Source organism: Mangifera indica, chromosome 20 (genome assembly GCF_011075055.1).
Source record: "Mangifera indica cultivar Alphonso chromosome 20, CATAS_Mindica_2.1, whole genome shotgun sequence".
Lineage (NCBI taxonomy): Eukaryota > Viridiplantae > Streptophyta > Magnoliopsida > Sapindales > Anacardiaceae > Mangifera > Mangifera indica.
The window spans coordinates 9,021,105-9,122,070 of NC_058156.1; the positions used below are offsets into that span (position 1 = coordinate 9,021,105).

Sequence of the window (100,966 nt, forward strand, 5' to 3'; positions counted from 1 at the left end):
CAAGGGGTGTTTAGCTTGGTTCGGCTCGAATCAGTAGTTCAAATTCATGACTTGATTTGGTTCGAATTTATAGTGTGAATCAGCTTGAATTCATTAGTTCAAATTTGTGGTTTGGTTCGGCTCAAATAAAATTTTTTGAATAAAACGACGTTATTTTGTAAATGAACCACAAACTCAACCCATAAATTCGAATCGTTAATTCGAGTTGAACCAAGATATAAATTTGAATTATTGATTCGAGCTATGAAATCGAATCAAACTTGAACTAAGTCAAGTGAAACCATTTTTCATCTGACTCAAACTCAAGTCAAACTTAAATTTCGTTCAATGAACTTAAGTTGAACTCAAGCCAAGGGGTATTAGGGCTCGACCCAACCAGAATCCACCCCTGCCTATAAGCATTTTATTGAAATAATATGTATAATTTTGTATATAAATAATGATATATCATCATATAATGATATATTATTTAATATATAATTTAACAATTACCCAATACATAATGACATCTTAGTATTTGTACACAAGATTGTTTACATTATTTGTAGACACTTGTGCTCATACATCAGTGATAATGAATAATTTTTTCGATTTGTGTTATATGCATAAATAATAGATATAACTATGTATATAAATAACGATGTGTCATTATATGATTGGATAATTTAATATTAGAGATAAAATAATTTATAATTATATGATAATATATTATTATTTATGTACAAAATTGTGAGAATAGTTTTATCGAATTTGTTCTTTACTCTTATCATTGGATGCCTTACTGTAGGTCAAATGCGTTTGTCCCACCAAAGTTATAATGAAATTACCATTCTCACCCCTAAAGTCAAAAATTCATTTATCATGTTCCTTTATTGATGAATATATTAATTTTTTAAATAAATATTTTATTTTTTCATTAAAATTACGAAACTATTATTAATATTTAATATAAAATTAAATTATTAATATATTTTTATTAGTTTTAAATTTTATCACTTAAATTTTTGAAAAATTTATCAATTTTAAAATATCATATTTTAGGCCATTATTTGGGAATGTAATTATCATTTTTTAAGCTATTATATGATGTAGTAATATTTTCAAATTTTCATAAACACATTTGGATTTTTAAAATTTTTAAAAAACCCACTTGAAAAATTTTATTAATATTTTTAATATTTTTAAAAATTACTGTTTCCCTGGTAAACTTTTGAAAATAATAAATACAATAAAAATAAATAGAATAATAAATAGAATAAGGGAAATAATAGATAGAATAAAAAAATAAGAGAAAAAAAGAGAAAATATGAAAATTTATGCATATTGATATTTTTACAATTTAACAGAATTTACTAACGAACATATATGATAAATGTGAATTTAGATTTTTAAAATTTAAAATACGAGAATTTATTATTTCAACCAATATTATATGAAAAATAATCTTTCGCCTTGTTTTCACGTATCAATAGCTCACAAAAAATATTAAAAATTATATATAAATATATAGATGTAATGATTGTCTACATTTTTTAAAATACGCTATTATTTTTTATAATAAAACTATGTAGACGTATAATATGTATAATTTTATATACAAATAATAATATGAAATCATATAATTAGATATATTTTATATCTAATTTAAAATTAATCAATCGTATAGTAATATGTCATTATTTATACATATTATTTGTGCATATAATACTATTCCTTTTTTTATGGATACGTGGATTAATTTTTTTATATGTAAATTAATAGTTAAATCAATTATCACATGACCTAAAATATAAAATCAGCAATCCGAATTTTTTTACATCAATAAAATTATGTATATACATATTTACGGAATAATAATTAAAATAGCCTAATTTTTTGCCTTGTATACATCTATAGCCTTTTTTTTTTTTTTCTATTATACATATGTAGCATAAAATATAAAATATCCAAAATACCCTTATAGACTTTTTACTCACCCAGTCAAGACTCACCTAGCCAAGACATAAACTCACTCAACCAAGATATAAAACTCACCCACTTAACTAGCCAAAACATAAAACCTATAAATGCATATTATTATGAATTTAAGAAACAAATTCATGCACACTTGCCCACCCGGCCAACCTACCTGGCAACATATCCGACCAATCCTAAATCTCATAATCTTCTCATTTTAAAAGAAAAATTAAAGTGAAAAGTAAATATATTTGTATAGTGAAAAAAAAAAAGGTGGTTATATATGTATAAAAGACACAAAAGATGACTATTTTAATTAATATCCTCACTTTTAGGATAAAATTTAGGTATATAAATAACGTATTATCATATGATTGAATGATTTTAAATTAAAGATAAAGTAACATCCACTCATATGATAACACATCATTTGTGTACTCAAAATATATATAAAAATACGTATACATAGTATTATTCTTTTTACCTATCGGAAATACCCTTTAATAATTATTTGTATCAATCTTAGTGTTTGGATAAAAGTGATACTACATGTATTCAAATTTGAGTATATAGTTAGATATTTAAATAATATGTCATCATATGATTGATATTATTTTATCTTTAATTTAAAATCATTGAATCACATAATAATATATTATTTTAATATTCAATTGAATATTCAGAACTAAATGTACATAATTATATTATCTGAATTACGCAGGTGCCCATATACCCATGTGGATATAGGACAAAATATTTTGTATTCTAACTATTGTTATGTCTATTTTCACAATATAATATTCCCTTTAAGAATGATTAATAGGGATACTTCATTCTACCAAAAAATAACATATCTTTCCCTTTTTGTTAAGGCCAAACAACTATTTCCCACCCAAGGTTTGATGTTTTCTCAAGTTTCCACTCTTTAACTATGGAAACACCAAACACCCACTCATAGCCGGTTAGATTTAACAAAACTCTAACGGTGATAAATTTAATCTCATTTTTCCTCCCAAAAGTTTAAAAACTAACATTTTTTTTCCTAAGCTAAGTTTGAAAAGATTACATTTCCCCCCTAGGGTTTATTTTCAAACCCTTTCACTTTCTCTAGCGCCATCACCGGCCGTCTTCCCCTCCCGACGGTTTCTCTTCCACTGACGACCGCCCTCAACTCTTGCACTACGCATCCGACGCAGAGAGAAGTCGTTTGGGAAGACGATCGTCTTCCCTGACGAAATTCTTCGTCTTCCACGGCTTCTCCGACTCTGATCGGACATCCAAATGGGAGGAAAAAGTTTGTCGGAAGGAGAGAAAACTTCAGGAGGGAGAGGCCGTCGGCAATGGAGCCGGAGATGTCGTCGGAGATTTCAAAATGAAACCCTTGGGTGAAACAACGATTTTTTAAAACTTAGGTTGGGGGAAAATTTTAATTTTTAAAGTTTAGGGGGGCAAAATATATTCTATTTTAGTTTATTTTTAATATTATAGTGAAAATGATGATTTTACCCTTACCACCGTTAGAGTTTTGTTAAATCTAACTAACCATGGGTGGGTGTTTGGTGTTTCCATAGTTAAAGGGTGAAAACTTGAGAAAACATCAAACCTTGGGTGGGAAATAGTCATTTGGCCTTTTGTTAATGGTAATTGACACTAAAAGAAAAGGTTTTTCAATTTTTTTTTTATGAATTTTCTTTTTGATATTAAACAGGGGGCAAGAAACCATGTAATAAATGTACTGTCCTTGTTTGTTATTTCAGTAAAACAAATAATAGAGTAGGATGAGCCTCTTCGATGTGTTTTCGATGCCCTGCCATTTTAAGCAAGGTGGGTTTTAGTTGTCTTTGAATTTTTTTTATAGATTTGTTGCCTTCTGTTATTATTAATATTGACGGTTGGATTCGAATTAAATTACCAAAACCTCGGACTTTGGGACCTATCCAGGCCCTGCGTTGGAGCTAGGGTCCGACCCGGAGCGGACCACATTGTGGTAGGTTTAATATTAATGGCTAGTGGACCACCAACAACTTCCTGAGCCAAAACTTTGATTTCCACCCAATAAAAAAAAAATTATATGGTTTTCCGTGTACGTATGTGTTTGAATTTTACATACTGAAATAACTTGACCCGCAAGTTATATAATTAGATTTTTTTATAATTTAAAATTATTTAATTATATAATAATGATTTAATATTTATATATAAAATTATGTATATTATTTATATATTTGTGCTCTTATAATAGTGATAATGAATAATTTGTTTGAGAAGCATTATATATATAAATAATATATAAAATTTTATGTATAAATAATAACGTATTATTACATAATTAAATAGTTTAAAATTAAAAATAAAATAACATCTAATCATACGATGATATATCGATATTTATGTATAAAATTATATAAATTATTTATACATTTAATTTTATAATAAAACTATATATACATATTTTAAATATATATATATATATATATATATACAGTTATGTATATATCTAAAATAAACACGTATAATATTTCTCTTAGGGTATTTGGTTTGAGTAATATTTTATTACAAAAATATAGATATTATCTTAAAGATAGATTACATAGAAGATTACTTTATATAAATTATTACTATGTTTGATAAAATTTGGTAGGTATAAATAATTATTGTGTTTGGTTAAAGGTAATAAAAAAATACTAGTAAATTATTTTACGTAAATACTATTGAATATAATTATTTTTAAATATTTTTATATTTTTTGTTATATTAATTAAAAATAAATTTATTTTTACCTTAAAAAATTATAATATAATTATAATAAAATCAAAATTATCTTGATACTTTTTTAATACTTAAGGTGAAAATGGTAATCAGATTATTACTTATATTACTTGTTATATCAATATTAATAATAGAAAATTATTATAATATTTTTTTATTAATAAATTAAATAAGATAATAAAATATATATTACTAAGATAACTTTTAAATTCTGAAACCAAACAAGTCTTAGTTATGTTAAATTTTTTCTTCTGTTTACATCATTGGATGACTTATTGTAGGTCAAAAGTGTGTGTCCCACCATAGTTACGATGAAACTACGCACTCTCACCGCTAAATTTCTGGAAAGTAAAAAATTCATTTATCATTTTCTTTTATTGAAGAATATATTAATTTTGTTTTAAAAAAATTGAATGTTTCACCCTTTTATTAATATTATAATGATATTATTAATATTTAATATAAATATTAAATCATCAATATATTATTATAAGCTTCAAAATTTATCATTAAGATTTTTAAAAAATATTAAAATTTTAATAAATTTTAAAATATTATATTTTGATGAGTATTTTAAGAGTGTAATTACCATTTTTTAAGTTATTGAATAACATACTAAAATTTTAAAATTTTTAAAATTACACATGGATTTTTTTTAGTATTTCAAAAACTTTTTAAAAAATTTTACATGATGATATATTATATATATTTAAAAAATATTAAAAAATATGTATACACAATATTTGTTTTTTTTACCCATCGAAAATACCCTATAAATGGTATTTGGATAAGAGTAATATGACATATATTCAAGTTTGAGTATATAGTTAAGTATTTAAATGAGATGTCATTATAGGATTAATATTATTTTATTTTTAATTTAAAATTATTAAATAAAAAAAATAATATATTATTTTTAATTAAAAATATAATTAAAAAAATATAATTTCATTAAAATAATCATATATAAAGAGTACTGATCCGAAACCTCGGAGTTGGCACCAATCCAGGCCCTTCAATGAAGGTAGGATCCGACCCGGAGCGGACCACATTGTGGCAAGTTTAATATTGATGATGACTAGTGGACCACCAACAATTTCAACAACCTCTGAATCAAAACTTTAATTTCCACCCAATAAAAAAAATATTATATAGTTTTCCATGTACGTAAGTGTTTGGATTTTATATAGAGGATAACTTGATTCATAAGTTATATAATATGATATTATTTTATTTATAATTTAAAATTATTTAATTATATAATAATATTTTAATATTTATATATAAAATTATTATATTATTTATTTATTTAGTTTTATAATAAAATTATGTATATTTATTTTAAATACATAATATATATATTTATAAGTATTATTATATGATTAAATTATTTTAAATTGAAAATAAAATAATATTAATTATATAATAATACTTATAAATATATATTTATATTTTCCTTAAATTTTATTGAATTTGTCCTTCTGCTTACATCATTGGATGACTTATTGTAGGTCAAAAGCGTATTTCCCACCCAAGTTATGCACGGATTCTCACCACTAAATTTCTAGGAAGTAAAAAGTTCATTTATCATTTTTTTTAATTGGTGAATATATTAATTTTGCTTTTTAAAAATGAATGTTTTATTTTTTTATTAAAATTATGATATCATTATTAATATTTAATATAAATATTAAATTATCAATATATTATTATTAGTTTCAAAATTTATCATTAAAACTTTTAAAAAATATTAAAATTTTAATTAATTTTAAAATATTATATTTTGATCAATTTTTTAAAAGTGTGATTATCATTTTTTCGGCTATTGAATGACATATTAACATTTTAAAATTTTCAAAAGCATACTTGGATTTTTAAAATTTTTCAAAAACCCCTTAAAAAATTTTACATGATGACATATCATCTGTACTTTTAAAATATATATAAAAAATATATACACATAATATTATTTTTTTTATTTATCGAAAATACCGTTTATTTAGATAAGAATAGTACTATATGTATTCATGTTTAAGTATTTAGTTAGATATTTAAATGATATATTATCATATGATTAATATTATTATATCTTTAATTTAAAATTCTTGAATCATATAATAATATATCATCTTAATATTCAACTGAATATTTAATATTAAATATACATAGTTATATTATTTGAATTGCGTAAGTGCCCGCATATTCATATGGATATAGGCCAAAATATTTTGTACTTGCATTAGAGTTGTATCTATTTTCACACTATCATGTTTTCTTTAACAATCAATGACAGGGATAACTCATTTTACCTACCAAGAAATAACTTATCTTCCCTGTTTACTTGATGGTAATAGATGCTAAAAGAAAAGGTGAGTTTTAGTTGTTTTCGAATTTTGTTATAGGTTCGTTGTTTTCTAGTGTTATTAACATATCAAACTTTTATTAAAATTGTTCGAGTTTGACTCGTTTAAGAGTAGTCAAACTCAAGTTCAAGTTTACGTTTGAGTTTGAGTCTTATACAATACTGTAATTGAGTAAAAAAAATTAAAATGATATTATTTTATTATATATTAATCAAAATAATATTATTTTAATTAATTTGTATTAAAAATCTTTTAGGTTTACAAACTAAAATAGTCGAATATTTTTAAAACTTGAATTCAAAATATTTAATTTCTAAACTTAAGCTTAAATTCATTTGAACTAATCTATTTTTGAAACTCCAATAAATCTAATTTGAATCAAACGATCTAAATTTGTCTTGAAGAACCAAACGACTTGAACAACTCCTATTATTTTATTGCCTTTAATAACACACACGTCATCACAACTCTAGTGTGACATCACATGTCGGTTCGAATTTGTACGTGAACATTTAAAAAAAAAAAAACTTCAAATTAGAAAAATCTCTTTGAATTCTAATTTAATTAATTCAAATATTCCGACTAAGACTTGAATAATCGTTGAAGTCAAAGCCTTTGCCTACGCTTCATTTTATCTTCCTGACTGGCAATTAAATCACGTGCAGCGCAGCTACCAACTTTGACTGGTAGTTACATTTTTTTCACCACCTAACAGCACGATGCCGTCTTGAATACAACCGAACATGGCCTTAGTTTCCTATATAACAACTTTTGGACTTTCCCCTTTTTGTCCATACAATTTTCTTCATTACACAACTGTAAAACCATGTTTCTTTTCATACTTGTCTCGTTACTTTTTGGCGTCTTAATCTATTTCTTGTTTAATATACGTTCATTTTTCAACCGGAAATCCCTCCGTCTTCCGCCTGGCCCAAAGCCACGGCCGATCATTGGCAACCTCCCCCATATGGGCCCCATGCCCCACCACTCGTTGGCGGCGCTGGCCCGGACTTATGGTCCAATCATGCACCTCCGCTTAGGGTTTGTTGATGTCATCGTGGCGGCTTCGGCGTCGGTGGCAGCGCAGTTCTTGAAGGTTCATGATGCTAATTTCTCCAGCCGGCCGCCGAACTCTGGGGCCAAATATATTGCGTATAATTATCAGGACCTTGTTTTCCGACCTTACGGTGCAAAGTGGCGGCTGTTGAGGAAGATCACCTCCGTCCATCTTTTCTCCGGCAAGGCCTTGGATGACTACCGACTTGTTCGACAGGTTTGTGTTGTCATGGCCGCATGAAAACTGAAACGCCAAACATTTATGTGAGGCGGCTAGGTAAAATGGGCATTTTATATTTATAAAAAATTATATGATATTTGTTATATTTTAAGACGATTTTGGTAAATTGAATAATAATTTATTTTGTTTTTTTATAATTAAGTTTTTTTATCGTAGCAGTTGTTGAAGTTAACTTTTCTAATCTGGACTTTTTTGGATCATCAATAAAGAATTATCATTGTTATTTGCACTAGAATCCCTAGTGGTTCTTGACATTTTCTTGGCAGCCCCTCCAAGGAAAGCTCCACCGTTGGATCTGTTCCTCGTAGGGCATAGTTGATAGAATCTTAAGAATTCACCTGCTGGCAATACAATACATTTATTATAATATGACATATGTTATATAATATAATATATAGTATTAATAGTAAATTGTATACTTTTTTTTAAAAAATATTAATAAAATAAAATATATAATTTTTTAATTTTTAAAAATATTTATAATAGTTTTAAATATTAATGCATTAATTAAAATTATTTATTATTTTAATTTTTTAAATATATGTGTTAAAAAATTTGATTTTCTAACCATATTGTCACGAGTGACATCGCTTTTCAATCTCTTATCACGATTTTGATTTATTTATTAATTACAATTCAGGGGGAGGTGGCGGTGCTGACACGAGCGCTGGCGAGCGCGGGGTTAAAGTCGGAGCTAGTGAATTTGGCGCAACTTCTGAATGTGTGCACCGTGAACGCGCTATCGCGGGTGATGCTCGGCCGGAGAGTGTTTGGAGATGGAACCGGCGGCAAAGATCCGAAGGCCGATGAGTTCAAATCGATGGTGGTGGAGGTGATGGTTTTGGCTGGAGTTTTCAACATCGGTGACTTTATCCCGTCCCTCGAATGGCTCGACTTACAGGGCGTGGCGGCGAAGATGAAGAAGCTTCATAAAAGATTCGACAAGTTTTTGGGCGAAATTGTGGAGGAGCATAAAATGAACATTCATGATGCCAAGGGAAAACAGACGGACTTGTTAAGTACGTTGATTTCGTTGATGGAAAATCCTGACGATGGAGAAGAGAAGCTCACTGAAACTGAAATTAAAGCGCTACTTTTGGTAATCAGACCCATTCCTTTATTTAATATTATAATAAATAATTATTATATAATTAATCATTCATATATTACTTGCATGATTGTTTCTTGACTTAGTTCCCCCTAAAGTTTTATGAAATTAAAAATTTCACCCCTTAGGTATCGTTTATAAAATTATTAGGATACAACTACAGTGAATGAGCAATTCTATACGTATCTCATCTAAGTATATAAATAGATACATATTTATGTGTGTTATCATGTGATTGAGTATTACTTTATCATTAATTTAAAATTGTTTAATCACATGATAACATATATTAACATATCGTTATAAAAATTTAAATTAATATTTATTTTAAATATACGTAATTTAGGTCAAACGATTATTTACCACCTAGGATTTGATAAAATCAAAATTTTTATCTATTAAGTTTGAAAATTTTAATTTCTCACCTATTTGTAAAGGTCAAATGTTAATTTTAATAATTAAAAAATATTTATATTATTTTTTAAAATATTATAATAAAAATGTATCATGAGGTGTCAATGTTACATATTAAAAACTTATAAAGAATAATGAATATTTTTCTATCTTATCTTAGAAATTATTGTGTTCATATAATATATTTTTAAAACGTAATATAATATCAATAATTTATAATATATATTTACATCATTTATTTATTGAATAGGTGCACCTGTAAATTTTGAAATTATTGTAGAATATATTAAAATTTTAAAATCTCTATCAAACATTTTAAATCTCAAAATTCTCCCTTAAAAAATTTATTAACCCTAATATTTTAAAAAAATTATAATTTACTTCAAACGTCAGATTATATTTCATTAATACCTCTTGTATCAATATTTTTTATTATTTGTAATTAAAATTAACATAACATAAATATAGAATTATTTGATAAAAATGTGAAAAAAATTATTTTGTTTTAGAGTTTTTTTGAATTTTTAATAATGGTATAGAATTAGTTAAAAATGTTAATAAATAAATAGAAATTTTTGTACCCAAAATGAGAGTTTCATATTTAATCGAACTTTGGGTGCAAAATAGTTAGTTGGGCTAGATTTTCCACATCTTCTAGAAGGTCTTTACCCCCCTTGGCCCATTTCCATTTCCATATTGAGTGACGTGGACACCAGATTATCCTTACTGGTACTGGGATGACCGCGACAGTACCGCTACTTACCCTTTGATTATCATCATCAACTAACATTCCGATCTGTTGTATTGTTACAGAACATGTTTACAGCTGGTACTGACACGTCATCAAGCACTACGGAGTGGGCCATAGCTGAGCTCATTCGCCACCCAGAAATCTTGACCCGAGTGAAAAATGAGCTCGACTCGGTTGTGGGTCGAGACCGATTGGTTACTGAATTGGACTTGCCGAAGCTCACGTATTTTCAAGCGGTCATTAAGGAAACATTCCGTCTCCACCCGTCGACTCCATTGTCTCTGCCCCGAGTGGCAGCCAAGAGCTGTGAGATCAACGGTTACCATATCCCAGAGGGCTCGACGTTGTTGGTCAATGTGTGGGCCATTGCACGCGACCCGGATGAATGGGCTGAGCCGCTAGTATTCAGGCCCGAAAGGTTCTTACCCGGCGGAGAAAAGGCTAATGTCGATGTTAGGGGGAATGATTACGAGATAATTCCATTTGGTGCTGGACGGAGAATATGTGCTGGCATGAGCTTGGGCTTGCGCATGGTTCAACTGCTGACGGCAACATTGATCCACGCCTTTGATTGGGATCTTCCGAGCGGGTTGACGCCGGAGAAATTGAATATGGAGGAGGCATATGGGCTCACTTTGCAGCGGGCGGACCCCTTGATCGTCCACCCCAGGCCCAGGCTAACACCGAAGGCTTATGAAGTTTGAACATAAGGAGATCAGGAGAAAGATATTATGTTTATATATTATATCCTAAACTCCCTGATGTTTAATACCGATTTTCCGTACAAGTGAATGGTGCTCATCAGCTTTTGATTGTATTTTAGAGCAAGAGGAATGGTATGTATTTGATTGGATGTCAAGATGATATGTTATTATATAATTAAGTGAATTTGATTTCTTAATTAATATTTTGACATATTATTTAAATACTCAATTCATTTGAGTTATTAACTTGAAATGACGCAATCCAATTCATATATCAATAAAATTAATCACAAATGAATTATATAATAATCAAACTTATAATTATCACATCAATAACATTTTAATATATTATTTTAATATTCTTTTATAATGTTTAATATTGGATAAAATAATGTTATTTATATTAGATTTTTGGATAATTTGAAAAATAATTATTGTCATAAAAGGATTAAGCGTCACAGTTGTTTGGTCCAAGATAATAAAAAATTATTTTTTATTATTAAAATTAATTTATTTGATTTATTAGGATATAAAAAATTTTGATATCAAATGATATCAGAGTAATATAAAAAGTAATTTAATTAAACTAAAAGACTTATTCTTATCTAAGGTTTAATTTATTCTTAATTACCAGTTATTAAGCTTCAAAAATTAATTTATATTAAATTTTAATATTAGTCTATAAATAAAAATATTATTTAATAATTTTATTTAAAAATAAAAAATTATTATTTTTACAGTAATTGTAAAAATTGAGATAACTTTTTTTTTTTCACACCATCTAAAATTTTTCTATTTTAAAATTAACAACCTTCCTTTTCAAATTTTAAAACATTATATTACACCCTCTCTCTCCTCTAATAATCATTCGTAATAATTTAGTTTGGCACATCATAAACCGTCTTATTGTCACCCTGGGCCCCATTTCCATATTGAGTGGACACCAGAGTATCCTTACTGGTACTGGGATGGCCGCGACAAGACCGATGGTTATTACTCTTTGACTCTATTGCCCATCTCATTTATCATCCTCAACAAACATTCCACCTGTTTTACTGTTACAGAACATGTTTACAGCTGTACTGACACGTCATCAAGTACTAAGAGTGGGCCATAGCTGAGTTTAATATTGCGTAGAATAATGTTATTTATATTAAATTTTGGATAAAAAATATTATTTATAACAATTAAAGGGAAAAAACTTGTTTTAACGCTATAGTTTTGTTATAAATAAAGTTATATTCAAGTCAAACTAAATTTAGATTTATTTGAGTTTAAATTTGATTTGATTTGCAGTAATTGAACTCAAACTTTCTATAAATAAGTTCGAGCTTAGTTGAAGCTTAATTCGAATTCGAATTTTAACTAACTCGTTATTAAACGACGTTGTTTTAATACATATTAGTTAAAATAATAATATTTTATATTAAAATTTTTAGTTTATGAGTTTGACAAGTAGCTCAAGCTCATTTAGGGTTGGCTCATTTCTAGCATATTCAAATTGAGTTCGAATGAGCTCAGTTCGAATCAACCTTCGTCGCAAAAATGTAATTCACTCATTAATATATGTATTTAAATAATATTATGTGTATATATTTTTAATATAAAATTTAGGTACATAGATGATGTGTTATTATGTAATTGGATGTTATTTTATCTTTAATTACATAATGATATATCATTTTTGTATACAAAGTGTATACCAAAAATGTTTACACATAATTTTATTGTATGTATTATATATATATATTTGTCATTTATATATGACATATAATCGCTCATTATATATATAAATAATATATAATTATATAATTAAATGATTTTAAATTAATAATAGATATATATAGTTAGATTTGAACTGAGTCAAGCTTAAGTTCCGCTTGATTTGTATGGAATTGAGCTCAAACTCGACTCATTTCTAGCTCGAGTTCGGCTTTAGCTTGATTTAAGCTCGAATTTTTAATTAACTCATTATTAAAACGATATCATTTTAATACATATAGATCAAAACGATATCGTTGTATATCAAAATTTTAGCTCGTGAGCTTGATGAGCTAAACATTTTAAAGCTGAAACTTGAGCTCTAAAATATTGGCTCGACTTAGTTTGTTTTGAACTTGTTTAAACTGAGCTCAAATTTAAATTTGAATAAACTCAATTCAAATCCAAACACACACACACACACATATATATATATATATATATATATATATATATAGAGAGAGAGAGAGAGAGAGAGAGAGAGAGAGAGAGAGAGCATACCTAAATTATTAAAAAAAAATTATATAAATAATATTGCTCTATAAAGTTAGACTTGCCTGTCAAAAGACTATTTTATGAAATCATCAATTATGTGTCGAACGACTTGAAACTATGAGGGCATGGGCTTCACACCGTAATTGAAGATAAAATTAATCATGTGGTCAAAATTTAATGATAAAGTCGCTCAAAATTTTCTATTACCTTTTTATTTTATTACTTAAAACTTTATAATATAAGAATTTTGTTATTTCTGGGAAGTTTGAAGAATAATTGTTGTTACAAACGGACTAAATGTCACGTTTATTTGGTTAAAAATAATAAAATATTATTTTAATAATCTATATTTTCTTATTTAAATTAATTTATTTGATTTATTAAAAAATAAAAAATTATGATATCAAATAATATCAATAATATAAAGAGTAATTTAATTATATTAAAAGACTTATTCTCTCCTAAAGTTTAGTCTATCTATTTCCATACCATCTTTCTAGCACCCCTGCATTCTCCTTAATGTTTTTCCAATGCTGAACAACCCAAAATCACTATGAATTCAAGTGGGTGTCTATGGCTTTCTCTCTCGGTTCGGCATTTTTTACAACCTTATCCCTAGTGGTCGATGATGTCACGACAAAAAGGATGAAGAGGGTCACGATGTCTACTTTTATAATAATCTAATTACCACTTTTAAATAATTAAAAAATAACCAAAATAATCTTAATTTTATATTTTTTTACAATTTTACCACTGTTTATTAATTTTTTAGAATAAATATACTCTCATTTTCAATTAATATAACAAATATATTGTAAAGACATTTAAATATAATAATATCATAATATATATTTTTACATTTAATCAAATAAAATAATTATTTATATATATCAATTTTATAATAATTTATATCCTATCAAATAGGGAAAATGACAATTTCTTACATAAGTTTTAGTCAAATCTAAAAAATATATCTATGACAGATAAAAAATCTAAACACTTATTTATGGATAATTGCTGTTAAAATTTTTAGTTAGTGATAAGGGTAAAATTATTATTTTATTTCTAAATCCTAAAACTTTAAAAACCCCTCCCAAAGTTTAGAAAACTAACAAATTTTTTCTATGATTAAACTTTAAAAAATTTACTTTTCTCCCTTTATAGGTTTCAACTTTGGTGGCTTAGGAAATCTAATCGATAATCAGAAAAAAGTGATAGTGTTCTTCAATGAAGGATGAAGCTTCGTCATCTTGATCTGGACGATAAACCGTCCTCTTGCTCTCGACGATGAAACGTCATCTAGATTAGGAAGAAGCGTGTCATCCTTTGTTGCAACATCCTTCATCACTGCATCTGGATGATGTGACAAAGGACGATGATGTATCTTCCAGATAACGAAGGATGATGTTTCGTCATTTTGGGTGGTTGTCCTTCGAGGCCATATCTGAAAGATGGGTAAAAAGTAGTCGGTCATTGGCTAGAATAGTGGTAGCGGGAGAAGAAATACAAACCCTAGTGGTGAAATCTAAGCTTTTCAAATTTTGAGAATGGGGTGAAGTATTATTTTTTAAAACCTAGGGAAAATGATATAAATCTTAAGGTTTTTGAGTTTAAACTAAAATGATGATTTTATTCCTGTTTTTAATTAAAAATTTTGATAGTAATTAATTTATGGATAAATATTTAAGTTTTTTATTTATTATAAATATAATTTTGAGATTAGATTAAAACTTTGATAGGGGGTAGTTCTTTTTCCTATAAAATAAGATTATAAATCTTCATGCGACGATTCATTTTTTATAATAAAATAATACTTCATGCAAAGCTACACTTAAGTCTGAACATAAATCTGAAACTTCGCGATAAAATTATTAATAATAGTAAAACGCAGTCGTTTTTACATCGTTGCCGTCCTTCGTCATTTCTAAGCTCGTAGAAGGAGAGATCTCTGACCAAAAAGTCCAGTCTCTTTACTTTAACGCTTATAATCATAAAGAACAATTGACGACGATCATGATCTTCCGATCTAATCAGGGCCGTCAGTTCTAGGGATTCTCCAAAAAAAAGTCAGAAGATGCCGATCAATCTCGAAGCAATCGTCAACGTGACCGCCAATGCCACCAATATCTCCGTCGTGCTCCCGCCAACACTGGAAATTTCATCTCCTACGAAAATCGGCGATGAAGATGAGAGCAATCGGCAGTGCCACGGAGTCTTGTATGATGTCGTGTTGGTGGTGCCGGCAGTGCTTTTCGTTGTGTACCTGGCGGTTCACGCGAAGAAGAATCTGAGGAAACTGTGCAATGGAAGCTCGTATATTATGATTGCCTATTATGCCCTTCTTTGGCTCGCTTGTTTGCTCAACCTCGCTTGGTGCTCTCTTCAGGTCTCTTGTTTTTCATTTTTAATTTCTTTATTTAGCTTGTAGCTGAAAAACAGAAAATCTGGATTCAGTTTTACCTTGATGGGAGTGAAAAAAAAAGAAGAAAGATTAAAGAAATGAAGAATCTAATGTGTTGATTTTGGAAAACAAAAATTCTAAAATATTGGCATGACAATAGTCCATTCATCATTAGGCTAGAGTTGAAGTACAATCTTTTTGTTCATTCCAATATCGTTACTAAATTGTGTTATTGTCTGAAATGTCTATAATACTTAAAGGTACTGATGTAAGAAACACGTTAATTTGTTATATGCATGCGTGAGGGGTCACTTAGAACTTTTAATTGTGTATGCAGCATGAAATTTATAATATTGAAAGTGAAACTTATAATTTGAGAACGTAAGACTGGTAATTTGCCTGATGCTTATAATTTAAGAACGTAAGACTGGTAATTTGCATGATGCTTTTGACTATTAATTCTAGTAGAAAATGATCAATTATCATATTGATTGTGAATAGAGTGCTTGGTTGATGAGCAGGCTTGGCAATGCTCTCCTGGGAAGGAGGTTGCTTGGAATATCCTGTCGCTATTTACCACATCCGCAATGCTGTATTTAGAAATTTGTTTGGTGGGCTTTCTACTCCAGGAAAGTTATTCTAGTGGATTGGAAACTCTATCACGCACTTCCATAATATCAGGGATAATTGTTGGTGTGGATGTTCTTCTCAAGGTAATGTTTGTGTATGCTTTGAAAATGTTCATATATGTGGATATATCTTTTTAATTTTTTTCCTTATAATAGACTGTATGTATTAGTCCTCTCATTAAGCTGTGTAAATGGGGTTAAATCTTCCCCTTCAGGAGTCCCTGTCTAGCTCTTGATTGGATTAGGGAATTGAGTCCCTTGCAATTTGTAAAGAGGTGTATGTCATTTGTCATCAAAGTCGTTTTATAGGAAATTGCTATTCTCTTCTTAATTAAACAAAGTACATGTTTAGTCAGCTAACATTGTTTAATTTTTAGAGATTGTGAATCATACATATCAGAACAGAGATTCCACTTGTTTGATAACAGTGTTGGAAAGATGGAAAGAGCATTGCTAGGAATATTAGAAATCCAATAAATAGTGTGCCTGTTCTCAGTTGACAGTACAATAAATAATCTGCAGGTGAGATATCCTAAGTTGCTGCAATTTTCAATTAAATGACTGGAAGACATGAGATAATTATAATCACATAATTTTCATGCTTATTTGCTTATTGTCAAATACTCTGGGAGTTTATTGTAGTTCCTCTAATCACTCTGAAGCAAGAATTACTTCTAAAAGGAGATTTTAAGGTGAAGGTCTTTTCCACCTCTGGGGATCCATGCCATGTCTTATGTTGTTGTAGCAGAATCAGCTGATCTACTAATCTTGTCCAAGATCCGAATGTGTAAAATGAGACAACTTAAAGGATTATATATTTCCTATCATTTTTGAGTTTTAGCCAATTTGTCCCTTATATTTAAACCTGAGTTCTGTTTAAGCTTATGAAAGTAGTAAGTTATACGATATAATTTATTTCGTAGATTGTCTTCCGCTTGCACATTTCCTAGCTGAGTATAAACCATTGAGAATTTTGATGTTGTAAGAATTTTAACCTTAATTTCACTTGAATTCTTTACTATCAGGTAATATTTGTTTTTGGATTTGGGTTCCCATTGTTCTTTGACATAGAGAGTACTCACCAGATGAAGTGGGGCTTGTGGATCATCCAAAACTTATTACTTACTGCAGTTTATGGCTTCATTTTATTTGTGCATTTTCCCAAGTGGAGAGAGAAGTTGCCTTGTGAGTACACGATTTTCTCTATTATAATGATTATCTGGGATCAGATAACTAACATTTAGTGCAATTTGCAGCTAGACCAGCATTTTACCACTACATCATTGTGATGTTTGCCGTTAGCGCAGTTGCATTGTCTGGTTGTCTGCTTGCTGGAATTGGAGCTGCTTTTGGCATTTGGTACTAGAAGATTAATTTTCACTTACCTGTACACACTTTAAATGCAAAAATGATGTATCATCATACGATTGAATAGTTTTAAATTAAAAATAAAATAATACTTAATCATATAATGACACATCATCTATATACCTCAAAAGTATGTACGCATAACATTGTCCGATTTATACTTTAGTACTCATAAATTGGTCTTATCTTTTTTCTTTTCAGGTTGTATAATCTCACGGTTGTCTGCTATCACACGCTTTATCTTCCTTTCTTGTTTGTGACTTTTTTGGCAGACTTCTTCCAGGTGATCAACCCGCCATATCTCCTTGTTCAAACTGTTAAGGATGTTAATTTTGTAAGGCTTCATCTATTTATATTCATATTAACATGAGCTTGTTGCATTATATGATGTTTACAGGAGGAAGATTTTCTCTTGGACAGTGCATATTACTCAGAAATGAAAGATGCCGGATTCTTTGATGCCGATTGGGAATAAGGCATTTTCTTTGACATCTGAGTTTAATTTGTTGTATACTTTGTAAGCTTTAGATGTTTGTCTTGTAAATAAAATTTAACTGAACTATACACTCACTTCTATACGTTTTAAAATTGTAACTAAGCCATGAAACTGCTAAGGTTCCTGGATTCAGTAATTTTTCGGGGACTACTATTCTAGTAATTATTTGGTGAACTTTTTTGGTTGGCTGTGCAGGTAAGGCTGGATCCGAACCGAGCTGACACAGTTTCGAAAACTGGCTCAATTTGGTTCAATTTGAGTCAAATTAGTTTAGTTTAAATTCAAATTGAATTTGAACAAAAAAAAAAAGTCAGTTCATTTTTGAAAACAAATTAAATTCAATTCAAGGGGTTGTTTAACTTAGTTTGGTTTGAATTTAATTTAAAACTCAAATTCGTGGTTTAAACTTGATTTGAATTTATGGTTTAAATTCATAATTTGGATTTATAATTTAAGTTTATAATTTATTTATAAAACGATATTATTTTATTTATTATTAAGTTAATTGACATTGTTTTGTTAATAAAATGTAAATCTGAATTCAAATAGTATATTCAAACTATAAAATTAAATTAAATTTGAATTAAATCATTTTTTCATTTAGTCAAAAACAAATCATTTTTAGATTTGATTTAACAAGCTCGATTATCTAAAATTAGTGTTAAACAGTTAACTTTTTTAAAAAGAGAAAAAAGAAGACTGAATGCAAGCAAATAAAGAGTCGTCAGAATAATTATTTATTGAAATGCAACACAAATTTTGCCATAAAAATTGTGACATTCACAACTTTTGGTATCTAAACAGTAAACATTTGACTAAACATCTCTACATATATATATATGTGTGTGTATAAAATCCAGTATAAACACTAGACTGCCCCAGCTTGGTAGTTATTTTGAAGGTAATTTACACGTTCTCAGAACTTGGCATCATACCCACATACATACATATTACTGATTTCCATTTCAGAGATCAACCAATTCTTCAACAGAATATTCTTGTTCAAAACCGATGTAGCAATCCGAAACCACAGTCAATTTCATCCCCTGGAAAATGGAACAGGATTTTCAGCACTTGTATTAGAAGTTAAGATGAGTTGAGACTTAAGATTAGATTCAAGTCAAACTTGTTCAAACTTAAAATTAGCTTTGTTTAAGTGAATTCAAGCTCTACAGTTGTAGGGGCTTTCAGTTTGCCAAGCTCACAAGTCTAGAAAATTTTAATACGAATCGACTAAAATGATATCGTTTTGACTAATACACATGAAAACAATATCGTTTTAGTCATTTTTTGTTTGGTTTAAAGCTCAAAACTCAATTTCACTCAAATTAAGCCAAGCTCGAGCTTAGGTGAGCTTGAGTTTAGTTCGGTTTGAATCTAACCCTATCAAAACCTAATATCTATAGGTAAAAAATCCAGATGACAAATATCAAAACATAATGCAATCTCTTCTTTCCTATAATTGCTAAATACTAACAGCATAAAGGAACTTCATCAAGACTCAAATTCAGTAATATAAGATTTTGGCTAGGTAATATTTTTATGCACACTAAATAAAGAAGAGTGAAAAAATTAAAATAAAAGAATGGCAACTTCAATAGCTTTTTAACCTGGAGAGGGTTGCTTGATGACAACGTCATGTGGGCATTTAAGCGATCGGAGAAGGAAACTCTCTTAAGAGCATATAATTCTGAGGTCGAGGTGTTACCGAGAACTAACCACCATGCTTCATCTTTTGCCTGCGAAAGGAACATTAAACCTAAGTCTATGCTGTAAACTAGTAACATAATTTAAAGCTTAATCTTTCACCTTAGGAAATCGAGGGGCAAAAGCCCTCGATGAGTTCTTCCGGGAATTGGTCACAAATATTCTGATGTTCAGTGTGAGAGATTCTCCACCCTCGATGTCCCTCCTTTCAACTCTTAATTTCACTTGAATTTTAGGGAAATGTTGCAGATCCTGATGAAATATAATTCAATCAGAGAATGTATCGATCAACAAAAACCAAAAAACCGAAAATGTAATCTTGAAACTAACACTCCTAATAGAAAATTTAGGAGGAGAAAAAATGCCCAAGAGAAAAAAAAACGTAAACTGAATAAAAACTTGATGTCTTCCATCCCCTTTTCCTTTTATCCTCGTGTAGATTCTGAGAGATACAAAAATAATCCTAGTATGAAAACAGACACCAGCATGTAGAGAACAATGTGCACCTGGTATAATCTTGAAACAGGAAAATTTCCAATCATGGTTTGCAAAGTTGCCTTTGGAATATCCAATAGTTGCTGAACAGAGGAGACTCCTCTTTTTATTAGCAAGCCAACAAGGTCATCGTTCATGCATGGCAACATCCGCAACGAAGAATCCTCATCAAACCACAAACCCTGCAAAGATGGAAAACAAATCAAACATATGACACGGGAAGATTATAAACTTTCTTCAGATACCAGATATTAGATTTTCAGAAGCATTAAAATATACATATGTTTGATGTAGATTAATACAATATATTAGAAACAAAATTTCTTCACCACTCTCAACAGTCCATATTACAAGGCACCCTAATTTTTTTTGGGGTAAACCTAGGCCTATTTAAGAACTTGTTTCTGTCGAAGCTGTCTGATGAGAGAGCCCTGACTAGACCTATCAATTGGGTGGGTCGGGTCGGGACGATGTGAGTGCAAGTTTACAACGGGTCGAGTTATATAGGTAAAGAATACAAAAACCTATATCCAACTCTATAGGTCCAGGTAGACCCACGGATTACCCGTATAATTGAGGTTTTTATAATTTAAAATTTGTAAATACAAAAATGAATTGGTTTCACGTAGATGCAATAATGTAACATTATTAATATTGATTTACATAATAATATAACACTTACAAAATAAACATAATTTTTATATCTAAAGTATATAACAATTGATTAATATATCAAACACATTAATATTGAGTTTATGTGATCAATGATTTATTTTTGTTAATTCGATTAAATGTGCTTTACTAAATCTACTCGTTTGTTTTGTTTTGTTTGAGAACTCAAGTATAGAAGTCTCTATAACACCGCATGCCTTTGATTTTGCATCCACAACTCTAAGGATAAATTATCCTTATAACCTTTTTTTTTTTTCATTTATTCCGGGCACACCTGACCCCCCTGCAAAAATTAAATTTATACAGGTCCAGGTCTAAAACCTATAACCCATTTCAGTTTTATGAGTGAGTACCCACCCGTTTTGCCAGTTCTAGCCCTTACCGCCCCCATGTCAACTGCTTGAGTAGAAATAACCTTTATATAGTTAAATTGTTTCATTGTAGAAGCAACATTTAACTTCTCTAAATTGATATCTATGATTTATTTGAGAAAGATACAAGATGGAATATTAAGAGAAATACCTGTATGACCATTTGGAGAAGGTGCATGCAAGTGATTGAACTTGAAAGCCACCCACTGTTAGCACATATATCTATCATGGCCTGGATGATTCGTATACTTTGATCCAACACTGACTTCAAGTCAGTGCCGTAGTCAGTGACAGGCAACTCTAACTGAGAAAAATGTGCCTAAAACAAAAGCATCACAAGTACCAAGTGAATTAAATAATTAATAGGAAGATATAAATGTAAGATTAGAAAATGAAAATATAAGACACAAAAATCATTTTCATCAGCTATAAGACATTGTCAAAAAAAGAATAAAATGACCTGGAAAAGCAGATATGTTTTGACATGTGGATCGTCTAGTCGATTCTTGTCCACCGCATATCTAACTTTATGGGATATTTCTTCATTGTGAATTTCCTAGAAAAGGGAAAAAAATGGAAACACAATACAAATACAAAAATAATATATTCCATCCAAATAATATTAAATGCATATAAAAATAACATACAAATTTATATAGATACAGCTGCAGGTGAATGTGATGCAGTTGATGGAGAAGGCAATTTCTATACATGAAAGACATTCAATAAACAAGACAGAAGATTATAGAAGGATTACATTATAACTAAGTTTATTAGAACAATCTAATCAATTGGCATTCAGATGGGAAATCTTATGTAACACTAAGAACATAGCATGATCAAAAACAAATATATGTCTACATCAATAAACTACCAATTCTGAAAATTTTACTTTCTAGTAGTGAATAAAATATATAAAATTTCTCGATTGTTATAAAATTATTAGAGACATTTGTATAGGCATCCTAATGATTAATGCTCTAAGTAATGGGCAGAAATAGGAAAAGGCGGAATATTGCGATATGAACTTTGGGGAAACCATACCCTAAAAACTAACTGTTGAGATTGGTAAATTTAAAGTCATATAAACCCCTCACCAAAAACCCACACTTTCCAACGTGAAATCCAATTCTTATTACTTGCACTTGAGAACACAATGTATTACCGCACTCCATAGTCTCTATGCCCATGTGGGTTGGCTGGGCGTTAGCCCTGAAGAATACTGTACTGCAGGGAGAATACTGCAATGTTGATGTCATCATCCGCACCGCATGATTGCAATTGAGAGACGTGATGATAACTTTAATACCAAATGATATGAACCATATGAGAACCCTAAAAGCTAACAATTGAGATTAGAGAATCTAAACTCATACAAATCCACACCAGAAGCTCATACTTTTTGATGTGGGATAGCAAGTCTTATACCTTACACTTGGAATCATAACATAGTGTCATGGAACATCAATAATCAAAATGCAGGTAGATATATATGCTATCAACATCCATAAAGTCATAAAAAAAGCTTAAGATGTCCAGAGCTTCAAGAAAACACTGAAATTTTAATTTGTTTTTGAGAGATGGAAATAGGTTTATTAAAACATGCTTTAGGGTACTCTTAGCAAAATTTCTGTTAGGATAATTTAATTTTAGAGAAGACAACACTGGATATTACGAAAAATAACAATGCATTCTAAAATAACTTTTGATTTCAACTGAATCAAGATAGAGAACTGAATAATACTATTATAACTTTCAATAACTTTAATCTGTCTTCTAATTCTACTCAAGTTGGAATAAGATTAAGGTCACAAGTATATTAGCCAACAACTTACCTCATTATGCCGCACAGGAACTTCATCATATTCAGAAGCACCAGAGAGAATATGCAAAAACACCTAAGATAAACAACTATTATGAGAAAGACGATATTTGAAGTAAGAAGAAAAAGGATATGTACAAAGTACAGAAAATTCTTGTTACTTCAATAGATGTATCTGGCCCTATGTTAGACCCAAACATTGACACGGTCATGAAGCTCAGGTAATACTGAGATGCTATCGAGCCCAGCATCATATGCTCCACACTGTCTTCATTCATCTTGATGCATCCACTATCTTCCAGATCTTCAAATGTATTCTGCACTAATCTGCAAAAATAGTTGTTAATGTAGTGTTTCCAACATCAAAGGATATATCAAAAAGAAAAAGTTGCAGGTTGTGCCAATCATGATTTTACCTAGACAAGTATGAACTCAGGCCTTCAGCTTCAGTGTTCTCTAGTCCATAGTAGGCTGGATTAACACTCTAAAATATAGAATTTCTTAAGTAAGAACTTCAAGATAGCAATTACTAGTCTCAGAAGATTAGAACTTCTGTTTTATAAGCAAGAGATGTTCAGATATATAGTAAATCTCAGTGGGAATGCCCCCAAATTTTTTAGGTCCAGACCAAAGGTTAGTGTTTGGTTGCTATTTTCACAAACCCTAAAATCAAAAGCTAGTGATCAAGTGCTCACCTTTTGTCTGTTTGTTAAAATTTTAGGGACATCCACACTAGAGAATTTTCGAGTATATGCATAATAGGATATATATAATAGGAATATCCACCTACAGAGAAGGTGTTCGGTAATTAAGTGAAATCCTTTATTTTCTTATCTTTCTACCTCCCAAAGACACAAGCTTATATCTCAGAAAAGAAGATAACTAATTTTAAGTGTTAGAACAAATTAAATTAACATGAACCAGTTTTTCTTTTTTTCTTTTTATTTAATTTTTTAATAGATCACTTTCTACTATAATCATCACAGACATACCAGTCGACGAAATAAATAAGTCCATGTAAGGTAATGTATGGCATCTTCCTTGTGGCATATTGTTCCAGAAACTATCTCTGCATTGAAGTGATCATGCAATTGATCCCTCAGACTACTCTCAACTGGAAATGGTTCATACAGAAACTGCAAAGAGAAATACCAAATTGATTCAGCTTCTGCGAGAGATGGCTATCAAAGCACTATTAAAATAAACTACTTATTACACCTTTTTGTAGAAGCTCTTTTTCGGTTCATGAACAAGAATTACTGCTTTCCCATGTTGATCATATTGTGGGCGCCCTGCGCGACCCATCATTTGCAAGATGTCAGTGATCGGATAATCAACATATCTCTTAGTTTTTCCATCATAATATTCTGTTCCCTGCAAAAACATGAAACATCCATTAATTGGAACCAAATGTCGCGAAGAAGGGAGGGTTCAAACATGGTTGAGGAGATTATACATGTAGCCACCTATATATCAAAAGTTTTTAAAAGCATTACTGAAGCTCCAACAAAAGCAATGACCTTGAAAGCATTCAGGCCTTATTTATTTATCTTTTTAAACAGGAAACGGGGACACATAGCATAAAAAGAAGAAAGTACAAAGGCAGACAAGCTGTCCACTGTATAAGTGCTACCTGCCTATAAATGGACAAAAAGGCTAAATTACAGTAGAAATTATTCAGACTTTTTATTCACAATCTCACTAAGGGCAGTGTCATGTACCTTCCTTCTAAAAAAAAAAAATCAAAATTGCATAAAACCATATAACCAAATTAGAGTAAATACAGTATCAAGTAAATTAGTTAGAAAAACTTATGCTCATAGGTAACATCAGGGTTGGCTTATGTACCTTCCTTCTAAAAAAAAAAAATCAAAATTGCATAAAACCATATAACCAAATTAGAGTAAATACAGTATCAAGTAAATTAGTTAGAAAAACTTATGCTCATAGGTAACATCAGGGTTGGATTCAAGCCAAGCTAGCTTAGACTTGTTAAGAGGCTTGAACAAGCCTGAACAGTGCATGGTTTTTCCGAGCTCAAGCCCAAGCTTGGTGAAGGTAGAAATGAGCTACTCACAAGCAGCTCATTTTGCCTTAAACGTCATCGTTTGGTGGTGAAACGAACGATGCCGTTTTTTATAAAGAAAAAAAAAAAAAAAAGTGAAACGTTACCATTTCACGGAGATATTCTCCATTTTCAAGTTTCAATTTTCTTTTATTAACTAGACGAATTTAACAAACAATTAAACGAATACAAAACAAAAAAAAAAAAAAAAGAGAATCCTAACCCTAAGTACCTAGAGGCCAGAGCAAAAGAATACTCCCAACCCAGAGCAATCAGTGACTGAGGACGACAACAGGAGGCTGGGTGATGACCAAGCAACACTTGATCAACGACATCTTCAAGGACCGAAAATCGTGGAGAAATGGGTATTTATTCCTTTTTAATTTTTTCTACTATAGAATGTTATAAGAGATAGATTTACTATAGAATGTAATCCTTCTGCACCATTGCTTGAGAACTTGGCGATTAGAGACAACCACTAATATATCCTGTCCTGGTTCTGCTTTTTTTTGGTTAATGAGTACAAGCTCGTTAATAAGCTCGGTTTGGTTAATGAGCACAAGCTCGTTAACAAGCCCAAGCGAGCCAAGCTTGAGCTACTCGCCAATCGGTGAGCTTGACCACAAGTTTCCCGGGCTCGTCTCCATATTAGCCACGCCGAACTCAAGCTTGGCTTGACTCGACTCAAATCTAGCCCGTAACATAATTACTTAGAGAGGATAGGTTTTGACCACATTCATTTTTAGGCATTGGCTCATGAAATGCAGGTGAGCTTGGTATGCTAACAACCTAGACAACACTTTTTTCATATGAATTAGACAATAGAGTAGAGTATAGCTAACAAATTTTGAACTTTTTATTAATTTCATTTTTTGATAAAATTTTCTGGTATTTTAGCATACTGAAAACTGCAACTATACAAAGTAAATATGCAAACATACCATACATGGCTTTGCCTCACCTTGATAATAACTAGATGAGCTGGAAGGTTCACACCCCACGCCAATGTGCTAGTACAAACCAATACCTGAGCAGATGAAAAGTTACATGTGTTTTGTCAGTATTTGTCTGTCCCGGTAAAAGGAAAAAACATTATTAAGGTGATAAAGAGGTGCCTGAATTTTGTTGTTGGCAAAAAGTTCTTCAACTAGAGATCTATCTCTGTCATTCAGTCCTGCGTGGTGCATCCCAATACCAAACTGTAAGGTGTGCCTCAGGTTCTGGTCAGTGACCTGAGAAAGTACCATCTGTAGATCTTCCTCTGGCAGAGACAGAAACTGCCTTGGATGTTCATCTGAAGCTGCAAACTTCAATTACACAAAAACACCAAATTATTAGAACTACAGAAAATTCCATACTCATAACATAAAACTAGATCACACCTGAATAAGGTCCAATGCTGTTAGCCTTGTTTGACGACGAGATGAAACAAATATGAGAATTGGTTTGGTAGGTGAATGGGTGCATATTGCAGCATATGCTGGTTTATTCATGCTAGCCATTCTTGGGCAGTATAACTTTCCAGGGTATCCCTGCTTGTTAAAAATGATTATAGTTATTAAAAGCAAATATGTATAAGACACTAGTTGAGATGTGCATCAACCACAAAATGAACAGAAGATGATAATAGCCATCTATATTTATTGAGAGAAGCATGTAGTTGGAAAAGTTGATGGCATAAACCCAAACCAAAACCAAAAGACTCATTTGCCTAACAGAGATTATGAACTTAAAGTTGAAGCTTAATTCACGAATTATAAACAATTCTCTATCGGTAGCACGGTTTATAAAAGACATTTTATAAGACATCAGCTCTTATTTTGTCCTTCAAGCCACCATATCATCAATGCATGCTGCACCATAGTATTTAAAATTGGTTTTAACCAATATAACCTGACATAATAAGATAATGTTTGAGCACTTCTAGCACCAAGAAAACTGCTATCAGTTATTAACAAGTGACTATCCAAAACTATAAGATTAAAATTACTCTTTCTTTCCCTCCCTGCATAGTATATCACTCTCGTTTCACCATGGTTGGCTCAATGCCACAATCAAATACTTTAGTTCAAAAGAAAGAAACATGTTTATCTGAAAAGGAGTCATTAGTTGTTTAAACAGGAAAAATCTACTCTCCGTTCTTTCTATCCTCTTTCAAGCTTTCATATAACTACAAATAAACGCAGTGGATTAAATAATTATTGATTTTATCTAAGACATGTTGCCAATTAGATCATCCGGTTAAATCAGTATAGTTCTTTACAGTTAACTTTGTACTTAAACATCATGCATGAAAAGGTAAATTAAGTTGCATCCAATTTGTATAAATGTTGAGAGAACTTTAAGGAAACTTCTTTGATAAATTTAAAGAAACATAACAATCTCCACAAGATGAATTTTATTAACCTTTATGAAGGGAGAAAAAGGTGAAAATTTTCTAGAAAAGCACCATATCCACTTGCCTGAATATGAACTTCAAGTGGTACAGGCCTCACACTTGGCTTGAAATTGAAGAGTCCAATTTCCCCTACCCCCAGCCAATCAGCCAAATCACTAAATTGAAAAGATTAAGAGCAAAAAAAAAAAAATCTTGAAAAAAGGAAGAAATAGTAATCACAGTCCTTGCTTCAAATACATGAATGAAGAAATCATCTTAAAAGCAGGATAACTGCAATAATCTTGAATAATATCCTACCAATTACATGACATGTTCAGTATAACGCGAGGGGTAATCAGATGCAGGCAATTGACAATTACAAAAGATTTAACACTGGATGCTCAAAGGCTTCCTTAAACAAACTCACAGGAACATGCAAAGATCAGAATTTCATTTCTTCCATATGCATATGAAAATTTCCTGAATTTATCAGAATCAGTTGACATCAATTTTGTGAAATTTCCTATATTAATATCTGTAGTCATCCATACTACAAAGGGCACAACTTACACCAAACAGTATCAAAAATGGAATTGACAAAAACAGTCCTTGTTTTACTCCATTCCAAGCCTTCCAAGTTAAATAAAACCAGTAGCAATTTTTCTTATTTTGTTGCATATGATGATGCTTTATCAAAATGGTACTATCAATATCAGTAATCCACTTATGAATGATGCGAGAGATATGCAATCCATATTGTCACAAGTGGGAAGCAAAGGTTATGATTCTTCACAGCAAAAAAGCAAAATTTCTTGACCAATATACTATTGATAAGTTCAGGCCCAGCAAATATACTCTTTGCCAGCATTAACAGCTTTCTGTACAGTGGAATTCTCTCTGATTAGAGTCTTGATTGCTTGCCGCAAAATCCCTGATTTCTCTCCACTAGCACCCCTAGAATATCTACCGTCATTATGGAGAATATCTCCCATTTAAAAGTACATATTTTGTAAGTATTTCTAGCTTATTTCCATACTTTTATTTAAGAATCCTATTCTTATTTAGAATAGGTCCCACTGTTTTATATTGCATAGTTTACCTCTCAATAAAAATTGTAGAGAAAAGTTACTCTCTAAATTCTATAAGTACATTATGTATGGTTATGTGACAGAATAGGTGATAGTTCATTGAAGTGAGATCCACCAACAGAAGCAAGGAGATTCCAAAAAATAATATAAAGAATTGAATATGAATAGATATAACTAACCCTGCATTTGCCAAAGCTGTAGAAAGACCTATGAACCGTATTGCACGCTCTGTTTGCGATGATATGTACCTCATCCTTGAAACAATTACCTGTAAACATAAGGTCCAAGGTTGGGGCATTCTAGGGAACCAAACATAATTTGGCTTTTAAGGAATCATATGAGTTGATAATATAGTTTGGTCAATAAAACAAACTTTACAAAAAATTTACACAGTTATATCAAATCATCCTTTGTTTAGTCATTCTCCATGTTACATATAGAAGCCTCTTAAGATATGAGACTTTCTTGAGCAAAAATATCCCAAATTATTAGATGGTTTGTTTAATATAAAGGTGCATGAAAAAATAATGGAACTCTGAGAATCAGATCTAATAATTAACTAAACACTCACAAGTATGTCACATCAGCTAGAAAGCAAATACCTCAATGATGGGTCCTCGATCAGCCCCCAGTAAGTGAATCTCATCCAAAATCATAAGTCCAACCTGTAGATAAACGATTGTCGATATAAATAAGTAGTAATAAGAACAATGAGAAGACTGTTATTACAACTGTGTCATATAGTTAAAAAATGCACCTTTGTGACATAACTTCGACTATGCCAATTACGACTGATACCATCCCACTTCTCAGGAGTGGATATAATGATATCTGCTGACAAGAGGGCCATCAAATCTGGAGTATAATCCCCTGTCATTTCAACCTGGACAAACATAAAATAAAGGTAATTACATGCATGTGTATGTGAATGAGTTTTTATTTAAATTTATTTAAATATTTTAAAAGAGGGGGGAGGGGCAAGTGGTTGGTTGGTGCAGAAATAAATGTTATCACCATCTGTTTCCCAAGCTGAGAGACAAGACGATTTTTCCAGTCAGACATTCTCTCCCGGACAAGTGCCTTCAGAGGTGCTATGTAAATAACCTGATTCAAGCAAAGAATTAAGCTTACTATACTTCTGGATATATGCATCTAATAATCATAACAGGGCCGAGAAAAGATTACACCATCAAATGTTTGACTAGCATCACAGGAAGACCACCACATATTTCAAAATTGTCATTATACTAATTACAATTTTTCATAATCTGCTGAATAGGACACATATAGTGTCCGTAATGTGGTGACTTTTTTGGACATTTCTGAGATATTTTGAGACATCTAAAGTTAGATCAGACCTATTATAAACTTTCACAAATTTTCTTTCAATTACTATTGTCGCTGTTTTCTTTTCTTTTTTTTTTTTAAAGATCAGAAACATGAACATTTTAGCCAGACAGTAACTAATAGATCTTTATTATCTACTAAAACATGTATATATTACCTATCACATGTATAAATGATGTAAACAGAGTATAGCACTGTTGTACAAGCAATACATTTATTCTATTTTAGTTGTACACAGCACTAAATATATGGAATAGTCTACATGCTCTTTGATATGGAAACAGAGCAATAGATCTCCCCAGATTGAAAGCAGCAAGGAGTGCCATCAATTGTAATAAAGCACAAACAATTTGGCCTCATCTTTCTTTTTTTTTTTTTTTTCCTCATTTTTCTTCAACCAAAAAAAAATTACATTATTTGTCACTCAATTTCATTGACAAACCTTCATGTCAGGCTGCGTATCGAAGAGGCGAAGCATAGCAAGCTCAGCAGATATAGTTTTCCCACTTCCAGTGGGAGCTCCCAGGAGGACACCATTGTCTGAGTGATACAGGACATGAAAAATCTGTCATTCTCAAGCAACAAAGCAAGAAAGGATTCAGATATAAGGATGAAGATAATAACTATAACCATGTATCAACAAAACTTAGAGTTAATTTAATAAATAATACCTGTGTCTGTATGGGATTAAAATGTGAAAATTTGTATAAGGCTTCATATATCTTGTTGCCAAGCGCAGTCACAGGAAGTGGTTTTAAGTCCAGGAGCTCTGTATGTGATGTACGAGCCTGAATGAAGCATAAGCTTCTTATAAAAAAAAGGCTTTTGGCAAGAAGAAAATGACACAGCAAACCCAAAAATTAACTGAGTTAAAGAACATAAATGAATCATAAATACCTGAGGCAGTGTTAAATTCTGGAAAGATATGCAGTAGAATGCCTCTGCCTGTAACCAAGAATCAGAAACAGCACGTATATAGTATTGTGGTGGATGCGGTTCAAATATTGGCACAGTAAATGAAAGCTTCTGAGGCTCTCCTCCAGCTGCTCGCTTTGTCAGTGTAAAAAGCTCAGAGTGGTAGATGTGATCATTCTCAGAATCCTGTTCAAAGAGTAAAGCCATTTCAGGTATAGTGAAATCGCATCAGATACCAAATAAGATGCAAAAGAGAGGTAAACCAATTAATATGGGAAGAATAGTAGAAACAAGAAAAATCATATTTCCTGACAGATTCCCAAACTACTGTTGTATTTAAAGTAATGTTTAAGGATTAACTAAACCCTAGGGAGTGTTATGATAAAAGTTTCTTTTAATAATAATTATGAATATTATTGTTGAAATTCTTACCTATCAAAGTAATCTCTTACAGAACTATAGTAACAAAATTTCTACAACAAAAAATTTAATGAATAAAAGAAAGTTAATAAAAAACTTTGATTTGGCCTACACAACTCAAATATGAGATACCTTAAATTTAGTGGTTAAAACTGTACTCTAATATTCTTTAAAGTGAATAGACCATTCATCACTAATCATCCAGAATATTAGTACTTAATCAAAACATGCAACTTTCTCATAAAATTAACATGCATGGCAGATTCAAGAATACACCTCAACTATTATCCACCAACGCAGTGAGGTACCATGAAAACGGTCTTTCCAAGTGAAGTCTGGAGTTATCACCAAATCCACCTGAGAATTGGAAGTTAATTTTATAAAAGTACCCAAGATTTGAAAACCAAAAAATAAGTCATTCACTATGGAGTTACCTTCAAAACAGTTCTTGTAATTGGACTAACAGTAGCTGATAAGTGGATCCATGGGAAATAGCCTAAGAATTGCTTGACCAACTTCCATCAGCCAAAGTAAAAGGGGTTGATTAAACACAAAAACTTATTTGAACCAAAGCCATTCAAAATCTTAAAGCATTCAATCAAAAAGGTCATACCCTTCCCCCAGGTGCATAACGAATCAGGGCCCCAATATCTTTTTCCTCCATCTCATACAGGCGATCTAAGTCAGCCCCTCGTTCTTCAAGTTTCCTCAGTATCTGAACCGATTATGACATATCATCATCTATATTAAATGACAAATAGTTTTCAAGCAATTAGTCAATAAAGTAAGATAGACAAACTTCTGCTGAGAGATCCTTGTCAAATTGTCTGAGGGGATGTTGATGCGGCCAAATTTGGCGTTCCACAGCCTTGCAATATTCCAGCATGAACATAGACATCTCACACCAGCCGTTACGCAGACAAATTTCAAACAGAGCACACATAATACGAGCCAAACTTGCACTTATATATGCCGCATCAGAGACCAATGAAAAGGTATCAATAGAGCCACGAGATATGTACAACTGCAATTTACAGTCAACATAGTAGTCATACGTTATCATTTCTAACCGGAAATTTAGTACAACATCACAATAATGCTGCAAGAACTAAATACCTGAATAAGAATTGAAATTTTTCCATGTTTGTTTGAGGGACCACCCCTGATTTCTAAAGGGCATGTTGCCCGCGCCAATTGCTCCAGCTCATTCTGCTCCTCATCACGAACAACAATATTTTCAAATTCAGAAGAATGGGCAACCATTTCAACTACCTGTAGTGGGAGCAAAGCAGCAGAATATAACAAATAAGTTACAAAAGAGGTTAAACCACATTTCAGCAAGAACTGGTAAATGGAAATCTCTGGACTGTGGAAACCCTGTTATCATTCCAAATTTTATAGAAATAAAATAATAAAAAGTTCAGAAATATAACCTAAAAAATAGAGATTCAAATGAAGTAATGAAAAAATGTTGTAAGTTTTACAGTCATTGTCCATAACCTCACTATCATTCATATGACGTCTCAACATTTCATTGTATGTTTCAACACTGGAATATTGTATATAAAAATGGCTTGCAATGCGACCAAGCTCTGTACAGTAAAAGTTGCCACTTTTTTCATCAAACCGCATCATTTTAGCTTTGTCCAGTGCACGAGCAGCATCAGTTATAAAAGCTCTTAGCTTTAAAGTCAAAGAAGAATCTGCAACAACCTGCCAAATACAATTGGATTTTATGCATGAACATCATGCTGTCAACCAACATAAACAAGATGTATGTCCAAGAGCATAATCAATTTGCTAGGATTGAGACACTTGTTCCTTAATTTATAAGATAGTTTTTATTCCGGATTATCTTTGTAACCCCCGATTAATAAAATAATTTTTAGTTTATTGTATTGTTGTGTTTTATTTTCTATTTTTGTTGAATATGTGAGAATTCTAACAAATGGTATCAAAACAACAGATTTGGTGAGGAGATTGATCAATGAACAATAGATCATCGGTGGGAAGTTGTCAAAAAGTTGAAAAGTTATAGTCAGAGGTGGGATTGGCGTGGAAAAAGGGAAGATCCATGATTGAAAATGACAGTGGAAGAGAAAACAGCGACTGGAGACATGAAAAGTCACTAGAGTTGACATTGAATAAAATGTGAGAATCCTAAGGAAAAAGGCATATTTCAGATCACCGATGTGTTAATTTCTTAAATCTGTAGTAGACCAATAGCATTTTCTTTTTACATAGAGAAACAGTGAAAAATAAAAATAAAGACACCGCAGTCATCTAAGAAAATATGTCCTTTGGAATTGTTCAGTAACTGAAAACCACAAAGAAGTCATGACTAACTCTTTCCCAAAGAAAATCATCAACAATCTACTACAAAATCTCAGAAACCTTCAGACACCGTATTAGATCAATAGCTATTCTACATTTTTATCTAATTTAGAGTCTTTATATGCAAAACTAAAAAAAAAATCTCTTCATAAACTCTGCCCGGGCAAAAAGGGGCTGCCAGGGAAAAAACATTATGGTTTTGGCAGTCCATAACACACACAAATTGCCATTAGTTTGTGTTCAAAAGCACGCCCAGTCATCTATTTTCATATCTATAAGAGATGAAAAATATGCCAATCTAACCCAGAATAGAGTTTTCAACAGCAAGAAAAATTTATTTCTAGCACAAAGCTTGTAGAACACGTCATCTGTCATAGACATTCTCAACTCTTCACCCATGATATATGGCCCTCTTGTTATATCTTGAAGTATCCTTGAAATCACTACAAAGGTAAATCAATTATTTGAAAAGAAGATATCTCATTTCCTTTGATAATAGAGGTTGAAACGCCTTTTAGGTGTAACGGTTTAGTTCTTTTTTATTATTTTCACCAGTTCAACTTATTAATTTTTTGATGGACTGCTGGATTGATGACAACTAAATAAAACAAGCCAAGTGAGAGGTATTAGAGCTTAGATTTAATAGCTATGGTTGAGTTCTAACCAGTCAGGTATAGGGTATTGAATTCAGTAGGTGGGGAAGAAATCAACAAGAACTAAAAAATCCTGATTAATCATATAATATCTATCCACTTCACTCATTTCAGGTGCTTAACTAAATTAAGAGATGATGCTACATTGCAACAGAAAAGGGCAATAAAAAAAACCATACCTCATCCCATCCTATCCCGTATGCCAAAGGATTCAGTTTCATCCTTATGGAAAGATAAGTATACCCAAGCCATGCACAAGCTTCCTTGACATTGGTCACAGTACCCAATGCCACCTCTGCATTTAAATTGTCTTTCAAGGAACTGATAAACTGTGAACATGACAAAAAGTCAATAAACAAAACAGAATTGCACTTCAGATTATATCCTTAGGACTTGTCCACAATACGCAAACAATTAAAATTCAAAGAATAAATATAGGTAAAGAAGTATTGTCACTTATGAGTATTACATTCCCAGGCACCATGTTTGAAACAGTTTTTATTTTAGTCCTATTTCAATAAGCAACCTACAAAATTAAAATTACTACTGTTGTGACTCGGCCAATCAGGGCTCACATGGCTCAGACATACCGATTTTGGGACTTCTCTTCCAATCTAATTAACACCCAACAAAATTTGAAAACAAAAGAACAACTAGTACCATACAAAATCAGCTTCCATGTTCTCCAAAATGAAATATAAAAAAGAATTGTGAAATTCTTCAGTAACAAATGTCCATTAAAGAACACCCAAATACAAACTCTCATGAGGCATCAAAAAAATAACAAGAGCATACACAGAAAGCCACGAACACAATCAATCTCTATGGTGGCAAAAGAAATACAATGACTAACAAAATGTTATAAGATGTTGACATCATTCAAAATAAAGTATTCTACCTGACTTTCTATGGGAAGTTGACTAGTCAGCAATCTTAGATAGTAGGCTAATTTGTCATGAGAGGTGATTATGATGCCTTCACCACTTTTGTCAAATTGAGGTCTACCAGCCCTTCCAAAGATCTGAAACAGAGATACCATGAGAACATATCGCAAAGTTAATGGCAAATGAAAAACTAGTATTGACCGAGGTTCGATTCCCCGAATACGCAAAGTTAATTTACTTATCCAAAAAAAAAAACTAGTATTGAGTAATTTTGAATATATTCTCACGGGAATCCAGGTCTACCTACCTGCATAACGTCAAGCATTCCTAAATCTCGCCAACCGCCAGCCTTTGGATCATATAATTGCGTCCCCTGGATGAATATGACAGAGGATTCAATTCATGAGTTAGCAAGGGAAAGCTATAGGATTCTAAGGAAACTTATCAATAGAAGCATCATCATTTATACCACATATCTAAAAGTAATGTTAAATGCACTTATAATAATGAGTACCAATTTCAGAATCAATAATGATGTGTCACCACATGATTGAGTATTACTTTATCTTTAATTCAGAAACACTCAATAACATAGTGGCATTATCATTGATACCCAAATTAGTACTTATTATAAGAGAAAATAGTTTTATTGTATATCTAAACAAGGCACAAGCATGCCAGAGTATGGTTTCTTTCTCAGCAGAAAGAAGTGGAACAAGACCCCACCTCACTATTTCTTATTTAAAAAAACCAAATAAAAGGGTATTGTATATAGAATGAGCCAATCAATGTAAAGCAGAGAATGCTTAAACTGGTGCAATTAATCTCGTTGGCAAAGTTAAAAACAGGTAATTTTTTATTCACAAGAAACTTCTTTAACACTTTGTATCAGCTTGTTGATTTTAAGAAGAAAAAAGATAGAATACAACAACATAATAGAATAATGGGTTAATTCATTTATGAATATATAGGGCATTGTTCCTTGAACTCTTGTTTTAACTTTCTCTTCTTAGTAAAACACATGATTCATGATAATACAGCAACAAAAATAATATTATAAACAAACCTTAATCACAACAGTATGAGCAGGCAAATTCACACCCCATGCCAAGGTTGCTGTGCAAACAAGCACCTGAAACAGAAAATAGTATAATTTTACAAAGTATATTTGACCAAAATCAAGATAAGTTAAGTGGAATAAGTTATACCTTCAAGAGTCCATCAGAGAAAAGCCGCTCAGTCAGACCTCTATCGGCACGTAACATCCCAGCATGATGAACACCAGTGCCAAATTCAAATAATTTGACAAGGTCTTTGTTTCTGGACTTCATGACTTCTTTCTGAAATGCATAACATGGGTAATTTATGAAAAGGAAGTTGATGGTTGATACGAGGTAATTAAAGAAAACAAATGAAGCATTCATGTTTTCACACCTTGATTAAGCCAAACATTGGATGATCATCATTCCTAAGGAGCTCCAGATCATCATATTTTCGAGCAAGCTCAAGCTGTTCAACAAAAATTATGAAAGTTCAGAATGCTGCTAGAAAATTCAGAGAGAGTTTCTAGGGTGTAACTTTAAATACTTTTTGTACTAAGACTTTAACACCTAATGGGGGCACTGAGCGAGAGGGGGTGCAGGCAAGGTTGGCAATACTTTGCTCCTTGGATATCCAATGATAAAGCATAAAAACACTACAACTTACATACATGAACTTCAAAACCAAATAACTTGTTGAGAAATATAACTTTTCATCTTATTCAGGAAACTGTAGATTGTTACAATTTCGTCAGAGATTCAATTGCAATTTTATTATTCAATTTATTTTTCTTTATATTGTTTCCTACTTTAGATAGGAAAGTCCATCAAATGAATTCCTAGTTTCCATTTTAGGTTACATTATCAATTGTATATAAACCAGAATTATCCCTGAAAAATAATAAAATGAGTTTACCATTCAGTTTTTATTATGGTATCAAAACCCTATATTCATTGTTCTTGGACTGGGTTTTCACCCTAGACCCCCACCTAATTTCACCCTTTAGATCGCAAAACCGTGACAGATGCAGACTTGACAAGCAACATATTGGAAACGACAACAACAACTACATTTGTTGGAAGAGATGTCCTGATTCAGAGCAACGAGTTGCAAAACATCCAAACAACATATAAGCTGAATAGGAAGAGCTATTTGAAACGGTCTCAATTGGTTCACACACTCTTAAAGGGAACAGTAGAGTGAGTCATATACTAGGAACTAGGCATAAGGAAGGGAATCCAAAATTTTCTTCTTGGAATGAAGAAGATTCTATGGTGATGTGTTGCCTATGGAATTCGATGGTGCCTAAGATAAGTAATATTGTTATGTCCCAAGTACAAACAAGGAGATCTGAGAGACCATCAAGATTATGTATTTAAAAGTTTGTGATACTACCCAAATTTACGAGATTAAAACTAAAGAGTCCAAATTTTGATTTTTTTTTTTTTTTTTTGTAATGAGAAACCTCATCTGACTCAGACCATCTCTTTAGAACAAAACCAACCACACTAAGTAGGTCAAACCCCGGATCCAGTGATTGACCCCATAACCACTAAATTAGATAAGTCAAAAGTTTGATTAAATTTTGACATGTTTACATCTTATAAACAAATTACCCTTGAAAAACCTTGATTCCAAAAGTTTGATACCACTCTTCAAAATTCTTTCCCACCTTTAAGGTCTCCAATGGTTTGCTCTCTAATCTTTGGTTGTCCTTTGTACATGTCCATTCTCAAACAAGAGGCAAACTTGACCCATGGGCCCCAAATGCATCTTTGTTTACTACTTTTCCACTCAAAAAGATTATAAGTGTTATCACCCTCAAATGAGAAATTCTATGTGCCTATTGATGTCAAGTTTATTGAAAATGAACCTTTTTTGCTAGTCCTTCCCTTTAAGGGGCATATAACTCTTGGAAGAGAATGACAATTCATGTTGCTTGCCTAAATTTCCATAGTCTTCGATTCCAATCTCAAATCCAAATGTATCCCATACTTTTAACTCTAAGTCTAAATCTCCTACTCTACCTAAGTCTGAATCTCTTAATATTCCGACGGCCCCTAAGTCAACTTCTCACATCGAGACACCAAAGTGGATAAAGGAAAAATAATCAGACATGACTTGTTTACTACAGGTGTATTCAAGGAGAAAGACACCGGCTACTCAATTTGGATAGGTTCAATTGCCCGAACCTAATCCTAATAAAGAAACTATTGAGGTAAACATTACTCTTAAATCTGATGAACCTGAAATTCTTGATCCAAATGATTTAAATGTTTCTATTGCCATTAGAAAAGGTATTAGAACATGCATCAAACATCCTTTACACTTGTTCCTAACTTTAAACAATTGTCCCCTAACCACAAAACACCTACTACAAGTGTATTCAAGGAGAAAAACACCAACTACTCAATTTGGGCAAGTTCAATTACCCGAACCTGGTCCTAATAAAGAAATTGTTGAGGTAAACACTACTTCTAAATCTTATGAAATTGAAATTGAAATTGAAATTTTTGATCCAAATAATTTAAATGTTCCTATTGTCATTAGAAAATGTATTAGAATGTGCACCAAACATCCTTTACACTTGTTCCTAGCCTACAAACAGTTGTTCCCTAATCACAAAACTCAGTTGTTCCCTAATCACAAAACTCTCATCACCAACCCAAACACAATTTCCATACCCAAGACTCAATCGGAGGCACAAGGTGACAAGAATTGGAAAGTTTCCACGAAGGTGAAGATGGAAGCTCTAGAGAAAAATAAGACATAAAAGTTGGTGAAGTTGTTGAGTGGAAAAAAACATGTAAATCATGTAGGGTGCAATGAGTGTTCACTGTGAAGTATAAATCATATGGCTAACTAAAACGATATAAGGCAAGATTGATGGCAAAATGGTATACTCAGACAAATAGAGTATATTATCTTGAAACATTTGTCCAATGGCTAAGATGAAATACTTTACGAGTGTTATTGTTTATTAACTACCAACTTGGATTGAAACTACAACAATTTGATGTGCAAAACGCATTTTTGCATGGTGACCTAGAGGAGGAAATTTACATGGTGTCACCATTTTTTGAGTAAAAAACAACCAAGGATGTAGTGAGCAAAAAGTCTTGTATGGGCTGAGACAATCTCCTAAAACTTGGTTTGATAAATTTACTAAAGTCATGCTTGACATGGGATATAGATAGAGTCAAGGTGATCATATCCAGTTTGTAAAACACTTGACTTCAAGAGGAGTAACAACATTATATGTGTATGTAGATGATATTATAGTGATAGGGAGTAGTGCAGATTGAATGAAGAACCTGAAAAAGTGTTTGATAAAAGATTTCGAAATCAAGGAATTAAAGAGATTCAAGTATTTTTTAGGGATTGAAGTTGCACATTCTTGGCAAGGGATTTTTATATCCCGACAGAAATATGTCTTAAATCTATTGAACGAAATTGGGAAGCTTGGAAGCAAAGCAATTGATACACCTATAGAGCCTAATTTTTTACTTGGAGGTGCCTCAGAAAGGATATAGCTCAAGGCAGTTCATGCATAATCCTAAGAAAAGGAACCACATCTTAAGGTAGTTGAACTAATTTAAAGGCATTTAAAAGGATCACCAAGCAAAGGAATTTTGCTCAAGAAGAGTGTGGAATTGTCACTAGAAACCTATGCTGATGCAGACGATGTAGGATCCGTTATTGATAGAAATCAACCTCTGGATATTATACTTTTTCATAAGGCAATCTTGTAACATGGAATAAAAAGCAATATGTTGTGACTTGTTCAACTGCAAAAGCATAGTTCAAATCAATGATACTGGAATCTGTGAGCTATTATGGCTTAAAATAACCTTGGATAATATACAAATTAAATGGAACAGTCCAACAAGGCTCTATTGTGAAAATAAATCAACTATTAATATGGCTCATAATCGTGTACAACATGATAGAACAAAACATGCTGAAGTTGATAAACATTTTATAAAAGAGAAGTTGGATAGTGGCCGTATATGTACACCATTTGTGCCTACAAGTGGTCAAGTTGCAAGTATCTTCACAAAAAGGTTGTCTAATGCGGTTTGTCATAAGTTAACAAGCAAGCTTGGAATGGAAGACATCCATTCACCAGCTTAAGGGGGAAGTGTTGAGAAATATAATTTTCCTCTTATTTAGGAAACAATAGATTGTTACTATTTGGTTAGAGATTTAGTTACAATTTTATTATTCAATTGATTTTCTTTTATTTTGTTTCCCACTTTTCAATAGAAAAATCAATCAAATTAGTTCCTAATTTCAATTCCATGTTCTATTATCAATTGCACATAAACTAAAATTATTCATGAAGAATAATAAGATTTGTTTACCATTCAATTTTTACAATAACTCAACCACAACATATAAAGAAGAAAGATACCAATTTCTCAGCTGTTTTTGCCGTATCTTTCCGTGAATGCACAAACACCATAACTTGATGACCTTGCCTTACCGAATCAACAACCTGGCACAAGAGTAGCATCGATCAAATAAACTACAATTCAAAGAATTCAATTATATAAGAGAGTTCATATCATAACAAACACCTTCTTATAGCATATCTCATTCAGCAATTCATTTCGAGCAGCAAAGTTCTGCTCACTAATTCCAATATATTGTTGTGCAAGTGGCACTGGACGATAACTAGAATCAAAGAAGAAAAGGCCCATCTCTGGATTCACTCTCAAAAATTGTGCAACCTAATATTAAAAAAGGGCAAAATAAAATATGAAAGTAGAGCATGAAGGCATGAAGGAAATTAAAGGCAAATGAATACAAATCTTAGATTTCAATTAAATTGTAAAAGAACCTCCAAATAATTTGGAAGCGTAGCTGAAAGGCCCACAATACGTATCATTGTCTGTGTTGACTCCACCTGTCCCAAAAAATACATGGAAAAGTACTTAAATTTAAAACTGAATGTGCAAGTGGAAAATCATCTGCATGCAAATATATAATGGCACTGTCAAATACATAAATTAAACTTGTTGATACTGAATTACCACTATCAAACTACGGACTAAAATCCTCCTGGTGATATATGAATCAACTCAACATTCAATGAGAAAAACAAAAATCAAGAAACACTGTCGAATTACAAATGGCTATTCAGAGAAACTTAGTATTGATATTAAGCAAAACAACTAAAACCAGACCAGGCAAATGGGTGGACCAAGTACAGGTCAAGCTGATATAGGATAGGGTAAACAGTTACTAGTGCCCACGGGTTACCTGTGAAATATACACCAAATTCAATCTTCCCAAAAAATTTGATTAATCAAAATTTAAAAACACAAACACAAAGCTAATACAAAAGCCCAGACTTATAAAAAAACAAATCTATATATCAACCCACATATTTATATATAAACACAAATCAATAAATACAAAGCTCAAATGAAACTCCAATAACCAAATAAAATCAAATTCAAATTCAAAACCCAATTCTATCTACAAACTGCCAAACTCAGATCTATAAATAAAAAACCTCGCATCAAAGTTATAAAAGAAACGAATTAATAATTAAAAAAAAGACATGTTAGAGAAGTTGTACAACCACCATCTAGCAAATCAAATTCATCTCAATTCTTCTTAGTCTTAAACCATTCTTAAAAGAAAAAAAAAAGAACACTGGAAAAAACATAACTCATTCTCCAAAAACAAAGAAAATAAGATAAAATCCAACAAACTCCTCAATTTATCAAATTTGATCCCAACTCAACCCATCAGTCTTCAAATCCTTGTCCGGTCATGATGTTTTAATCACCACTAGAAGACCTTCCTCAACCAAGTGGAAATAATAAAAATTAAATTAAATATTATGATCTCTAAGAAATGAAAAAAGGAAACGAGAATACGTAATAGGAGAGGAAAAAGATGAGAAAAGGAAAGGGAAGATAGAAAAAAATAAGTGAAGGGAAGGGAAAAGAGAACCGAGAGAGAAAGTCGTCGATTGATTTCAATTTTGGGAACACAGTAATGAAAGTACTTTTATTTAAAATATGGTATACCCATGATTACCTGGAGGCATAGCCAACCCACATGCAAAACCTTGATACTCAAGGGTATAGGTCCAAAAACTTGGAACTTGTTTCTAGCAAACTCTACAGACAACCCATTTTACAATGGATAAGAGTTGTTATTCCTTAACACACAAAATGATAACAAAAAGGAGAATGAATAATCCACAATTTCCTCTCTCAGGTTGCCGTTTGAGAACTTAGAATCTTTCCCTAATTTGCTAGCATTTGAGAGGCTAAACTCCCTACACCTCTACTGGCTTTCAAGAGGCCAGCTCTTTCTTCAATTGGCCAAAGGCTACCCATACAAGACCCAATTTTTCCTTGTCTCCTTCCTTTTGAAATCGCTTTCTTATACTTGCCCACAACTACTTCCATAAATTGTCTTCATAATTATCCATATTCCTCACTCTTATACTAGACCATAAATGCATTCATAAATTGTCCACTACCCCATTTCACAATATGAGTCCTAACATTATCTACTCTTTTGATGAGAACCACTTTATCCTCAAGATAAGAAAATTGGTATGTTCTCTTCTTCCGTGAATCATCGGACAAATATCCACTCCCCGATTGCATCCGTCACTAAATCAATCTTCCCCATCCTTAGAAATTATAGGTGCTATGATAGCAATTTGTTAGAAACTTGACAACTCTACAAACAACCAGCTTTATAGTGGACAAGAGTTGCTAAACCTTTACTTTTATACACAAAACAATAACAAAAAGGAGGATGACCTATCAATAATTTCCCCTCTCTAGTCCAACATTCGAAAGGCAAGAATCCCTCCCTCATTTATATAGCATTCGAGAGGCTAGACTCTTTCCACTTTCACTGGCTTTCAAGAGGACAAGTCTCTCCTTCAATTGGCCAAAGGCTACCCAAACAAAACACAATTTTTTCCTTGCCCCCTATATGAAATACCTCTATTATACTTGCTCATAACTACCTTCATAACTGCCCATTTTTCCCACTTTTGTACTTGGCCAAAACCAACTTCATAAATTGTCCATTTCCCCAATTCATTATTGTCCATTGCCCCATTTCATATTTGTCCACTCCCCACCTAAATACGAGTCTCAACAAGAAACCACATCCGTTTTTTGGATGGATACCCACAGGTAACTCACCCGTTTATTAGGTCTAATTAGAACTCATTCAAGCAAAGATTTTAAAACCAAGTACATGTTCGATCATAAACTATTCCAAGTTCTAACTTTATCTTGAGTTTTTCTTTTCCCTTTTTTACACCCAACCAATCTAGGAGAGTATGATCCGTCCATAAAATCCATAATAGAGATGCTAGAGACTCTCCCAAAGACTTAAACAAACATGTCAGATGTACATAGTATTGGATTTCTATTTCATGAAAGGAACATATTGTACTACTATGTTTTAATTAACCATTCTGGTAACTAAATTCAAATATATAGAAAAAGAATATGATTACCACAAGCACACTAAACTAAAAAAGAAACAATTGTACATATATCAACATTGGTTCATGATATCTTAGAGGTTGAACCAACAATTGAGTTCAATTAAAATAAAATGAAAGCTAAAATTTGCTTTTTCCTTTTTTTCCTTTTTAGCTTCAAAAGCAATAAGCCTAATACCCTAGGAAGCGTAACTGAAATAGGCACACCATACTAGAGAACCAACATCAATAACTAAATTACCATAAACAATAGAACATTATTGGATCCATTATAACAATTTGAAACAAGAACAAAAAGAATTGAATAATTCTTGCTTGATTTTATTCATTGGTGAATGGTGAATTTATACATAATTTACAACAACCAACCAAGAAATAAATTATAACTCAATCAATCTAAACTAAGAAAACAATAAAACAAAATATAAACCTAAACTAGAAAGTATTCACACAGGATTATACACTAACTAAATTGGAATATTAATCCCTAAGCTTAGGGATTTTTTCCTATTTTTTTACACTTCCCTCAAGTTGGAGAATAAATGTATCATTCCCAGCTTGCTCACAAAGAATTCAAACCTATGTTAAAGCAAAGTCTTGGTAAGAAGATCAACTTCTTCAAACTTAGTTGAAACATATGATAAGTCGACAATCCCTTCTTCCACTTAATAAAATGTCTATCAATCTCTATCTGCTCAATTCAATCATAATGTATAGGATTGTGTGCTATGTTGATTGCAAATTTATTGTAGCTATATAGTTTCATTGAACCTGTCCTAGAAATTCTCAAATCTTCCATTAGTCATTTAAACTAAAGTAGTTCACAAATTCCTTGTGCTAAAAATCTAAAATCAGCTACAACGCAACTATAGAATCAAGACCAGATGTGTAATTTTACTGATAAGTTGCAAGGGTAAAAAATATGCATCTAAAAGAAAAAAGACCTATAAAACATGTAATAACCCACCTAAAAGGATAACAATATGTTAGGACTACTGTTTATGTCTCTCTCAGGAAAAGAAAAAAGAAAAAGGGGAGGGCAGTTGGCAACAAGCAGGAAAATATGAGGACCTCAACTACACTAACTAATCAACTACAGGAGAAAGAAATATGTGGCAGATCAGTAAAGGAGGAGAAGAAGAGATTAGTTGATGAAAGGAAGAATAAGGGAGCAGGTGGAAGTGGAGAGGAGGAGGGAAAAATTTGAGTAATGTGAGCGGGAAAGTGTCAGCCTCTCGAAAGCTGAACGAGGGAGCCCTTGGCTTATGGTTTTTGGAGTTTTTTGTGAATCCTTTTGGAACCCAGTGTATTGTTATTGAGTTGTGCTTTGTTGGAATCTGTCTCTGTTCTGTAATTCTGAGATTAACAATTATAACAGCTGGGAAATAGTCATTGTATTGGTAGAAGATTGTTGTAATCAAGTTTATAATTCAATCAATACAATACATATTCTTTTGCTCTATTTACAATTTGCATGTTCTGTCTTGGCTGGAATTTACAAGTTCTGCAGTTGCTTCAGTTGGGTGATTAAGTCTGGGGTGACATATTGTCTAAAGTGCTGTTGGCAGTGAGGTGTTACCCAGATACCCATCATAATATAAAAATAGGGAAATAATTGTTGGACATAACAAGAAAACACAAGTAAATTATTTGAACTCTCTAAGGTAAAAGCAGAGATAGTTAACAAAAATATGAAGTTGCAAATGTAAAAGGGAATCCAAAGTTCACAAGTCAAAAGAAAAGCAAATTCAATAGTCAAATAGATTTCACCGCCATAAATTTCAATCCATATTCTTCCATCTTATGTAAAACAATCAATACCCATTCAACAATACGAGCAAAAATAATCAATTATATACCTGACGAAGGGTTCGAGCAACAAGTGCCTCTATAACAGGGCCTCTATCATCATTTAAAAGATGTACTTCATCAATAATTAAGAGCTTCACCAGCATTGAGAGTGACATGTCACTGCTTTTGCGAGTAATGACATCCCATTTCTCCGGTGTTGTCACTATCATCTGATTCAACAAAAAAAAAAAGAAGTGATGCCATTTACTAGTACATGCAGCCACTGCAAAACCAAACACCAATAATTTAACAAGAACCTGAGTTTCTTCAAGTTCATTCTTCGTAAGTTGCATGTCTCCTGTAAGTTCTCTCACAGTCATGTTCAAAGGAGATAAACGGTAGCTAAAAGTTGATGTCACCTCAGCAGCCAATGCCTAAAACACGACTCAAAGCAAGCAATCAGCCACCCAACCCACAAAAGGCAAAGGAAAGGAGAAAGTATATTGGAGGGTTTACCTTCATGGGAGCAACATAAACTATCTTAAATTCACCTTTATGTAAGTAACCATCCTTGAAGTGTTGTCTTATCTGCAAAGGAACACCTCATTTATTGACCATATGAATTTGTCAAATATATTGTACAATATAGTACATATACATGATTTATATAGCTAAGGGTTGAATGCAATACTGAAGATATCAATATATCAAGCCAATGAACATTACAAAGTTCTGGTTACAACACAATGGTGTCACATGATGTAATAACCCCCTTCAAAGAGCAATATTCCAAAGTTTTTTCTTCCATTATACTAAGCTAATTAATGACACACGAGTATCAAGTCAATAACAAAACCAAGATAGTGATCTTTTTCTAAAATTACATCTTAAAGGAAAGTTAGAACCCAATAAAAAGCAAAGAAATTTGAGTTACAGCATGAGATTGCCTACCTCATGTAGTATTGAAATCATGGCTATATTTGTTTTACCAGCCCCAGTAGGAGCACAAACCTGCAAATTATGAAATCACTTTGGAATATATTCTTTCAACCAGATAACTTGATATATACATAGAAAACAAATAACTCACTAGAATGTTCTCATTTGTGTTATAAACGGTTTGAAATATACGACTCTGTATACGGTTCAAAGATTTATAGCCATGAAAAGCAACTTGTGCCAAGTCATCCAACTCCTTTATCTCAATCTGACAACACAAAGTAATGAACAGAATCAAATTAGAAAATAATCAAGATAAACAAGCAAAATTGATAGCATTAATAAAGCAAGCATGCAACCAGTGCTTTTACAAAGCCTTGGAAAACAACAACACAGTAAATTCATTCTACAGTATATCAGCATCTTGTTACTTTTAAGACATCGTCAAAACAGTGCCATTAAGAAATTTATATTTCTCAACATTCTTGGGAAGAAAGTCTCCCCTACAGAAAAATAAAGAACCTAAAAAAATTTTTATCAATGGCAAGCATGGTTTAAATAGCCAACCACATATTTTATACCATATACTTAAAGAATGCATTTCTAAGTCCAATTGTGTTAAAATAACAGAGAATCTGGTTGTAAGATCATAAGCATACAGGAGGACAGCTATTAATACTATATAGAGCAGTCAGCCCTCCAAGAAAAAGCATGCAGTGGACAGCAATTTCATCACAGAGAATAGAGAATCACAGAAGGTAGGACATATGGCATCTTTCATTTCAAATATTATAACACAAATTTGTTCACCAGATCAATACAATCTTAACAGTTGAGATTACATTTAATATGCAGAATTAATGCTCATCAGAGAAACAACACACATAAATTGTAAATTGAACCATTTAAAGTACATTCTTTATGTTAGAATTTTTGAAAAAAATATAAGTATTCATTGGTCCTGGTCCTGGTCCATTTACTTTATAAGTGAACTATCCTTATAAAATATTAAAAAGCATGATAGTCAAATTACGTATCGTATCGTATAATACGGCTTTTAAAAAATTAAAAAATATATATTAATGAAATAATAAAAAATAATATAATTGACATGTCATCATTTTAAAAAATATCACACCCTTGAAAATTTAAAATTTCTTATATATACTTTTACTACATCTTCATTTTCTCTAAAAAGTATATCAATCTATATCGGTAACAGGTATCGTATCATAGGATACGTATCATATCGCATTGTACAATAAGTCTACTATATTATATTAATTCGGCATACCTCATGATACATATCATTTTATATCTGTATTTTATCGTATCGTAGAACACGTATCGTGCATCGTAGGATACTAATAACTATGTTCAGAAGCATACAATGCTAATAAACCAAAGAAAAAACTAGTGCAAATTAATAACTCGCATTAACCATGTTGCAACTTATTTCTTTAATAACAACAACAACGTTGAAACAGTTCCTCATGATATTCCAGAACCTAAAGAACGTCCATGACACAGGTAGGCGCTTGGGTAATGCGAGAGAAACAAACAAACAAGGATTGAAAAAGTACCAAATGGAACATGACTAAATAGTGTTAGAGAATTAGAACAAAACCCTGCAATTATTGGGATGTGATCTAGGAATTAATGGGATATGATTAGGCTCAACTATAAATTTTTGTTTTTTGCTAGGTTCCTCATTTTTTAGTCCAAGAAATCAGTTACCTGATTTAGGATTGTATCCATCTATATATTGTATTCCTCTGCACCAATGTTAGATGAATCAAAATGAATACTTTCTTTAGCCTCTTGTTTCATGGAATCAAAGTTGGCATTCTTGCAGGCATAATTTTTCTGGCTAGATAGAATAAAGCCCAAACCAATAAAACAATAGCTAGTACAACCCAGTCATCATCTACGACAGAAACTTTTAGTACCTCAATTTCTATTCCATCAATGCATCCTTAATTCTCTTCCAACCCGAGTGTTTGGATGCATTGCATTTGTCCATAATCAACATCCTACCCATGGGAAGCTTGATCCAAAAGCACCCACTTACATAAAGGGGTATAAATGTTATTGCCCATATTCAAACAGATTTTATGTTCTGTGTGATGTATGCTTCTTTGAAAACCAACCATTTAATCCCAATGCTTCTCTTCAAGTGGAGAATTCCCATGAAGAAAATTATAGGGATCTATCTGTCTCTTTGCCTATACCCCTTCTTAACTGTTCTACCCATCCGACCCTCTTCTCCTTCTCTAAATTCTCACATTTCTGTTAATCTTTCAATGAAGCATTTGCAGCCTATTCATGTGACAAGTCAAGGGAGAGAACTCAATGCTGAACCAAACCAAATTCTAGTTTACTCAAGAAGGCCGCAAGCTCCTCCTTAAAGCCAATTGACAATACTGGAGCCAAAGCCTTCATTTGAGTTCACACGAGAAAATACTACAATTGTTGATGATCTAGATGTTGTAACTGTTATCAAGAAGGAGTGCAATCTTGTACCAAGCAATCTATTTCTAATCATCTAACCTATTCCAAGTTATCACTTGAGTTCAATGCTATGCAAGATCCTAGGTAGAGAGTTGATGTAATGGAAGAGATGAAAGCTTTAATTGATAATGAGACATGGGTGACCTGAGGGAAAGAAGCTTGTTGATAGCAAGTGAATATCTAGTAGTAAAGTATGGGTTTGATAGAAAGATTAAGTCCACCTGGTTCTGAGATTAAAAAAAGAGTTAGGCAAGGGATGTAAACTGAAGAAATTCCTCTATAGCCTGAAACAGTCTGCCAAGGTTTAGTTTACACTGTTTAGTACTGTCATGAAACATGCAAGAGCAAGCAGATCACACTCTCTTTATTAAACAAGTTAAACATGGAAGAAAAGCTAAAGATGATGTTCAAGAGATTGAAGATCTTAAAAGGCAATTACAAGCAGAATTCAAGTTAAAAGATATCAGAACATTTCATTATTTTCTTAGGATTGAAAAAGCTAGAAGTCAATAAGGTACATTTATTTCTTAGAGGAGATACACTCTTGATCTTTTAAAGGAAAATGGGAAGCTTAGATGCAAACCAGCTAGACTTCTCTTGAGTGTAACTGGAAGCAAAAGTTACAATAGAAGACCCCCTGGTAGATCAATTAAGATATCAACATTTGATGGGCAAGTTAATACACCTACCTCTCACAAGGTCCAATATTGCCTCTAGTGTGAGTGTAGTAAGCCAATTTATGCATTCTCCCACAAAAGAAGGCATTTGGAGGGAGTCAACCAAGTTCTTCAATATTTAAAAAGAACTTCGAGGAAAGACTCTTTATTTTTAAAAAAAAAAAACAGTGAAAAACCGAAGGATTCACTGATGCAAAGTGGTCAAGTTCGGTTGAAGACAAGAAGTCAACCACAGGCTATTGTACTAAAATTTGGGGAAATTTAGTGACTTGGAAGAGTAAGAAACAAATAGTGGTAGATCATAGTAGTGTATATGTGGAATAAAGGGTCATTGCTCAAGGAATTTGTGAGGTAATCTGGTTGGAAGGTTGATATAAGATATGAATATACCCTTATCAGGTCCTATAAAGTTATCTGGTGATAGCAAGTTTCCCATCAGCATAGTGCACAACTTAATTCAGCATGACAAGATGAAGCTCGTGAGGATTTTAATCAAGACTGAGATTGAAAATGTGACCATCAGCCTATCCTATGTTTCAACTAACTCTCAAGAAGCTGATGTTCTCACAAAAGCTAAATTAAAACCGATAGTTTATTCTTTGTAAGCAATCTAGGAATGATTTACATGCACCTATTCACCTGCTTGAGAGAGTGTTAGAAAATTAATATAAATTCCCCTAATTATCGAGATGTGATTCAGGAGTTGAGAAGATATGATTAGGGTAAACTATACATCTTTGTTTTTAGCTAGGTTCATGATCAATAGCCCTAGAAATATGGTGCCTAATTTAGGAATGTATCTATCTATATATTGTATTCCTCTTCATCGAAGTTGGATGAAATAGGGTAAATATCTTCTTTGGCCTCTTCTTTAAAATAGAACACTCTAAACCAGTGAATGGAAAAATGTGGCGAACAACCTTTCAACATACATACACAAATAAACATATTTGTCACATATTAACATTAAGAACAATTAGTGCCATAAATCAACGAACATAAATATCAATAATCAATAGCATAATTCATGGAAAGAATCAACATTAAATAAAAAGGGATATACCAACTTTTCTCCAGGTTTCATTTGTGCAGTTGGTGTTGGGGGGATAATAACCTCCTCATACCCCTTATAGTGCTTTCTCACAGTTCCTTGAGGAAGCGCAGTGACTGCTACTGATCCTTGGCCAGACCCAATCAAGTCATCAAATGAATTTTTCTTCTCACTTGCTTCAAGTAAAGAAGAAAAACTTGTAGCAGATACATCGCCTTCGGCCCCATATTCAGTTCCACGTCTATGTCGCTTTTCCTCCTTGCGCCGAAGTTTATCAATTTGTTTTTCAGATTCTGTTTGAACAGTCACCTGAAACCAAAGAAGGAACTAATATAAATTTACCTATTTGATGATATAAAAATCAGTTCCAACAATTATTTTATTTGAAATTCAGTTGTACCTGAGTGCCATAACTAGGCATTCTTGATTGAGAATTTGAAGTAATCTTTTCAGATTTTAGCACAAGCTTTCCATGATGTATTGCATCAACAAGTTCCTTTCTATGCTGAAAATGAGGATGGATATCAACTAGATCAACTATGAGATTCAAATCTTCAATAAGGCAGTTCATAAGTTGGATTTAAATTCCAGAGTTGAAAAAGAGGGAAAAAAAAAAAAAGAATGAGCCACATTACCATTCAAACATATAGACAGAAGAGATTCTTAAAAGATATAGAAATGCAAAATCAGATGGAAATAAAAAGAATTTCATACAAAAGCTCAGGGAAAGGAGTAGTTGGTCATAAGTTCTAGAACCACCAAAACTTTCAACAAAGAAAATGAAATAACAACATAAGAAACTAAAATAATAGCACACATCTTACCGATATAAGGTCTTGAACAGTTTCAAAAGCACTATCCCCAACAAGATCCAATAGGTCACCAGCTATCTAAATGGAAAAAGTCAACACAAGAAACTCAGTTTTACATAAAAATGTGTTTAAAAAGAAGTAACAATAAACTCTATTCACCAATAAGTACCTCTTCACCAGGTTTCTCAGAATCAAGTACTCGACATATAGCCATTGCCAAATCATCTCGAGAAAGTTGTGAATTACTTTCTCTAACTATTCGATCACATGCATTTCTCAGCCAACTCAAATTAAAGTTTTGTGCGTCAGCACCAGAATGATAATTTGAAGCGTTAGTGTGATTGTACCATCCATCATGAAATGGAGAAGGAACAGTACTTTCATCCTCCATTAATTCCTCAACTTCCAAAGAACCATCAACCAAAAATCGAGCTGGTGCTCTGAAGACAAGGTCTGCACCAAATTCTAAACCATCACCACTTCCATTTACATGGCTTTCTGAAACAAGAGGAGCGCTATGCTCCCTGGGTTGAAACTGAAAAAGCCTCTGCGCTAAAGAGGCAACTTTTTGCAGTTTAGAATCAGAAACATCAAGACCAATTAACTTTTGCAATTCCATCCTGCATTTCAGAATCAATTACTGCAATTATAAATCTAACACATTGAAGTAGGTGCCAAGACCTGACAGACTTAATTTGCAACACCAATCCAGTATTACAAAATTTAAACACTGGCCATAATTACGGTCTAAATGGGCAAGTTGACTCTATTTGATTAGGCCAAAAGAACATTCATCATTGTCTTTCCAATGCAAAGATGCAACAAAAATTGAGGTCTAAAAAAACCACAAACTATTCTAAAGATAATGGATGCTAGCTTTATTTTAATATCTAGGCCACCATTTCCAGTCATGAATAAAGATTACACATGTTTACCTCAGATAATGAAATGCTTTTAATTAAATGGTTCATTAACATCACATTGCCAATATATGCAGAAACAACCTCCTTGCAAAAAGCACTTGCTATGCAAAAATCAGTTTCCATTTAAACAAGTGTAGCATCAACATTAACAATTTATTCCTTACTTTTTCTCAACAATTATGTTTCTGTCAATGACATTATCCTCCTCTGCTGGCCCACCAAAAAGTCGATAAGCTGTCAATGCCACCACAACAAACTCCTCAGAGGGCATTTCTCCATCAATCAACTCCACCACAGCCCCAATAAACTGCTTGTATGATTGTCTCACTTCTATTGAAGCTACTCCAAAAATTCAATGTAACATTAAAAACTTAGAATAAAATTTCAAGAAATGAATACAAGTTCATATTACAAGTAGATAAAATTTCAAATCACTAAGGTGTTATAAAACCTTCTCCCCATCGATGTACGATCTTCCGCGCAAGCTCTGAATCATCAAGCGAGTTCGCTGAACTAAATCACAAAAATCAAAGCTTTAAAAAATCATATTCAAGTAATAGCTGAATCAGAAAATACATATAATGCACATAGTGTTATTATAACCAAGCAAAATTAAATTGTGTTTCACTAACTATAAAGTTACTAATGAAACCAAAAGGCCAATCAAGTGTAAATCAATAATTATTATCTAAATTCATTTTCTTTTTCTGATAGGTTCACTACGCTATCTGTTAGCTTAAATCTTTTGTTTCGATTACCCACATTTCACGTTGCATATGAATGTGAACCTGCATTCCATTACTAAGAATAGTGCAATTACAGCTTCAATACTAATCAGTGTACTCTTAGCTTGCAATTGCATAATTACTTCAAACAAAAAATTCGGCGAAAACTCTGAGTCTAATTTAATAAAATAAAAGCAATTCTAGCTGTCCAGACTTTAAAATCCTTAATTTGCTGCGCTTTCTGAGCAACCAAACAGTTACTAACTGATTTTTTTTTCAATAACAAGTGTAAATTTCGATAAGGAGTAGCGAATTTACTTGCGTGGCCTCTGGAGATTCTGTAAAATGGCCTTGCGATGAAGATAGGCTTCATCGATGTCAAACGGCTCTCTGAGAGAATTTGTCAGGCGAGGAAGCTGGAGTATCATTCTTATTCTTGTGTTTGGCTTCGCTTTTCGTTTTCGCCTTTGATTTTGCTAATACAAAGTGAAAGTTTAAGCTCAAACCTGGCTAGAGGTTTTGATCGATCAATTGACAAGAATTTGGAGCAAACTGATGGTACAGGTTTCAGGTTCAGCCACAGTAACGATCTGAATTCGGAGTTTTGTGCGTTATATGGGAAGGCCGGTTTATATAAAAAGCTTATGAAGGGGCGCCTTGACCTAGCCACCAAGTAATCATGAAGTGCTTGGGCTTGGGCTGAGTTTCTTCCTTTTTTGTGTCAATTTAATTGGCTAACTTGCCACAGGTGCACACAAATATTTTTAGCATAATTATATCTAATAATATTTAGGATATTTGAGTAAAATATCCCTAATCCAATATATCAGTTTACCGTTAAAATATTATTTATTTTAAATATAATCTACCATTGTTTTTATTCTTATCCTTCTATTTTAGACACACCCTACTTGCAAGCTAAATTAAACTAAACTTTTTGTATTCGAATTTGATTTAATATAAAAAAACAAGTTGAATATTTTAATTTAAACTTAATTTGAATTCAAATTAAAAGAATTTAAACTAAATCAAGTCAATTTTCAAACCCCAACCAACTCAATTCGAGTTTAATCTATTAGAAAATGTTTTATTATCAAAATTAAAAGATTATATTAAAAATAGATTATTTAAAATATTACTAAGTATAAATGATTGTTATATTTGATAAAATTTAGTATGAATAAATAATTATTGTGTTTGATTAGAGGTAATAAAAAAATAATAATAAATTATTTTACTTAAATATCATTAAGTATAATTATTTTAAAATATTTTTTTATATTACTTACTATATTAATTAAAAATATGGTTTTTTACTTAAAAAAATTAATAAATAAAAATATAATTATAATAAAATCATTATTATTTTGTTAATATTTACTATTCATAATTTTTTATTATTAACAAAATAATATAAATAATAAAAAATAAATTATTAAAATAATTTTTATTTATTTATTTTTACTCTCAAACAATACAAATTTTGAACTCTCTTACATGTTGGTAGATCCACGTCTCGATCAAAAGAATGAAAGGACACCGTGATGGAAACATAGATACGTAGAAACAAGCAGTGGGGGTTCAGTGACAGCTAGGATTGTTAAAAGGCCGTTATTTTAAGGCAGATTCATAAATCTCTTTTTTATACTATTTTATTAATATCTTGTTGGTAGTCAATCTTATTATACAATAATTCTTCTTACATTAATGTTAATTACTGCCTATTTTATCTTTCTTAGCCTGGCTTCTGCTCACACAGCAACTCAGACGACAAATTATTAATCTTTATATATATTTATTTTAAATATATAAATAAATATATATTTATATATATTATTATATAATTTAATTATATAATAATATTTATTTATTTATATATTTAAAATAAATATATATAATATTGTCAAACTTGTAGATCCAGTCAAACAAACATTAGATTGGGGTAGAAATAGAATAGAAGGAAAATTCTTATAATTTTAAAAGATTGAGGAATATACGTATGACCAGAAAACTAAATCAAGAAGATTTAGAAAAACTAGGATTAGATTTTAAATGAGTTGACTCGATCTTAAAAGTTAGTTTGATTCTATTTGAATCAAATTCAAATTGAAAAATCTAACTCGTTTTTAAAACTGAGTTAAACTCAAACTAATAAGTGTTCGATTCAAGTATGATTTTATTTTATAATTCGAATATATAGTTTGAATTCATAACTTGAGTTTAGTTCGAATTCATAACTTAAATCAGTAGTTTAAATATGTGATTCAAATTGATAACTCATTAATCAAATAATATTATTTTGTTTATTATTTAGATAAAATAATATTATTTTATTAATAAATTATAAATCTGAATCACGAATTTAAGTTAAATTTATACAATATTATTTTTTATTTGAATTAAATTTGAGTCATATTTAACTTTAGTTTAATAAATTTAAATTAAATTTGAATCAAATTCAACCCTAAGGTGTTTGGGGTTTGGTTTTGTCCCAGTCCACCTCTGATTCAAATTAAATGGATCCATAAAAGCTGCCTTCAAAAAGGAAAAAAATATTAACGACTCCTTCGGAAAATAAAGTTAAAGTGGAGTAGTCCATCAATAAAAATGTACGGCCTTCAATTAATTGATGGTTATGGATTAAAGAAGTTAAGAAAAGTCTCAAAAGACAAAAGGTAAAACTGATGCTAGTAAAGAAGAAACAACTCCTTTAAAGACTGACGCATGAAGTTAGAAAAAATAAGAAGTTGAAGAATTAAACTGGTTTAGAGCAGGAGGTGTTTGGTTAGGAGGGATTAAATATTTCTCTGATAATTTAAAGATAATTTGATTATTATTTTTATTATAGATATTAAAAGGACATTAAATAAATTTTAATTTTATTATAACTATATTCTTATTTATTAATTTTTTTAAAGATAAAAATACTCTTTTTTTAATTAATATAACAAATAATATAAAAATATTTTAGGATAATTATATTCAAAAATATTTAAGTAAAATAATATAATAATATTTTTTATTATATATAACTAAACACAATAATTATTTATACTTATCAAATTTTATCAAACATATTAATAATTTATACCGAATAATTTTAAAAAGAATATGTCTTTAAAGTAATTCTTTAATTTTAATAATAAAATATTCTTCAATATAAATGCCCCCTAGAAGGAAAATCTGATGTCAGATAATTTAGGAATTTTGATGTTAAAAAAAATTCTAAATTATTAAAGTATAGGAAAACTTATATAACTACTCTCAGGGGGCGTTTGGTTTGGGTAATGTTTGATTACTAAAATAGAAAGATTACTTTAAAGATAGATTACTTAGAAGATTACTGGGTATAAATGATTACTATGTTTGATAAAATTTTATAAGTATAAATAATTATTGTGTTTGGTTAAAGGTAATAAAAGATTACTAGTAAATTATTTTACTTAAATGCTCTTGAATATAATTATTTTTAAATATTTTTTATATTATTTGTCATATTAATTAAAAATAAATTTATTTTTATCTTAAAAAATTAATAAATAATAATTTTTCTATAATAAACTAAAGATTACCTCAGTAATCTTTAAATACCTAAGGTAAAGGTGGTAATCAGATTACCACCTATATTACCTGCCACGTCAGCATTGGTAATAGAAGATTACTGTAATCTTTTATTACTGACAAACCAAACAAAGGAATAAAAGATAGATTACCAAGGTAATCTTACATACCCGTAACCAAACGCACCCTCAAGGGATTAGTTTGAATGATAAAAGAGGAGGTTCAATGTATAAAAGAATATAAGTTTAAATTTTCTTTAATGTCGTATTAAGATCAAACTTTTGACTTACTTGATTATGAGATCAGTCGTTGAACACAAGATTTATCTACTTGTATATCCAGTCAAACAAACATTAGATTGGGTTAGAAATATAATAAAGGGAAAATTCATGAAATTTTAAGAGATTTGAGGAATATTCCTGTAACCGGAAAACTAAATTAATATTAGAAAAACTACGATTAGATTCTAAATGAGCTGGCTCGATCTCGGAAGCTAGTTTAATTCAATTCAAATCAAATTTAAGTTAAAAGATTTGACTTGTTTTTTATACTGAGTAAAACTCAAGCTAATAAGTGTTCGACTCAAGTTTGATTCGGATTTATAACTCAAATCTATAGGTTAAATTCATAACTAGAGTTCAATTCAAATTTATAACTCAAATCAATAGTTTAAATATGTGGTTCGAGTTCACAACTCATGATCAAAAGCAACATTGTTTTGGTTATTATTTAAGAAAAATAATATTATTTTGTCAATAAATTATGAATATAAATAACAAATTCAAGTTAAACTTGTATAATATTATTTTTTATTTAAATTAAATTTGAATTATATTTAATTTTAATTTGATAAAATTAAATTAAATTTAAATTAAACTATTTTTTATTCAGTTTAAACCCGAGTTCCTCGGGTGCTTAGGTGTGGGTCAGGCCATCCTGATTCAAATTAAATGTACCCATAAAGCCAGCCTTCAGGAAGGAAAAAAATTTAACGACTCCTTCGGAAATTAAAGTTAAAGAAGAGTATTCCACCAACAAAAACGTAGGGTCTTCAATTAATTGATGGTTATGGATCACATTTTCAAAATTCAAGAAGTTGAGAAAAGTCTCGAAAGAACGAAGGTAAAATTGATGCTGGGAAAGAAGAAACAACTCTTTTAAAGATTGAAGCGTGAAGTTAAAAAATAAAGAGTTCAAGAACTAGACTGGATTAGAGTAGAAGTAAAATCTAATGCTAGGTAATTTCGGAATATTGATGTCAGAAAAAAAAAACAATTATTAAAGTTCGGGAAAACTTATATAACAATCCTTAAATAATTAGTTTGAATGATAAAATAAGAGATTTTATATATAAAAAAATATAAATATTTATCTTTTTTAACAACATATTAAAATTAAATTTTTAACTTATTTGGTTTAATGATTATAGGTGGAGATAGTATTCAATGTGATAGTTCGGTTTGGGTAGGATTCTTTGTTACCCAAAAAAAAAAACTTATATAACTAGGGTTAAAATAAGCTCGTAAGTTTTGATCAAATAGTGATTATTAAAATTGGTAAGATATTAAAATTTACCTAGGTTCGTTGCATTAGTTATGAGTTTGATTCATGTGCCTCAGAGTTTACTTGTTTGATCTAATGTGACGGTTTGACTTAAGTGAGATTCCTTATTACAAAAACAAAAGAACTTATACATCTAGGGTTAAAATAAGTTTAAAAGTTTTGATCAAATAATAATTATTAAAACGGCTGAAACGGTAAAAACTTACATGGGTTAGATGCAATAGTTGTGGGTAACGAGGAATCCCACCCAAGTCGAATTATCACATTGGATCAGACGGGTGCTTATTACCAAAAAAAACACTTATATATCTAAGGTTAAAATAAGTTCAAAAGTTTTGATCAAATAATAATTATTAAAACGGATGAAACGTTAACACTTACATGGGTTAAATGCAGTAGTTGTGGGTTTGATCATTGCACCTCAGAGTTTACCTGTCTGATCCAATGTGATAATTCGATTTGGGTGGGATTCCTCGTTACCAAAAAAAAATTATATAACTAGGGTTAAAATATACCCGTAAGTTTTGATCAAATAGTGATTATTAAAACTGATGGAACATTAAAACTTACTTGAGTTTGATGTAATAGTTGTGGGTTTGATCATTGTGCTTCAGGGTTTACTCGTCCGATCCAATGTAATAGTTTAGCTTGGGTGAGATTCTTCGTTACAAAAAAAAAAAACTTACATAACTAAAGTTAAAATAAGCTCGTAAGTTTTGATCAAATAATGATAATTAAAACTTGTGGAATATTAAAACTTACCTAAGTTTGATGTAGTGATTTATTTGATATAATAGTTATGAGATTAATCACTGTACCTCAAAGTTTCTCTGTTCAATCCAATGTGATGGCTCAATTCATCACCCCAAAAATATAGATATATTTGGGTTTACCTAGAGTTAAAATAAGCTCGTAAATTTTAATCAACTAATGATTATTAAAATTGGTGAAATATTAAATTTTATTTGGGTTTGATGTAGTAGTTGTGGTCTGATCTCTACATCTCAGAGTTTACCTATTCAACCAAACCTCTATTATCATACTGAAATTTGAAAAAAAATTTAAAAATTCTAAAAAGTAATGTTTACAAAGGAATAAAAGCACCTCGCTCTTCCCACTGGCTCAAGTTTAAACTAACAAACAATTCCTAAGTTTTTGTTGGGCTTTTGTCTCCTTCGTATGTGAAAACCTAAATTTATTATATGTAAAAAGTTCAATTTATTATATTCATGGATTAGGTCAAAATAAAGTTTAGCATATAGAAAACGATACACATAAATAACACACAAAAATCACAATATATAAGAGAGAAAGAAATAAAATCATTGTACTTGGATTTTTAATACACATCTATAGAAGATTTTCATTTTCTCTCAATTTCAATATTGGATAGCTCTGATTTTTGGACTGCGAGTAAAAAACTCGTTGTTCTTTATTTTGAACAATCACATTTTGTTTATTAGGTAAATTGTTATCTATGTTGAAACGTGATTGATTGTATGTTGTAGTTAATTTTAGACAACTTTTAAAAAATAATTTTTTTCTCTTTCGCCCACCATTAGATTACTTTCAAATTTTGACAATATTTTAAACACACTTGGTACTATATTTAGTTGGTAGACATTTGTTTGAGATGTTTATAACATGAGATATATACTTACGAGTCTATTGTGATATTATCAAATTTTCCATCATTGTGTTATTTATTTATTTTGTTACTTTAGAGGGTTGTATATCAATTTGTAAGATGAAAACTGTGTATCATTATTTTAGATACAGTAAATTAGTGAACTTAAACGATATCTTATAGTTTTACTTCTTAGAGTAAAAAAGTTTGTACGTTAAATTATGATATTATTTTCTGTTATACTTATTTTTATTTATTTGATATAATAAAATTATATTTTAGTTAATTATTTAATACTATATGGTTCAATCAAGGAAAAAAAGTCTTTGATTTTGATCTTATTTATTTAATTGCTTTCTGCTCCGTCAAAAGATAAAGGCTTCCCTCAACTTTCTTTGGAGAACGTCTTGATTCTTTGATCATATGGTAAAGAACAGGTGGAGAAATAAATTTGTAAACAGCCATTTCTGAAGTAAGCAACAAATAAATAAGGTAAAAAAAAAAAAAAAAGAGGAGGACAACACTTCACAAACCGACATCAATACAAAGGCAGAGCCAGCCCAGACCACCTTCAACCCACCATCTAAATCCTCTCTTTCTCTTTCATTCACTGTTATTTTTGTCTAGATATTCTCCCATTCTCACTCTCTTCAACGCTCTCTGCTCTCTCGATCTCTTTCTCTTTCGCCCTCTGCAACAAACCTTTCTTTCAGCTTATTTAGTTACTTCAATGGCGGTTTTAGTGCTTGTAGTTCTCATTCTTGGCATCGCTGGCCGTTCCAGTAAGCTCTCTTTAACCTACATTTATCACTTTCTGTTTTCGTTTGCAAAGTTTCCTCCTTTTGTCTCTCAACTTGGATCTGCTTCTGTGTTTTTTTTTCCATAACAAAGCTTCAAACTTTTTCATTTCAAATTATTCAAAAATCTTTTCTTTCTTTACATCAATTTTACAGATCTTCTCCATGGTTTGAAAAACATTGTTTTCTCATGCGTTTTTCTTCCTTTGTTTTTCGGAATAGGTGCCAATTGGTGTGTTTGCAAGGACGGTGGAAGCGACGCCGCATTGCAGAAGACATTGGACTATGCTTGCGGCGCTGGAGCCGACTGTAACCCTATAAAATCAAACGGCGCGTGTTACAACCCCAACACTGTGAAGGCTCACTGCAATTACGCCGTTAACAGCTATTTCCAGAAGAAGGGTCAAGCTCAAGGCACCTGTGACTTCTCTGGAACTGCCACTGTCACTACAACTGATCCCAGTAAGCCTCCATTATCACTACCATACTTCCTTTCTTTTTTTACATTTACCAGAAGATCAAATAACTTTTTCCTGAGAAAATTTACCCTTTTCCCTGTTGATTTTACAGGCACTAATGGCTGCCAATACCCTGCTAGCGCCAGGTATGATTGTGAATGATCTATCATCTTTTCCATTTTTACCATTTTACCTGTTTCAAAAAGCCAAGGTCCCCTAAATATTTACTCACACTCAACGAGCCAGAAGTAACATCGCTGATCCAAATATTAATAGTAATATTAATTTACCAATAACCTCAATATAAAATTTTTAATAATATAAGTTTAACTTCCGTGTTGAATTTGAGTTAACTTCGAATTTGGATTTGCTCAAGCTCACCCGGTATAAGAAAAGCCATGTGTCTAGATTTGAGTCTCCCGTGATAATATATAGGAGTATATATTTATTTATAAATTTAAAATAAATTTATATAATATTATTTTTTATTAAAGATTCGAATTTAATTTTTTTTAATATTATATTATTTTATCAATTTTATTACGGGGGTAATTGGTTAAAGTTAGGCTGAAGTGGGTACTTGGTTGAGGAAGCTATGTGGGCAGAATATAGAAACTAATTAAAAAATCAAGTGGCCATAATAATAGAATAATTAAAACGTAAACATTCCACTTTGGTGCTGCTGGCGTAGTTAAGATTCCTTTGTCTGGTACTTTTTAGCACTCGCCCATTTCTTCTGTCTTTGTTTTTTTTTCTGGAAGAGGAAAAAGGGTTGCTTTTTTAAAACATTTCAGTCTAAATCAACCAGTTTCATTCATGTGGCTCGTATTTAAAAATTAAGAATTTGTTGTCAAATTTAACACCCATCTTGTTCTTATTTAGCAGAAGACGTTTTTTTGTCATATTGTTTAGGCCAAAAGACTTAATCCCATAGAAAGGTTGGTGTATTTGTGAACTTTCACTTATAAAGTTATAGAAATTTAAACACTTATTTTCTATTAAAATTTTTAAAAATAAAATTGATATTTAAAAAATAATTAAAAAATTAAAATTTTGTTTGATTTTTTCTTTTTAATTGAAAAATAATAATTTTCTTTTATATAAAGTTTACTTTTCACCATTTCTCCTTCCTAATCATCTCTCTTGACACTAGGAATTCATTGTCCATAAGATGAATTCCTAGTGTTGGGAGAGATAGGTGGGAAGTGCTAGAATTGGGAGATGAGTGTTAAATTTTCAAACTTTGTGTAGTTTTTTAAAATTGATGAAAAAATGAGATAAAATTTTAGTTTTTTAATTTTTTTTAAATAACGATTTTATTTTTAATTTTCGTAATAAATTTTAATAAATAAATAGATATTTGAATTTTTAAAATTTTATAAGTAAGAGTTTGAGAATACATAAAACCTTGGGCCCATTGTTTAATGCATGAGGAAGTTCATAATTATGATAGTCAAATGTGTATTAAAATTTTAATTTTTTATATCATATTTTATAATACACATTTAAAAAAAAAAATTGATATTTTGAAAATTATTTATATTAATTTATATTAATAATATATGGAATTATATATTATATTATATTAATTTAATATGTTTTATGGTTGTATATTATTTTTTATTTATATTATATTAGATAATATGATAAATATGCTCATATTTAGCTTTCTGGAAACTGGTAAAGTCACGAGTGGATGCTGCAGTCGGTGGGATATAATCTGAAGAGTCTTTTACTAATGGACAATAATTTACTAGGATTTAACAGTTCTTTATCTGAAAAAAAGTGAAAAATAATTGAAGAGAAACAAGCCAGAAAGCGCCAAGACTTGTACAGTGAAAAGAGTTTTGTTTTACAGGCCAAACTGCGTCACAATGGTGACCGTCCACGTGTTGAGGATAATGATATTTTATTTTATTTTATTTTTGACACTTTTTAATCTATTTTGATGACAAGCCAAAAAAAGGGGTTCGGTAGGGAGGGAATTCAACTTTTGAACGGTGCGCTGCGGCTTGTCAATGTCAACATTTAAACAGTGAAAAAATGTTGCTTGCAATTTAATGGTGGGGCTCTTGCTTTTGGCTCCTACTTGCTAGCCATCTTTGAGCCTTGAGATTGCATGGTTATTGAGATTTGAGCAAATTTTTAGAAATTTGGGATGGTCTATCTCGAGGCTTGTGCATGTCTAGTCCAAAAAAAATCTTTTGGTAAATAAAAGCCCTTCACCAAATATACGGAGCATTCATGTCTAGGGATAGCAATGGAGGAGCAGGGTGGATGCCCGGTTCTTCGTCGATTTCTCCTTAGGGGATGTAACCCCATTTCCGGTTCGTTGTTTATTTTTATTTTTTAGGAAAATGTTTGTTTTAATCTTTTACCCATCCAAAAAAAAGTTCTCTTTTTGTTTTCACCCCTGTGGCGTTTTTTTTCTTATATATATATATTAAATTAAAAATTAAAAATAATTAATTATCTTAAATATTAAAAATAATATAGTAATTATCTTAATATATATAATAAAAATATAAATAATTTAGAATTATAAAAATATATTAATATTTTAAATAAAAAGGGAGGTGAGGGCACATGTATTTCCATCTTTTATTGTGGGTTATTTCAATCTTTAATCTTGTCTCTTTTTGTATTTTTATTGGAGAATCTTTTTCTTATTAATGTCTTCTTTATAGTAGAGTTACATGTTTAGTCCAAAAGATCATATGAATCTTTTGATCAAACAACTCCTCTCTATTCCGAAAGTGAATGTGGAGCATATACTCACCGTTTTCACCTTATTTTCTTTTAGACAATGAGCTTGTGGCATGGAAAGCTAGCTCACCGAGTTTGAAAGAAGTGCAAGCGTGTATTTTAATATGTTGCATTTTGCAATCTAGTGTTGTTCATACTATTAATTTTCCCTTGAAATTTTCTGTTTGAATCTCATGATTATGGACAAGTAAATATATTTTTCTGCCCAATTTTTTGACTCAATTTGCTTGCTTCGCTCCTGCAGCACAGTGACTCCAACAACACCTTACACATCAAATACCCCAACCACCACCACCACCACCACCACCACCACTCCATACACCGCAACACCTTCAAATGGAATAATAGGAGTTGGCTCGGGTTTAGGCCCTTCCAGCATTGACAAAGACTACAGTCATGGCGGGTCGAGACTCTCAAACTCTGCCTTGTTGTATTCAGCTATCCTCCTTTTTTCTGGCATAATCCTCATGTGGGGTTAAAAGAAACCAGGAAGTTGAGTCTTCAGCTGGCTTTCAATGTGCATATGTAAGTGGGTGTGCTTGTGTTTCTGTTGTTAATTATTAAAAGACTTGTTTTAGCCAAGGTTTTGTTCTTTCTTCTCCCCCTTCTACTGGGCAAAGGGGATGAGCCATTTATTCCTTTTAGCCTGTGAAGGTTCTCTTTTGTGCTTCTCTTTCATGATTTGTGTACATCTAGATCTAGAAAGCAGCTCTTTATTATCATCTCATATTTATTAGAGTTTAAAATTTATGTCGCTCTTAGTTATTATGTCAATAATTTTAATTACATTAGAATTCCTTAATTATTCTTTTATACAAGAGCTGGGTTTATAGATCCACAAGAAAACTCTTAAGGAAATTGAAACGTTGAACTGAGGTCGAAAGCTTTATTAATATTTGCCAAAAGGATTCCATATACCGTTATTGGTGAATCTTGATATAATGTTAATTCAATAGATGAAATTAAAGCAAATTTAAACATTTAATTAGTGATTTTATTTGTCCCACCGATGCACGGATCGTTAAATTCTCTGTGAAATCTCCAAGGTAGTTAGCAGAAATAACAATTTGTCACTATGATATCGAATGTAGTTTTATCTTTAATTTTTAACTATACGTTATTATTTGTGTATATAATATTACTTTTTAATTAATTTTTCTAGACTTACCATTGAATCTCAACACAATATCGTTAATGTTTAGTTTTCAAATCCAATCCTTAGGTCTATGGGTGGGTATAAATTAAATCGAGTTTAAAAATTTTTTAATTCAAGTTTAAATCGAATAAAAAATAAAGAATAACTTAGTTTAAGTGGTTTAAGTTCGAATGAAATTAAGAGTAGTTCAAATAAAATTGGTATAATTTTGTTTCACTTGAGTTTGATTGAATTTATAGTTTGAATTCATGACTTGAATTTGTGGTTAAAGTTGTGACTTATTTATGAAATTACGTTGTTTTATCCAATAATGGATAAAATGATATTGTTTTTGTAATTGTTTGATATAATTTGAATTGAATCAAATCATCCTTGGTTTATAAGCCAAATCGGATTGAACTTTTTTTAATATAAGTTTGACTTGCTTTTAAAAATGAATTGACTCTTTTATCTTAAATTTGATTTGAATTCAAACTAAATAAATTCAAATTAAACTGAATCAAATTGAGCTAATTTTCAAAATTAAATCAGCTTAGTTTAGATCCATCTCTACTTAGGATGTGAAACTAGGAACCTTTTTGCAACAACTAAAACGACATTCTTTCTTTTGTGACAAGAAGCCACCTATTGCAAAAAAATGAAACAAATCGGTTACTTCTTGTAATATATGCACAGTATATAACATTACTACAACAAATGAAACAAAATATGTTAAAGTGTGAATTGAACCTACTATTCATGGATCACACATACCTGACTAAGCAATTGTCAAAATTTAAACCCCTTCCTATGTATGGAAATTATCAATTACGCCCTATTATGCCGATCACACGTGCCGTTTAAATCATATGTATCTAGAAAATATCAGTTAGCCCCCACTATGCAGATCCACGTACCTAAATAATAATGAAATGAAAATTTTCAATAACGCCCTATGGAAAAGGTTAATTACACCCCACTGTGCAAATTTTAACGACCTAAGGCAAATATCATCTTTTTCTAGTATGTGTGATCCAAATACTGAATGTAAATCACACTTATCAGAAAAAAAATAAAATTATATGTATATATATTTTATATATAAACAATGTATAATTATGTAATTGAATAATTTTAAAATAAAGATAAAATAATATTTAATTACATGATAACCTATTATTTTAATATCTAAATTATATATAAAAAATATGTGTACAAATATTAAACATTAATTATTTATTTAGTCACAAAACCGTTAGTCAAGAAAAATCACATTCCACTTTCACACAAAAACAGTCTAAACATCTTAATTTTTCTTATAAAAACAAGTAAATTTTAACATTTTAAATTATTTTAAAAATTATTAGGTATAAATTATTATAATGTCTAATAAAATCTGATAAAAATTGATAGGTATAAATAATTATTATATTTAGTTAAAGATAATAAAAAATACTTGTATATTATTTTACTTAAATACTTTTTGACATAATTAGTCTAAAATATTTTTTATGTTATTTGTTATATTAATTGAAAATGAAATTATTTTGGTTCTAAAAAAATTAATAAATAATGATATAATTATAATAAAATTAAAAGTACCTTATTAATATTTTAATGATTAAGGTGGGATAGTAATCAAGTTATCTTTATATTACCTATTATATCACTATTAATGATAAAATATTAGTATAATATTTTATTATTTATAAATTAAATTAAATAATATAAATAATAAAAAATAGATTAACAAAATAATTTTTAATCTCTTCAATTAAATGTTCCTTTTAAGTAATACAAGACAAAGTTGAATAATTTATTAAGATTTTTTATATATTTTTACAAGAAATAAAATCCACAGAATCAATAAAAAGTTGGGTACGTGTAACGGAGTTTGTATGTATGCTGGATTTGAAAGGTTGGAATTGATTCTAAAAGAGGTTTGCACAAGACAATTTCATCTAAACCCGATCTTTTAGCCATCAGACCTCTTTCATTATTTTATTTCATTTTTTTAAATAATAAAATTATTTATACATATTTTTAATATATAATCAATTATCTAAATTATATATTATTATTTGATAGAATAATTTTAAATTAATAATAAAATAAGAGTAATATTTTATGTAGCTATTTTTTGTACACAATTTATGTATACAATGATGTATCATCCTGTAATTAGGTAATTTTAAAACATGTGTCATCATATGATAAATAAACATCTAATCACATGATAACACCTCATTTATGTACATAAATTATGTACAAAAAATGAGTATACATAATTTTATCGATAAAATAATATTCAACTATATAATAATATATTAAGATCAAAAGACTTATTTTCACTTAAAGATTAGTGTTCTCTTAAATTCCCATATATTAACTTGGAAAAGCTTAACACTCGCATATTTGTAAAATTTTACAATTAGTATTAGAATAAAATCGTTATTTAGTAAAAATATTAAAAAAACTAAAATTTTAATCACATTTTTCCACAAGGTTTAAAAATCTAACCATTTTTACTCCATCCCCACCCCTCCTACCCCCCACCCAAACCCAAGGTTTGAACTTATGGAGAAAACACCTATGATTAGAGAAGAAATTGTCATCGAAATCTTAAGGGGAAATGATAATTTTTCAAACCTTGGTTGAGAAGGGGAAAATTATTATATTTTTAAACTTAAAAGAAAATATGATAAATTTTTAATTTTTTAAATATTTTTAAAGTTAACAAATAAGTTAATATTTAAGTTATTTTAAAGTTAATAGATAAAAATTTAAAAAAGGCCAAAAGACTTATTCCCACTCAAAATATCTTATTTTCCTAAGAAATCTCGTATTCGTTGGAGAAGACGAGAAATCTCATCTTCGTCTGAGAGATAATGTTTTGTCTTTCTCAATGAAATATCATTCTCTGTTGGGTTTATGATTATTCGTTGGAAGGAGAGATAATGAGAGAGTGACTATCAGAAAAAACATTAGAAATGTTACTGGATAATGAAAAAAACTTAAGGAAAAATTGTTATTTTTCAAAACTTAACCTAATAGGGGAGATTATTATTTTTTAGGATTTAAGGGATGAAAAAATTAAAATTTTATTAATTTTAATCTTTTATAAATAGTTATTTAAAATTTTTAAAAATAAAAAATAAAAAATTGAGAAAATATCATACTTTTGGTGAGAATAAGTCCTTCGGCCCTAATCTTTGTCTAGCGGTGAAGTCATGTTTTTAGTCCAAGTGCAGTGAACATTCAGATACAAAAATTCCCATTCGTTGACGTGTCTAATTTTTATTTGTCATAGTAAAAGCATCTTCCCGCCCAAATCCTCTGGAGTAAGGGGCGAATTATATAAAAAAATAATAATTATTAACTTTTCTCTATTTTTCCTTTCTATTTCAAAATTTAAAAACAGTTCCCTCGAGCTTTTCTCCCTCGATACTTCATCACATTGACTAAGAGAGCCAAAGATTAGGGCGGAGCAGGAGGACGAAGTCGAACATGGAGATGCAATCAGGTGAGAGCAAGACTACTACACGACGAGTGGGCTTACTCTACGATGAGAGAATGTGTAAGCATCACACGCCTGATGGTGATCATCACCCTGAGAATCCCAATCGCATTAAAGCAATTTGGTACAAGCTTCAAAAAGCTGGCATTCCTCAAAGGTGTTTTTAGATATTAACAGTGTTTTTTTAACTGTTAAGTTTAATTTCTTATTTTCTCTAATAGTTGGATGCTTACAAAATGAAGGGGAAAACGAAATTACCGGAATATTTTGAGTGATTTGTGACGTTTCATGTGATTTTTTTAGTGAGGCTTAGCTTAAATAAGTGTAAATTTTGTTTCTTTCTTTTTTCTTGCATTTTCTCCGTTACCAAACAGATCTGTAAGTCTGTAATTAAATTTATTTTTAGCATTTATCTTTGTAAGCTTATTTATATAAAAGAATATTGGGTAACTTTGGTTTTCTCAGCACGAATTTTGACTAAATTTCAGTCTTTCTTGCTAGGGAAGTGCATTTAAATTTTTACGTAATTTGGAGGATTTTTACAATGATTCTTGAAAATTCAGGAGAGGCTTCTGCCTATTTCTTGAACCAACGAGTCCCCCTGTGGTTGGGCCAAGCTTTAGAGGAGATTAATGATTTTTCTCTTAAAAAAAAACCACTTACCATGATTACAGTTTATATTATTCAATGATTTGACATTAATTATATATGAAGTGTTTAATAACTTATCTAGTTTACATTTTCATTTCGATTGCTTAAAAAAAAATGGTTTACTAAATTGTTTTATAACTTACGTAATACAGCTTTTTTTATGTGAATAATCTGCCCAGTTAGAGGCCTCAGTAAGGTTGTTTTTTTTTTTTTTTTTTTTGTGTTCAAGCTGACTTAATTGCTTTTCTAAAAGTTGAATTTTTGCTTTTCATCTTATAGATGTGTTCTTTCAAATGCCAAAGAAGCTGAGGACAAATATATATTGTCTGTGCACTCCAAAAATCATGTTAACCTGATTCGGAATGTAAGCTCTAAGCAGTTTGATTCACGAAGAAATAGGATTGCATCAAATTTCAATTCAATTTACTTGAATGAAGGTTCATCTGAGGCAGCTTACCTTGCTGCTGGTTCTGTTATTGAGGTAACAGAAGTCAGGACTCAATATATAGTTTAACTTTTATTGAGTTTTTATGTATAATTTGGAAATTATCTGTGCTTTTTTGTCTTCTGAGCTACTGAAAAACTTCTTTCCTTTCCTATAAATGGCTTTATTATCTTTAGATGATACAGCTATATGTTAAAATGTGTTAAATTTGCTTAAGCATATCAGTGATCAATCTGTGAGGTGTAAATTTGTAATGTAAGTTTCAGAAAGTAAAAGTTAAATATTAATAACTTAATGTGGTTTGCTTAAAATTAGTGGCCAAAATCACCTTTTGCATTTTGGATGGGTGAATTTCAAGGCACTAGAAGGCTGTTTTCTGTGACATGTTTGGAACTTGGTCTACTTTAAGGGGAGTTTATTGAATTTGTTCATTCACATTTCGCTTCCCTTTCAAATAGATGTTATTGTATTATTTTTAAGTGAACTACATTAAGCCATAATCAAGTTTGTACAAACTGTCAAGTGGCCATAAAATTTTTGAAAAAGCTTTGTTTTCTGGTTATACTGTGTGATACCAACATTCCTAAATATTTTGTCAAAATATTGAAATGAGCAATATTATGTGCATTTATAATGACTACCAATTTAGGTACTAAATTACGTTATCCTTAATTTAAAATCACTCAATTACATGGTAGCACATCATCATTGGTACTTATCATAAATTCAAATAGTTTTATTGTATGGAAATATTGTAAATACATGGACATTTAAATGGATGCATTCCATTCTATTTTTGATACTATTATAGTTATTGAAATTTAATGTGACCAAATATCTCCAATTGACTTCTTTATTTTCGTTATGTTTGTTCAATGATGTGCCATCTTGTAGCCATATAGCAATCTTATTGCATGGAGTTGTCTATACCTATTGAATCAGCAAATATAATGTTTAGAGTAGACTTGTTTCTGTTTTCTCTTAATTCTAAATTAAAAGCCTAATCTGAATGTTATATCAATAGTTGGTAGACAGAGTTGCCAAAGGAGAATTGAATTCTGCTTTTGCTGTTGTGAGGCCTCCTGGCCATCATGCTGAACAAGATGAAGCAATGGGATTCTGTCTATATAACAACGTGGCTATTGCAGCAAGTTTTCTGTTAAATGAAAGAGTGAGGGCCAGGTTTCTTTCTATTTTTATTTTTAAATCAACCATGGACTTTTATTCCTAGTATGTTATATTAAATTCTGCTCATCAAAGTTAGGCTATGTTTTTCTTATTCGGTGGTGTCCTTCTCATTTACTGATATGTACATTGCAGCCAGAACTGGGAATAAACAAAATTTTGATTGTTGATTGGGATGTCCACCATGGTAATGGTACTCAAAAGATGTTCTGGAAAGATCCTCGTGTCCTGTTCTTCTCTGTTCATAGGTATATTAGACTCTTAAACTTATATCTCTTCTTTTGCTTCATCACTTTCAGACTGTGAATGTAATGCTGCATATGCAAAGCTTCATAATGGATACCTTGGTAGATTTTAGATGAAGATATATCTGTTCATTTTTCAATTCTGGTTTTCTAGAAACAGTCATATTTTCTCAAAATAATTATTTGTGCTTCTGTAGGAATCTACTGGTAAATGGTGATATATCAGTTTTTAGTATGTTGCCTTTTTTGTTATTTTTTCTCTTCTTTCTGCTTAAAATATCTAAGTTCAATGTTCTATCCCATTGGATATTGGTACTAGTCTCCAATATGTTGACCACATGAAGGCTTCCTTTTTTTGCAGGCATGAGTTTGGGAGATTTTATCCTGCTAATGATGATGGTTTTTATACTATGATTGGTGAGGGACCTGGTGCAGGATACAATATTAATGTTCCTTGGGAGAATGGGAAGTGTGGTGATGCTGACTATCTTGCAGTTTGGGACCATATTTTGCTTCCTGTTGCCAAGGAATTTGCTCCCGACATAATTTTAGTATCTGCTGGATTTGATGCAGGTTTGGAGCTTTTACTTTACCCACGGTACTATGTTAGCATATCTTATGTTTTCATTTCAAGTTTTAACACATTTATTTTTGTCAAATGTTATGGTAATGACCAGACTAGCCTATGTGTCGAATTAGTTTTCATATAAACTGCTCCAAACGGATACACACACACACACACACACACACACTCTATTAGCTCATCAAAAGTTTAAAATTACTTGATTGGGTAAAGTGATGATGGTGGAAAGAAGTCAACAAAAGAAACAAACTGAACTCAGCAGGTCATTAAATGAAAGAAACAACCCCAATGAAAACTAAAAGCCTTCCCGTTCTGTTATAAATTATTTTTTAGGAATTGTCATTGAAAGTTTCCTAAATCTACGTTTGATGGTAGAATAGTTAAAAACAACAAAGACAGCAATGACAATTATAATAATAATAAGGGTCAAGCTATAGTAACTTAAAAGTTTTGATTTAGTTTGAGCCACTGATTTATAGTGATTAATGAACCACAATCCAACGGTTTAAAAGGTAATGACATGGCATGTAAAATAACTCCTTAATTTTCCATTTACCAAGTTTTATATTATTCCAAATCAAAAGTTGTAAATTAAAGTAAATAATTTAGGTTGATATAGCCTAATACTAATAATAATATTTATAGTAAGCTTTTGATTTTCAGATAGAAACCCAAAAAAGTTGGCCGAATTTAGTTATATGAGCACTAAAATTTATCAAGACTATGATCACAATGGAAAGATTTCAACATATTATTTTAACTGTGAGGAAAGTTGAGTTTCTCATATATTGGCCTTGATCAAAAGCATTTTTCGTTTATGTTTAATAATTTTTTACTGGTGTGCACCAAAAGAAAGAAAGCAGACATGGTTTTGAAATGTAGACTTGGTGCCTGATCTTGCCTCAATGTGTAGTTGATAGCAGTTTTTGTTATGGCTTGTACTAATTCTTCTATTCACATTTAATCTATTACTTTTTCAATATTCTTTCTATTATATTCTTCAAGATTGCCCATGCTATAAAAATCTGAAGTGGTTGGAACACTCATATGTTTAAGCGAGTTCAAACCTCCTTCCTCGTGAATAAAATGCATAAAATTCAGGTTTTCCATTTCTTGTTAGGTTGAGATGCACCTTTTTTCTACACACTGCTATTTTCCTGTATTGAAAGCTGCTATGGTGGATTTATAGTCCTTATGTTAATTAAATCAAACAGTTACTTTAATTCTTGGGTGACTTGGTGAGTTCTTGTAGTGACTCTATTGGAATTGTTTTTACTGTTATAAATATTTCTATTATAATGCTTGGAAACAGCTGTTGGTGATCCTCTAGGGGGCTGTTGCGTCACTCCATACGGATACTCAGTCATGTTGAAAAAGGTTAACATTCAATTTCTTTAGCTTTTTGGTAGTGATTTCATGGTGATGGCACCTAGAATGTTGAAGGTGGTCATGTTGCATTTTTATTGATAACATGGATGATATCATTTAATATTTGGCATCGTCTTAGAATTTTGTTTTCCTCATTTTGATGTAACTTCTTATTAAGGTTTGACTTTCAATTCTTTAGCTCATTCCACCTGTATCCTTTGTTGCTCCAGTTGATGGATTTTGCTCAAGGTAAAGTTGTATTGTCATTGGAAGGAGGATACAATCTTGAATCAATATCAAATTCAGTCCTTGCTTGCATGGAAGTTTTGCTGGAGTACAAGCCCATCTCTGGATCCTCAGAGGCCTATCCATTTGAATCTACATGGCGTGTAATACAAGTGGTAAAAATAAGACATTTTACCATCTTTTTGGTTCTTTCCATTTGCTAAGCAATAAGTTCTTTCTTCACCCTACCACCCCACATCTGGATTAGTGATAAATGCATGCGTGCTCTACTTGTCAGGTTCGCCACAAATTAAGTGCTTTCTGGCCAACACTGGCTGATGAATTGCCAACAGAGTTAACAAGTAAAAAAGCACCTCTTGCGGTGAGGATATGTTCTCTTTTTTAATACAGATATACTTAAATGTTGCTCTCACACCACATTTTTTTGTAGCTTATAGATATTCTAGCAAACAATCTATTTTATTTAGAAAATTTCCATTTTAAGTGGCTCTTGTACTTTAGAGGTAGGAGTTCTTTTCAGATAAAAGGTACAACAATTCAATATTCCTGGCCTATCATCAGCACACTGGAGAAAGAATGCATGCTTTTAAATTTTAATTCATGCATTGTTTATGTGGTGAAAACAAAGAAAACAGGAATAGAAGGCTGTCTTCTTCAAATGTTAATTTTATTTTTTTTCTCTTTTTCTCTTTTTAATTCATGCTGTCTTCTCTCTTTTTTTGCTTGCTTTAAATGAGAAAATTTTTCACATGAATGTATAGCATAGATATGTATTACCTAACAAAAGCATATATAATGCAATTTTTTGATAATTCCTAATTGTTATGATTGAGAAAAATATTACTCACTTCTATTATTTGATGTTCAAATTATTAAATGTAGTGCTGGTCAAATGCATTTCCAGAAAAGAATAATTGAAGCCAAATATAAGATCTCATTTGTTTTTGTTCTTAAATTTAAGCATTGCCATGCAACAATATTCAATTAATAGCACACCCTCTTGAAATAGTTTCATTGTCATTCCAGGATATGATCTCTAGCTCTGATTCTGAAGATGAGTATGAGAAGACTCCGGCTGTGGTGCCAGAAGCAGTTCTTGAGGATGTTATAGAACCCCTTTTGAAGCTGAAAGTTGAAAATGGTCATGGTAAAAAACTGAAGTCAAAATGCCAAGCTTGAAAATTCTTCTTTCTATGTTTCTGTTTCATTTCTTGAGCTTAAACTGAATGCAGCTGAAGTGGCCACAAAGTCTGCCACTTGGAGATCAGAGCTCGCAAAGGTTGATGTTTGGTATGCCTCTTTTGGGTCTAATATGTGGAAACCAAGATTCCTTTGCTATATTCAAGGTGGACAGGTGGGAAATTGACATTACAATGAGAATCTCAATGCTGAATCAGTGATGCTCTGAAATAGATTTGGTTAAATTAATGATGCTCTGAAATACATTAATTGTTTCTTACATTAGATGATTTGAATCACCGTTTAGGGCTCCTATTTGTTTGCTTAATAATTCTAGACATTTATGATCTGTAAAATAACTTTGTCACAGGAAAAGTGGGGATGGGAATTGAAAAGTATGAGATAATGAATACAAAGCTGACAGAGTGATTATAAGTGTCTTGATTTTCCTTTAGCTCCCGTGAAATCATGTCTTGTGCTTTCAAACTCCAATGCCACTTCTGTCTTTCTTTTTTTTTTTTTTTACCCAATTTTTGGTTAATATTTTTGCCTTGATACACTGTTATGTGATATTTGTCAATGACGGGGAGATTGTAAGTTTAACCATTGTCAAAGGCTTAATATTTCATTTCTTTGAAGAATTTTGACTGTGAATTAAACAGGATTCATATGTGGGTTTGCTGTTGGGAATTCTTGCTTGTTGATCATTTGTTTAAAAGTCTGTAATGAGTTTTTACAATCATCACCTTCCACATGTTTTGGCCATGATTTAATTTATTGCAGAGGTATCTATTTTTCAAATATTTTACTAGTTATAAATGGATTTTCAGGTGGAAGGCATGAAAAAGGCTTGCAGTGGTTCAATGGATAGAAACCCACCAAAAGAGACTCTGTGGAAGACTTTTCCTCACCGTTTATTCTTTGGTCGGAATTCTACCCCCACATGGGGTCCTGGAGGGGTTGCTTTCCTTAATCCCGAATCTAACAACCAGGAAAAGACTTACCTGTGCCTAAATAGAATAACGTATGTTTTTCATATCTATACTACATGGGGTCCTGGTTTTGTTTTTCATATCTATGCTACATCAGTCCATCTTTACCATGCTCAAGATAATCTATTAAACCTTTATTATAGAAAAAAATGTCAGTGATTTACTGATGAAACCTTGGGCTATTGTAAGCGGAATCATTTCAATGAAATATCCACTAATCTATTTAATTCTTTGGCTTCTGTTACAGGCTAGAACAGTACAATGATGTTTTGCTTCAGGAAAATTCTCCAACCAATGAAAAGTATTCTCCTTTTCTTGATATTACTGCTTTGAACTCTATTGCAGACAAGAAGTCCATTTGTTTAGAGACTCTCAAGGTACATCTTATATGATATTTTTTTAATATTCTTTTTATGTTCTTCAGTTTTATATTCTGATGATTTTAAATATTTCTCGTTACTATACTTCCAGTAATTGTGTATAAGCTACTAGGTTTTTTTTCATGCAGAAGGGCTGGTATCATAACGTTGTTTATTTGGGAAAGGAGCACGATATCCCTATACTAACAATGACGTATGCATAAAACCAGATTTGCATTTTCGTTTTTCATTTGCTCTGCATTAGAATTTCAATGCTAAACCATTACATATTTCAATCCAGGTGCTCACTTTCGGATGTTGAAGGCTTCAAATGCGGGGAGATTCCTCTGCGTGCGCCAGCTGTAGAATACGCCAATGTCTTAATAAGAGGACTGGTAGAAGGGGGACAACTATCAGAAAAAGAAGCCATGGCTTACGTACAGGAAGCTTCTACCAAACGACTGTGAGTACCATCTCTATCACTATTTTAACTTTCTGTAAGTAAAACCTTGGTAGTTCAGACCCAAAAAAAAAAAAAAAGCATTCCTGATTGGAGCTGTAAAACTGAAGCATTGGAGTGGTGGGAAATTTGATTTGGATTATGTATTTATATAGTGTAGTAAATCAGGATGCTGGTATTTCTGTGTTATTAGTGATATTTTCTAAACTTTTTAAATAATGTGTTTATATTTATAAGGGAAGAGTACTGGGTACAAAATTGATATATAAATAAAAAATAATATTAAGTTATTAATTCATGATAAATGTCAGTTAAAATGGCTTTTTATTTTAAAATTAAACAAAAAAACTCATCACATGATAAAATAGGTTACAAAAGAATTGTGTGTTTTTAGAATTTGTTATGGATTAATAAATTCATGTTAAATTTCTACATTCAAACTATTATTTATTGGTTTCTGATTTACTGCTATCTCATTGCTTACATTTTATACGTGGTATTATCAAATGAACAGTCTGTACGTACCCGTTATGAGTACATAAATAAATATATATTTATATGTATTATCATGTGTTTGAATATTACTTTATCGTTAATTTAAAATCATTTAATTATATGATATATATAAGTGTGTATTTATTTGTGTATTTAAAATAAATATACATAAGTTTGATGTTTTTAAATATTATTGATTTATAAATAAGAAGACAAACATACCCTTTATTAATTTTATCAACTTCAATTGAAAAATAAATAAATCAAATACATTTTATATACATTTCTCTTCTCATGCTTGTATGCTAGTAGAGGCTAACTTTTGGACTATCGTGTGCCATTTTCACACTCTTGCCTTCTTCCTTTATATTTTGCACTCGATTTCGCTCAAAGTCTGATTTATAACAACGGTATGCTAAAAAAAAAAAAAAGCACTCTTAAAGGGTGTTTGATTGGGGGTAAAAAAAAAAAAATGTATTATATCATTTATTATTTAGTTTAATTTATAAATAATAAAATATTTTGATAATTTTTTTATTTTTAATAGTGATGTAATAAGTAATATAAATAGTAATTTTATCATTATTTTCATCTTAGATATTTAAAAATTTAATAAAACTATATATATAAACTATAATATATTATTATATAATTAGAAGTTATTTTATTTTTAATTTTTAATTATTTAATTATATGATGGTATATTATTATTTATGTATAAAATTATACATATAATATTATTCTTAAAAAATTTTAATTATATTCTTATTTATTAATTTTTGTGAACAAAAATATTTCTTTAAAATAATTATATTTAAAGATATTTAAGTAAAATAATATATTAATTTTTTTTAATTATCTTTAACTAAGCATTATAATCATTTATACTTAGACAAAAGATTAGTTTCCATCCAAGTTTTAGTTTAATATTAAAAATATACTTATGGAAAAAGAAAAACCTACACATCCACTTATTTCTAAATTATTGTTAAATTTTTTATTAAATATAAGGGTAAAACTAATATTTAACAGTAATATTAAAAAATATATAATTTTATCTCATTTTTCTATTTAGATTTTAAAAATTAATATTTAACTCTCATATCTCAATTTTGAAAAGTTATTTTTCCCTCTCAAATCCTTAATTTTCTTCACTTTTGTTTATGACCAACGATGATCAATGTGGTTGGAGGTTAAACGATGCTTGTTGTCCTTTACTAGACAATGAAGCATCATCCATTCTTTAGACAATGCTCATCGTCTCATCTAGTGAAGATGTCGATTGTTGTTCATTGAGAACGACACTTGTCATCCAGTTTGGACGATGAAATGTTGTTTAGATTTGGATGATAGTCATCATACTTGAAAAACAATTGGATTTAAGGGGAAATAGTGAATTTTTTAAAGTTTAATTTAGGAAAAAAATATTAGTTTTTCAAATTAAATAAGAGAAATACGATTTAATTTTAATTATTTTAATATTATCGATCAAATAACAAATTTATTTTTTAACCTTAACAAAAAATATATGAGCATATCTTACCAGATTAAAACTTAAATAAAAATTTGAGTTTTTTATCTGTTTTATACAAATATTGGTTGTTTGGGTGGGAAATTGTTCTTTTCCCTTTATATTTATATAAAATTTATTATAATTATTCAGAATTTAGGGGCAGCAATCGTTTCTTTTTTAATATTATAATTATTTTAATTGTGAATGATAACAGGCAAGTATCAAAATCTTCTCTTACTTCTCAGTCCACCGAAAATAACAAAACAATAATAATATTAAAACCCAATAATTGATAAATTTGATTTTTAAATAAAAATAAAAATAATAATTTTTTAATTATATTATATTATATAATATGATAAATCTGATAAATATGTTCGTGTTCAAACTGCGTCACAATGGTGACCGTCCACGTGTTGAGGATAATGATTTTTATTTTATTTTATTTTTGACACTTTTTAATCTATTTTGATGACAAGCCAAAATAATGGGGTCGGTAGAGAGGGATTCAACTTTTTAACGGTGCGCTGCGGCTTGTCAATGTCAACCTTTAAACAGCGAGAAAAAATGTTGCTTGCAATTTAACGGTGGGGCTCTTGCTTTTGGCTCCGACTTGCTAGCCATCTTTGAGCCTTGAGATTGCATGATTATTGAGATTTCAGCCAATTTTTAGAAATTTGGGATGGTCTACCTCGAGGCTTGTGCATGTCTAGTCCAAAAAAATCTTTTGGTAAGTAAAAGCCCTTCACCAAATTTACGGAGCATTCATGTCTAGGGATGGCAATGGAGCCGCAGGGTGGACGCCTTGTTCTTCGTCTCTTTCTCCTTAGGGGATATAATCCCCATTTCCGGCTCGTTCTTTTTTTTTTTTTTTTTTTAGGAAAATGTCTTTTTAACTTTTTACCCACCCAAAAAAAAAAATTTCCTTTTTGTTTTTACACCCGTTTTATTTTTTTCTTAAAAAAGTAAATATGACATAAATATGATAAAGAATGTATTTACTTATATTAATATGTATATCAAAAACATAAATTATAAATTATTATTTTAAATAAAAATATTAATATAAAAGATCGAAAGAAAAAGGGGCAGAGGTGAGGGAGAGGCGGGAGATAAGAGTGAGGTAGGGACATGTATTTTTATCGCATATTGTGGGATTATTTTTTATTTTTAGTCTTATCTCTTTTTGTCATTTTATTAAAAAATTTTCTTTCTATTAAAGTCTCCTCTTTAGTAGGGTTAAAGACTCTAAATTTAGATAAAAATTATTATTTATATTTATGTTTAATCCAAAAGATTCATATGATCTTTTGATCAAACAACTCCTCTCAATTCCGAACATCGAGCTTATACTTAACCGTTTGCACCATATTTTCTTTTAGACAATGAGCTTGTGGCATGGAAAGCTAGCTCACTGAGTTTGAAAGAAGTGCAAGCGTGTATTTTAATATGTTGCACTCTGCAATCTAGTGTTGTTCATACTATTAATTATCCCTTGAAATTTTCAGTTTGAATCTTTTGATTATGGACAAGTAAATATATTTTTCTGCCCAATTTTATGACTCAATTTGCTTGCTTCGCTCCTGCAGCACGGTAACTCCCACAACACCGTACACATCAAATACCCCAACCACCACCACCACTACTCCATACACCGCAACACCTTCAAATGGAATAATAGGAGTTGGCTCGGGTTTAGGCCCTTCCAGCATTGACAAAGACTACAGTCATGGCGGGTCGAGACTCGCGAACTCTGCCTTGTTGTATTCAGCTATCCTCCTTTTTTCTGGCATAATCCTTATGTGGGGTTAAAAGAATCCGGGAAGTTCAGTCTTCAGCTGGCTTTCAATGTGCATATGTAAGTGGGTGTGCTTGTGTTTTTTTTGTTAATTATTAAAAGACTTGTTTTAGCCAAGTTTTTGTTCTTTCTTCTCCCCCTTCTACTGGGCAAAGGGGATGAGCCATTTATTCCTTTTAGCATGTGGAGGTTCTGTTTTGTGCTTCTCTTTCATGATTTGTGTACATCTAGATCTAGAAAGCAGCTATTTATCATCTCATATTTATTAAGAGTTTAAGATTTATGTTGCTCTTAGTTATTATGTCAATAATTTTAATTACATTAGAATTCCTTAATTATTCTTTTATACAAGAGCTGGGTTTATAGACCTACGCTCCCTCCCTGACGACCCCTCATTCCGACAGTGTGGCCTCCGATGCGTCTTCGTCGGATGAAGACAAATTGAAGAGTCTTCGTCGTCGATGAAGACGCCATCTTTGTCGTCGATGAAGACGATTTGTCTTCGTCTCGTCTTTGTCGATGATGAGTCCTAGGAGAGATCTCATCTTCATTTGAGAGATAGTGGTTCATCTTCCTCGATGAAACATTATCTCTTGTTGGGTTTATGAGTGTTCGTTGGAGGAAGGATAGTGAGAGAGTGACTGTCAGAGGAAGCATTGGAGATGCCGTCAAATAATGAAAAAAACCCTAAGAGAAAATTGCTACTTTTCAAAACTTAACCTACGGATGTAGATTATTATTTTTTAGGGTTTAAGGGGGTGAAAAAAGATAAAATTTTAAGTAGTTAGAGTTTTGTTAATTTTAACCATCCATAGATAGTTATTAAAATTTTCAAAAATAAAAAGTAAAAATTTGAGAAAATAAGATACTTTGGATGGGAATAAGTCATTCTGGCTTAAAAAATAGGCCAAAAGACTATTTCCCACCCAAAGTGTGTTGTTTTCCTAAATTTTCCCCTTTTAATTTTAAAAATCTCAAATATCTACTTATGAGTAATTAAAATTAATGGAACCCTAACTCTTTAAAATTTTATCTCTTTTTAGCCCCCTAAACTTTAAAAACTAAAAGTTTTCCCCTCAACCTAAGTTTTAAAAAATGACAATTTCCCCTTGGGATTTAGTTTTCAAATATCTAGCACCATCTCTAACACTATTGTCGGCGACCTCTCCCTTCCGAAGCTTTCTCTCCCTCCGACGGTCTCTTTCCACTCATTTGAAAACTCAATCGACGTTGGAGGAGGCATGAAAGACGAAGACGAAGCTGTCGCCTTCTTCTAAGAGGACGGTTGTCTTCCCAGAATAAGACCTTTGGGAAGACGAAAAGTTTTGTCTTCCTCAATAAAGCTCTTCGTCTTCCCCAATGAAGCTCTTTGTCTTCCATGGCTCTTCCGACGCAGATCGGATGTCGAAATGGGTGGAGAGAGACCGCCTGTAATACCCTCAGGTATGTTCTAGAGGCATTTATGTCTTTTGACCCTGTTTTGAGATATTTTCCATTTCAAATATATATATATATATATATATACACAAAAAAAAAAAGAAAAAAGAAAAAGAGAAAGAGATGAAGATGTATATAAAGAGAAAGAAAGAAGACAAAACAAAAGAAACTTGAAGACTTTTCCATCATCTTTCCATCCATTCCAGCAACCACCATTCTCCATGCTAATTGCTTTTGTTTTGTAAAGATAAAGGAAGAACCTGAAGGGGTTTTGGAAGACAAAATAAGAAAAGAAAACAAAGAAACACTTTGGAAGCTTTGGTAACCAAAAGATCTCATTTCTTTCTCTTTACCTATGATTATATATATTTGATATATGTTAAATGAATATGTTAGTGTGTTTTGTTATTGATTTAAGGTGATTTTAGTGATAAAGGAAGCAAGACAAGGAAAGGGAAGCCAACTTGTAAAAATTGTCTTGAAACAAGGTAAGGGGTGTCATCCTTGATATGTTGTATGTTTTAGGCTTTTGGTTTCTTGAATCTATGTTATAAATGATGATTTTGAAGTTGAGGAATGTTGTTTTGCCATTTGGGATATCTATGTGTGTGATTTTGTTGTTGGCAAAGAGTTGGTTAATATTTACAGTTTTACCATTGATTTCATCCCACGTTTTGGTTGTCTTATCTGATGAATTATGAGTGCTATTATAACTTGTTGAAAAGGTCTTTGAATCCTCTTTCCAATGATATATAGCTTGTATGAATTAGAGATCATTTGGACTGTTAAATATTGTATGAACCAAAAGGATTGTTTTACTAAATAAATAGTGAAGACAGTTTTTGCCATTGATTTCATCTCATGTTTTGGCTGCCTTATCTAATTAATTATGAGTGCTATTATAGGTTGTTGGAAAGCTCTTTGAATTCTCTTTTCAACGATATATAGTTTGTATGAATTAGAGACTGTTTGGGCTATTAAATTATATAAAAAAAAAGTTACCCTATCAAATGAACAATATTTCACAGTTTTTGGGAAAGAAAGAAAAGGAGAAAAAGGAAAGGAAGAAAGAAAGAAAGGAGAGATAAAGAAAAACAAGAAAAGGAATTTGGGGCTTAAGATTTAGGGGTCGTCTCAAGAGTATGGTCTGGTGAGTTATGAATAGATTTAAATGGAAGTAAGATTAGTAAGATATAAGACACACATGCATGTTATGAACTATGAGGGGGTACTTTACACTACACTGCCCGCAATAGGGCACGTCCGTAGTAGGACACGTCCGTAGTAGGACACGTCCTTAGTAGGACACGTTCGTAGTAGGACATAGACCCCTAGTAGGGTTCGCTCGTAGTAGAGCATACTCGTAGTAGAGCTCAATTTAGATTCAAAATGGTGTAATGAGAGAAAGGAAGAGAGCTCGGGCTTAGAAAAGTGTCAAATCCCTATAATCAGCTTTCAGATGATATCAAATAGACATTAGATGAGACATAGTATGACCCAAATAGTAAAGAATAAACCAAATTATTCCCTCGATTTTTTATGGAGATTATGATGTAGGGTTGAGTCCCGAGAGGGAGTTAGAACAGGAAATGAGATAATTTACTTAATTCTTTCCCCTTACTGAGTGTTCTTATCTCTCACTTCCTTTTCTTTCATGATTGTAGGTACAGGTGATCGTGGTAGCTGCGAGACAGGGTTAGGTCAGCGAAGATAGATCCAGTTGGAGCAGGTTATCTCTAGTTTATATTACATGTATACAGTCGTATGTTCTAGTTGACTTTTAACCTTTTTGAGATGATTATACATTTGTATAGGATTACTCCATGTTTTCATATGCTTCCAGATAAGTTTTTATATAAGTATATACATCCTTTATTCGCTTCCAAATTTTTAATTTTTTTAGAATAATTTCTAAACACTTTTAGTGATGCGCTCATTTTAAAGTATTTCAAAAAAAAAAAAATAGACGTTCCGGATATTAATTCGTAATATTTCTCCTTCGGTGGGTAGTACTTTTTAGGGAGGGATGTTACACTGTTAGAGGAAGAGAAAACTTTGAGAGGGAGAGGTCGCCGACAATGACACTGAAGATTACACTGGAGATCTAAAAATTAAACCCTAAGGGGAAATGTCATTTTTTAATACTTAGGTAAGGAGAAACTTTTAATTTTTAATGTTTCAGGAGGGAAAAAAAAGATTATATTTTAGTTTATTTTTAATATTATAGATAAAATGATAATTTTGTTCTTACTATCATTAATTTTAATTAATTATGGATAGATATTTGAGATTTTTAAAATTAAAAAAAAAAACTTGAAAAAACAACATACTTTGGGTGGAAAATAGTCCTTTGGCCTAAAAAATATACCAATCTTTAGCCAGCGATAAGTCTTTTGGCCATACCATATGTACAACATTGCTTTTTTGTAATTTGGCTTACTTATAATGCTTTTAGTCCAAGTGCAGTGAACATTCAGATACAAAAATTTCCATTCATTGACGTGTCTAATTTTTATTTGTCATAGTAAAAGTATCTTCCCTCCCAAATCCTCCAAAGTAAAGGGCGAATTATATAAAAAAATAATAATTATTTACTTTTTGTTATATATGGTGGATTTTCCACCACGTAGGCAAGTTGACAAATTATGTGTGAATACAAAAATATGAATATGTATTAAAGTTGAGAAAGGGGGGTAGTAGGCTTTCTATATAAAGATCCTCTCCTCTCATTTGTATACACTTCTTTCTCTCAATTAATTGCAGATTTCTTTTCTCCCAATATATATCTTCTTCTTTTTTTCTGCCTTTATCTTGTTCTACTGCTAAATTTTGGTTAATTGTATTTATAAAATGTTATCAGTATGATCAACTAAAGTATATTATAATTTTTCCGTTATATTATTATACTGCTTATATATTATAAATACAGATATCTCAGTTATAATATCCCAATTATTTTTTAATTTCTATTATGTTTCTATTTAATTTTTCTTTATAATTATATTCTATTTGTAACTTGAAATTTATAAAATTATAAATTTGGACCTAAAGTTTTGAAACCCTTGAATCTAAATTTAAAGTTTAAAATATCATAAATCTGGATCCGAAGTCTTGAATATTATTTGTAACCTGAAATTTACAAAATTTTGAATTTCGATCTGAAGTTTGAAATATCATAAATCTAGACCTAAAGTTCTGAATCTTATTTGTAACTTGAAGTTTACAACATTATGAATTTGGACCTGTAGTCATGAATATGATGAATCTGGATTTAAAATCTTGAACATCATTCGTAACCCAAAGTTTATGAAATCATAAATTTAGACCAGAAGTCATACATATCATTTGTGACTTGAAGTCATAAATATCATTTGTAACATGAAGCTTACTAAAACCAAGAATCCTGATATTATTTGAATATTTATTTTTATTATAGTAATTGTATTCAATTTATTTGAATATTTATTTATTTGAATCTTTAGTTATTTGTATATTTATTTATTTAAATTTTTATTTTTATTATGATAATTATATTCGATTTATAACCTGAAACTTGTAAAATCGTGAAAATATATATATATATATATATATATATATATATATATATATATATATATATATATATATATATATATATATATATATGTGCCCGAAGTGCCAAGTTTTACGATTTGTAACTTAAAGTTTGTAAAATCATGAGAATACATATATATGGATTGAAAGTCTCAAGTTTCATCAAAGTCTTTATTTTAGAATAATGATATCACTTTTGTAACCTGAAGTTTGTATAAAGTGTGAAAAATATGAACTTGAAATCTGAAATATAATCAGAATACTTATTATAATATTCTGAATACTAATTACAAACCTAAAAATTTTGTAAATATGGAATAACCTATGAACCTGAAGTTTTTAAAAATTAGTCTCAATATTTTTCTTACAAAATCAACTATTTTGTAAATATGAGATAATATTTGAATCTGAAGTTTCAAAGATTAACTTATATATATTGTCTACAAAACCAGAAGTTTTGTAAATATGACAATAATGGAACCTGAAGTTCCTAAAATTGGATGGATAATATTAAATAGATTTTTTGCATGAGTCTCTACCTAGAATTTATGATTTTTGAAAAACTAAATAAAATGTCCTAAAAGGACAAATACAAGACTATTATCTTTCGACATCATATCTCTGAAGGATTGCAAGTTGAAATACGGATATAATGATAAATCCATTAAATTTGTGGAGAAATTTGAGATAGATTTAAACATCATATTCAATAATACTACAAATGATAATATAATTTAGTATAACTCTGCAATATTTAGAATCTTTTCCTGAATATGAAAGATAAAATATTCTCCACATTTTATTTTATACTTCTGTAGTAGTAATATCGAAAAAGAAAATTCTAAATTAATATTTTCTTGTTATACATCGTTCCATGAAGTAAACACAACCACCAGAAGTAGTTATCATGAGTATGAATAACTCGCCGTATAAGTATTACATCGTTCCCTGAAGTTAACGTAACTACCAAAAGTAGTTATCATAGATGTGAGAAATAATAGAAAATCTCAGTCACACCACCAGAAGTGGACCAAGACTGAGACGAAGTAAATTATAATACAGAGTAAACCACAAAACAATAAGTGTGATTATAAATGTCATCGGTGGTGTACCTGTAGTACACACAAACATTGGGTGGACCAATATTAAATACCCATAAGAATTAAATTTTTAATAAGTTAGATTTTATCGATTTAATAATTCTTGATGTTTCAAATATTCTTTCAAAGGATAACAATATATGTCACTTGAATAGTGACCATGATGCTCAAGGTTTTTATAAGTCCACCATATATATTTTGAAGTCATAAATATTATTTTGTTTTTCAATATCATGTTCTCTTATTTTCAATATTTTGTGTACGTTATAACTAACGTAATTTTTAAATGAAAGGAAATTGAATCCAAAAATTGAAACGTTGACTTCAAAAACTGATATAGGAGACGTGTTTGCTGGAGAGTGCAATAACGCACACAATTTTTAAGGAAAAAATTTTTTTCTTAACTTTAGCATTAATTGAAGCTAAAGTAAATATCATATCAGGATCAATTAATCTAATAGAAGGCTTCAGAAGAGTCACAATTATGTTAAATAATGCGACCATATTAAACATTAATGATACATTATATTCAAGTAGATTTAGAAAAAATCTACTGAATTTTAAAGATATAAGAAAAAATGGTTATCATCTTGAAACCATGAGTGAAAATGGTGCATAATTCATCTATATAACTAGTAATGCCTCCGAAAGAAGGCTTATACTAGAAAAAATGTCTACTTTATCATATGGATTGTATTATACAATCATAAAGACAATTGAAATCTACGCAATATCAAACTAGAAGTTCGTTGATCCAAACGCATTTATGCTTTGACATGATCATTTATGCCACCTAGGATCTATAATGATACGTAGGATTATTGAAAATTCAAATGAACATACAATACATACTCGTAAAATTTTATTGTCCAGTGAATAATTCTGTATCGCCTGTTCTCAAGGTAAATTAATAAAAAGCCATTCCCTTCCAAAAGTGGAGGTGAATCCCTATTATTTCTGCAAATGATTCAAAAGGATATATATGAACCCATTCATCTACCAAGTTGGTCATTTCGTTATTTTATGGTCTTAATTGATGCATCAGCATGATGGTCTCATATTTGTTTATTGCCTACTCGAAATGCTGTATTTGGTAAATTATTAGCACAAATTAAAGACACATTTCACAGATTATTCAATCAAGTCAATACGACTAGATAATACTGGTGAATTTACATCCAAAATATTTGATGATTATTGCATATCTATGAGAATTAAGGTTGAACATCCAGTCTTACATGTCTACACACAGAATAGATTAGTTGAGTCTCTTATCAAACGACTCCAAGTAATTGCACGTACTTTATTACTAAAAAGTCAATTACCTATTTCTATGTGCGAACATGCTATATTACATGCTGCAGGGTTAATTCTCTTGCGACCTTCTTCTTATCATCAATATTCTCCCCTACAATTGGTCCTTGGTTACCAACATAATGTATCTCATTTAAAAATATTTGGTTGTGTTGTATATGTCTCAATTACGTCTCCTCAACGCACAAAAATAGGACCCAAACATCGTTTGAGAATGTCTATTGGATATAATTCATCATCTATTAGGTATCTGAAACCATTAACAGATGATCTTTTTACTGCACGATTTACATATTATCACTTTGATGAGATAACTTTCTCATCTTTAGGAGAAAAGAAAATACCTCATGAAGTTAGACATAAACTTACTTTGTATGTACCTACCATGTCTCATTTAGATCTTCGCATATCTCAAAGTGAAATTGAAGGACAAAGGATAATACATTTACAAATTATTACCAACCAAATACCTGATGTATTTGTAGATACAACAAAAGTGACAAGATCACATGTTTCAGCTGCTAATGCACTGGCAAGAATCAATGTGACTACTGAATAGTCCGTTCGTGTCATAACTGATCACTCTACCTCATGCCGGAAGCTTGATAGACCTGTTGGATCGAAGAACATTGTTCCTCGAAAAAGAAAGGTAAATTATCAAAGAAATATCAATTATGATGATCTTAAGATAAATAAAAAATCTACACTCTCTAATACCCCTCTAGAAGAGGTTATGGTCTCTGACGAGACTCAAGCGCCTGAAGTGGCACAAGCCCCTGAAATGGCATAAGCCCTGAAGTGATATAAAATCCTGAAGAACAGGAAAATAAGAATATTGAAATATTTAAAGTTAGTGTATAACATCGGTATGCGGTGGCTCAACAAACAACCAAATTAATTCTACTATAAAAAGGGAGAACATTCATCAGGGGGAGTATTTGTCAGACAAATATTTAAAGTTTATCACATACTGGTTAAAACGTGTACTGTATTCTTTTTTCTTTTATTATGTTTTATTCTACTAGGTTTTCCTAGTAAGGTTTTTAATAAAACAGTTTACACAAGTTCAACGTCAACTTACAAGATATTTAATAATTATGTTTATTTGCTTTGATTTTTATCCCACTGAAATTTTCTTAACAAGGTTAATATAATTATTTGTAAGTGATAAAAATCTAAGAGAGAGTGTTATATATGGTGGATTTTTCATTATGTAGACAAGTTGACAAATTATATGTGAATGCAAGAATATAAATATGCATTAAAGCCAAGAAAGGGGGGCAGTAGGCTTTCTATAGAAAGACCCTCTCCTCTCATTTGTTTACACGCCTTTCTCTCAATTAATTGCAGATTGCTTTTCTCCCAATATATATCTTCTTCTTTTTTTCTGCTTTTATCTCGTCCTTCTGCTAAATTTTGGTTAATTGTATTTATAACACTTTTCTCTATTTTTCTTTTTTATTTCAAAATTTAAAAACAGTTCCCTCGAGCTTTTCTCCCTCGATACTTCATCACTTTGACTAAGAGAGCCAAAGATTAGGGCGGAGCAGGAGGACGAAGTCGAACATGGAGATGCAATCAGCTGAGAGCAAGACTACTACACGACGAGTGGGCTTACTCTACGATGAGAGAATGTGTAAGCATCACACGCCTGATGGTGATCATCACCCTGAGAATCCCAATCGCATTAAAGCAATTTGGTACAAGCTTCAAAAAGCTGGCATTCCTCAAAGGTTTTTTTAGATATTAACAGTGTTTTTTTAACTGTTAAATTTAATTTCTTATTATCTCTAATAGTCGGATGCTTACAAAATGAAGGGAAAAACGAAATTACGGGAATATTTTGAGTGATTTGTGACGTTTCATGTGATTTTTTTAGTGAGGCTTAGCTTAAATGAGAGTAAATTTTGTTTCTTTCTTTTTTCTTGCATTTTCTCCGTTACCAAACAGACCTGTAAATCTGTTATTAAATTTATTTTTAGCATTTATCTTTGTAAGCTTATTTATATAAGAGACTATTAGGTAACTTTGGTTTTCTCGGCACGAATTTTGACTAAATTTCAGTCTTTCTTGCTGGGGAAGTGCATTTAAATTTTTACGTAATTTGGAGGATTTTTACAATGATTCTTGAAAATTCAGGAGAGGCTTCTGCCTATTTCTTGAACCAACGAGTCCCCCTGTAGTTGGGCCAAGCTTTAGAGGAGATTAATGATTTTTTTTTTCTTAAAAAAAAAAACCACTTACTATGATTACAATTTGTATTATTCAATGATTTGACATTAATTATATATGAAGTGTTTAATAACTTATCTAGTTTACATTTTCATTTGATTGCTTAGAAAAAATGGTTTACTAAATTGTTTTATAGCTTACGTAATACAGCTTTTCCTATGTGAATAATCTGCCCAGTTAGAGGCCTCAGTAAGGTTTTTTTTTTTTTTTTGTGTTCAAGCTGACTTAATTGCTTTTCTAAAAGTTGAATTTTTGCTTTTCATCTTATAGATGTGTGCTTTTAAATGCCAAAGAAGCTGAGGACAAATATATATTGTCTGTGCACTCCAAAAATCATGTAAACCTGATTCGGAATGTAAGCTCTAAGCAGTTTGATTCACGAAGAAATAGGATTGCATCAAATTTCAATTCAATTTACTTGAATGAAGGTTCATCTGAGGCAGCTTACCTTGCTACTGGTTCTGTTATTGAGGTAACAGAAGTCAGGACTCAATATATAGTTTAACTTTTATTGAGTTCTTATGTATAATTTGGAAATTATCTGTGCTTTTTTGTCGTCTGAGCTACTGAAAAACTTCTTTCCTTTCCTATAAATGGCTTTATTATCTTTAGATGATACAGTTATATGTTAAAATGTGTTAAATTTGCTTAAGCATATCAGTGATCAATCTGTGAGGTGTAAATTTGTAATTTAAGTTTGGGAAAGTAAAATTTAAATATTAATAACTTAATGTGGTTTGCTTAAAATTAGTGGCCAAAATCACCTTTTGCATTTTGGATGGGTGAATTTCAAGGCACTAGAAGGCTGTTTTCTGTAACATGTTTGGAACTTGGTCTACTTTAAGGGGGAGTTTATTGAATTTGTTCATTCACATTTCGCTTCCCTTTCAAATAGATGTTATTGTATTATTTTTAAGTGAACTACATTAAGCCATAATCAAGTTTGTACAAACTGTCAAGTGGCCATAAAATTTTTGAAAATGCTTTGTTTTCTGGTTATACTGTGTGATGCTAACATTCCTAAATATTTTGTCAAAATATTGAAATGAGCAATATTATGTGCATTTATAATGACTACCGATTTAGGTACTAAATTACGTTATCCTTAATTTAAAATCGCTCAATCACATGGTAGCACATCATCATTGGTACTCATCATAAGTTCACATAGTTTTATTGTATGGAAATATTGTAAATACATGGACATTTAAATGGATGCATTCCATTCTATTTTTGATACTATTATAGTTATTGAAATTTAGCGTGACCAAATATCTCCAATTGACTTCTTTATTTTCGTTATGTTTGTTCAATGATGTGCCATCTTGTAGCAATATAGCAATCTTATTGCATGGAGTTGTCTATACTTATTGAATCAGCAAATATAATGTTTAGAGTAGACTTGTTTCTGTTTTCTCTTAATTCTAAATTAAAAGCCTAATCTGAATGTTATATGAATAGTTGGTAGACAGAGTTGCCAAAGGAGAATTGAATTCTGCTTTTGCTGTTGTGAGGCCTCCTGGCCATCATGCTGAACAAGATAAAGCAATGGGATTCTGTCTATATAACAATGTGGCTATTGCAGCAAGTTTTCTGTTAAATGAAAGAGTGAGGGCCAGGTTACTTTCTATTTTTATTTTTAAATCAACCATGGACTTTTATTCGTAGTATGTTATATTAAATTCTGCTCATCAAAGTTAGGCTATGTTTTTCTTTTTCAGCGGTGTCCTTACTTCCCATTTACTGATATGTATATTGCAGCCAGAACTGGGAATAAACAAAATTTTGATTGTTGATTGGGATGTCCACCATGGTAATGGTACTCAAAAGATGTTCTGGAAAGATCCTCGTGTCCTGTTCTTCTCTGTTCATAGGTATATTAGACTCTTAAACTTATATCTCTTCTTTTGCTTCATCACTTTCAGATTGTGAACGTAATGCTGCATATGCAAAGCTTCATAATGGATACCTTGGTAGATTTTAGATGAAGATATATCTGGTCATTTTTCAGTTCTGGTTTTCTAGAAACATTCATATTTTCTCAAAATAAGTATTTGTGCTTCTGCTTAGGAATCTTCTGGTAAATGGTGATATATCAGTTTTTAGCATGTTGCCATTTTTGTTATTTTTTCTCTTCTTTCTGCTTAAAATATCTAAGTTCAATGTTCTATCCCATTGGATATTGGTACTAGTCTCCAATATGTTGACCACATGAAGGCTTCCTTTTTTTGCAGGCATGAGTTTGGGAGTTTTTATCCTGCTAATGATGATGGTTTTTATACTATGATTGGTGAAGGACCTGGTGCAGGATACAATATTAATGTTCCTTGGGAGAATGGGAAGTGTGGTGATGCTGACTATCTTGCAGTTTGGGACCATATTTTGGTTCCTGTTGCCAAGGAATTTGCTCCTGACATAATTTTAGTATCTGCTGGATTTGATGCAGGTTTGGAGCTTTTACTTTACCCACGGTACAATGTTAGCATATCTTATGTTTTCATTTCAAGTTTTAACACATTTATTTTTGTCAAATGTTATGGTAATGACCAGACTAGCTAATGTGTCGAATTAGTTTTCATATAAACTGCTCCAAACGGATACACACACACACACACACACACACACACACACACTCTATTAGCTCATCAAAAGTTTAAAATTACTTGATTGGGTAAAGCGATGATGGTGGAAAGAAGTCAACAAAACAAACAAACCGAGCTCAGCGGGTCATTAAATAAAAGAAACAACCCCAGTGAAAACTAAAAGCCTTCCCATTCTGTTATCAATTATTTTTCAGGGTGGGAGTTGTCATTGAAAGTTTCCTAAATCTACGTTTGATGGTAGAATAGTTAAAAACAACAAAGACAACAATGACAATTATAATAATTATAAGGGTCAAGCTATAGTAACTTAAAAGTTTTGATTTAGTTTGAGCCACTGATTTATAGCCATTAATAAACCACAATCCAACGGTTTAAAAGGTAATGACATGGCATGTAAAATAACTCCTTAATTTTCCATTTACCAAGTTTTATATTATTTCAAATCAAAAGTTGTAAATTAAAGTAAATAATTTAAGTTGATATAGCCTAATCCTAATAATAATATTTATAGTAAGCTTTTGATTTTCGGATAGAAACCCAAAAAAGTTGGCCGAATTTAGTTATATGAGCACTAAAATTTATCAAGACTATGATCACAATAGAAAGATTTCAACATATTATTTTAACTGTGAGGAAAGTTGAGTTTCTCATATATTGGCCTTGATCAAAAGCATTTTTCGTTTATGTTTAATAATTTTTTACTGGTGTGCACCAAAAGAAAGAAAGCAGACATGGTTTTGAAATGTAGACTTGGTGCCTGATCTTGCCTCAATGTGTAGTTGATAGCAGTTTTTGTTATGGCTTGTACTAATTTCTATTCACATGTAATCTATTACTTTTTCAATATTCTTTCTATTATATTCTTCAAGATTGCCCATGCTATAAAAATCTGAAGTGGTTGGAACACTCATATGTTTAAGCGAGTTCAAACCTTCTTCCTCGTGAATGAAATGCATAAAATTCAGGTTTTCCATTTCTTGTTAGGTTGAGATGCACCTTTTTTCTACACATTGCTATTTTCCTGTATTGAAAGCTGCTATGGTGGATTTATAGTCCTTATGTTAATTAAATCAAACAGTTACTTTAATTCTTGGGTGACTTGATGAGTTCTTGTAGTGACTCTGTTGGAATTGTTTTTACTGTTATAAATTTTTTTATTATAACGCTTGGAAACAGCTGTTGGTGATCCTCTAGGGGGCTGTTGCGTCACTCCATACGGATACTCAGTCATGTTGAAAAAGGTTAACATTCAATTTCTTTAGCTTTTTGGTAGTGATTTCATGGTGATGGTACCTTGAATGTTGAAGGTGGTCATGTTGCGTTTATATTGATAACATGGATGATATCATTTAATATTTGGCATCGTTTTAGAATTTTGTTTTCCTCATTTTGATGTAACTTCTTATTAAGGTTTGACTTTCAATTCTTTAGCTCATTCCACCTGTATCCTTTGTTGCTCCAGTTGATGGATTTTGCTCAAGGTAAAGTTGTATTGGCATTGGAAGGAGGATACAATCTTGAATCAATATCAAATTCAGTCCTTGCTTGCATGGAAGTTTTGCTGGAGTACAAGCCCATCTCTGGATCCTCAGAGGCCTATCCATTTGAATCTACATGGCGTGTAATACGAGTGGTAAAAATAAGACATTTTACCATCTTTTTGGTTCTTTCCATTTGCTAAGCAATACGTTCTTTCTTCACCCAACCACCCCACATCTGGATTAGTGATAAATGCATGTGTGCTCTACTTGTCAGGTTCGCCACAAATTAAGTGCTTTCTGGCCAACACTGGCTGATGACTGGCCAACACTGGCTGATGAATTGCCAACAGAGTTAACAAGTAAAAAAGCACCTCTTGCGGTGAGGATATGCTCTCTTTTTTAATTACAGATATACTTAAATGTTGCACTCACACCACATTTTTTTGTAGCTAATAGATATTCTAGCAAACAATTTATTATATTTAGAAAATTTCCATTTTAAGTGGCTCTTGTACTTTAGAGGTAGGAGTTCTTTTCAGATAAAAGGTACAACAATTCAATATTCCTGGCCTATCATCAGCACACTGGAGAAAGAATGCATGCTTTTAATTTTTAATTCATGCATTGTTTATATGGTGAAAACAAAGAAAACAGGAATAGAAGGCTGTCTTCTTCAAATGTTAATTTTATTTTTTTCTCTTTTTTTGCTTGCTTTAAATGAGAAAAATTTTCACATGAATGTATAGCATAAATATGTATTACCTAACAAAAGCATATATAATGCAATTTTTTGATAATTCCTAATTGTTATGATTGAGAAAAATATTACTCACTTCTAGTATTTGATGTTCAAATTATTAAAAGTAGTGCATTTCAAATGCATTTCCAGAAAAGAATAATAGAAGCCAAATATAAGATCTCATTTGTTTTTGTTCTTAAGTTTAAGCATTGCCATGCAACAATATTCAATTAATAGCACACCCTCTTGAAATAGTTGCGTTGTCATTCCAGGATATGATCTCTAGCTCTGATTCTGAAGATAAGTATGAGAAGACTCCAGCTGTGGTGCCAGAAGCAGTTCTTGAGGATGTTATAGAACCCCTTTTGAAGCTGAAAGTTGAAGATGGTCATGGTAAAAAACTGAAGTCAAAATGCCAAGCTTGAAAATTCTTCTTTCTATGTTTCTGTTTCATTTCATGAGCTTAAACTGAATGCAGCTGAAGTGGCCACAAAGTCTGCCACTTGGAGATCAGAGCTCGCAAAGGTTGATGTTTGGTATGCCTCTTTTGGGTCTAATATGTGGAAACCAAGATTCCTTTGCTATATTCAAGGTGGACAGGTGGGAAATTGACATTACAATGACAATCTCAATGCTGAATCAGTGATGCCCTGAAATAGATTTGGTTAAATTAATGATGCTTTGAAATACGTTAGTTGTTTCTTACATTAGATTATTTGAGTCACCATTTAGGGCTCCTATTTGTTTGCTTAATAATTCTAGACATGTATGATCTGTAAAATAACTTTGTCAAAGGAAATGGGGGGATGGGAATTGAAAAGTATAAGATAATGAATACAAAGCTGACAGAGTGATTATAAGTGTCTTGATTTTCCTTTAGCTCCCGTGAAATCATGTCTTGTGCTTTCAAACTCCGATGTCACTTGTGTCTTTCTTTTTTTTTTTTTCCAAATTTTGGTTAATATTTTTGCCTTGATACAGTGTTATGTGATATTTGTCAATGACAGGGAGATTGTAAGTTTAATCGTTGTCAAAGGCTTAATATTTCGTTTCTTTGAAGAATTTTGACAGTGAATTAAACAGGATTCATATGTGGGTTTGCTGTTGGGAATTCTTACTTGTTGATCATTTGTTGAAAAGTCTCTAATGAGTTTTTACAATCATCACCTTCCACATGTTTCGGCCATGATTTAATTTATTGCAGAGCTATCTATTTTTCAAATATTTTACTAGTTATAAATGGATTTTCAGGTGGAAGGCATGAAAAAGGCTTGCAGTGGTTCAATGGATAGAAACCCACCAAAAGAGACTCTGTGGAAGACTTTTCCTCACCGGTTATTCTTTGGTCTGGATTCTACCTGCACATGGGGTCCTGGAGGGGTTGCTTTCCTTAATCCCGAATCTGACAACCAGGAAAAGACTTACCTGTGCCTATATAGAATAACGTATGTTATTTCCTGGTTTTGTTTTTCATATCTATACTACATCAGTCCATCTTTACCATGCTTAAGATAAATCTATTAAATCTTTATTATAGAAAAAAATGTCAGTGATTTACTGATGAAACCTTGGGCTATTGTAAGCGGAATCATTTCAATAAAATATCCACTAATCTATTTAATTCTTTGGCTTCTATTACAGGCTAGAACAGTACAATGATGTTTTGCTTCAGGAAAATTCTCCAACCAATGAAAAGTATTCTCCTTTTCTTGATATTACTGCTTTGAACTCTATTGCAGACAAGAAGTCCATTTGTTTAGAGGCTCTCAAGGTACATCTTATATGATGCATTTTTTATGTTCTTTCTATGTTCTTCAGTTTTATATTCTGATGATTTTAAACATTTCTTGTTACCATACTTCCAGTAATTGCGTATAAGCTACTTTTTTTCTTTTTTTTCATGCAGAAGGGCTGGTATCATAACGTTGTTTATTTGGGAAAGGAGCGTGATATCCCTATACTAACAATGACGTATGCATAAAACCAGACTTCCATTTTCGTATTTCATTTACTCTGCATCAGAGTTTCAATGCTAAGCCATTACTTATTTCAATCCAGATGCTCGCTTTCGGATGTTGAAGGCTTCAAATCCGGGAAGCTTCCTCTGCGTGCTCCAGCTGTAGAATATGCCAATGTCTTAATAAGAGGGCTGGTAGACGGGGGACAACTATCAGAAAAAGAAGCCATGGCTTACATACAGGAAGCTTCTACCAAACGACTGCGAGTACCATCTCTGTATCACTGTTTTAACTTCTGTAAGTAAAACCTTGGTAGTTCAGACCCAAAAAAAAAAAAAAAAAATGCATTCCTGATTAGAGCTGAAAAACTAAAGCATTGGTGGAGTGGTAGGAAATTTGATTTGGATTGTGTATTTATATAGTGTAGTAAATCAGGATGCTGGTATTTCTGTGTTATTAGTGATATTTTCTAAACTTTTTAAATAATGTGTTTATATTTATATGGGAAAAGTACTGGGTACAAAATTGATATATAAATAAAAAATAATATTAAGTTATTAATTCATGATAAATGTCAGTTAAAATGGGTTTTTATTTTAAAATTAAACGAAAAAACTCAGCACATAATAAAATAGGTTACAAAAGAATTATGGGTATTTTTAGAATTTGTTATGGTTTAATAAATTCATGTTAAATTGCTGCATTCAAACTATAATTTATTGGTTTCTGATTTACTGCTGTCTCATTGCTTACATTTTATACTTGGTATTATCAAATGAACACTATATACATACCCGTTATGAGTATATAAATAGATATATATTTATATGTATTATCACGCGTTTGAGTATTATTTTATGTACTCAAAATAGGTATACATAGGTTTGATGTTTTTAAATATTATTGATTTATAAATAAGAAGACAAACATACCCTTTATTAATTTTATCAACTTCAATTGAAAAATAAATAAATCAAATACATTTTATATACATTTCTCTTCTCATGCTTGTATGCTAGTAGAGGCCAACTTTTGGACTATCGTGTGCCATTTTCACACTCTTGCCTTCTTCCTTTATATTTTGCACTCGATTTCGCTCAAAGTCTGATTTATAACAACGGTATGCTAAAAAAAAAAAAAAGCACTCTTAAAGGGTGTTTGATTGGGGGTAAAAAAAAAAAAATTGTATTATATAATTTATTTTTTAGTTTAATTTATAAATAATAAAATATTTTGATAATTTTTTTATTTTTAATAGTGATGTAATAAGTAATATAAATGATAATTTTATCATTATTTTCATCTTAGATATTTAAAAATTTAATAAAACTATATATATAAACTCTAATATATTATTATATAATTAGAAGTTATTTTATTTTTAATTTTTAATTATTTAATTATATGATGATATATTATTATTTATGTATAAAATTATACATATAATATTATTCTTAAAAAATTTTAATTTTTTAATTTTTTAAAATAATTATATTTAAAAATATTTAAGTAAAATAATATATATATATATATATATATTAATTATCTTTCACTAAGCACTATAATCATTTATACTTGGGCAAAAGATTATTTCTCATCTAAGTTTTAGTTTAATCTAAAAAATATATTTATGGTAAATGAAAAACCTAATTATTTACTTATTTTAAAATTGTTGTTAAATTTTCTGTTAAATAGAAGGGTAAAACATTATTTAACAATAATATTAAAAAATATATAATTTTATCTTATTTTTCTTTTTAGGTTTTAAAAATTAATATTTAACTATTATATCTTAATTTTGAAAAGTGACTTTTCCCTTTCAAATCCTTAATTTTTTTCACTCCTCTTTATGACCACCGACGATTGATGTGGTTGGAGGTTAAATGATGCTCGTTGTTTTTCATTAGACGACGAAGCATCATCCATTCTTTAGATGATGCTTGTCGTCTCGTCCAGTAAGGACGATGTTTGTCGTTTAATTTGGACGATGAAACGTTGTTTAGATTTAGATGACAGTCATCATACTTGGAAAACAACTAGATTTTAGGGGAAAAAATGAATTTTTTTAAATTTAATTTAAGAAAAAAAATATTAGTTTTTCTGAAAGGATTTAAAAATCTGATCGGATCGAACCGACAGGTCAAACCGGTTGGTCCATGAACCGACATTGTAGTCGAGTGTTGTTGAAGGCCAAACTGTTTTGGTGTTGAAATCGGGTTGGATCGCGGTTGAACCGTCGGTTCTCGCCTGAACCGCGGTCCAACCTGGTCCAGGCAAATCCTGGTTCAAGGTTGTATATAAAAACACTGTTTTTTTTTCTTGTTCCTTGCAGTGCATGCAAACTCAATCCTCAGTTGTTGCTTTGCAGGCTCACAAGGCAGTAGTTCCACGGCTATATTTGCAACGTTTCACGACGACTTCTCCGGCTCAGACGGTGGTTGACAACGACGAGTTTCTGTTGCTGTTGTGACTAGCGACTTCTCAGACAATGACGGGAAGTTGGTGTTTTGTAAGTGTTTATAAACTTTTTGATCAATTGCTTAATTTCAACGTACACATGCATATTTTGTAAACTTTTAAGCAAAGCAACAATGTACACATACATATTTTATGACTAAACTGTAATTCTGATCCAATCGATCGGTTCAAACGGTCCGATCGAAACCAATACTTAAAACGGTTTTTATCTCGGTCTAGTTTTGAAAACCTCGGTTTTTCATATTAAAGAAAGAAAATACGATATAATTTTAATTATTTTAATATTATCGATCAAATAATGAATTTACCTCTTAACCTTAACAAAAAAATACATAAGCATATCTTACCATATTAAAACTTGGATAAAAATTTGCGTTTTTTGTTTGTTATATATATGTATATATATTGGTTGTTTGGGTGGGAAATTGTTCTTTTCCCTCTGTACTTATATAAAATTTATTTGTAATTATTCAGAATTTAGGGGCAGCAATCGTTTGTTTTTTAATATTATAATTATTTTAATTGTGAATGATAACAGGCAGGCAAGCATCAAAATCTTCTCTGACTTCCCAGTCCACCGAAAATAACAAAACAATAATAAAATTAGAACCCAATAATTGATAAATTTGATTTTTAAATTAAAATAATAAATACATAATAATATAATTGAATAGTTTTAAATTAAAAATAAAATAATATTTAATTACATAATAATATATTATTTTAATATCTAAATTATATATAAAAAATATGAATACGAATATTAAAAATTATTTATTTATTTGGTCACAAAAGCATTCACGTTAGTCAAGAAAAATCACATCCCGCTTTCACACAAAAACAATCTAAACATCTTAATTTTTATTATAAAACAAGTAAATTTTAACATTTTGTGAGCGTTTTGTTGGAATAATATTTTATTATCAAAATTAAAAAATTATTTTAAAAATAAATTATTTTAAAAATTATTAAATATAAATTATTACAATATCTAATAAAATCTGATAAAAATTTATTGGTATAAATAATTATTATATTTGATTAAAGATAATAAAAAATACGTATATATTATTTTACTTAAATACTTTTTGACATAATTATTCTAAACTATTTTTTATATTAATTAAAAATAAAATTATTTTGGTTCTAAAAAAATTAATAAATAATAATATACTCATAATAAAATCAAAAGTACCTTATTAATATTTTAATGATTAAGGTGAGATAATAATCAGATTATCTTTATATTACCTATCATATCATTATTGATAATAAAATATTAATATAATATTTTATTATTTATAAACCAAATAAAATAATATAAATAATAAAAAATATATTAATAAAATAATTTTTAATCTTCTCAATTAAACGTTCCTTTAAGTAATACAAGACGAAGATGAACAATTTATTAAGATTTTTTATATATTTTTACAAGAAATAAAATCCACAGAATCAATAAAAAGTTGGGTACGTGTAAC

At 30.8% G+C, this 100,966-nt stretch overlaps 6 protein-coding genes across 10 annotated transcripts; 5 read left to right on the plus strand and 1 right to left on the minus strand.

The window, feature by feature from the left end:
• The first annotated feature begins 7,866 nt into the window (after window positions 1–7,866).
• LOC123204634 (flavonoid 3'-monooxygenase) lies at window positions 7,867–11,514 on the plus strand. Its single transcript, XM_044621402.1, has 3 exons — window positions 7,867–8,361; window positions 9,026–9,484; window positions 10,721–11,514. Exons 1-3 carry the CDS (start codon window positions 7,915–7,917, stop codon window positions 11,360–11,362), a joined length of 1,548 nt encoding a protein of 515 aa, XP_044477337.1. The 5' UTR covers window positions 7,867–7,914; the 3' UTR covers window positions 11,363–11,514.
• A 3,962-nt stretch (window positions 11,515–15,476) lies between these two features.
• On the plus strand, window positions 15,477–18,648 carry LOC123203857 (protein CANDIDATE G-PROTEIN COUPLED RECEPTOR 2-like). Its single transcript, XM_044620314.1, has 6 exons — window positions 15,477–16,004; window positions 16,541–16,732; window positions 17,674–17,833; window positions 17,905–18,007; window positions 18,218–18,299; window positions 18,414–18,648. Exons 1-6 carry the CDS (start codon window positions 15,693–15,695, stop codon window positions 18,489–18,491), a joined length of 927 nt encoding a protein of 308 aa, XP_044476249.1. The 5' UTR covers window positions 15,477–15,692; the 3' UTR covers window positions 18,492–18,648.
• A 568-nt stretch (window positions 18,649–19,216) lies between these two features.
• Window positions 19,217–54,234, minus strand: LOC123204124 (DExH-box ATP-dependent RNA helicase DExH14). Of its 2 annotated transcripts, none has more exons than XM_044620687.1 (49): window positions 53,946–54,234; window positions 53,354–53,410; window positions 53,067–53,241; window positions 52,149–52,599; window positions 51,992–52,057; window positions 51,568–51,672; window positions 51,180–51,476; window positions 47,080–47,196; window positions 46,941–47,000; window positions 46,506–46,577; window positions 46,307–46,423; window positions 46,058–46,219; window positions 41,547–41,612; window positions 41,284–41,436; window positions 41,118–41,201; window positions 37,097–37,171; window positions 36,871–37,002; window positions 36,729–36,794; window positions 35,970–36,035; window positions 35,677–35,799; window positions 34,958–35,107; window positions 33,292–33,504; window positions 32,908–33,063; window positions 32,591–32,815; window positions 32,405–32,506; window positions 32,226–32,306; window positions 32,068–32,148; window positions 31,354–31,557; window positions 31,128–31,244; window positions 30,899–31,021; window positions 30,124–30,213; window positions 29,867–29,992; window positions 29,712–29,774; window positions 29,289–29,377; window positions 28,107–28,197; window positions 27,027–27,176; window positions 26,760–26,951; window positions 26,606–26,671; window positions 24,798–24,953; window positions 24,572–24,715; window positions 23,996–24,063; window positions 23,741–23,906; window positions 23,593–23,655; window positions 22,218–22,313; window positions 21,909–22,076; window positions 20,726–20,896; window positions 20,322–20,471; window positions 20,123–20,251; window positions 19,217–19,558 (listed from the first exon to the last, which is right to left on the minus strand). In XM_044620687.1, the coding sequence occupies exons 1-49, from the start codon at window positions 53,998–54,000 to the stop codon at window positions 19,478–19,480; spliced, it is 6,210 nt and encodes a 2,069-aa protein (XP_044476622.1). In that variant the 5' UTR covers window positions 54,001–54,234; the 3' UTR covers window positions 19,217–19,477. The 2 variants fall into 2 exon arrangements, with proteins under 2 accessions (XP_044476622.1, XP_044476621.1); XM_044620686.1 differs by having other exon boundaries at window positions 53,354–53,415.
• A 6,520-nt stretch (window positions 54,235–60,754) lies between these two features.
• LOC123204544 (PLASMODESMATA CALLOSE-BINDING PROTEIN 3-like) lies at window positions 60,755–80,864 on the plus strand. 2 transcript variants are annotated; one of them, XM_044621266.1, is made up of 5 exons: window positions 60,755–61,160; window positions 61,398–61,637; window positions 61,746–61,779; window positions 64,644–64,707; window positions 80,417–80,864. In XM_044621266.1, the coding sequence occupies exons 1-5, from the start codon at window positions 61,109–61,111 to the stop codon at window positions 80,582–80,584; spliced, it is 558 nt and encodes a 185-aa protein (XP_044477201.1). In that variant the 5' UTR covers window positions 60,755–61,108; the 3' UTR covers window positions 80,585–80,864. The 2 variants fall into 2 exon arrangements, with proteins under 2 accessions (XP_044477201.1, XP_044477199.1); XM_044621264.1 differs by lacking the exon at window positions 80,417–80,864 and having other exon boundaries at window positions 60,760–61,160; window positions 64,644–65,126.
• On the plus strand, window positions 68,920–77,005 carry LOC123204543 (histone deacetylase 5). Of its 2 annotated transcripts, none has more exons than XM_044621263.1 (14): window positions 68,920–69,208; window positions 69,982–70,183; window positions 71,172–71,318; window positions 71,468–71,580; window positions 71,939–72,150; window positions 73,473–73,537; window positions 73,759–73,929; window positions 74,052–74,135; window positions 74,801–74,921; window positions 75,007–75,128; window positions 75,784–75,977; window positions 76,193–76,322; window positions 76,457–76,518; window positions 76,606–77,005. In XM_044621263.1, exons 1-14 carry the CDS (start codon window positions 69,042–69,044, stop codon window positions 76,769–76,771), a joined length of 1,956 nt encoding a protein of 651 aa, XP_044477198.1. In that variant the 5' UTR covers window positions 68,920–69,041; the 3' UTR covers window positions 76,772–77,005. The 2 variants fall into 2 exon arrangements, with proteins under 2 accessions (XP_044477198.1, XP_044477197.1); XM_044621262.1 differs by having other exon boundaries at window positions 68,921–69,208; window positions 76,454–76,518.
• An 8,400-nt stretch (window positions 80,865–89,264) lies between the features above and the next one.
• Window positions 89,265–97,490, plus strand: LOC123204545 (histone deacetylase 5-like). Of its 2 annotated transcripts, none has more exons than XM_044621267.1 (14): window positions 89,265–89,727; window positions 90,497–90,698; window positions 91,688–91,845; window positions 91,948–92,100; window positions 92,461–92,672; window positions 94,006–94,070; window positions 94,292–94,462; window positions 94,585–94,689; window positions 95,322–95,442; window positions 95,528–95,649; window positions 96,301–96,494; window positions 96,691–96,820; window positions 96,956–97,020; window positions 97,108–97,490. In XM_044621267.1, exons 1-14 carry the CDS (start codon window positions 89,561–89,563, stop codon window positions 97,310–97,312), a joined length of 2,070 nt encoding a protein of 689 aa, XP_044477202.1. In that variant the 5' UTR covers window positions 89,265–89,560; the 3' UTR covers window positions 97,313–97,490. The 2 variants fall into 2 exon arrangements, with proteins under 2 accessions (XP_044477202.1, XP_044477203.1); XM_044621268.1 differs by having other exon boundaries at window positions 89,266–89,727; window positions 91,688–91,834; window positions 91,988–92,100.
• Window positions 97,491–100,966: the final 3,476 nt, after the last annotated feature.

What these genes read in the sequence shown, in the direction of transcription:
- LOC123204544 (XM_044621264.1), top strand. Translation starts at nt 61,109, where the DNA reads ATGGCGGTTTTAGTGCTTGTAGTTCTCATTCTTGGCATCGCTGGCCGT. An exon ending in TGGCATCGCTGGCCGTTCCA is followed by an intron (nt 61,161 to 61,397) that starts GTAAGCTCTCTT and finishes TTTTCGGAATAG; the next exon opens with GTGCCAATTGGTGTGTTTGC. An exon ending in TGTCACTACAACTGATCCCA is followed by an intron (nt 61,638 to 61,745) that starts GTAAGCCTCCAT and finishes TTGATTTTACAG; the next exon opens with GCACTAATGGCTGCCAATAC.
- LOC123203857 (XM_044620314.1), top strand. Translation starts at nt 15,693, where the DNA reads ATGCCGATCAATCTCGAAGCAATCGTCAACGTGACCGCCAATGCCACC. An exon ending in TCGCTTGGTGCTCTCTTCAG is followed by an intron (nt 16,005 to 16,540) that starts GTCTCTTGTTTT and finishes GTTGATGAGCAG; the next exon opens with GCTTGGCAATGCTCTCCTGG. An exon ending in GGAGCTGCTTTTGGCATTTG is followed by an intron (nt 18,008 to 18,217) that starts GTACTAGAAGAT and finishes TTTTCTTTTCAG; the next exon opens with GTTGTATAATCTCACGGTTG.
- LOC123204124 (XM_044620686.1), bottom strand. Translation starts at nt 54,055, where the DNA reads ATGATACTCCAGCTTCCTCGCCTGACAAATTCTCTCAGAGAGCCGTTT. An exon ending in TCTCTGATGGACTCTTGAAG is followed by an intron (nt 36,795 to 36,870) that starts GTATAACTTATT and finishes TTTCTGTTTCAG; the next exon opens with GTGCTTGTTTGCACAGCAAC. An exon ending in GTCATATGAATGATAGTGAG is followed by an intron (nt 33,064 to 33,291) that starts GTTATGGACAAT and finishes CTCCCACTACAG; the next exon opens with GTAGTTGAAATGGTTGCCCA.
- LOC123204543 (XM_044621262.1), top strand. Translation starts at nt 69,042, where the DNA reads ATGGAGATGCAATCAGGTGAGAGCAAGACTACTACACGACGAGTGGGC. An exon ending in CTGTTCTTCTCTGTTCATAG is followed by an intron (nt 71,581 to 71,938) that starts GTATATTAGACT and finishes CTTTTTTTGCAG; the next exon opens with GCATGAGTTTGGGAGATTTT. An exon ending in CATGGCGTGTAATACAAGTG is followed by an intron (nt 73,930 to 74,051) that starts GTAAAAATAAGA and finishes TCTACTTGTCAG; the next exon opens with GTTCGCCACAAATTAAGTGC.
- LOC123204634 (XM_044621402.1), top strand. Translation starts at nt 7,915, where the DNA reads ATGTTTCTTTTCATACTTGTCTCGTTACTTTTTGGCGTCTTAATCTAT. An exon ending in ACTACCGACTTGTTCGACAG is followed by an intron (nt 8,362 to 9,025) that starts GTTTGTGTTGTC and finishes ATTACAATTCAG; the next exon opens with GGGGAGGTGGCGGTGCTGAC. An exon ending in AAATTAAAGCGCTACTTTTG is followed by an intron (nt 9,485 to 10,720) that starts GTAATCAGACCC and finishes GTATTGTTACAG; the next exon opens with AACATGTTTACAGCTGGTAC.
- LOC123204545 (XM_044621267.1), top strand. Translation starts at nt 89,561, where the DNA reads ATGGAGATGCAATCAGCTGAGAGCAAGACTACTACACGACGAGTGGGC. An exon ending in ACTCAGTCATGTTGAAAAAG is followed by an intron (nt 94,071 to 94,291) that starts GTTAACATTCAA and finishes TTGTTGCTCCAG; the next exon opens with TTGATGGATTTTGCTCAAGG. An exon ending in TTTGTTTAGAGGCTCTCAAG is followed by an intron (nt 96,821 to 96,955) that starts GTACATCTTATA and finishes TTTTTCATGCAG; the next exon opens with AAGGGCTGGTATCATAACGT.